A 142,335-nucleotide genomic window follows, 5' to 3' on the forward strand; every position below is an offset into this window, starting at 1 on the left:
ATCAATACGTTGATTTCATCCGAAAAAGCAATGTATTTGTCGTGTAAATTATTGAAAAACACACAGGTAACCTCCAAGGATTGAACTTTATTTTTCAACTGAATTCGGGGGGGGGGGGGTAGGGTGGGATGGGGGGGGGGGGGTTAAGAGGTGAAATCAAAAACCTTACTCATCCTATTTCCCAGACATATTCTCGGCCACTTTTTCTGTGGTCATAACTTCGGGCCCTATGCGTTATTGGCTTGTTTTACATTGTTGCTATCTAAGATATTCCAAGTAAAAGACATCTAAGTGTGAGTGGAATTTCAAGGTATGTGTCTTTCTATTTGCTAGTATCATGTTGGCATGTTCAGAATAAAATACATACCTGTGTTAAAAACTTCCGGATGAGTCCCACACTAGACGCATACACCTTTGACGCTGACTGGGGTTACTTGAAGCGCCCATAGTTTTGTACAGTGTTTCGGCAATGGGACAATATGTAGGGCAGAAGATCGGTGTTTTTGTCGTAGCAATATTCCTCCAGAAATTCACCATAGCTTCCGAATATATGATATGTGATAGTTTCTGCCATCTTGTTTTGGTTCAGAGGCAGATCATTGACTGGAGAAAAAACACCTTCAATTCAACCATATCACCTCAATGGTACAATGGTCTGCACCATTTGCAACGGCAAATAGTACAGATTTGAGGCCCATTGCAGGAAGCTGCGGGAGGCCACCGATTTTGGGTAGCTGTTGGACTTCTCCCGGCAGTGCCGCCTTTGGCGCTAAAGAAGATAATTCAAGTGGTGTGATGACAATGGTCCAGGAATTTAAAAGTATGATGACTTTGTCTTTCTGCTTTTAATCGAACAATGCCGTTCAGAGAGGGTGGATTCAGATTGGAGGAGGGGGAGTCCTTGGGGTCGTGCCTTCCCTTCCCGTTGGACCACTCACGAAGTGCCTCGAAGGGGCACAAATGTCTGGTGATAAAGGAGCACCAATTACTCCACTTTGGAACCACCTTGCCTGTGCTTTCAAGAAACACTATAAATGATCCCAAATGATAGTTTTCTCGAGGCACCAAATTTCAAGGGCGTCACGATGTCGGTGCCGTGTGCCTTTTACGAAATACTGAATCGGCTCATTCGGCGAAGGAGCATCAAAACCCTTGTTTCGGAGCACAATAATCTTTATTTCCAAGAGGTACCTGACGCCAAAGGGCACCACAAAAGGGCCCAGCCCTTCATTCTCAAGTGGCACCAGCCTCCAGAATCACAACGATGCTGTGCCTGTCACCCTGACGACATTCTGGATCGGCTCGTTCTTCGCCGTTCGACGAGTGGGCATACAAACTTTATTTCGAGGCATCATAGCCTTTATTTTCAAGAGGCACCGAAATCCAGAGGCATCAAGAAGGGACATCATTTTAAAGGGACAACAAAGTTCGGGGAAGCCACAATTCCAGAACCGCTCTACTAACGAAATTCTTTATCGGCCCATTTGACATGGGTGCTGCAAAGTCCTCATTTCGGCACCATACCATTTATTTTCCAGAGTCATGAAGTCCAAGGGGGTTATTCAAAGGGCCTCGAAACAATCACTTTCAAGGGCATCACAACAGTCTTGCCTTCTACCCCGACAAAATCCTGGGTCGGCTTCTTTGAGGAAAAGACGCCAAAGGCCTTCATTTCACGGTCTCCTTAAGACCTTTTTTTCAAAAAACACCCAATTCCAGGAGGATTCCAGCAGAATTCAAACGGTCTCAAAAACGCTCGTTTTTAAGAGACAACAAATTCCAGTGACACCGCAGCGGAGTCTTTTTTAAGAGGAAATCACTGGGTGAGGGTATGTGAACCGGTCGAATTGCGAGCAACAAGAAAGTAAAATATGTGTGTTTTGCCGACTTTGTTGTCATGTTGACAGTTCCACACATCTTTCATTCTCCACTTCGTTCTTTTCCTAGGTAGTTAAAACCAAGTGACCTTGGTTAGAACCAAGCTTAGACCACGGGCTGTAGAATGAGGTCGGCTATAATACGAAAGTGCGCATACTGACTCGATGTTGACTTCAGGTTTTTATTTATACAGGGATAAAACAGAGAAACAAAGAGACGGACGTGCGTTTTCGCTGATAGTATACTATAACATACCGTCTACGAGGACCTGCGTCCGCCTGGCGTCTGTATGCGTATCTGGTTGCCGTTTTTTGCTCGTTGAACGGAACGCAAGCCAATTAGGCGCCTTCACAGCACGTATGTGCGAGCGTGAGGACTGTATATGCGCGCTGGGACTGTATATGCGCGCTGGACGACTTGGCGAGGGGTTGATAAACGGCTTGCGCTGGTGGGAAGGCTCGTTTTTGATTCCACACCCCGTTAATCATAAACGTGGGTAAAGCAGCCTGAGTGGTCATGTAGCCGACTAAAAGATGTGGCTTTATTGAACGAGCAACGCCATGCTTGAGATCGCCACTGGCAGCAGGACGCCGATTTTTGTGAATAACATCGGTTAACGAAATTTAGGATGGGAGACTGAGGGCAGTCGTGGGAATTGAATATATAGATTACTAATTCAGTGATACTTTATGCTATCGGAGGCATCGCAGCATTAACTATTCGACAAACTGCGAATTGTGGATCGGACTGAAACTGCGCGGCATCGAAGCATTGCAGCAGTGGTAAAACAGTCAGAAGTGTGACGTCAGAGATAGAGACAACATGATGGGCTTGAAATCTCCGGCGCTTGTGCTTAAAAAATATTGAAATCTTGAAATCTTAGAAAAGGCGTGCTGATAACCAGCTTGAAACCGAGCACAGGCCGTCGCTTGGTCTCAACACGGATTTATTTGCACGCCTTATTACAATAAGTCAAGCTCGTTTTGTGAGCTATGCATTCCAGTGCTCCCACTCTGCACTGCATAATCCTGAAAGTGGTTCAAAGATTTGTTGTAGCCATTCAACAATCAAGCAAAGGCTAGAAGAGTGAATTGAGACGCGCCCTCAGCGAGTGGCGAATCAACGCGTTGTTTTTTACCGCGGCGTACTCGGTGGCGTAGGAATCACGTCGGTCTCATGAACTGCTTGCGGCAAGCGTCAGCTAGTGGGCTCGAAGACAGGGGTGTATGCGCATAAGAGCCCCGGGGCATGTTAATCCCCTACCAAACTTATGGCATGCATTGATGAGCGCGTGTCTGATGGGCGCGCAAAACTAAGATCAAACACATGCGATGCTATTTTAAGGCACGCAAAAAAAATTGCACGCCTTTGGCGCACTGCACTCAGTTTTAGATAAATACATTTTGCTGTGCCTTCCCGAACTTGAGACGCACGGATGCGCAGAAATAAACCGTACCTTTGAAGCCATTCGCAAAAATCGGTATGGCGGTACTTCGTTGTCCTATGTCAACGATACATAGGAAAGGAAAGTTCACAACAGCTGCAACAGCAAAGAAAGCTCACGGCAGCTGTTTAGGTGCGTGTGCGTGTTCAACAAGATCCAAACACCAGCAAGTTGTCCGTGTTTTATACTGGTAGATAATAGAGACTGGCACGAGCGATGCTTTGTACAACCATGATGTACTGTGCCGTAAACATGATTGTTCAGTGCGCATCACGTCACAGCCAAAGAGCGTAAGCACGGGCGTTGAAGCTAAAGCAGGGGAACAACATAGGAAGCTGTCTCCGTCGTCTTCCTCACCCTCCCCCCCGCACGCACTACTCGGAAAAAATCCCGCTAAAAGTGTTGGATGAGTGCCGTAAGAGTCGTCCGCTGCATCCCAGGTCCACAAAATCTATCAGAAGCATCATAACGCTAAAAGGAAAGGGCCGGGAAACAAATTGTGCGGCCTCCGCACCTCCGAGGGTTCGCCGTCACCGGCACCCAAGGCCGATAAAGGGGGGATGGAGCCGTGCCCCCCCCCCTCCGAGGGTCCGCCGTCACCGGCACCCAAGGCCGATAAATCCCGCGGTAAAAGGACACAGCTCAACATTGGGGGGTCATGCCCTCCCCGAAGACATGGGCGGATCCAAAGGGGGGATGGAGCCGTGCCCCCCCCCCCTCCCCCCCTGGGCCCCGAAGGGACTCATTGGTTCCGAGGGGCCCGATGGCCAGCCGAACAGGTGCAGTTTTTTCAAGACAAAACACAGCAAAATTTGGTATCTCTGTACTTCCAGGCGGCCAAGAACAGATATAAACAAAAGTGAACGGCTTATGAGAAGTAAAAAGAAACTATCCACTTATTGGAAAAGTTGTGAACTGGAAAATTTAAGCCTCATTTCACTGTCTAGGGGCCCCATGCCTTTTTCGGGGACCTATATGCCCACTTCCAGGATCATTTCGATCGTTAAGGGACATTCCGGGTTGCCCTTCATCCCTTCGTAGTTGCTCGGAGGGCCCTGCGCTGTTGTTGAGCCCTTCCTGTTAACATGCCGGGGCACTCCTGCCAACACGGGCCGTTCCACGGATTCTCTCCATTTGCCGGAGAGACTCTGTGAGCTAAAGCCGTGGGCCCATGGCTTAACCTGCCGGGATATTCTCGGTTGCTCAGGGTCCCTTTACGTGGGTCTCGGTTAACCTACCGACATACTTGCGATATGGTCATAGATCCTCTACATTGGTCCAGGGCGTTTCCAATTCTCTGTCACTTGCTTAGGGCCCTGCACTCTTGTCGGGGGCCTATCTGATGCCTGCTTGGTCACACTCAATCGTTCTGAAACCCTCCACACTGGGTCTTAGGTACTTGTTGTCTGAATGGGGCCCTATGTTCTTGTAGGGGCCTTTTTGTGAACCTGCTCGGGCACACTCGATCATTAGGGGGCCCTCTACATTGGGTCTTAGGTACTTTTTATTTTAATAGAGGTGTCTGCGCTCCTGACGGGGGCCCAATATGGTAACCTGTTCTGACGCACTGGATCATTCGGGGTTCCTCTGCGTTGGGTCTTGAATACTTCCTATTTGAATGGAGGGCCCTACGATCTTTTTGAGAACCTCATCTGTTAACCTGCTCGGGCACGCTTAATCATTCGGGGGCCCTTCACATCGGGTCTTGGGTACTTCGTATTTGAATGGAGGGCCCTACGCTCTTTTTGCGAGCCTTGTCTGTTAACCTGCTCGGGCACACTCGATCACTCGGGGGCCCTCTACACTGGGTCTTGGATACTTTCTTTTTTAATGGAAAGCCCCGCGCTTTTAACGGGGGCCTTATACGTTAACCTGCTCGGGCGCACTTGGTAGTTCAGAGCGCTACGCATTGCGTCGTGAGTATTTCTTATTTGAGTGGATGGCCTTATGTTCTTGGCGAGCCCCATCTATTCGGCTGCTCGGGCCGGTGGCGGATGCAGAGGGTGGGGGGGGGGGGGGGGGGAGGCACGGGACCATCCCCCTGGGCTACGCTGAGGGTACCTAAAGGTTTCGAAGGGCCCGTAACCGGCCAGACGGACGCAGATTTCTTACCACAAAAAAACATAACAAAATTGGACGATTTGGGGCCTGCAGACGGCCAAAAACCATTGTTAGCCAAAGTAAAAAGTTCATAACTAAACGTAGTTCATTCTTCGTTGATTGAGAAAGTGTTGCTTGAGGGAAATTTTCGGGCTCATTATGCTGTCTAGAGGCATTACGCTGCTGAGTGCCTGGCGCTATGCGTCCACTTGCCGGGTCAATTTGATCGCTAAGGAGGTTTCCACGTCGTCCTTGATCTCTTGGCATTTTCTGATAGGGCTCAATGTGCTGATTGGACGCTATCTGCCTCCATGCCTGAGCACTGTTGATTGATAAGGATTTCCCCCACGGATTCTTCCCATTCGTCCAAAAGGCTGTATACACTTATTCCGGGGTGCCATATGCCAGGGTAAACTCAGTTGCTCAGGGGCCCTTCATATAAGTGTCGGGCTCTTTCCACTTGCCTGGAGGGCTTTGTGCTGTTGCCAGGACTCTTATAAGGCAGGGTACGGAGACACTTGATGCTCAGGGGCCCTCTAATTTGATCGAGGGCTCTCTCCCTTTAATCCCATTTGTGGAGGACTCTTTACTTCCATCGAGGCTCTTGTTGCTAACCTGCCCGTGCACTCTTGATGGCACGGGGGTATTAATTCATGGTCTTGGATAATTCCCCGTTGCCCGGAGGGTCCTGTGCTATGGCCGGAGCCTTATATGTCAGCGTGCCGGGGCACTACCGATCGTTTAAGGGCTCACCACGTCGGTCTTGCGTTCTGTTTGCTTGCTCTGAGGGCGCTATGCTTGTTGACGAGAGCCGCTTATGTGTACTCTATGTGTCTGCGTGCGTATCACGCCTATGCTTTAAAAGGCTGTGCACAGTAAGACGTGTTTCCGTATTTGTGAAATAAATGAAGAAGTAAAGAGATAAATATATATATATATATATATATATATATATATATGCCACGTATATATATACATATACATAAATACATATATATATATATATATATATATACATATATATATATATATACGTGGCATACGACTTGTCTTAAAATGTGATGACCGAAATGCAAATACATTTTTGGGGAGGGGGCCCCAAACTCCAGGAGCCCCACAATGTCCCGTGCCCCCTTTACGAACTCCTAGATCCGCCCCTGCCCAAAGAGGTACAAAATTTCACCTCTCTGACCATCTAAATCAACCTTACCGAACACTGAAAGTCTAATGCAATTGATCTGTATTCGACCATGAATAACACGGTTGAAAATTAAATAAAGACTGCGAAATGATGTAGTTCTGTTGGCGACATGCGCAATTTAGTTCATGCGTAATAACCTTGGAGGTGCAAACGCCACTATCCGTAGCCTTTTTTTGAAAGTGCATGTCCATTTTTGGAATAATGCTGCTCATTCATGGACACTTGCAGGTGCGTCTGTCTATCTGTCTGTCTGTCTGTCTGTCTGTTCCGTTTTGCGTTGCACCGTCCTCGGTTTGAATAGCGGGTCGCTGAACGGCGAAATTCGGACGTGACATGCGGGTGTACGAAGTGGTTTTCCACGGGAAGATTGCGAGTCGCTGCGGTCTGGGTCTTGAGCGTGGCACGTGGTGGGAGGACCTTTTTAGGCTCGTTGGTTTTGCACAGGCGCCCCGAGAATGTTCACGACGACAAAGCCGACGAGCAGCTGTTGGAGACCGTGGCCACACCTTGGCAACCAGAGGTCGGAGCGACCATGAACTGACAAGAAGAGGAAAATAATTGAACGGGGCATCGCATGGTGCCGGACGTACCGTCATGCGTGCTACGTGTCACGTGCACTGAAGCGGCCAAGGTGAATGGCTTTTTTCGTCGGCTTTTAAGTTTTCCACTTATTGTGTCATGCCTCAGCAGCCAGAGTGTGTGGAGGCGTGAATCTAGTTTCAAAGTGTTGACAAATGTGCTGTTGTTAATTCATGTGAACAGCGCGAGTTTGTGCAACGCACGGCTGCGCAATCACTCGTTGGGCCAACCGGGAATATCGGCATTTTGAAAAACCATGCCGAATGCAACACGCTGTCGTCGAAAAATAACCGGAGTGGTGGCTTCTTAATCTGTATTACCGCACGCACCGGTTCATTTTCCGTATTTGCCACTCATTGATGTGTTGTGAGCTCTGTCCCCTCCACACATCCCTTTATCTAAAAGGTTGCAAGGTCACATTTTCGCGTCGCCAAATAGCCACCGGTCGATCGGCCAGCCACTGGCAGCCAGTATTTAAGTGGAACGACGAAACGCGCACTCATCGTATGTTTCCGGTGTCCGGCAGCCGTCATACATTAATGCATTCATTCATTCTGCGTGGCGAGAAAGGTGAGCCATGGTGGCGATCAAATGCCTTACCCGAACTCCTTGCTTTGAGGAATGCCAGAGAAACCCCACACATCGAGTTAACAATAATCTGCAACGAGTTCGATAAGAGGACCCACGAAACGCAGTAAGTTTTCAGAAAGGCTCACTCCTACGGCAAAGCAGCACTTCCATGGACCTTGCAAGATTTCTTTTGGAGCCACTAAGAAGTCTGACAGCACAGAATGATTGCAGCATTACTGATTACTGGCAGTGGCAAGATTAGGGAGATATGACAGTAGTAGCCAGAGCGGTTTTCTTGAAATTTTGGAACGCAAAACAATGCTCCAAACGCAGTGGAAATCTGGAGAGCAAAATTTGAACGTCCCTGGTAGTCAGCATATCATGCCCTGCTCCCATTACTCATCCCGGCAGCTAGATTTCCTGTCGGCCAGGAAATCCCATGAATGTTGTTAGATGCATTCCGAAATAATGCAAGCATAAATCGTCCATAGGCGCTTCATCGCTTAGCGAACCAAGCGCGCAAGCACTTGTGGCAAATCCATTTAGGAAAAGCATGATACAAGTACCACAGTTGGCCGAATTACGCCGTTTTAGTTTGATTCCCGGTAGACTGAAGGCTCAATATTACGCACAACAACGTTTTTGTGTCGTTAAGATGCAACTGCAGTGCAAATGTTACCATAACAAAGCCGAAGCCGACAGTTCAAGATAGCATGACGCCGAATCTGGAGCTATTATTCAAGAATTGCTCTAGGCTGAAGTTGAACCCGAGGCTAAAGCCAAATTCAACGGGCGAATCCGGCCGAAGAAAATGGCTCAAAGCGGAAGCCAAGCTCTGAGCCAATGCGGGAAACTGTGACTTCACGAGGGTGAAGCCGTCGCTGAAGCCAGCTTCGTCCCCACACCTGGTGGTCATCGGGCAACGGCCACATTCACCCTGTTTACGTACGCGGCTGGGATACGGATCCAGGGCGTGGTCGGCTGAGGGTCAGTATGCGCCCAGGTTCTATGGTTGTGGTATGTGGGGGCTCTGACATGAATGGGGGGGGGGGGGCGCTTCAACCACTTACATCCACAAGAGCTCAGATGTCTCTCTTTCTTTGATGATTTCGTGACCTGTCAATGGTTTCCCCTTCTCCCTTATTTCGCCAATTATGCCTGCAACGGCATCTGTCTTTTAAAACCATCATCATCCAGGCCAGCACATGTTTGAGCGTACATTTCGAACGTAGCTGCAAGATGGAAGTATTTCAGATGTAGTCATAACGGTCCTTCGCTTCAAAATCAATCATGTTAACGGATGTCTGGATAGATGTCTTATGTCAGTCTACTGAATTGCCACGGCAAGTTGGGTTAGCCTGATCCAGTTCAGATAGGGAATTAATGCTCCAGTGCTTTCATGACATGCTTCATGAAGTGACATGACAAGTTTGACTGTTTGATTGGAGTGTTACGCAGTATCTGCCTGCTGATATGTGTGGCGTTGCCTGCCTCTCACCCTGGCAAGGGGGGGGGGGGAGTACTCTGCGGAATTAAAGTTGCAAACCCCGTACCCTTGGTTTTCCGGGCGCACAGCTGAATCGCTACACCATTGGTACCCCTGCTACATATGTGTAATCTCTCAGCGAGTGCGGTTACTGAACTGAGGTGGCTAGTCCTATCCAGGTACAGGCTGTACAGATCTTGACCACTAATCAGACTGCCGAGGCTGGCTGAGATACAAACGTTCTCAAGAATACAGCTTGTGGTCTAGGGAAACAACATATTGCCAATGAAACAAGGGCACGGCACTGGAAAACCAATGGCTGCACTTTAAGCGTTCAGTTAATGGGTGTAGAAAGAGGGAGGGGGCCAGGGGGAGCATTGTCCGCCACTTTTCAAGGTGGGGGGCAGTAGTGTTAACTGCCCCCCCCCCCCACACCTTTCAGATTAAGGTTGCGTTTAGTTTACATTTGCACCACATTTAAATATGCATGCCGATTTGCGTAGTTCACCAGCCATCTTCCTCAAGATGCGTCATCTTTTTCATTTGCCGATTGGCCATCGCTTAGTATCACAGCCACAGGCCAACGCCACGCGGCCTATGGAGACTGCAACGCCGGGCGTCCAGGCTGTGGTTGCTTTGCGAGCATGCATGTTCAAAACCATATTACATAGTTTTTATCAGCAATCAATTCTGACTGAATCTTGAGCATTTTAAGACGTACATGGATTAGCCATGTTAATACAAGGTTAGGACTTAATTTCATCTGCAATCTGCGTTCAGGGATTCCTCAATATCTCTGAAGACAACAGAAAAACACGGAACTGGAGCCTGTGGACCAATTATTGGACCATCTTTGGCGATCAGTGATGTTGTTGCATCAATGAGGGCTTCTGTGCTGATTCGAGGCCGACTGCGCGGGTCAGAAGCCCTCCCGTGTCAGGAAGGGAAACAATGTGATCTGATATATCCTTCCATTAACCTCCATCTCTACCCCCCGCTCCCAGTCATCAGGCTTGTTTTCCAGAAAAAAAGTTCCTGAAGTACGCCCTGAGCTTGCCCCCCCCCCCACTTTTTGGAATGTTCCTACGCCTATGGTTCAGTTCACTACAAAAAGTCTCAAGTCACGTGCCAAAATCACCCAAGCACGCCGAGCTCTTAATCCGCAGCTTAACTACATGAGACTTGGCTCAGCTGCAATGCTCCAGCGCCGTGGTGTGACGAAAGAAGAAGCTGATCTCAAGGTGCGGCTGGTATTACCACACAGTTTGGCAAGTCGGGAACGGTGTAGGGCGCTCTACAAAAGGCGGACGGATTGAAGTCATTCACATCCCAGATATTTATTGCGTTGTAACGTAACTGATACTATGATGAAAAGAGTATTCAGTGTTCTTCATCTGATCACTTGGCTCTCTGTGACCCTCATAGCCCGGACAATGCTGCTCGTGCCCCATGTGGCATCCGCGTCTCTCCGGGCATGGTACCGTCCAAACTTTCGCCGCTTAATTGACGGCATGGCACATGTTTGAATTTTTGGTTTCCACATAAATTTTTAAAAGCTTTTTAGGTACACGGTAACTTCCAAGGTCTTTGAGCACATCTGCAACTGAGATATCCCCCCCCCCCCCCCCCCCGGCAGGGAGATATATGTGGGACACGAATGGAGGGAATGTGCGGGCCAGGTTCTCGGCCACCCCAGTGGAAAAAGTCCTAGCCCAAACCCCCCTCTAAGTCGCTGTCTCGTCTCCTTCACCATGTGCGACATCATCCATCCCGCTGAATTCACTGGCACAACATGCCTTCGACGCTGACGTTGTCCAAAGCCGCCCAGAACTTGCAAGGGACCACCAAGTACCGTTCAGTCATCGCGGTCACTGCAGCCGCTCGGCTGCCCAGAGACCAAGAGGGACTGTTGCCGCCTCGGCTGCTAGTGGTGCACCAGGTGAACAGACTGAGCTCATGTCTTGACAAGGGCTCCTCGGCAAAACCTTTCTCGCTCTTGCAATTTTAGTCGGGGTCTTTTGTCTGGTTTCCTTAGCTGACTTAATGACTGAGATTTTCGTGGCTGTTCTCAGCGATAAGCGTCTGTATATAACGATAAGTTATGTTTTTTGACGGCGCATTTCTCGTTCTAAGCTGTCTTCAGATTTATGTGAAAATGAGTTTAAAGTGTCGCTCTGCTTCATGGCGACAGCTTTTCCTTCCCCAAACATTCAGCTGTCTTCACTTCCTCGTCTATCGTGTATGGTAGCATTATCTTTCGAGAGTGGTTTACACAGGAAACTGCACTAAGCTGGGTTTCAGACAGGTCACATGGATCGTGCTGTACTTTTTTATGAAGATCGCTGTTGACGGAAAAACTCCCCCATGTTGCGGTAGCTCTCGGCAGTTACTTCATGTAGCGAAGGAGACGAACCATTCATCATTTCAATTTCTAAGAGTCTCAATCTCGAAATCCAGGCGAGCTTCAAGAACTTAAGCCATGCATACTGCGCATCAAAGAACCACAATGCTGATTCAAATCAAGTTGGAAGCTTCCGTCATCGTTAGCTACTGTAACAGTTTCCGTTAGCTCTTTTAGACTCATATGTACTCCTTTTTACATTCGTTCTCATAAATTCCCTAATCAAAAGCCTGGAAAATAAGGAAGGAAAAATAAAAATAAATATAATATATAAATATAAATAATAAATAAAAGGAAAATAAGGCGGCCAAAATTTGATGCGAAGTTGTGATACTGTACATGAGTTCATCGGGAAAACCATTCCGGATGCTAATTTTGGGATTGCCCCCCTCGATGAAAGTTTTCTTTCGGATGCACTGGAAGCAGTTCCTGCATCAGAAAACCGTTGAGTTGCGGCAAGAGCGCCTTCGCACAGTGTGCAATATTTTGATCAATGATTCATCCCGGTGTTTGACCAGTGTTACATTGGCTTGAACTAAACTTTACTCATTGATCAAAAGTTCAAAGGTCTTGTCCACCCGTCAATTTGTCCTCACATTCATGTCGACACACAATTACTTCGTTTTTAAAGTCCGTGCCGTGTTCGTGCATGCTATTCGGCGCACGTGCTCCCATTGCGCGATACGCTTTGAAGTCGTATCAGAAGACCCCGGCATGCAATAAACGCTCGACAACAAAACAGTGCGATTTATTTGCAATGTGGCGCGTGGTGGCCGCTGATGGCTTGTAGGGAAACCATGGGAGGGCTACCCGGAAGAAGTTTATAGGGTGCTGGTGGGGGTGATGGGGATGGTGTGGTTTACAATCATATTGTACACGCGCACCTTCTGAAAACTAAATCAGAAACATGCTCTACTCACATCTTCACTACAAATGCCTTAGAATTTGGGTGGATGTGTTTACAAGTCTCACACAGGTGTATTATTATTTATCTTCACAACGTCGCCATGTCAACATCCCGTGTTTCCATCCTCGTTTCCTGAACTTCATGGAGGGATGTGATATGTCGCTCGCTGTGATATAAATGTGATATATCGCTCGCTATCACATGAATGTGATATGTCGCTCGGGATGTGATATGTCGCAGCTGATGTGTCGCTCCGCACCATGTGGGTTGGTTTCGCATCAGCACATCACACAGCACAGCATCCCGTACGCACGTACAGTGGTATGGTCATACCAAATATTATGCTCACTCGAACAAAAGCGCACTGAGGGTCTTGCAATGTGGTCAGTCAGACATTCTTGAGTTATTCTAATCAAGGAGGCATTCTGGTTCGTCAGAGCTTTGCGTTATCCGCAATGCAGTGCAAAAGTGAAACAATTTATTTTCATTTTATTGAGAGCTTGTAAATCGGCACACATTAATGTTCGACACAACAGCGCTGCGAGTCAGCATAACTGGTCACGCCATCAAACGGAGGGCACATCTGAGGAGGGCACGGACGGTGGGGGGCACGAACGGCACACAATGTACAATACACATACTCTGTACAAGTCCAAAAACTCCGCCACATTAAGACAGACCCCACGCATCTGCAAGATAATGTACCGCAGGTCTCTGAGCTAAAACCCTGTATCGACTGCCCGGTTGCTGGTTCCATTCTCAGAGGCGCTATCACGGGGGAGGAAATCGAGGGGGACGAGGTCTCGGGCCAGTCAGGTTCATCCCGGCGAGTGCCATGTTCATATTATTCCTCGCTGGCCAAAGCAGGCCCGGCGGCTGCACCAGAACGGGAGCGGGAAGAAGACCCTGCCCCTGCGCTACGGGCCCGCCTTGAGGGGGCAGTGGAAGGGGGAGAATGCCCTGGCCCTGTCTAGCACCAGCCTGAGGTAGCTGGGCAAACGGCCGGGGCGGCGGGACTACGGCCGGCACCAGGGGGCTCTGTTGACGCGATTTCTGCGGTGAGCGTCCAGACTGCCCCAGCTGGACACCGTGTCTGGGGTCAGGTCTGTAGGCGGCCAGGTGACCTGTCTCGGCGCGGTCCTGATGCTCTGGAGAGGCCTGCACCAGAGGCATGCCCTGAAGCCAGGGGACAGGCTGCTGGGGGTCGGCCCTCAGTCCGCCAGACGCTCCCCGGCGGCCCAGCTCACCAGGCTGACCTCCAACCTGTCTAACGGCAGCCACCACGGCCACGTCCTCCATCACCTCCCTGTTGTCGGGGAGGCTGCGGCGGGGGACCGCGCCGGTGGGCCTCAGTGGGCGGCTCTCGGCGACCTCCGGCCTTCTCTCCGTGGCGGCTGCAGCGGCGGCGACTGCACGATCGTACATGGGTCTCCTCTCCGCCGGGGCGGCGACGGCGGCGGCTGCTGGACGATCGTACAGTAGCCTCCATTCGTGGTCGCCGATTGCTGATCCCCTCTCCACCGGGGCGGCGACAGCGGCTGCTGCTGGACGATCGTACAGGGGTCTCCATTCGTGGTCGCCGATTGCTGATCCTCTCTCCGCCGGGGCGGCGACAGCGGCTGCTGCTGGACGATCGTACAGGGGTCTCCACTCGTGGTCGCCGATTGCTGATCCCCTCTCCACCGGGGCGACGGCAGCGGCTGCTGCTGGACGATCGTACAGGGGTCTCCATTCGTGGTCGCCGATTTCCGGTCTTCTCTCTGCGGGGGCGTCGGCGGCGGCCGCGAGTGGACGATCGTACAGGGGTCTCCTCTCGCGGTACGTTGGTGCAGTTCCGGCACCAGCGGCGGCGACCGCCGCAAGAGGCGCTGCCTGATCGGGGCTAGCGCCATCGGTGGGGGCGGCGCGGCTCGCCTTAGGATAGAATGGCTCGGCGTTCACGTACTGCGCCAGATCGGAACCCGCCGGTGCCGGCCCAGGTCGAATCGGAGCACTGGCTCCTTGTGTTCTAAGCTGGGGGTCTAAACGCCCTTCTGGTGAGTCTCTTTGGGGGTCGAAGGGGGCCAGATTCCCTTGCCCTAGATCTCTCTGCAGTTGATCTACATTCCGTCGTGGTTGATCCCCTTGCTGTTGAGACATGCCCCACAGTGTTTGATCCACCTGCTGTTGACCCACATTCTGCCGTGGCTGATCCCCCTGCTGCTGACCCATGTCCCACAGTTGTCGATCAATACGTTGTTGGCCCACATTCCGTCGTGGTTGATCCCCTTGCTGTTGAGACATGCTCCAAAGTTTTTGATCCACCTGCTGTTGACCCACATTCTGCCGTGGTTGATCACCCTGCTGTTGACCCATGTCCCACAGTTTTTGGTCACTCTGCTGCCGACCCATGTCCCACAGTTGTCGATCAACTTGTTGTTGGCCCACATTCTGCCGTGGTTGATCACCCTGCTGTTGACCCATGCTCCACGGTTTTTGACCACCTTGTTGCTGACCCATGTCCCACAGTCGTCGATCCATTTGCTGTTGACCCACATTCCGCCGTGGTTGATCCCCCTGCTGTTGATTCCTTTGTTCCCGCGAAGCGCCTTCTGACAAGGACTAGTTCACCGGGCCGTCACCAGGTGCCTGAGAAAAGGCAGGCGAGGGGCCAAGTGTTGTTGGACAGAAAACATCTTTTGGGTTGCTGAAATGTGTGGTAGCTGGTTGCGTACGTACGAAATCAACAAACGAGAGACATATCCTCCCCGCCACGTGCCGGTGAGCACGATAGTAGCACAACCTGTATCATAGCACGAAGCACGTGACAATTCGAATGTCGTTTTAACAGATCGAGTACGTACAACCACGAAAAACTTTCACTAAATGTTTTCACATTGGTGACCGCCTACTACATGCTGCAACCGTAGTAGGGCTTTAAAATATACGACTCAGAACAAACGAGCTTTCCTTACTACTTTACCTAGTTCGACCAAACCTTGTTCGCAATGACCCAGCATAGCTAGATTTTTCTGTGTCGATTATTTTCTGGTGCCCAGGGCATGGCACTTCTACAATACGCGGACGCCTGGCATGGCCCCCGTGTGACGCACCTGTACTGCGTCTGCGTGGGCTCCAGCATCTCCGCTTGGGAGGGCTATCGGGCCGCCGGCAGGTACAGGTGGCGGGACGATCGGGGCGACATCTACACCGACCGTGGCATGAAGCTGACGCGCCCCGGCCGCACCCGCGCGTCGGTTATCTCCGTCTGGGTGGCAATAAGTAGGGCACGAGTGGTAGATGATAAGCCACTAGCGATATTCATTGCACCAAAAAAGCAAACGACTCTGGTAAAAGTTGGAAAATTAAGATGCTTGAGGCATTTACCTTCCTGTACATCGCTAGCGACTCTGACACCGATTCCTATTATATCGTTAAAATCCAAAATTGTACACAGCTGCACTAGGGGACAGGTGACATAACCTGGAAAATGATTCCGGCCACTACAATTTTATGTTGTTGAGCTTTTTATACGGCTTAAATTGAAAGATGACCCACATCCCATGCTTGTTTTTTGTGACCTATCTTCCTTTCTTTCTCTACATGCTTCAATTACCTGTGTGTCCCTGTGCACCAAAGGGGTATCGAGGCCACGGCTCACTGGCCATGGCTCCCAGCAACTGAAACATCAGCCACTGTTAGTGAAGGTGGGGTAAGACCATGGGCACGGCGGCATCCAGGAGACTATCTGGCTTGAAGGACTTGACGAATTCTTAAAATTGAGTGTGTATGGGTAGGGACCAGTTGAAACAAGGCGACTCAACTGATTTTACCAAGTTCGGGACCGCCCGGGCTGCGTCTCTCCAGCACATTAAGGAACGAAGGACCTGTAGGGAGTAACTCATACAGCATAAGAGTTTGGAATTTGTGTTTGTTATGGACAAACGATAGCGGCTACGTGCCACTGTGGCTATGTATGCAGCAAATCCCGAGGACAAAAGAGCAAATGAGTAAAGGAGCGAAAGGGTATAGATCAGAAAAGATTGAGGGATGGAAAGAGGCCAGAGGGCCCGAGAAAGATGGAGAGACCGAGACCGAGAACGAACGACACATTTGCACTCACGATGCAAATGATAAATGTGAGAGTTTTTAGCACACCACACGCTTGGCCAGACAGAAGCGCCGGATATCCGTTCCTATCTTACCTCTCTGTTGCCGCCAGGCACTTGCGGCCCCATGTCCCTGCTAGCTTCAAAGACGTCATCTAATGGGTCGCTGTAACAGTGCAACGAATCATAAATCAGGTTGTTTGCAAGCCCTATTCTCGATAGTACTTAAGTCATAGTAGTCACTTGTTGACACTGAATGCGAAGCCTTTTTCCTACCATTGTGTGGTTGATTTCCATTCTGAACCTGACCTGGTGTGTGAAACTTTCATCAGACTCCGGCTCAGTTCTGACTTATGGAGGCATCACTGGTTTGAAATTGATTCAGATGATAACCACTCAGCAGGCGATGTGTGCCATGCCATTCAGTTATGTCTAAATAAGACAATAATTTTGTGAACGGTTCACTTCCACTCGACGGTGCTCCACTTCGAGAACATGTCAGCTGTCGGACCACACACGTTTCGAGCTAAACCTGTTTAATTCGAATTGGCTAGCTGACCAGCTGGTTCTCCCAACTACGGCTGCGTCTTCCAATACCATTTCTAGGGAGCTGAATGCACCTCGTCTCAAAATGTGGTAAATTCTAGGTCAGAGTAGGAGCCACTCACATGTCTGCTTCCAACAACTCTGTTTTGACTGCATCTCTAACATTTGCTACAGAATACGGATGACTCTGGGTTCGGAACACTCGTCTAGCAAAGTTCGTCACGAGTACTCTAAACCCGCCGCCTAAGCTAGGCCGCTCCAGCTCAGAGGACAATTTTGGCTGCAGACTGCTGAACAAGGCTGGGCGGGGACGGGTTAGGGCAGGGGGAGGGGGGGGGGGGGGGTCACACAGCGCTGCGGCACTCACTGCGGGCTGGCTAATTTTCCTTGGACATCCGCCAGTCGACCTTTCCAGGCGAGTGAAGTCGAGAACAACGCGACGTCTCTACAAGTGGTAATCGGTGCCGGTAGGCTATGAGCAAAGCATGCTATCTTCAACTCTTTGTGGCAACTGACTGAGCCTGGACCGATCCTCAGTTGCAAGTGATCTTTGAACATCTTCAAATTTTAAATAATGCATGCACGGCACAGCAGCCTCAGAAATCTCCAAGCGGTGCAACAAGAACAGATAAGAGAGCAGCACGAATGTTGCAGTTGCAGATGCCATCACCTGTTTATCCTCGATGCGTATGCGCAAGCAGGAGCATCCCCGCTCTCAGAGCCCGGGTGAAAGCAACCAGTGAAAACGCTGTGGGCATCGAATGATCCCGACCTCTGGAGCATTTCGGTCGGAGCACTGGGCTGTCTTTTGGCACTCACGTGGCCGCCGCACGTCCTGGAGGTCTGGACGGACCAACGGTGTCGAGTAGCTTCGAGAGGTCCATGTTCAGCAGCGAAGGCGAAGGGCCCACGGCTCCTGGTGAGGAGGAAGCCGCGGTCATTAGCTCTGGTAAGTGATTGGGACACCCTCGCTTCAGGCGCGTGATGGGGGCTCGCTGTAACTTATGGGCAACGTGAACGTTCATTTATAACAGCCCCAACTTGCATTAGACGCGGTTCATTGCTTGGACGTCGTTCTCCTCGCTCCAAGTGGATCTGGGGGAAACGTTTGTAGATCGTGCGGCTCCGTTTTGTTTTGCAACTCCAAAATCCAAGTATTAGGCCTTTGCAACCCCGCGGCATCTACACTACGTTGGCGCCAACAGCAGCCTCGATGCCGCGAAGCACGCCACACTTCTGTTTTAAGGGAACGCGACGCACCCCGTCTGGCGGCCTCTAATGCAGCGCCAGCGACTGCGGCGGTCATGCTGACGCTCGGAGATCATGGCTCTGCCGGAACTCGTACTAGGACCCCCACGTGGGATCCGAAGGTGTGAACTACGCGGGTTATCACACCAAGCGCCCCCACACCGACCCCTATATCAGACAAGCGCAGCTGGGCACCAAGCCTGCTCGCGCTTCACGTGTGGCCGGCGTCTGCCAGCTGAGCCCACCTTCCAAGCCCGGCAGGTCCGCGTCAGTGTGCCGGTCCACCTCCTCCAGCAGACTGTGCTCGCCATCGTCCAGGGGCTCCGAATGCTCGCTCAGGTAACCACCCGGCGCTCGGGACCAGGTGCCCGGTCGGCTGGTTCGCGGCGCGGCCACGGGCGGCGCCACCGGCGCCACGACGGCCGGCGGGTCGGGCGGGCGGACAGCCGCGCTGGGCTGGCTGGCGCGGCTGTCCGGGGGCGGACTCGGAATGCCTGTCGGGCGCAGAGGTGTGATGAGATGCCGTTGCATGGGAAAGTGTGAGCAGATAGTCACAACAACAACGGAACATAAATGCCGGGGCATGTATTAGAGGAATCCACCGACGAATCGGGGCAAACATCTGCGAGAAGGTGCCGCCTTTATCATGCACACATCGACAGAAGCACACTTGGTGTGATTACTAATCAGAAAAACCTATATGATGGCTATAAAAGATGGGAAACACACCAAAACTCTCAAAAAGGTGAAGAATGAGTGAGCGCAGATGAACCACCAATCTAAGACACACGTTATCCTGTCATTGCGCCACATAACTGATAAGTAAGCTCACCTAAAGGCCTCGGTTTGGCTTCCGGGCAGGCCGGATCGGGCCCACGGTCGGACCCGGTCGACCCTCTGCCGGGAGCCCTCGTATCAGCAGAGCCTGCCCTCCCCTCCGGAGCCCGCCGCCACAGCCTGCGAATGGTGACTCACCTCAGCTGCGACACGTGGGCAGCTGACCGTGGCTGCTGCCGAGCCATTCGCATCGGGGGCACAATTGGGTATTACACAACTGTAATATAAAAAATAAAACACAATTACAATTGGGTAAGTAGGTCACGGGTAAGCTTCTAGGATACACTTTTTCGAGATCGTCTCAGATGGTGCAAGTACCAAGTTGCGGCATTTCCAGTCATCCCTTGACCTGCCGGGTGGCTGTCTCTCAGCAACTCATGTGCTTGCAAGGACCGTACCTCTCAGAAACCACGTACCCGTACCTCTCGAGACGCACGTACCCGCAAGATCGGGCTGTAGCTGAAGGGGGAGTAGGGCCTGAGCGGCTGGCCGTCAGCCACCTCTTCGGCCATTGCGCCGACAGCGGCACAGACAGCAGCTTCGGCAGCGGGAGCAGCACCGGCAGTAGCTTCAGCTGCGGGAGGGGGGCCGGCAGGAGCAGGGACGCCGACGACGGTGACCCCTTCGGCAGCGGCGGCGATACCGGACGTGCGAGTTCATTCAACTTGTGAATTATTTTGACTTTTGTCTGCTTTTCAATATTCCGTGACACATGTTTCGCCCAACCCTTTATGGAGCGTGGGCGACTGCATAAGCTATGGCGGCTCAGGGGATATGGCCTGACCGGGGTTCGAAGGTCAAACTCAGGCCCCACGTGGGAGCCGAAGCCGCTAACCACTCGGGCATCACGCCCCAGGACATCATCTGTTTCACCACTTTGCTGACCGACTTGGGACACAAATTAGTCTGAGAGCCGACACCTCGGGTACACAAACTGAACTCAGGTCGCGGAACAAGAAAGTGAATCGGGTTTCAAAATACGTCATCCAACGGCATCATTATGGATCATTACCTGAAGGATATTGTTAGCGGTAGCAGTGGCGGTAAAATACATTGAAATTTATGGCAATGCACTTTTGTGCATGTCCGACATTTTGAGCCAATGAGTAAGGGTCTTACCCGGCTGCGGCTCCGAGTGCACCTCCAGCATAGGCGGCGTACTGGAGCGGCCAGACGCGGCTGTCTCAGCAGCAACTGCAGTCTCAGCAGCCGCGGCCATCTGAACAACCAAACACAGCGTAAAACCGCAATTGGTCGCATCGCGCTGAGCTTGTTACTAAGCTATTGATCGCATAGCGCCGGGCTTGTTTCTAAGCTATTGATCGCATCGTGCGGAGCTTGTCACTAAGCTATTGATCGCATCGTGCCGAGCTTGTCACTAAGCTATTGATCGCATCGCACTGAGCTTGTCACTAAGCTATTGATCGTATTACTCGAAGCTTGTTAGTAAGTTCTTGATCACATCACGCCGAGCTTGTTACTAAGCTCGTTTGGTAACCAGTTAGTAACACCAAATGGAACACTGAAGAGCCGTTGCCAACACTGCCTCATGAACATTGCATGCATCGCGGAAAGAAGGTAGATGTAAGGGGGGGGGGAGTCGGCGTGAACTCCACATATGTCCACAATCGGATGAAAAACACAGAGCTTCATGACAGGAAACATTCATCCAGAGGCTGGAGACCTCTGCAGCAGTAGCTGTAGAAGCCACTGCTGCGCAGATGGTGGCTGGAGCTGCGGCAGAAGCAGCGGTAGCGGTGGTCACCTCAGACGGACTGGTGGCAGCAATGACAGGATCAGTAGCAGTGTCAGTGACGGCATCGGCGTCAGCACCAGAAGAGGTAGCGGCTGTTGCAACCTTGCGCAGCATGTCCTCGACGGAGACGTTGGAGAATTTCGCCATATCTGCTATCAGCTTCATAGCTACCTCTCCGAATTCTAACGAACCACTGAAATAGCATCGGTCAGACGTCATCACACGGCCATGTCAATATGAACATAAAATGCGTGTTGTTGACCCTGGCCCTTCAACGGGACTGCTCCCTTCCTTTGGAGTCTTTACTTAAATGACTTCGCAGCATGCATGTGTCATGCAGATTTTTTCGGTAGCTAAGTTTATAATCTTCTGCCCGACTTGCCAATTTTTCCAAGCCCTCGGCCGAAGAGCTCGTGGCCTACGTAAGACATGTTTGTAAAGGTCATGCCATTCACGTTCCTGATCGCATTGACGATGCGGAAATTATTAACAGGAGTTAATCGATTCACGAAAACTGTCTTGAGGACGCACACTTACAATCTAGAGAACGGATTTGGGTTGCAAGAAGCGCGACACCAACTGGCGCTGACTCCCGCAGCTGACGCCATGCTGCAGGCGCGCCAGAGCAACAGTGTCGATAATTAATGCCACCGACAGATTTTGCTGTTGGTATGAGTCCAATCGCCGTCAGAGGGAGCCCACGCCTCTTGAAGGACCCCTAACAAGTTGCTACCCACCCCCTCCCCATAAAAAATATGACTCACCGTCGTTGCTCATCGTGTCTAATTCATCGTGAGACAAAGCCAGTGTTCAAAGCGCTATCACGCCTGGGACGTAAACTAGAGCAATTCGCTCTGAATATCTGTGGAGCCGTTGGATGAAATAAAATGGAAAGAACATTACCTGCAGTCACTTTTTCCGGACCTTTTCAGGCTCGAGCCTTGTAGTTCAGCGGCTAGAAAAATGTTGAATGAGAAACTTCTGTACGAATGTGTCGTCTCAGAAAAAAATATCCGGGGAACAGAACAGCCTCGATGAAGGGCCAGGGTATGTTGGGGTGGCACAGTTATGTTGTACTGATCACATGGTTATGTTTTCACACCTTTCAGAAAGACTTTCGGGAATACCAAAATGCTACCGAGAACGTCATGAATACATTTGATACAAGCGTCTCCCCGCCCGAGGTTCTGACCTTGAGGCGATAGTACAGCTCGCGCTCTCGGTCCGACCTCCGCCGTCTGGGTCCGCCTCAGCGCGGGGCAAATCTTCGATCGCTTCGACGTTGGCATCACCAAGGCTGCTGACCCGTGCTCGAGCGGAATTCGAAGCCTCCCCCTGCCGCTCATCCAGCGGGGGGCGGCCGGCCGCTGCGGGCCGCGGCCGCTCGGCGCGTGGCAGCAGGCCCGGAATGGTTGCAGGGTCCCGGGGAGGGTCCATCTCTCCAAGTCGGTTGACTGGCGACCTGCGGGCAAGCAGGCTCCGTGGGAGGAGCCAACACGCCACCGCTGCGCTGTGGTGCGGTCACGGGCGCTTCAAAATGAAGAGGAGCGCGGATCGCCAGACAGGTAACCCATTCCAGGCCCACCCGCTGATGACGCGGGCAGGTGGGGCCCACGCCCTCCGGCCTGCATCCATGACGGGGCCGACTACTCTCCAGCCTGATATCAGACTTTGCACAGTTCCCCTCGTGACAGTGCTTTTACATTCGCTGCACATAACCTACTGAACGCTCTGTGAGCTGCCCATTGGTGAGGAGCCCACAGCCAAGCAACACACTGAGCACGGCTTCTGGTTTACATTGGTTTCTTTCGTTAAGATATGTCGTTTACATCACTCGTTCTGAAGTGTTTGTGAGAGACATACTTTGCGGAACCAATGAGTCAAAGCTGTCAAATGGCACTGCAATCATATCTGTTTCACATCATGAAAGCTATCGTACTAATCCAAAATGATTGCTAGCTAATCAGGGACTCGTCGCTTCGATTTCCTTGCTTACAGTTCGCATTACGCATTGATGATTTTCACGACCGATATTTCCCACATCCCTTAGAGTACTCACGATCTCGGGATGAGGTCTTCGCCCTTGATAGAGCCCACGCTGGCAGGTAGATCCGCCGGCGAGTGTTGCTGGCCTTTTCTACCACGGTGAGAAGTCCCAGAAGTATCGACTGAAGAGCCTTTGGACGAGCCTCTGGACGAGCGTCTGGAGGACCCTTTTGCGGATCCTATGGACGAGTCCTTCGATGACTCGCTGGACGCTCTTCTGTCACCTCCTCTAATCTTTTCTGAGGACTTCCTCCTGATTGCCCCCGTGTCCTTCTCACTGGCAGATCCACGCACAGGGTTCATGGCTTGTCGTCCCGCAGCTCCTCTCCCAGCTCCTCGAGCCGTACCTCGGACTCCGCCTCCCGCAGGCATTCTCTTGGCCACTCCTCTGGCTTGAGAGGCCTGCTCTGGGATGGGGCCGGCAGCACCGTGCTCACGTGTGGCCGGTGTCCGGTCTGGCCCGGCTACCTCCTCCCTGGAGACCAGGTCCGGCGTCAGTTATACAGGTCTGGAGCAGAGGAGCATGCGTGGATGGAGCTTTGCATTGATAAAGCATATTTTTTTGCCGCCGAGGATATGTCACCCGGTTACCGGGGAAAAGTTTAATGAGAAGAGGTACGTGGAAACGATTCGACAAAAAAGAGCCTGACGACAAGGGTGGCAAAGGATACAATTCGACAACGATAAAGGGTGAATCGAAAAAGGACAAATACAAAGAGTCAAAAAGGACAAAATTCGAATGAGAAAAAAGTCAAAAGACGAAAAGCAAACAGTGATAAAGGCAGAAGCGGAGTAAGTCGAAAAACGTAGCATCGACAGGGATAAAGCTCGGCCCAGATATGTAAGCCCGCCAGTAAACAAACTTCTTCAAAACGGATAAGTCATCAGGATCTGCCGCCTTGTATGCGGGGCGGATCAAGCTTTGGCAACCGGCAGAGACCGATGGGACTGGATGGGACTGGATGGGACTGGATGGGACTGGATGAAACTAGATGGAACTAGATGGGACTGGATGGGATGGAACGAGAGTGGGCGGGACCGCACGAAACCAGATCATACCAGAAGGGACCGGGCGAGAACAGACGATATGCGACCGGATCGAACGAAACCGGACGAGACCAGGTGGGACCAGATCGGGCAGACCGGACCAAAGTGGGCGGCACCAGACGGGACCGGACCGGACGCGATCAGACAGCATCGGACGTGGTCGAAAGGAACCGAACGGGACAGAACGGGACCGGACGGGATAAGCAAACCAGGCAAAGTCACACAAAACCGGACAGAACAGGATTAAATCAGATGAAACTGGACGGAGCATGATGCTATCGGACGGAACTGGACAGAACTAGATAAATTCAAGGTGGTCTTTAGGGTCTTTGGCCATAGGACTTAAATTCCACGCCAAAATATAAGTAACGACTGTTTCGCACCATTACCTGGCTTGCATCGGCTCCGTGGAAGCGCGCGGCTCAGGTGTCCCCGGTGCCTTACGTCGGGGAGGGGGAGGGGAGTGCAGTACCCAAGGTGGCCGCTGGGCGGTGGCTGCGGCGCGGCTGCGTCGGCATTGAACAAGCACGCGCATAATTAAATCCTAAAAACACTCAAACTTTGTGGGCCCTAGAGGCTTAATAATAACTATAACTATAACTATATATATATATATATATATATATATATATATATATATACATATATGAGAATAGCCATATAACAATCTTAATAGCTAGAAGTCGTAACATTTTGGTTTCGTGGTCAAGACCGTACATTCGCAAACTTTGTTGGGGTAATGGGGCATCCCAGGGAAATGACCCAATCTACCTTCAACGCAACAACAAATAGGCTGCTCTCCGGATTTTACCCACTTTCTTCCCTTCGGGGTGGGCTGCAGCCCATCCCCTTAATCCCAACTGCAAGGGGAACTACACTTCTTTGTTCCGCATTATCATTTCAGAATTTCAATGTCGAGTCATCGACTTTAAACATACCTGGATGCATTATTAAGCGACATAAGAGAGCAAACGTTGATTATGTTGCCAAGAATCGGCGATTCAAGCCGTGCCTTTGATAACGTGTGCATTGTCACAATGCTTAAATTGTCACAACCTGATAACGTGTGCATTTTCAGTGAAGTTGTTGCCGATTTTTGTCCCTTTGGAATTCCGGTCGTTGCCTTTTTCTATTTTGACACATCTCTGTCGACACAAATCCCCGTCGATTTTTGGTTTTTGTGCTGTACGATGCGAAATTTTCTGACTAGACTCTTATCCCGGTCAAACTATATGTGTATCAACTTTTTGTTGTTCAACTTTTTCCGATTCACTTTGATGTATCGACTTTTATCCCTGTCGACTATTTGTCCTTCGACTTTTTCACCGTTCTTCTTTCGCACCAGTCGACTTATAACCCTGCCATTTTTTTGTCGGGACTTTTTTTCTTTCGTATTTTTTTCCATTTGACCTTTTTTACATGACTTTTGTTCCGGCGCCATGCCACCCAGCCATTGCGTACGTCGTGGGCGTGGCTCTAGCGGCTCCTGACGCTGGCGGGAGTGCCGGTCGGCGCGGGGCGCGGGGCGCGCGGCAGAAAGTGAGCGGAGGCGGGTCGCATGACCCCACGGCGACTGGCCGTCCGCGGCATCCATGTGGCTGTGAAATAACCTCAGATCGGGGGCACGGTCAAGAGGTCAGATGGTGGTCACGCTCCTGACCGGACAGTAGACTGGTGAGTGCACCGGCATGAGGAAGTCGGCCAGTATTATGCCGCTAAACACGATAAGCTGGGCAAGTAGTAGTCGCATAGTGCTTAGCGTGCACTGTGCACTTTTCCTTTCAAGCTCGGATGTGCACGCGATGTGTAGGTGCGAATCCAATTTCAAACAGCGCGTGGTTTCGCCGGGTGAATCCAAGCGACTAAGTTGTCGGCACGGAACGAGCCGGGTATTAACAGTAACACGCGCTCGGGTGAGGGTCAAATCGACCTCCGTGAAGGTTTTTCCAGACTGATTTCCGAACGGCTTGATGTAGCAACGTCAAATTTTGCAAAGCTGTAGACAATTGAATAGCGGATCGTTTGGTAAAAGCAATTTGGATGTATCTTGTAAGGTCGCTGACCTATGGTAGGTCAAAGTCAGGCCATGGTTTCGGTGTAGGCAATTTCTAGGGAATCGTTCAATCTGATACAACGGAGGGTATGACGAAGCCATATATCTCTGAGATGCTGTCTTAGGCACCACACATACTGAATGAGCAAATTACTTTGACCTAAGGTCAGGTATGAAGGTCAGACCAAGGTCAAAACCAACCAATCTTATATTATTTTGGTGACCATGACCTTAAAAAGGTCAAACAAGGCTGCTGACCTCAAATGGGCTTGTGTCCTTTTGCTTAGAGACAGCTGCCTTGGTTCTGGGGCACTTTGGAGGCCAACCTGGAATTTGACCGTGTTTGACCTTACTTGACCTGAAGGTCACGACCTAGGAAGCTCAAAATTCGACTTAAGTGAGTTCACCTACAGGTCAAGATACCCTGTAAATTTGGTGTCTCTAGCTTGCTTAGTTCCCGAGATCTCAGGGAGGGGCCAAATTGACCCCCACGCGAGCGAACGATGTTCAGCCGGCCACCGGGCGCGTGTTAACGCTTAGCAGTCGTGCGGGTTCGCGAGAAAGCTTGTTACCGGTACCGGCCAGCTCTACCGATTTTATCTTCCTTTTTTCGGCTTGGCGGTTTTGTGAGCATTGGGCTCTGCGTCAAACCTTAACCGGAACAGATTTCTTTCCCGACCGCACGTTTGTCAGTGATGCGGGTGATCTGTTCAGCGATCTATTCAGCGACGAGTTCTGATCTCTCTGATAACACGTCTTATGATCAATTTTGGTATGAAATCATCGAAAATGACGTTTATTTTGCAATGTAATGTAACCCCAAGGTAAAAACGCGGCCAAATGGCGGGAAACTTCATATCACTAAAATCTACTATCCGATTTTAAATTTGCAAGCATACAAATATTTACAAGCACAAGAAATAGCGTCCGCAAAAAATTCCTGACCTCTCAAGGACACCTTTCAACATTAAACTCAGGCTCAAAGGACAGTTAGCTCCACACCACCAAAAACATACCAGCCGATATCAATTTTTTTGTGGAGTGCCCGTCCTGTGAGCCCGAGCTTAACCTTGAATGGTGACCTTGAGAGGGGGGAGGACTTTTGACGGGTGCTAGTACTTGCCCTGGCGAATAAATTTATGCCTGAAAATTTAAAATTTGAAGGTGACTTTTTGGTGATATGAAGCTCTTCGTCCAGTTATCTTCCTTTTGACCTTAGAGCCAGATGATATTGCAACATAAACGCCATTTTCGATATTTTTGTGTCATTTTCGACCATTAAGACGTGTTTTCAGAGAAATCAGATCTCGTCGCTGAATAAATCGCTGAATACATCGTCAAAGTTCTCCGTCATTTGAGCCTCGATTTGACCTTCAAGGGAAATTTGAGAGCTCAAGACTTTTTACTGACGCTAGCTCCTTCTGTGGTGAATATTCTCATGCTTGCAAGTTAAGAATCGGGGATAAGTTTTTGGCAGTGTGGATCAACCCATCAACTGAGCCTGAGTATGGCCTTAAAGAGTCACCCTGAGAGGTTGGGGCTTTTGATGGGCACTAGAACTTGTGCTGGGAAATGTTTTGACGCCTGCAAATTTAAGTCGGTCGGTATTTTTATGACATTGAGCTCCACGTCCTAAGTTGAGTGTCAACTTGACGTCAAAAGGTGACTCTGAGAGGTCAGGACTTTCTGACGGATGCTACTTCTCGTGCTTGTGAATATTTTAATGCTTGAAAATTCCAAATTGGCTGGAAAATTTGTGAAGGCATGAAGTCAGGACCCCGACTATCAATCCGCTCGAGTATACTCCATCATTTGGGACGCTCCACATTGGGTCTTGGGTGCTCTCTTTTCGAATGGAGGTCCCTACGCTCTTGTCGGGACCCCTCATCTGCTAACCTGCTCGAGCACACTCAGCTGTTCGGGGGCGCTGCACATTGGGTCTTGTGTAATTGCTATTTGAATGTAGTGTCCTCCCATAGTAGGGCCCTACTATCTGCTAGCATGCCTGGGCAGTGGATGCTCTCAATCGATCGAGGGCTCTCCACGGTTCCTCTCACTCGTCCGAAAGGCTCTAAACGCCATTGCCGGGGCCCCACACGCCGGGGTGCACTTGTTTGCCCTGGGTCCTTCATATTGGTACTGGGTCCTCTCCACTTGCTCGGAGGGCCTGCGCTGCTGTTGAGGCTCATATAAGGTAACGTACTGAGACAATCGATATTCAGGGGCCTCCTACATTGATCTAGGACTCTTGACCTCTGAGCTCATTTGCGAAGGACTCGTCACTCTCGTCAGAGCCCTTTCTGTTAACCTGACCGGGAACTCTCGATAACATAGGGTCATGAATTCATGGTTTTGGGTTATTTCGCTTTGTTAAGGGGATCAAGTGCTCTGGTCGAGCCCGATATGTTAGGACGCCAAAGTACATCTGATCGCTCCGGGGCTCCAGCATACTGGTCTTAGGTTCTTCTCTCTTTTTCAGAGGAGCCTACAGTGGTGGCGTGGCCGATGTCCGAACTCCAGGCCGACATCGCCCCGGATCTAAATCTTAATCGGCCGGGACGCTCCCGGTCGCTCCGCGGCCAGGAGCGTTCCGGTCACGGGGTCTTCCGATGAAGTCAGAAGGATCTTATTCTGTTGCCAACATCCCACGTGCAGTTGCGAGCGCCAGAGCGTTTCGCCTGCTCGTGCGTACGGGCCTGACTAAATGACTTCACGTACAAAGGTCCGAGATCACAGGATGCCGATTCCACTGGCGCCCTGGCCTTAGAGCAGCTGTCGCATATGCGCCGATGAATTTTGAAGCGTGATTGCCGGACATAATTTATGCGCCACCGACGTCGTGAACGCCATTTCCGTCGGTTAATGTCTTCGTGACACTTCCGTTACTTGTGCATCACGTTTTTAATATGCTTCGAATGCTAGGATATTTTGTGCTGGTTCATAGCAGTCAAAGCAAAAACCATAAGTTGATCGCATGAAATAGCCGGCAAGCAATAAATAAGCTAGGAATCAAGTTCGTGCTTAATGTTGATATTCTTTTGCCGCCAATTTAATGCATTTTGCCATGCTTTCTCCGAAATAGTTGGGCTCAAAATGACAGAAGCCACATGATCTGGAGAAAATGAACACGCTCCGTGTATCTGCGTGCGTAGCATGCCTAGTTTTCTAGGCCTGCGCACAGTACGGTGGGTTCCTTTCACAAAAAAAACTACAAAAATTCCTAGGGAATTTTTGACCTAAAAATCTATGACCAAAATGAAAATCTATGACCGGAATGCAATTTTTTTTTTGGGGGGGGGGGCAAAACTCCAGGGGTCCCACAATGCTGCGTGCCCCCCTCCTTAACGAAATCCTGGATCCGCCCCTGTTCACAGAAGAAGGTACCGCAGCAGTTGCATGAAAAAAGACATAGAAGCCATGGCAACCATTTTTCAGATGTGTATTGTACTTGACGTTCACAATCAAATTCATCTAGGTGGCTCGTACTCACCACTTGCCACCCTCCGAGTCGGAGCCATCATCGTCCGCTGGCGCTTCACCGACGTCGGTGCAGGAAGCTGTACTATCATCACACTGCTTCGCGTCAGATGACTGGGGGTCTTCGTCGGGCGGACGGGTGACGGGACTGTCTGTAGCGGCGCTCTGGGTGGCTGCCTTGTCTGTAAACAGACGTTAATGGTAGACTAACCAACAGGTAGCATCATTGACCAAAATGGTCCTCATGTAAAAAACAGTGTTTAGGCGATTATCTAAGGTGATATGGCATGCATCAGTCACTGGATTTTTGGAACGAAAGTCAATGCTATTTAAACGCACGTTATCGATAAAGATGCTTTTCATATTTGTTTTTATTTTATAAATTTAAGAGCTCAATTTCGTAATATACGATCTGGCACGAAATGTAGGGTAGGATTTACATTCAAGAGTTAGCCAGCTGTTGGGGTTTCGGATGCTTCCACTCCTCGGTCAGATAGCGTCCATAGCGTTTGAACGAAAACTTCCAGTAAAAGATGTTAAGTAGATCTATTGTCTGGACCCCAGCGTGACAGGGATTTTATTTCTTAATGTTACTGATCTGCTTCCCTGACACCAAGACACACTCAACTGGAACGATGGTTTGTCAATAATGTCGTCATCAGGCCACCGTACATTTCACTTGCTTTCTTGTATTTCTTGCCGATTGGTGGAAGTAATGAATTTTCCCCATTTACGTACAGTTCTCGGGAAATTGACGCGATTTCTCGCTGTCCGTTACATTTCAGATTACACCCTGCATCCACCACTGGTGTTCCTCATGCTTCTGCCTAACTTATAGTTAGACACAATGAAAATCCATCATAACCGAAGTGTCTATTCACTTCATTCATTACGTCGCTTGAGCCGTTAGGTATATTATGTTTCACTGGGCATTCCACAGCAACGTGGCACCCGCCCACCAGATCTGAGCCTCATCCGTTAACACGACGGACTATACCCATCGAGTACACTGCGGATGGCGCTTCTCTGGCTCCCCTATCAGACTGATGATGTGTATGCATGTCCTGGACTGTCCAGATGAGCAGCATGGGTGCAGGGACTCGCCGAACCCTGTGACCCCCGCCAGACAGAGCAACGGACCCCCCCCCCCCCCCCCCACACACTCCGCTGCCTCGGGTGCTTCGTGGGTGGGGAGGGCGGGGAGGAGCTGGGGCAGCAGTGGGCATGCGCAGCCTATGAGATCCGACAACTCGTGACGAATGCGCGTGCGTCCAGTCGCGGCCCCGCTGTAGAAGGAAGGGCCTGGGACTCGGGGTGCCGAGAGATAGAGTACCAGGGTCTCAAGGCAACGACTGCTGGACATGTCGCGGACTTAGCCGTCGATCGAGCGTTGCACTTCGTGAACGGAAATAGTAAGACATTACAGTTACCTGAAGACTTCTCTGACGCTGGAAGACCGATGTGAGTACACAGCTCGCTATCTGCACATGAATATAACAACATAATGTGGAAACGCATATTCATAGGTAGGCCACTCTTGCTCAGTATCGTGCTTTCGCTGTCAACCTTAGGATCAAGCACATGTTACAAGAACTCACCTTTGTCATCACCACTCTCGTCCGCTGTCCTTTCGAACTTCTTCTGCTGGTTTGTCTTATTCTTCCCCTTCTTCTTGGGGGGTTGTTTCTTCTTCTTCTTTTCTTTAGCACCTTTAAGAGCCTCCTCTTCAAGGAGCGACTCGCCGAGCTTGTTTGCTTCTAAGTACTTCTTCTCCCTCTCACTTCGGATGAGTTTCAGACATTCCCGGCGCTCTTTTCCAACGGCGGCTTCCGAGCGCTGCGCCTAAGAGGGGTGTCACAAGTGGTGTCAAAAGTGGTGTCACAAGTGGTGTTACATCCCCGGTAACGAGCGTGTGACAGGGCGTTTGAGATATGAACACAAGGTGAGGCGGTCGTGAGCCTGAGCCGAACTGGGCATGAGTTTCGACGATATACCACTTTGGCGATGACTCAGTGACTGCAACCAGTTAAGTGCAGAGCATCAGTCGCGGTACTTTTAACCAAACGGGAAGACAGAAATGACTGTGTCACTTTGGCATGTTGTAGGAGATTTTGGAGCACATTATTGGAGCGATATTTTCCAGAGGTCAGGGTAAATGTTTTCCATGTGCAGCTCAAGGCCTCGAGATGCTGCCGCAAACGCTGGCCCGTGTTTTCCCCACTCAATCGAACTCAGCAATAGTCCTCCCGCCACTCGCTCAGTGCCGATGTACCCTATTGCGATGTACCCGGCCGCTACACTCACGCCCCGTGTACAACATCCCGAGGGCGGGTACTCCGCCGACTCTCACCTTCTTCGCGTCGCACTGGATGGACCGGTCCAGCTCGGCGTCAGACGGCAGCTGTGACGCACACTCCAACAGCCAGCGCACCAGCTCCACGTTGCCGCTGCGGTACTGCCGCCATGATGCACGACACCTGACCCCGCACAGAGCGCACGTTAGCCCGGACGGTCGCAATGGAGGCGCAGCAGGCTGAAATGCGGTTACAAGTGGCATAGACAAGCGACTGGGTGTGGTCACAGATGATGGGACATGGCCCGCATGCTCACTTAGAAAGCAGAGTAATTCACGTGTGCCAATAAAATTCCTGCAGGCACTGCCGACCGTCCGGCCAAGCATACCAACCGCTCCGCACGGAAACCACTCCATTTTGCCCATGAGGCCTGCCACCTACCTGTTTGGCGTCTTGGTCATCCACCGACGCTCCGTGCGACTTCAGCAGCTGTGCCGTCTCTTTGTGACCTGCATCTACGGCCAGCCAAAGGGCAGTGCATCCTCTCTTGTTCTGTGCGTCGATCTTTGCCCCTCTGTGAAACGTATGTTCAATGCTTCCATAAAAACATCAGCAACACTTAAGACTGTCCGGGTTCTCCGCGTGTTGGCTGCACGCTGGCCGACACCGCGCATGTTGCCGGCTGCATTGCTAGACGAGAGGTTAACATGACCACCCTGCCGACACCGCACTCGACGGGCTAGGGCAAAAACTTAAACAGACAGACAGGTTACATCGTACGTAATCAAGACGTCGACATTTGTTCTGGTGATTTTCAAATGCTTGGCATCGGGTGAGCTGTCAGGTTGGGTCATACGAGGTCAAGATATGTTTTTGCGCGTCTATGTAGCTGTCTCAGCGTCCGCAGAGAAAAAGTAGTCTAGGTTGACGAAAGCGACCAGGTACCTACGAAGAATACCACGACGTTTCCTGGGGCTGTTATGTAACCTACCATTATGTACGCCTTGATAACCCTGAACCTCCTACCCGCACATTTGCTCAAGCTTTTAACGGCTGAGTTCTCCCAAATTTGGCCTTTTAACCGTTTAAAGTCCATGGTCCTGCACAGAGACTCATCATGTCATTTCAACAAAGGAAGAGCAGGCATCCAGGTTAAATGGCACGGTTCGCAGCAACAACGTGTCGTTTCACACGCTGATCTCCATTCTTCCTGCCGTCCAAAGGTGGTCTTCAGCACGGCACGGCACCACACGCCACACAACGAACCACACCCCACACCCCCTCACATCACACCACCTCACGAGTGTCATCCCGAGCCCCACCGCACACTTCACCTACACCAGCGCCCAGACGATCTACGACGAACATGGCGGCCTCGCTCACGTGGTGCGCGATCCCTACCTGGAGATGAGCAGCTTTACGAACTCGGTGTGACCTCGCAGAGCGGCAGCCATGAGCACCGTCTTCCGGCCGACGGGCGTCGCGGCGTTGACTTCTGCCTTCCGGTCCAGCAGCAGCTTCCCCACTTCTAGGAAACCGCCTTGGGCCGCCTCCATTAGCGGCGTCAAACCCGTCTGCGTACGTAACAAACGTGACAAGTCAGACTGTGGGCAGGACAGGCCAGCTGTCGACGAGCAGGCCAGCTGTGGACGACGCAGACCAGCTGTGGATGAGGCAGGCCAGTTGTGGACGAGGCAGGTCAGCTGTGGACGAGGCAGGCCAGCTGTGGACGACGCAGACCAGCTGTGGACGAGGCAGGTCAGCTGTGGACGAGGCAGGTCAGCTGTGACGAGGCAGGCCAGCTGTGGACGAAGCAGGCCAGTTGTGGACGAGGCAGGTCAGCTGTGGACGACGCAGACCAGCTGTGGACGAGGCAGGTCAGCTGTGGACGAGGCAAGCCAGTTGTGGACGAGGCAGGTCAGCTGTGGACGAGGCAGGTCAGCTGTCGGCGAGACAGGCCAACTTTGGGTGAGAAAGGCCATCTGTGGGCGAGGCATACTAGGCGGCTTTCATGCCAGTTCAGTCTGTGGATATAGAACCTTGGACTGTATAACTGGAACAAAAATAACGTTCCTCTGCACTCCTGTGCGCCTTATTTCTCAAAAGTTCACCCTGGAACCTTAGACTGTAGCGCAACAAAAAGCTGCTGTGTGGAATAGTTCTGACCCAGACGCATTCCTCCGGCAGCAGACAGGTCAAAGGGGTGGTGTGGTTGATCAGGCCCATGGGATCGGAATGGAGGTGAACTGAAGAGGCTACTGTACGGTCGGATTTGTTCGTATATCAGGCGTGTTAGCGGTGGGCATCCATCCCCATTTGGCATGAATCCGGAAGAAGTTGCGAGATGAAACCAATGAATCGGTTGCAGCATTTTGTGGGTTTTATTTTTTAAGGTTGTGCCCTAAACTTTTGATTGATCTTTTTTGGGGGGGATCAGTGCGCGCGTTAAGTTGTGCTTGTCGTGTGAGCCCTGACACCACAGTTCGATCATGGAGCTCCGGGCCAACGGCTGAATCTTACCGCCAATGCTTAACGCGCCGCAAGCTCTACACTGCCCGTCCTACCTCGAGGGTGGGATTCCTGACGTCACGTGACCTTTACCGCACCGCCTGCTCCGGCCGCAGTCCATGCCAGCCAGGGCCAAATGCTGATCGCATAATTTGTTGTTGTTTATTGGTGGTTTTGGGCGCGCGGACTGCAGTTGTCATTTGGCGCCCAGATCGCATCGACGCATAACCCACCGGTCGGAGTGTATTGTGGAACAGTGCGTTCGTTTATGCGATCAGTGGAAAGCCACTGATCGCATGAACGACTCGAACTCTCCTTGTCACTTGTCGCTTGTTTGTTAATTAAAATGCAGGCGCTTTAACAAATGAACGCTCGGGATGAAGTAGGGGAGAGGGATAACAGTGTTTTGTTGCGAGCAACCTTGGGGAAAACCACTGACGCCTCCGGAATAAGGAAAAAATATTTGGAATGAAACAAGGAAGCAAACAACATCAGATTGTCCATCTTTATGTTTAGGATTGTGTCCGAGTTCCATGTGGCAGGGATGATAAGACCACGTCACTGAGGCATTTCAGTGTTTGTTTTCTTAATAAAAAACGTTGTAGCTTTGATATCCTAAGCTGTCACGACTAGTCGTATGCTTTAGTTGGTTGCTACCAAATATTCGGACGTATCTCACATCACTGACTCCCGAGTATGTCTGACGTTTTTCTATGTTTCAATTCAGACCACATGGTTTTGTCCCAGGCGTCATACCTCACCTAACTTGGACAAGCATATCAAAAGAATCTCGTTGTGGTGGTCTAATCATCCTTCCCAAATAGAAGTCAGCCACAGCTATGAACAGTGAAATGTGTAATATGCTTTTGTTTCGCTTTATTGCTCTTCAATCTTAAGCTGTTGTCGTGTTATTCTAAATGCACCAATGCTTCTTTCTTCAAGTGCTGAAGCTTACCCGCAAAAATGTTAATTGATATTTCCCTTCCTTTCCGATATGTAGAACGTACCAATAGCTCAGTTAGTAAGCGTACCTGTATTCCGATTCAGCTTCTGGTGATGAGAGGGCATGGGCTGCGGCCGGAAGCAGCAGGTGCGATAAAGGTCAGGTGACGTCAGAGAACCCCACCCCCAGGGCAGTTCGTGCGGTGCAGAGCGTTGCGGCACGTTAGGCTTTCGCCGTAGAATTCTGCCGTTGGCCGGGAACTTGACGATCAGATGCTGTCAGGGCTCACGCTCAGAACGCCAGATGCTGTCGGGGCTCACGCTCAGAACGCCAGATGCTGTCGGGGCTCACGCTCAGAACGCCACTTAGCGTGGGCGCCGATCCCAGATATCTATCCAATCAAAATGCAAGGACGTAACTTAGTTTAAAGGGTCAAATGCTGCAAGTGAGGTTACTTATCTCCACGTGATATGCAAACAGCACCGACCGTAGAGCAACCTCTTCCGCTCACTCTGATTCCAGTCAAGCTTCACTACTACTGCGTGAAGCGAATGGTCCGGCCGTCAACCACTCCACTCCTTTGACCTCTGTTGCCGAGGGCATGCCCCTGGATCAGGAATGTTCAACACAGCAGCTTTGTGCTGCGTTACAGCGTAAGATTCCAGGATTCAATTCCTATAAATAAGGCGCACTGGAGCGCCGAAGGACTTTATTTTTGCTGTAATGGTACGTGCGAACGTAGACCAGCTTAGTCCGGTCGGACTGTATACATAAACGACAGGTCAGGCCGAAGACTAGCTATTTGATAATGTGGTCAAGACAGGTCATCCATGGTCCGCATGCATCCAGTCAGTCCAGTCTGTGGACGTCACATATAGCATGCGAACTTTATCTGCGGCAACACGGAACGTCGGAATTTACCACCATGAGCACAGTATTTATTTCGCCCGCCAATACAGGCCAAGCTTGATCAGCCCGCCGCAGCGTTGCTGCACCTCACCCGAACTGGACCAACCTTGGCACGGTGCTCAATGTGTGATCCGAACTGCAGCAGCAGATCAACCGCCTCGAGACGGCCCTTGAAGCAGGCCAGCGTCAAAGCCGTGTTATGGTTGCTCGCAATCTCGGCCCTGGTGTCGCAGCCTTTCTCCAGAAGAAACCTGTCGGCGGCAAAAGACGGTTACATCCCCCAGAGGTTCTCCTCCGTCACTCGGTTGTCACGATGACGGCATAGGAACATCTTAAGCGACATCCAAGAAGCCCATGCGCGGCATCCGTGGTACCCCTCCCCCCTTCGTGTCTGCTGTCCTGGTCAGACGAGCATTTGCACATACGTCAGTACCTCACCCTGCCGCGTCCACACACTGCGCAGACGGTGAGGACATGGTTCAGATGGCATCGAAGACGGGGCCCTGCCGTCGGCTCACTTGACAATCTCCGTTTGTCCGCTGGTGGCCGCCACCATCAGTGGCGTGATGTTCAGCCGGGTGGCCCGCCTGCTGTTGATGTCGGCCCCTTGCTGCAGCAGGAAGCGGACGATCTCCAGGCTGCCGGCGGCCGCCGCCATGGACAGTGGCGTGTAGTCGGAGGCGTTGCGGTGTTCCAGGTTGGATCCGCTGAAGCGAACGTGCGCCGATGAAGGGAGCTCACAGCGGACGCTGGCTAGCAGCCGGCCCATCAGATCGAGACTAAAACTGATGTTACGTCTTGTAACGTGCTTCTCGCAGGCTGCGGTGTTCCGCGAACACTTCTAAGCGTTCACTGATCACGCATACAGGCACGCAGTATAGGCCAGGCCTCACGTTTTGATGAGGACGCGGACGGTATCGTAGTGAGCGCCGGAGCAGGCCAGCATGAGGGGCGTGTCATGCGAGCCCTCGCAGGTGAGTGCCGCGTCGGCGCCCTTGTCCATCAGCAGCAGCACGATGCCGGTGTGGCCGGCGCCAGCCGCCAGCATGAGCGGCGTGAAGCCCGCCTTGTCGCGTTGCTCTGAGCAGACAGGTCTGTCAGCGCCGGGAAGGAGGGCCGGCGGTGGGATGACGCTCGTTTCGCGTGGAAAATCTCGACGGACGTGCGAAATATCAGACTCGGATTTTTGGTGTGGCACTCATAAGTTAACGTGCCCAATAACAAGATCCGTAATTTATCAGCAATATGGGACAAGGAAAAGTCTTAAAACGCTGCATAGTCACCTTCGATCAAGTATGGCTATTTCCGCTATGTTACGTGGAGGCTGGTTGATCGTGTATTAGTGTCGTTGTCTATCACTACAGGCAACGTTCCGTTTTTTCAAGAAAACCTAAATCTGTGCGCATATCTTTGCAAACAGTATAAGTGCGCCGGAAAATGTAGAAGCAGCCAAAAATACAATGACAGTGTTTCTAGATGCAATGTCATAAACTGCAAGCATTTGTATCGGAGCACTTCAACCAAACTTTTCAATCATAAGCAAGTTGAACTTAATGACACCAAAATGAAATCACCTTCACACCGAACCAGTTACTAACCGATGTGAGCATGGCTGTCCAGCAGAATATTAACCACTTCGGGATTTCCGATGGAGCACGCCACCCCCAGAGGCGAGTGCTGTCCGGCAAAGGCCTTCCGGTTTACTAGAAAGTCGACCACCTGCTGCCTGCCTCGGGCTGCGAACATGACCAGCCGTTACTTCGCCACCCAGCCGCTGGGACGACACCGCCCGCCTGCCACTATCTTTGAGCAGGTAACAGCAGCTATGAGCAGGTTACAGCAGCCATGAGCAGGTAACAGCAGCTTTAAGCAGGTAACAGCAGCCGTGAGCAGGTTACAGCAGCCATGAGCAGGTAACAGCAGCCATGAGCAGGTAACAGCAGCTTTAAGCAGGTAACAGCGGCCATGAGCAGGTAACAGCAGCCATGAGCAGGTAACAGCAGCTTTAAGCAGGTTACAGCAGCCGTGAGCAGGTTACAGCAGCCATGAGCAGGTTACAGCAGCCATGAGCAGGTTACAGCAGCTTTAAGCAGGTTACAGCAGCCGTGAGCAGGTAACAGCAGCCGTGAGCAGGTTACAGCAGCCATGAGCAGGTTACAGCAGCCATGAGCAGGTTACAGCAGCTTTAAGCAGGTTACAGCAGCCATGAGCAGGTTACAGCAGCCGTGAGCAGGTTACAGCAGCCATGAGCAGGTAACAGCAGCCGTGAGCAGGTAACAGCAGCCATGAGCAGGTAACAGCAGCCATGAGCAGGTTACAGCAGCTTTAAGCAGGTAACAGCAGCCGTGAGCAGGTTACAGCAGCCATGAGCAGGTAACAGCAGCCGTGAGCAGGTTACAGCAGCCATGAGCAGGTTACAGCAGCCATGAGCAGGTTACAGCAGCCATGAGCAGGTAACAGCAGCCGTGAGCAGGTTACAGCAGCTTTAAGCAGGTAACAGCAGCTTTAAGCAGGTTACAGCAGCCATGAGCAGGTTACAGCAGCCGTGAGCAGGTTACAGCAGCTTTAAGCAGGTAACAGCAGCCGTGAGCAGGTTACAGCAGCCATGAGCAGGTTACAGCAGCCATGAGCAGGTTACAGCAGCCATGAGCAGGTAACAGCAGCCATGAGCAGGTTACAGCAGCCATGAGCAGGTAACAGCAGCCATGAGCAGGTAACAGCAGCCATGAGCAGGTAACAGCAGCCATGAGCAGGTAACAGCAGCCATGAGCAGGTTACAGCAGCCATGAGCAGGTAACAGCAGCCGTGAGCAGGTAACAGCAGCCATGAGCAGGTTACAGCAGCCATGAGCAGGTAACAGCAGCCATGAGCAGGTAACAGCAGCTTTAAGCAGGTTACAGCAGCCGTGAGCAGGTTACAGCAGCCATGAGCAGGTTACAGCAGGTAACTTCCGTCACGCTAGGACTGAAAGACGAGAAACCATGGGAAACTGGTGCAAGACCATGTTCTTTAAGCAGTTCTCAGGTGAACCATGACTTGTACTCGCTTCACCGCACCATGCTGCTGTTCGGTGTCTGACCGGACAAAATTCCGGGTTTTATTTTGGAAATAAGTGACGTACGCATTAGTTATATGCATATTTCAACGGAGTGTGCGAAAGAGGCAATCACACCTGCATAAATCGTGTTTAAGCTTGCTTTACAGGCTCGCAATATCAGGGGCTCAAACGCTCGTGAGATCGGGTGCATGGGGTAAGTGCATGACATCATATCTCCCTAAAGCTCCCTTTTTATTTATATAGTTCTGTTTTGTGCTCCGGTGTCGACCTTATAGGGCTGCTGGCGCCCGGTCAATGTGAGGCATTCCTGTGCCTGACAACAGTGGAACAGATGACTTTCCTTCATTATGAATTCAGAGTTATCATGCTGATATATCCAATTTCAATTGGCCAGGAGATGCTAGGCAAACCAAGTTACCAAGTAAGTCATGGTATGTTGACAGTGCCCGATGTTTCAAGCAGGGCTTATGATCCTGATCATCATCCTGCTTGATCGTTCGTAATCATGAGCACGGCTGGAGGCGTGGGGTGCCGCCAATAAAACAACTTTTATGGTAGTCCATAGTTTTGCATAAGAACCCTGAGCTCCTAATGTTCAAAAGCTAGGAGCCGATGGTCTTTTTGGTTACAGTAAGGTGTTTTCCTTCTGCTGCCGAGCACCGAGCTTAGACCAACCTTCAATGCCCGGGGGTGACGGGGAAGCCTGCTTCCGTCGGCTGCTGAGTTCGATGTCTTCGTTTATCTGGCGGGCAGAGCATGTTCGAGATTGATTGCTCGCGAGCGTGAAGGCAACTTCGACACAGCTTACATGGATGGCCTAGCCGCCCGCGCTCTATGGTAACACGAGCAGCCATCAAACTGGGAAGGGCTTGAAACAGATAAATCGGCGTTGAAATAAGATTCCATTAAAAGTATCCCACCAGGTTGTGGAACAATACGCACCGTCCATTTTATCACGTTTATGATTTTTTTAGTGTCCGTTGCATTTCACCGGACGGCTTTTGTAATATTTGATGCGTGAAGGCCAACTCCCACCAGCTGTGCCGGACGCGGCTACACGAGTGGCTGTGCTCAGGGGCCGACTGCATGCTGACAGTGCGGTCGGTGACCAAACATAACAACATATTCTGAGTGTATGGCTTTGAGTCTGCGTGCCGTCGCGGGCAATCTTTGCCACCTGGCTGTCTGCGGACAACCAGAGCCAGTCGGACGGAATGCAGCACCGACGTTGCCAGGTACCTATACCTTCCGGCTGAACCAAACGTTCCTAAAAATATGCGGCTGATTATGTTGCTATAGCCGCGTGTGGCGCTGCGTTCGACTGATTCGTGGCGCGGGTTGCCCCATAGAATACAAAAAGAACAAAAGGCCGCACGGTAGGGCACACTACAGTGTCGCTGGACTAAATTGCACTCCATACGTCGCACGGCGTCGAAGCCTCACCTCTTTCTCCAAGTCCCGTAGCTGCTGGTCAAACTGTTGGCGCACCTGCTGCAGTCGGTCTCGCTCCTTCACGAAGGCCGTCTTCTCGGCGGGCGTCACCGTTTCCTGCTGCTTCAACTTGGTCTGTCCGATAAGGGGGTCAGCTTTTATTCCAGGGACGCGACGCCGGGCTTCTTGAAGACAGATTGGGCGGTGCCCCAGGGCTGATGAAAACTCGAAAATGGAAACACCAGCATGGAGCAGTTGCTCGCGCAGTGCTCTGCTGCGCTATGAATTTCGTTGGGTTCCATGAACCAAACTTGTATGCATAAAAGATTAATAGACCCAAGACCTTTGCATCACTAAAAGCTTTGATCAACCCGAGAGATTCATGTCGCTAGGCAAACAGTTGACCATTTTCCTGCATGAGTGATGGCACAGGCTTTTTTGAGCTTGGGACGACGGTCACTGTGTATTGCTTGTTCTTTCTTTCTCTGGAACGTCATGATGATAATCGCGAAGGCTCCTCTAAGGCGTTAAACGTTAACTAAACTTGAAACGTGCAATGGCAATAAATGACCATCTATGCAAGACGGCATCAAGCCGATCACTATCCATGCGCTGAGTTCACTTTCCTGTTGAGCCTGGCAGTGGTTCTACCTCCCCTTGCCCATCTACTCTTGCGTAAGCAGATATGCCCTCGGTATATTCCCTTGATCGCCATGTATCTGCGCAATTGCCATCAGCATCGGCCTCCAGACCGCAAACCAGTGACCCCTCACCGCTCCCGGCGTGACACCGGTCGACCCCGAGTCCACTGATGACCCCGCCGCTGATGACTGACCCTCAGGCGATCCAGGGCGGCCTCTTCCAGCTGGTGCTGGATGATGGCCACCTTGATCTCCATTCTCCGCTGCTTGATGGACTCGGCCTTCTTCACTATCTGAGCGTCGGTCACAGGGCTCATCGGAGCTGAAGCTGAAGCCGCAGCCGGAGTTGAAGTCGAAGCCGAAGCCGACGCCGCAGCCGGAGCTGAAGCCCCAGGTTTGGGGCGCGGAGTCAGAGCCACCGGGCCCGAAGCGGATACGGCGCCGGATTTCCGCGAACATTTGCTGGTGGCGCCTCCCTGCAGCGGGAATGGGAACGGTGTTGGAGGAAGTTTATGCTGTACACACATCTATGAAAATTTTCCGCGTGTTTTGCAGAGGTGCCCTTGAGACCATGGCCCAATGCGATAGAACTTGACGCGGAAACCAGGCCAGACCACCCAAGCAGCTCACCAGACTGTTCCGGAGTGACCCACCTTGCCGCCGTCGGCGGAGGCAGACTGAGCAGACTGTTGTGGAGGTTTGTTCGATCCGCTCGAGACAGCACACTCTGTAATGTGGGATAGCTGGTAGTGATGCACATTGCCCAGCATTGCACAGTATACCTAGACGTAAAAAACATGTTTGAAATCGACAAGGCAAAATTTTAACTGCCCTGCAACGGTTCAAACTCCACATTGGGTTTAATATATGTACGCCGGGTATGTACGCCATCGGATATACGGTTTGGCATAGTGAGGCGAGCCTCGCACAGACCGCGACTCAATGCAACTACGAACTAATCTACAACACGATGCCCTTGCCGTGGATTAAGGAGACTTCGCACAATTCCAAAAGACATGATAAAAGTCACGCCCTTGTCCAGGTAACCAACTAACAGCGATATCATACGTAAACAGGTCACACACGGATGATGGCGCAGAGACTGAGGGAACACGCTGCTAATGCTCCGCTTCTCCGTCCCTTCAGCTAGACGATGAGCGGCGAACAGAAAAACTGCCACCATAGCTTCAGAAAAACCGCCACCACAGCTCCAGAAAACTGCCACCAAAGCTTCAGAAACTGTACTGACCAGCCGATGATGCTGCCAGCTCGAAGCTGCCTCAACAGCGACGGCGATAAAGGAGGGCGCCTACCTGCGTCACTACGCTCGTCGTCATCGTCGTCCTCGTAATCAGACCACTCTGTCCAGCTATCGGTTGAGGACGTCGTCCCGTCCCGATCCCGCTTTTTTACGTCCTGGTCGGGGTCTTCCTTACTTGAGCCGGACTCAACCTTGGCGTCGTCCGAAAGCTGCCGGCGAAAGAAGAAGCGTGCGGGCTCGGTGACAATGACAGTTTCGGTCACTTGCAGACACGGGTGACCGAAACGGCCCGGGCACGAGGTCCTCCGTCAGTGCAGGCGAGCAGAGTGGCACAAACAAGCACAGCCTCGGCTGCGAGCGGCAGCGGCATGGATAACCAAACAATCAAATACTTTAACGTTACCAGTGTTTTCGCTCCATTACTAATAGCTGTTTTTTGATGGCATGCTTGCATCAGCCTGAGCTAAGTAAACGTATGTCAAATCCACTACAAAAAGATGTTTTATGTGCAGACATCGTTTCCGGATACAGTACTTTATATCGAGCACCTTTGTTAATGTCAAACGGCACTGCCAGCGCCAGGGGCGCATCAGGATCCTGGAGTTCAGTGAGAACGCATCAGGCCGACTTTCAGCTTTCGTTCAGGAGCCAGGACGTCCTGGCTGTGCCTGTGGCCAGAGCCCACCCAATAGACTGGGAGGAATCCAAGTCAAGGAGTGGTGATCACGCCTGAGACAGCTGACTGCGCCATGTGACGTCAAGGACAGCGCGTCCTCACCTCGTCATCAGAGAGGGAAGCGTTCAGCGGGTACTGTGTGAGTACGCGAAGCGTTTTCGTCTCCTGCTGCAGGGTGGCCTCCATCAGTGCTGATGAACCGTCCTGTGGATTGAACAGAAAGTTGCCGGTGTCAGATGTCGTCACACACACCTCCGTGAAGACTGGAGAAGCTCTGGCTGTAGAACAGAGAAGTTGCTGCTTCTTGAAATTGGAATCGCACGCTGGTTAACCTCTTATTTGGATTCAGATTCGATATTCGGAGTCCGGATTCGGAAATCTTTGAATTCATTCGAGCCGCATCATCAAAACCTGGAGACCTTAATATCGTGTAGTTCCCACTTTTCAGCTGGCCTCACCGTTTCCTCGCTGATGGCTCTCTGGTGTATATTTACAAAATGGCGTTTGGCATTCTCAGAAACAAAAACTGGCCGACGCTATCGAGTTGAAATTTTTGCTTTACGGGTGACAGAACGCTCTTGTAAGGGAAAAACTTAATGGCGAACTCTGGACTTCTGCTTTCCCCTCTACTTTCCCTCTCCTGCCATGTGGCGATGTTTCCGACTTGTCAAGTCGTTACAAAGGTTGTCTTTCTTTCGCTCCCGCAGCTAACCAGCGAAACATGGCGGCAGGGGAGCAATACCAGCAAGCACAAACGTTGAGCTCCGTCTTATACAACTCATTGCAACAAGCGTAGGACAGGCGACTCCATCCCATGCAACTCTGACATACACGCGTCACGCCTAGTTCTTTCGAGTCTAACATGTCCCCCACAGCAAACTGAAAAGCATTGGTTTGCATGTTCACCTGATGGGTTTCGGGATTCGACGGTGATTTTTTTAGGATGCTGTCCTGACGCTCTCAATTCAAAGTTCATCGTTCACGATCCAAGTAGTTAAAAGATGTTAACCCATTTGAGGATATTTAACTTATTCGAATCCGAACTGCCAGCTCCAGCTGGCCAAAATGTATCAATTTCCACAATGTCGTAGAGCGTATTCTTGCTTGTTCTCAAATGAGCTGTCTTGTAGACAAGGCCATCAACGATATTATTATAACTAACTGATTCAGAGTCAATTCCTTGTAGCTGCAAACAGCTCAAGATACTCCGCCACACTCAACGTCAGGCCAGTCTGACCCCGCCCTGGCTTGTTGGGAGTAGGACGGCACACACATACCCCGGACTCAGCGCTCCGAGGGTGCCGACCTTCCGAGGGTGACCCAGAATAATGGTGCTCCCTCTCACAGCCAGCCCGGGCCTCGGCACACGTCGAGTGGGGGTGATCAGCCCGGGCTTCGGCACACGTCAGGTGGCGGCGGCCAGCCGCGGCTCTCGAGCAGCGCAGCGTCCCGGTGTGACGCAGGGCCGGCCCGCGCCACACTCCCGCCCAACAGATCTGGGCTGACCATCATCGTCACCCTTTAACCCGTCCTCAGCGCTTTAATCACCCTCTCACCGGCCTGCGCAGCCCGAGTCGTCAGAGCCGTCCCAAATCCACCATCCAAATCCCACCTCTCGTACCCCACTTCCCCGCCATCCTCGTGGTCTGGTCCTCTGCCCCCCCCCCCTCGTGGCCTGGCCCTCGTCCTCCCCTCGCGGTCTGGCCTCTCTCCTCCCCTCGGGATCTGGCCTCTGTCCTCCCCTCGTGGTCTGGCCCTCTGTCCTCCCCTCGTGGTCTGGCCTTCTCTTCTCCCGTCGGGGTCTGGCCCTCTCTCCTCCCCTCGGGGTCTGGCCCTCTCCTCCCCTCGGGATCTGGCCTTCTATCCTCCCTCGGGATCTGGCCTCTCTCCTCCCCTCGGGGTCTGGCCCTCTCTCCCCCCCTTGGAGTCTGGCCCTCTTTTCTCCCGTCGGGGTCTGGCCCTCTCTCCTCCCCTCGGGATCTGGCCCTCTCTCCTCCCCTCGGGATCTGGCCCTCTCTCCTCCCCTCGGGATCTGGTCCTCTCTCTCCCCGTGGGTGGCAGCTCAACGCCAAACAGTCTGACCGCGCACACCGGCCCAGGCCACCTTGTCGCGTCGAGCACCTACCTTGAGCTTGTGCATGATGTTGGCGCCGCTTCGCAGCAGCAAGGAGACCGTGCGGTGCCAGCCGCCGTTGCAGGCCAGGCTCAGGGCGGTGACGGTGTTGTTGGGCGACGACCGGTTCACGTCGGCGCCCCACTCCAGCAGCGCCTCGACGGTGTCGAAGCAGCCGTTGGCCGCCGCCACCATCAGAGGCGAGCGGCCGGCGGAGTTCAGCACCTCCTGCAGACCGGCGCAGGCGAGACACGTGTGAGGGCGTCACGTGACGATCTGGAAACACTGGACAGGATGTGAGATGTAAGGAGGCTCGGCGTGGACGCGTGGGCTGCTGCGTGATGCCGAGCTTTACTTCTGTGCCGCTCCCCGGGATCTCTGTGTCATCCATCTTGAAATGAGTCCCGTCAGGAGGAGACGCTGGCCATGGCTGACCGCTCAGCAGTGTAGGACGCTCACCATGGCGATGATTTGGGCCTTTGGGCGCGCTGACTGCACTGATCATGTGACGCCAGGGTCGCTCACTATCATGATTTTAATTCGGGCTTTAGGGCACGCTGACTACGCTGATCACGTGGCGCCCATGATCGCTCACCATGATGATGATTTGGGCTGTTGGGTGCCCCGGCTGCCCTGATCACGTGGCCCCCATGATCGCTCACCATGATGGTAATGGTTTCGGCTGTTGGGTGCACCGACTCACTGATCACGTGACGCCCAGGATCGCTCACCATGTCTGCGTTATTTTCCACCAGCTTGTCCACCACCTCCATCCGGTCGTGCTGGGCTGCTATCGTCAGCGCCGTGTCCCCGAGGCTGTTCTGGTGCCGTATGTCGGCTCCGTGTCGCAGCAGCCACCTGAATAGAGCGCAACGATCTTATGAGCCGCTCAAAATCAGCGGTCTAATGTCACAGGCGTGGCGTTCGATCGGTCAGTGTTGGTAACCGCGGGATCGAGTCTCATCACGGGCGGTGTTTTTCCAGGCATGGAGGAAACACTGGCACGGCTAGCCCCGCTGCGCAGGCAGATTGGCACTATAGTAAGGGGAATACCTGGTATGCCAACAGGCGTGCTAAATAATAATGACGATCAAGATGTGTTGGCAGGCTGGTAGGAGTTTTAGCCGGGCACCGTAGCGACCTGCGAAGGCTCTACGACCTCACAGTTCTGATGTTGAGTTAACGTTCAGGAGTTAAACCAGCTGGTGCCCGCTAAACGACGCTGTAGTGCTGAAAAAACAGTAATTTTGACGTTGCTGGTTCTGAAGTGAGTGTCTTCAATACAACGGTATTTCACACCACCAAGTCGTTCAAACAGCATTTCACGGAATATGTCAAGGTCGTTAACTCAACATAAGAACTTCGAACTCATAATGCCGAAAAACTAGGAGCTGAAGTTCGTTTTCTCTTGTGTGATACCTCGAAGGTTCGTTCTAGTGTCTTTCCATGACCTTTTTAAAGTTTTTGACACCATTTTAGTGGAAAAATAAACTTTCGCTGAAACTGAAATGCTCTTCATGCAACCACCAGAGGTTGGATGGGGACATTTCGGCCTCCTTGACTATCTGCAGTTCCCAGCGTAAGCAGCTTACACTTAAGATGATGCAAGTAAGATAAACACGCCTAGCTCCAGTCTACGGCACTCGTGGCCTCCATCAATCAACCTGGCTTACTCGACGATCTCGCTCTCTCCGGCACACGCGGCCTCCATCAATCAACCTGGCTTACTCGACGATCTCGCTCTCTCCGGCACACGCGGCCTCCATCAATGAGCCTGACTTACTCGACGATCTCGCTCTCTCCGGCACACGCGGCCTCAATCAGCGGAGAGGAGCAGCCGCTGTTGACCTTGGCTCCGGCCTGTGAGAGCGACCCAGACACGGATGTCAGCTGTGGCGGACGCTGTGATGGGAAGAGTTGGATGGAGTGGTATGCAGAGTGGCAGTGGTGCTGGATGAAGGGGCATCCCCCTGTACTTCCCGGGGACGCAGACGGAGTGTTTTACTGGCCTCCCTGCAATGCTCTGTGTCGACGGTCGGCGTTATATGAGACCGACAGTTACAATATGGTCAGAACCGAGAAATACAGCAATGGTAGTGTATCGCCATTACATGGATTGGTGGAGATTGGTGCATGTCACTCATCTGCGCATAATTTTTTGTTAGAAATCTGGGCACAATAGTGAATGACCTATGCACAGCTTAGTCATAAAGGTCAGAACAAAGTGGGGCAACGAGGGAAGGCGTGCATATGTGTCGCGCCTGAGTGAAGGAAAATGCAAATGAGAGTTATCAGCAGCTGGTTGTTAATCGCTGGCTAACCCTGCTATACTTGGGCATGCATCGTTTGACGCAGATACGTCACGGTACATGACAGGCGAGGGCTGCCACAGAACGTAACATGGAAGGTGCGTACACACAATATACGCTCTCACGCGACTCGTCATGGCCTCTACGAAGCGAACGACGATATCAACGTACAGTGTTAAACATCACGAACACATGGCTTCCTCCTTCATACTGTTAAGCGCCGATTGTCAATAGAAGTACGTGACTGCGAATAAGAGAGAACCGCGTCGCTGTCACTAGTTCGACCGGGAGCAACGGCCCCTGGCAGTAAGCGCAGCGCGCTGGGGTCCAGCTAGAGGTCATGACCTTGACCAGGATGCGGGCCGTGTCCAGGTATCCACTGGCGCACGCCATCGACAGCGCTGAGCTCTGGCCGTCCCCCGTGATGAAGTTGACATTGGCGCCGTGCGAGATCAGAAGACGCGTCATCTCCCGGAGTCCCTCGCTGGGAAAGGGAACACAACACGTCATCGGTGCCTCTGGATTTTGAACGTGGTTCGACGCGATGGAGCAGCGTGCCTTCGCCAGTAACGCTTCGACGTCCTCATGGTTTGCGCTTACAAACTTCTCCCCAAACATTTTAGGTGATCGTGGTAAAATCAAGTTTACGTCAGTTCGCAACTTTCCTATATATGATCAATGCAGTTTTAAACTATGATTCCAGGCCACTCAGTTCTGGTTAGTTCTCAGTGGTTGCATGGAAAAATGCGCAGATACGGCGTTTGGGCCATATTGATTCTTATCGTGGTTCAGAAATTGTAAGAAGAAATTTTACCTTTTTCTGCAGCATGACTTTTTTATTCAGTTAATTTGAGTAGGGAGCTGACCTATCGGGTTCGGTTTCGGTTTCGCTGGGTTTTAGCTGACCTGGCCGCCTCCAGTATGGCTGTGTATCCGGACTCGTTGACATGCTCTGTGTCGGCGCCGTTTTCCAGCAGCAGTTGGGCAATGTTTACATAGTTGCCGTACACTGCCAGCAGGAGCGGCGAGTCGAAGCTGTCCGGCGGCCCTTGCACCTGGCATCAGAAGTCAAGCCTTTATTAGGGATCAGGTCAGGGCGAGGTCACGAGACATGTCCAGAGTTATGCTGCGCCCTATAGATCATACCATGATAACAGGCTCGGGGGTCAGGGGTGGGAGGTCAGGCCACACGTCGGAGGCTCCTGAGTTGGGGCTGAGCCGGGATGTAAAGATGAGGTGTCGAACGTCACGCGTCAAAAGACAGGGATGAAAAGACCAGGTACCAAACGGACAGAAGACCACGTCCGGGTCCGCTGCCCCGGAACGGACCATAGTTCACAGATCCGAGGTCGCTACTGAAAACTAAGCTCCCGCTGGCCATAAACGTTTCCTATGATTTGGCCTAATCCGCAACAAAAACCATGAAAAGTGTGATTGAGACGAAAGGCCATGGAGATGTTGTTTCTTGTTGTAACTTGTTTTCCTTATCGTTAACAAAAGGAAGCGCTTCAATGGCATAGGAAAATGTCGTCAATGGAGCTATCTTGCTTTATAATAATAATAAAAACTCTGGTTGAAGTACACTTAGGGAAAGACTGAATATTCCAAAGGTATCGGAAAACGGATATGGATAACAGAAAACAAATGCATATCATTAACTGTACTGCAGCCTCATTCGGTAACCACCACATCAACTGCACGCGTCGTTAAAACCACCACAACTCATCAGCTTGTCCGCGCCACCCGCGGACCCACAGTTTGCGGAGCGGAGCGCGGCCGCCGCCGGGGGCCTGCCCAGCGGTATGTGGTCCCCACCTGAGCACCGCCGTTGATGAGCAGCCGCACCACCTCCAGGTGGCGGTCGTAGCAGGCCGCCATCAGTGGCGTGTACTTGCGGTGGTTCTGGTGCTCCAGGTTAGCCCCGGCCTCCAGTAGGAGGCTCACTATGTCTTCGCTGCCCCGCTCACACGCCAGGGTGAGCGCCGAGTTCTGCGGGCGAGGAGTCCAGCGAGATCAGTCGGTGAAGTGTTCGGAACTGTTCTGAGGGCGAGGGGCGCGTCGAGATAAGAGTACAAGGTAAGGTTTTCTGCTCCGTTTTACTCTGGAACGGGCTGCTTGAACACAGGTTGTGAAGTGATCACAATAAAAATATATCCGTGCATCGGGAGGCAAAACGTCATTCCACGAAGCGGGCACCGCAGCGCACATTAGTGATTACAGTTAAAAGTAAACCCGGTTCGATACCATCTACCTTCGAAAAAGAGTAACCCTGAACAGCATGGCGTTTTGTCTCCATCACACATCAAGTCCTATGAACAAAGCGGAAATGTAGGATCGCAAGCTACCCGGCTGTTCATGTGTTATGCCCTCAGTTTTTGCGTCAGTTTCTCCAGGAGGGAACTTAACACCAGTTCGAAATTATTCGACACCGATCACAAAAAGCCTCATTCAAGAAAATCCACTCCATGTCTCAGGGGTCAAAACGTCATGACATAAATCAGACAGAACAGGACATGAAACAGTCTGAGCACAGAGCCCACGACCTTCCGTCTTCGAAAAATGAATAGCCGGATAGGCATTGTTTCTTGAGGTACGCAGCCCGCATGAAAATAGTTTTAACCAAAGACAGATATCCCTCAATAAATCGCGCTCGGCTATATCGGCGTATCCCATCCTGTACCACGACGAGCATACCTTTTTCGTGCGGGAGACGACATTCACATTGGCACCGTGCTTCAACAGCACCTGAAACAAGGGCATAGTTCCGGCCAGCCTGCAGAGCGTTCTCCCCGCCAGAGAGGAGCCGGCCGAGACCGCGTCTGTCAGGCCGCGCCGCCTCAACCGCGAACAACAGCGGTTGGCGCGCACGTGCAACTCTACGCTGGTCATCGAAAATTGCACCGAGTTTTGAGAGAGCGTCCTTGCATAATATCGGATCAAAATCATATTAAAGCTTATCTAAGGTCACCGGTCGTGTTGGCAGAAAAGCATCAGGCTTGTGCCCAAGCTATGCAAACCAGCAACGTCTCGACCGTATAGGGCAGCTTTAGCACCAGGAAAGCACCTTTCGCGGCGTGGCGACACAGACTTGGCAGTACAATGAACCATTCATTCGTCCGGCGAATGGCGTTCTGAGCTCTAAAGCTGCAAACTGACTTGCCGAGTTCGGAAACCGGTTACGACTGGAAGTCTTCAGCTATTTGTAACGCTTTACCCCACAAGGGTGAAGCGTTACATATTTCGCAATCCGCAAATTTTATGTTATCCTTATTAGTCGAATGGGAGATGCGACTTCGTCATATTTCTAATATGGGAAAGGCAGAATGAAGCAGCTTACACGCAAACACCTGAAACATATTACAGGACAACATCGCCTATCGACGTCTGCTCCCATTACCGGAAGTCGCACTGTGACGACATCAATGATCGTCAAGATACACAAAACCCCCATCAAACGCGTGGATGGAGGAGGTAGGCCTGGGCGGGCCGGCTAATGAAAACTACACAAGCTTCGGCCATTCGACGCGAGGTCTGGCTGGGCCAGCGGCCTTGGTTGTCACCAGGTTGGCACATAGATGGCACCACCCCCTCGTCCATAAAAGGAACTTGAATACTGCGTTGCACAAATGCCAGCGGCGGAGCAGAGACCAAAATGCTCTGCTGGCAGTGGAGGTAGCGTCTGGTGAGGAGGAGCTGCGCTCCGTGAGCCGGCTCCGGACAGACAGACCGGAGGTCCACCGACTGCCCGTACCTGGACGATGTCCGCGCTACCGAGGGACGCAGCCGACAGCAGCGCCGTCTCGCCGTCACCGCCACAGTCGTCCTCTAAACGGGCCCCGGCCTCAACCAGGGCTTCGACCACGGACAGATGGCCTCCCATGATGGCGTACGTCATGGCCGTGAACACTGCGAGCGAAGGACAGAATGACGCATCTGACAGCATGCCAACAGTCTGTCAACCTTGGCATCCAGCTCCAATGCAGAAACCGATGCATATCAAAATCTTCCATAAGCTGACAACGGTCCCATACGCCGTCAGCCCACAGCTATGTCAGCACATCGGTGGTGAGTATAACAACATTCGGTGGAGGTTTACTAACACAAGCGTCCCAGTACCCCTGGCGTTGACTAAATTAGCAATGTTCCACCGACGCGACGGACCTGCGTCGGTATGTGGCCGGGTGGAGAGGGCCTGGGCGTTGACGTCCACCTTCCGTCGCAGCATCTCCTGCACTTCCTCCAGTCGCCCGCTGAAGGCCGCGTTCATGAGCTCCGTTGGGGTCTTCGCCGCGGGTTTTGGCCCGGAGGGTTTCTTTCGTGGCATCGCGGCAAGTGTGCACACCGTTCTCAAGGGGCCGCAAGAAATCTGTGGAGAAAAAGAAGCCTCAGTTAACGCGCACTCGGTTGGCGTTCAATTTTACGTTCCAAAGGTGTTGTGGGATAACTTTCGATTGGGCAGTGCATATGGATCAGCATTTAAAGTGCTGTATGCAAGTAAATTGTCCGTCTTTTTATATAAAATTACCTGCACCATCTAATGTTACTGGCCTACGACCGATCAATGAAAGCCCATGGCTGCCAGTGGAGGCAACTCCGAATGAATAGCTGAATGTGATGCAACATCAGATTGTTAGACGAAATCGTCAACCTTGAGGATTTTTTAGATAATGAGAAGGATGAATTTAGGACTACAAATACTACTATACAGGTAATTATTATAGGTAATCATATATATATATATATATATATATATATATATATATAGGTAAATTATTATAGGTAATTATTAGAGGTAATATTACATTGACCTTGGGCCAGGCCTGAAGGTCAGATCAAGGACAAAGCCTAAGTCTGCTTTATCACTGTTTAGCTTGTCTTTGAGGTTGTTCTTTGCGTTCATTTCGAATTTCTGGGCAAAAATGTCCAACAGCCCTTTACCGTTTACTCGAAAGAAGTCAAGGAAGGTCACTGACCCAAAGTTATCACAATCAACCTTTTGCTTTGAAAATTATGCTGCCTGAGAAGCGCCTGGCGGCGATTGGAAATTAAAATGTGTTTAACATAATTCCAAAGTTTTTTCGGTTATTTCAAACTTGCAAAGGTGAAAAAAGGTCAATGACCAAACATGAACACCAGCTACAGTTTGGTTACTTGCGGAGATCTGGGAGTACTTCAAACCCCAATCTGGAATTTACACGTGTTTGATCTCATTTAAATCAAGGCCACAGCAAAGGACCCTCAAAAATGGACCCAAGTGACCTCTTAAAGATCTCCACCTACGCTATGAATTTGGTGTCGCCAGTTCTCTTTCTAAGCTTCTGAGATATCAGGGATCGAATTATTCCCCTTCCAAACTGTCTTCTCTCCCTGCCTCGAAGTGTTGTAACCTGCTGGAGGCGGACCATAAAGTGAACTAAGCGCACTGGTCCTAGACTTTTGATTTGAAATTTTTTTTAGACATACCAGCACGAGCCGGTGTCGAACCGTGCATATTGAAGGCTTGCCAAGGTATCATGATAGATGATGTGGTGATAGATGAAAGATGGTCACGCATTTCCCGTTGTTTATGAAGATAAAGGCGAAGAAACGGTGTACGTATGATTATATTCCAGATATTACTTGGAATGACCCAATGCGGCGGTAAAAATTGTGTGTCCTCCAAGCCTTATTCTCTAAGGAGTTCCTGTTTGCTAGCGACCTGACTCAGAAGCAATGGTCGCACACCCCGGCCGCACCATCGGGCGAAACTGACGCTGCAGAACCAAACACAAACTGTTGAATATTCTGCCACAGCCGTATAAATGCCACAGATCTGGTAGGAGAAACTTTCCTCGGAGAAACTGGTAGCACATGGCCGAACTGCGGTGCATTGACGATTACGTGAGCTCTAAAATAAAACGGTGGAAGTGGAACATGTGATCGGCTCGCTCTACATGTTGTGCCTAACATCACGGACAACCGGAAGACGATCCGTGGTTTTGTTGGTTTTCGGTGATGAAGTGTCCCGAAAGCTTTTAAATCGGTACCCGGCTCTATAGGAATCCGGCGCAGTGAGGGCGAGCTTGCCGCACTTTTTATCCGTGGTGCATGGACCGAGGTGCACCAAGAGAACGACCCAAGATTTCGCACCTAACTAAAATTCAGGAATCATGATCTGTCTATATAGCAGACATGTGAAGAACAACCGAGGGAATATTTGCAGCGAAGTCGCCGCCGCGCCGGAATGCATGCGTTTTCCCGCTGCCCCCTCTGCCTACGGCCCCCACCGCTCGCCGCCAGCCGTCCGCTGCCGGCCACCGGCCGCCGGCGGCCATGGCCGTCCCCCTATTCACCGCCGCCGCAAAAGGCGATGCTTTCGCCACCTACGACGGAAGACACCAAGTGAAGGTCGGGTCGCCTCGCCTCGGTTATCAAGCAAGACGTACCGGATGGGGAAGGTTTGGCGGCGATTGGTTAGCCTTCAGACCATTGGGTCCGTCTCCGGCATTTGTGTTGATCCAACCTGATCCTTCATCACCATGTTGCGGGTAGCATAAATCATGGACTATGCATGGCACATGTGATGGCTGTCTTTGGTGGCGAACTGCACCATGGACCCGTGGCATGGGGTTATCAACAGGCTTGCTCGATCGATCAGTCTCTGCCCTCCACCACACTCCCCCTCAACTCTCTTCACCTAAGAGACGCAAACTCTTCGAGCAGCATAACTATTGCACGACAAACCTCAAGGAAAAAGCGGCCAAAGACGCTGAAGCTCGCAATCACTGCATTAAGCATTCAAATCATGGCACAGTTGACACAGCTAAATCACATGCGAGCGTTGAGAACATCGGAGGATAAAATAGCGGGCACTCACCACGCGTTGCTGCCGTTATCCGGCGACAGTTCAGACCCCACTGCCTAGCCGCTCCAGCGGGTGCCGGGGGTCAGTCAGTGGGACCCCGGCTCTAAAGTCCAGCAATCTGTCCCGAGATGGCACCGGCACCACGCTCCAGCGGCGACTCCGCGGCGTCCCGCACGGCCCGGCCGGTCCCCTCCTGACCGGCGACCGCTGGCGCCGGCTCCCCCCGCCACCGGCCGCACCCCGAGGCGTAACCCTTAAGCAGGGGCGCGCGCAGGCAGGTCGCGCGTGGGGAAACCATTCACGCTGACTTTGATTTGGCCTAAGCGGAAGCTATCCGCAGAGGCTACATGGCAGCATCATCGGTGCATTGATCGATTCACAGCAACAGTTGACAAGATGCATGACAGAGAGGAAAAGAGGAAGAATCACCCTTAACCGCATGACAAATGACATTACAGTCGCGATATTAGCAGTACATGGGTATAGTGTGAGATTTCCTAGTGGCGCCTCTGGTGTTACTCTCGCCTGGGGTCGTGAGCGAGGGACAGTAGTCAGAGAAGCCATGCGGGAGGGGTGAGAGCGCAGTGGGTAACAAAATGCAGCATACACGCTCGCAATGCAATATCACGCACGCAGCATATTGTCTTTGACAATGAGCGGCATACCAATTTTGACATAATCTTACATTCCGTGGATAGCTCGCGGAAGCGCTCGAGATGGGCGAAGAGGTGGTGGAAATGGTCGGTCAACGCTGACGGGATAGTGAGGAGACTAAAGTGGTCATCAACGGCCTTACTTTCCATTTTTATTTGAGGTATTGTTTAACAAAAACGATGTTATCCCCCGGCGTCACATTTCGCCGTATTTGAGGCGAGAGACGTCGTCGCTTGCTTGATGCGGAGACAGCAACGGCGGCGAGCCGAGGACCGGTGCGTGTGTTTGACTGGATAGGAAATGATTTGTTTACTGGGCCAACATGGCCCCGTTAAACCTCAGATGCAGATTGTGTTCGCCGATAGTGTGTCCTTTCTGTTAAAACATAAAACGTAGATATGCTAGGACGCGTATGCCTGCTTCGACGATGAACAGTGTTTTCCCGGCCTATGCTTCTTTGCCATCCCTGATGCAACAGGCCTGGTACCGGCACACGAGCCCAAGGAAGCTATCGTCTTACAATGTTCAGCGGCGTATGTGCCCTGAATGTAAGAGAATACACGCGTTGGTTCGCAACGCACCACCTCGACAACCTGCATCTTAGAATATGCGTCCAGTGCGCACCGTCTTGCTCGATCGACTCCGCACAGGGCAGCCTGTAAGGCACAAGGCACCTGTGTCCTGTGAGAATACCACGGTAACTGTGTTCAGAGGAGGCCGATACATACGTGATGAAGGCGAGCTTCGTACATCCACCAAAAAATAATGTATGATATTCATCATATTTTGATACTAAACGATTTCCCGCAGTGGCCATATCAGAACCCCGTGGCAGCTAAGACATTAAAACGGGACGATGTCATCCGGCCAGCCGCATGGCTATAACGCATAAATGATCTTTCCATGTGCAAGCTAGTAAGGCTCTCAACTGACATCTAGAATTATGAATAAAACACCCCGCCCACTTACAACGACGCTACAGATATTGACATGCATCAGTTCAAAGTACAGGTGCCGAATAACTAAGCTTAAAGGGAATGTTTCACATTTGAAGATATCAAAGCAAGCTTCAGGTATGATATAAATATGTTCACTTGTAACTATTCGCATACTTGTTTGCATATATTCGCATGCAAGCAGAACAAACAACTCCAGACAACACAGTTTCTCTGTTTAGCAAATATGCTGTTCAATTCGTCATTGTTTCATTACGTCATCGCACCCTGCACAGCATTAATTAAGAGCCAATTAACGGCCGAGGTCCTGCAGTCACGGTCACGGACGCTAGATCAATATTTATCTTTTTCCAGACCTTGATCGCCGCATGGCTAATGGAACAGCAGGATCTTAATGACATTATTACGACGTCATCGATGCCTGGATGACCTTGAAATAGTCTCCTCGAAAAAGTCTGCTCATCTTCGCTGGTGCGTGGCTCCTTAACTAAAGGGGTTTAGCTTTTAAGAAGGGTAGGGACATGTATTGCAAAGAATGATCTCCAAGATGGCTATTTCAATACAAAATCCTATATAAATGTGGAGTTAACTTCACTTAAAATATTAGTCGCTGGCGAGACGCTCTCAGAATGTTGTTCCTAGCCAAAGCTTTCAGCACAAAAACTTGCCTTAGACTGGGCCAGGTGTGTCTTAGTGCCCAAGTAATGTCATGTATCTCACGGAGAAAACAAACGTAAAATACAATCAAAACAGAATTTTCAGGTATGCATTTCATCCTGAAAAAGTCAGACCGCGTTTTGACGGTTGCATATGGGATCTAGACAGCTTAAGGCGATAATTGATGTGGATGTTTTAACATGCGAAGCGCGATCTTAACACGATCTAGTGTTATGAAATATTTCTTAAAAGGGTGTTGAAGTGAGCTCTGATCTTGGTTAGGCAGTGTCTACCGTGTCACCTGAAAGCGCCGCCTCTGACTTGCCGACTGGCTGTCTCCCGGGTACTGAGCTTCGGCTTAAGGACCACGCACGCCATGGTAAGGATCTCAAGTAGTTGAAATAAAGAAACTTCTTTTTTGCCACTTCCAGTGATGTTCTCACTCACGTGTGTCGGCGAAGAACAAAAAGGAGACGTCCGACATGGCCGATAGTTGCATTCCAAGTCCCCTGCAAACAGCGTTCGTGCCAGGCGAAGGCAGCCGTCGACACGGCTGGCTCACAAAATTTCGGAACGTCGGCTGAGCGAGGGTGGGGCGCTTCGGGATGACTGGGGGCTTTAACCCGAGGCACGCCCCAATATGGGCCGGCCCTGGCGTGTGGTTCCCTTGTGTGATATGAAGAGGAGGGCTTCGGTCCCACACACGCACCTTTGTGCCATGTTGAATACCCTTCACTCGGGTGGGGGCCACTTTGACCCTCTGATTTGTAAAAAAGCTAAGACAGCTAGAGACACCAAATTCAGAGGATAGATCTTTTGTATGTGAATTCACTTGTGTGCAAATCTGAGTTCCATAGGTTATGATCTCTGGGTCAACTGGAGTCAAATAGGGCAAGCTTAAGGTTTGTATCCAAAGTACCCTCAGACCCTCTCATACAACTGCCTTGAACCTTAGTGACTGTTCTAAGCAAAAGGTCATTGTTGTTCATTTGAGGCCAGCAGCCATATTTTATCTGAGAAGGTCATTGTGGCTAAAAAACTCCGAAGTTATATCAATCTTTTAAATTTTAATAAACGTTGAGGATTGCGTTTGGCTTAAATTTCAACACCTTTCTAAAAACAAAGGGCTGATCTGGATGAGTTAACATCAGTAGCCTATTCTGACCTTAAGAAGTCTATGGAAGATGTCTGTTGCGGTTCCTGTTATCAATAAATTCGAAATTATTATTATGAGCATCAGAAACTGTCCCATAACGCAGGCTCTTCAGTAAAGCAGCACGCTAACTTGACCTCGGTCTAAAATTTATACCCGACCCTAGGCTAATGGAGTTTTTGTAACCGCAATTTCAATTACTGTTTTGCCTAAGTATCAGGTTGAACGATTCCCTAGAGATTGCCTTGGCCCACAGCCTCGGCCTGACTTTGACATGCCATAGGCCAATGATTTTCAAGTTACCTCTTATTCTTACGCCAAAAGCTCCGCTATTCATTCACAAACAGCTATGAAAAATTTAGCGCGGCGTACCGGTGTCATTCAAAAACTAAGTTGTAAAAGTTTTTGGGTGTCAAATTGACCTCCACCCTAGCGCGTCTGAAAAATAGCGTCTCTTTCATGACAACTCTGATGTATGCCGATGATGTATGCTGACATGCATGTGTCTGATGCATGCTTGCTTAAAGGCAATCCGAGCACAATGAAGATCTGACGTGATAAGACAAACTGGCTTCCGTGCAAGACGTCGAACTGCCGTGGACGTTTCATCACCAATGGAAAAATCACTTAAGCTAAGGACACTACCAAATGACACTCAATTGTCCCAAACAAGTTATCGCCCATTGTGATAACAGTGCAGCGCAAGACACTATATACCAGCCATCGAAATTAGCGTTCCTGGCAGTCGCGTTCAGCACGCAGGCCGCGTGAAGATCATATCATTGTTTCAGCAGCTCTTAACAATACTGCTGGGAGACGCCACAACACCACGACAGCAGCACTCTACCTTCAACGTCTGAATACATTCGTGTTATGCTTTTACCTGTTTTTTTACGAAGCCAAGAGAAGGTGATCTTCGTTGCCTCGGACCATCGTAAAAATATTTAACGGTATTTCGTGGATAAACACCAATATATTCATAAACGCTGATTGCACCAGATGTTGGTATAGTTTTCACAATGCTGTGTTCTTCGTTTAGGTCCTAAAGAGTCGGGTTTGATACTGGCTCATAACAGGATGGCAGCACAGTTTTCAGGTTGATTATTGGCGTTCCCATACGTCAAGCAGTATTGATATTGCCGGAGGGTTCGAAGAATGTGCATGCATTCGTCCGCACTTTGAACCTAGATGGCTTCAACTGGGGGAGATGGGGTTGGGCATTGACATTGGGATCTTGTGGGATTAAGTTGACCGGGCCCGGCGCTGTGTGCTCCAGCGAGCGACCGGAGCACGCCTCTGGAACGACCGGTTCGGAACGACCGGAGCACGCCTCTGGAACGACCGGTTCGGAACGACCGGAGCACGCCTCTGGAACGACCGGTTCGGAACGACCGGAGCACGCCTCTGGAACGACCGGTTCGGAACGACCGGAGCACGCCTCTGGGTGACACCCAACTACCACGTGAACACGTGGAGCGTGATGATTGGTGGGGCCGGGTAAGGTCATCTCGGCATGACCTATGGCAAGGTCAGCCAGCGCGAGAAGTGGGGTCGCGAGTTTGGTCAAGCCATGAGATTGGCATTCGGTTTTGTCGATAATAATGGCAAGTCAACTTCGAGTATTTGCGAACCCAGCTGATGATACGAACTGAGACACGCAAAAGGGCCCGTGCTTGGGAGACCAAAGTGCTAACCGCTGGGGCATTACACCACGCCCCCAACCGCTCGGACATTACATCAGGCCCCTAACCGCTTGAACGTTACATCACGCCCCCACCCCCTCGAAAATTGCATCACGCCCGCACCCTCTCGAACATTACATCACGCCCCTAACTGCTCGAACACTACACCACACCCCTAACCGTTCGAACATTACACCACGCCCCTAACCGCTCGGACATTACATCACGCCTCTAACCGCTCGGACATTACATCACGCCCCTAACCGTTCGAACATTACATTACGCCCCTAACTGCTCGAGCATTACATCACGCCTCTAACCGCTCGGACATTGCACCACGCCCCTAACCGCTCGGACATTACATCACGCTCCCAACCGCTCGGACATTACATTACGCACTTTCCATTGCTGCCTCGAAGTGGGTGCCAGACCATAGGAAATCCATTACGCCTCCTAATTGCTTGCATTACTCCGGAGCTGAAGTGTTGACAGGTGACTCAACAATAAGGCCATGTCAGGTGAAGTCATACTTTGACGAAAGTAAATGTAAACTTCTGTTCGTTCGTACACAAGTGGTTTGAGCCCCTGCTTCCGATTTACCCACCTGTGGTGGAGTGGACTCGAGTTGCTTTCAGCGCTCACTATTTACACAAGACTTGGATGGCCTGCGGCCGGTAGCAATGGCAGCGCTATATGTCAAGTGCCATCGAGAGGGCGGGACGGACCCTGCCGAGCACTGCGACACAACAGACTTTTCCACAAATGTCTTCTGCTGACCTGGACTTTGATGATGGAATGGTGGGGTGGGTATGGTTAGAGCCTGCGCAACAAGCACTGTTTACCGTGATCTCTGATCTGAGAAATCTATCACTTCAAAAGCGCAGTACCAAGTCCTTGGAACAGAAGAACAGTGTGTCGGAAATCACAGCCAATCCGCATCCAACTGTTTAACTGGTCTGCTTGTGCGATAATTTCTCTCTGTGATATTGAGTGCTACGTATGACAATATTCACCTTTCGCACCATAGTCATTTCCTTAAGAAAATGCAACATTCTATGCCCGCGTTGACCTAATCTCAAAGACCGTTGATGCTAATCATGTTGCTCCTTTTAACGTCTGAGAATGGAGGCCAGAATATACAGAATCCATAAGGATGCAACATGTAGAGAAAAGATCCCGGACAGCCCTCATTTGTAAACATGACGACCTCCAGACATTTATCACCAGCTGTTAAATGGATTTGTCAGAAGACAATTATTCTAGAGAGATAACGAAGTTGCGGTCTTGCGGATAAGAGCGGAAAAGTTAGCCATCTTGTGAAGACGTAACGTGTGAGAATGCTCAGGAGCGCCAATACAAAACCTGCTTTCGTCATAACCCAGTTCTGCCTGTTGGATCGTGCACTGTATACTTGTATATTTGTATATTTGTTTGAGCGTGCCCTGTATATTTATGTAGTGACTGTAAGTAGCGGCGCGCCAATGAGCCATGCATTGCTAGGTGTGAGTAAAAAGTCAAATGGAATAGCAAGTGCCCCTCAGATGACAGGTTCCTGGTGTGGAATTGCACACCCACTATCTCATGCAAAGCCTATATCACGTTGGTATTTATTAAGCAGTAAAACATTGTACATGAACGCCATAGTCAGACCTTCCCACGACGGGTGAGACGACAACACGAGAACTGTCCGACGCGGCTGCGGGAGAACACGGCTCTCTCGTCACACTTCCCCTGGCGCCGGTGCTAACCCAGTAAGCTCGGCTAGCGCGCTGTTATACCATCTCACCTGGCGCCAGCGCTAGCCCGGTAAGCTTGGCTAATGTACCGTCTCACCATCTCAACCAGCGCCATGTCGGTCACGTTGGCACAAAAGTATGAACAGTATGAGTAGGAAGCATACGCCCGTGCACTTCCTCTTCGGTGGTTGAGTTCTTTCAGTTCTTTTCCCTGGTGTCGTCAAGAGCAACTCTTCGAGAGGGATTTGCCCTTCTGGCTCGGTTAGCACCCTCGTCGCTCTCTCTCGGCTCGGATGAAGTACAGACAAGATGCGCGACTTTTCTGCAGGGTGGGCCCGTCAAGATCCATCGAACGCTACGGTAGAGAGAAGAGGGGTCAGTGACACACCCCTGAGGACAGGGTGACAAACGACACCATGGCCGTCCTAGTGGCGGCACGACAGACAGAGACGGCGGTGAGTCTGGGCCTGAAGTGAGTCCGGAGCTGCCTCTCGACGGGGCAGCAGTTTGTCAGTGACGCTGACCACAGCCAGCCCCAACACAGTCACAGCCAGCTGCGTGGCCTCAGTCGCGGCGCTCGTCACCAAAGGGAAAGAAATATCAGGTGGTGGCGTCATTCGGTGACAAACTCGGTGACACACATCGAATGTCACAAAGGTATGGGCCTCAGAGCTTACGGTAATCGCTTTCCATGAGCAGCTCGATGTCTTTAAAGGTTGCCGCAGACGTTAACTTGCTATATTTACCACTCGACTGAAACCCGCCTTGGGCACGCCGTCACGACCTCACTTCTTGCAGTGCCGGTGCATTATATGGCACCCCTTCGCTTCACTCACGCCACGTCACCGCCGTCCCGACATCGCGTTACGCTCTCACCTTTTTTGAGCGGCTACGGAGGCACCGTTCCAGCTCCTCGTCAGACGGCAGCTGTGACACACACTCCAACAGCCAGCGCACCAGCTCCACGTTGCCGCGGCGGTACGCCGCCATGATGCACGACACCTGACCCCGTACAGAGCGCAGGTTAGCCCGGACGGCCACAACGGAGACGCAGCAGGCTGATGTGCGGCCACAAGCGACAAGGACAAACGACTGGGTGTGGTCACAAGTGATACGGCTCGATCGAGACATCCGGTGACAGAAAAGAAGGGTAATGCCAACAGACCGGTGCTGCGCTGTTGTACGTAAATGCCAACAGACCGGTGCTGCGCTGTTGTACGTAAATGCCAACAGACCGGTGCTGCGCTGTTGTACGTAAGATCCCAGCACCCAGAGGGCATGACAACAGCAGGTCGGCGCAGAGCATTAAATATACGTATCTCAATGCTGAGAACAGCCTAATGGGAGAGCAGGAACTACCTGTATTTAATTGGACTAGCATGAGCCCTGTGTTACTCTTACTCTGTGAACTCTGGAGCCCATCATGCACACCCATCCCTGCTGCAGTCGTTATACCATGCCCGGGCTGCCTGCCACCGACCTGTCTGGTGTCCTGCACGTCGACCGAGGCGCCGCAAGCCTGCAGCAGGCGTGCTATGGTGCCGTGACCCGCGTCCAGCGCCCACCAGAGGGCAGTGCGGCCCGCCTTGTTGCGGGCTTCGATTGCCACCCCTCTGTAAACATCAATCGGGTTCTGACAAAACAGGCGGATATTGTGGCTGTTCTGTTGTGGCTGTTCTGTCGTGGCTGTTCGCTGGCTGTTCGGAGAGCAATTCTTTCAGTTTAGTTTTGGGCGAGAGGAGTAACTAATGCGTACAGCAATGACGAGATTGCTGGTGTGCTGGAACCGCGGACGCTGCTCTTGGTGTTTAAAATTCTGCGCTTTACAACAGAGTTATAAACACGCTTGGCACATTTACGGCTGTGTTATCATACACAGTGGTTTCATCATCTGTTAACACATATTCAGTGGCGATAGTACACATACAGTGGTGATAGTTGTCTACTCCAGAACCCTAGAGAGAGATTAGAGTTTCCAAGGAGCACATGCTCCCGCACAAAATCCCGTCAAGTCTAGTAGCCAGTAACCAGTTTTGTGAAGAGAGAATGGCGTACAGTTGTGGTGTAGAGTGACTTCCCAAGCTTTTACTTCAAATACAGTCGCATAAAATAAGAAGTAACTTAGCACTCCCAAGTCCGTAAAATTCTACTTTTTACGTAAACATCTGAAGCGAGGAGTTACTCCGTACTTCACCAGACATCCGCCGGGTTTCATAAACGCAGCTGATTTGACAATGGAGTAGACATTCACTCTGAAACTGATGTAAAAAAGATGCTCTGGCCCCTCGTACAATGAGCAGCAATGGTCAAAGCAAAGCTGGGGCACGGCCATGCAGGAAAGAAGGAACAGGCTCTTTAGGCCAAAAAACAGCATGCAGCGAGAGCTTGTGGGGCTATGGAGCGGTGTCAACACATCATGGGCGGATACGTGCGCATATGTGAAAAATAAATACGACTACAGTTCGTGTAATTACTTTGAAGGCATCGCAAACCTATGTCAAGAACTGTGGTGGAGGAAGCTGGCAGGCGGTTATAAAGAATGATCTCTTTTCCACGCGTCACGGATTTCATGAGATCATGTTTTTCTTTCTTGCTATGACACGCACAGGTACGGTATAAGCTCACAAAATGCATCACCTCCGGTAAAGACAAAGTCATCTATTTCAAGGAGCTCTTGTCGCTGAGGTGCAAATCGCCTCCACACACAGTACAAGGAAGCTCAGAGTATGAACACGCGAACCAAACAGCTCTGTTTACTTATGCGAGTAGCGAAATAATAACGATAATTATACGATGTCTGCATTTCAGCGAATTAAAAGTGATCGTAATTAGTCTATCAGTTGATCTTCACACAAATCACAAATGCATTACTGACTTAACCCCAAAAAATGACCACCGTTTATTACCTTAGCGATATTCCTGAATTCATGACAGGCATCTTAATCTCTCGGGTGCAAAGCAACAACGTCCTTGCCATGGGAACAACCGCGTGTATCGCTGCTGAAATTACTTCAGCCTCGGCTTCTAGCGATATACGTCGGGGGAGTGATGTCAGGTTCATGAAACCGGCGTAAGAAGTGGGGAGTTACGCCGAAATACTCTGGCCAGCCCGAAGTCAGAAGTAACTTCTCTTTAAGAATCTGGTTACAGGAGGCAATCACACAAATAAGACAATAGTATCAGCCCTTTTCCTCGGAGCAAAATCAAGAAAATGGGGATATAGCTAGGTTGACATTTCGGCAACATGCCTTTGTCGAAACAATAGCAGGAGTGAAGTAAGTTTTTGCTCTTGTTTCGATAAAGGCATGCTGCCGAAGCATCAGCCCAACTATATCCCTACTCTCCTGGTTTTTCTCCGTAAAATAAGGCTAGTACTGCCGTCTTATCTCTGTGAATAATGTTCCTCTCTAATGCACTGTGCAGCTTACGTAATTTAGAGGGCATCACACTTTTACTGCTTTTGTAGTGCTAACAATAATGACGCCACGGCCTGAACAGCCGTCGTCGCTGTTTTCCCATATGAGGCCCCAGGGCTCACTCTTCAGCACGCGCCATGCGCCCCAACCAAGACACTGCCACACCACTGGTGCCTGACCACAGCCGTCACGTCAGCACACAGCGACGCAGCCGAGCCACATCAGACCCGACCACAATCCCAGCCCGACGCCCCAGGTCGCGCCATGGCAGCCCCGCTCACATGCCGACCGATCCTCACCTGGAGATGAGCAGCTGGACGAAGGAGACGTGGCCGCGCCAGGCGGCGATCATGAGCGCCGTCTTGCCGCCGCCGCCCGGCACCGTGGCGTTGATATCTATCATCCGTTGCAACAGCACCTCCGCCACCTTCGGGAAGCCTCGGTAGGCGGCCGCCATCAGCGGCGTCATTTTCGTCTGCGGACGTGACAGATCAAACTGTGGACGTGGTTGGCCAGCGGTGGACACGGCTTGCCACTGTTAATATGCCAGTTCAGACTGTGGACGTGAAAGTTCCGACTGAGACCGCATCCTTTTAGGCTGTGGACTCGTGCGGTCAGACCTTATACATTGATGTCGGTGCAGACTGTATCCATGTCATTACAAAACGAGATCACGACGTACAGGACAAAGCGTATATCATTCCGGTTGGCCAGCATCACAAGCCAGACTGCAAAAATCCTTGCAAACAAAGTCGCGCTAGTGGACTGGACAGGCCAGACCGGATATGACCCGCGAGTTCCACCAGTCTTTGGAAACTAGGGTCCAACGGATGGTGTATCAATCCAGCATGCAAAAATTTCGGGTCAGACCGCAAACATGCATGTCATTGTCGGGTCAGACTGCAGCCAGGTCATGTCATTGACGGGTCAAACTGCGTACAGGCTATGCCATTGTCGGGTAAGACTACAGTCAGGTAATGTCATTGGCGGATTAGACTGCACACATGCCATGCTATTGACGGATCAGACTGCAGGTAGGCAATGTCATTGCCGAGTCACACTGCACACATGCCGTGCTATTGTCGTATCAGACTGCAGACATGCCATGTCATTGTTGGGTCAGACTGCAGCCAGGTCATGCCACCGTCGAGTCAGACCGCAGACTTGTCAGCGTAGAACGTCGTCTCGGAACATGGGTCAGTGGTTCTGAACGTCTGTTGGCATGCGCGCCTTGAAGACACCATCTTTTTCGCCCAATGACTACTGAGTGCCGACTTTCCCGCATAGGTCGGTTGGGGCGTCCATAATCACCTGACCACGTCCAAACTTGGCCAGGTGACATGGGTTGGCCCCATACAGAAGCAGAAGACCAACCACATCGGCATGACCCTTGAGACAGGCCACGGTCAGCGCCGTGCCCTTGCCGCCCCTCATCTGCGCCGTGATGTCACAGCCTCTCCGCAGAAGATACCTGTCGGCGGCGACAGACCAATTGCATTTCAAGAGCCTGGAGATTCTTCTCTGACACTCGGCTGTCCCAATGACAACATAAGGTCATTACAAGCGACATCCAAAGAATCTAAAATATTTCATCTCCAACTCTGGTTCATGCACATACCGGTTTCCAAATACCTGAAAAACGGCTTGATCGATTCAAGACTCCATCTGCTCCCCGACAAAAGCCCACCAGTGCAGGAAGTGCGCTCAGGGGATGTAGCGCAATGAAGTTACGTGTGATGTACATAGTACTGAACACCACGCACAGGTGTAAAGTTTCCTTTTAGTTGGTGGGGCTGCAGCAGCGCCCCCCCCCCCCCCTTCCCGCCCAACTTTGGGAAGGAAGTGGGCCAAAATCCGGGGAGAAACCCATTTACTGGCATATTTGGGGTAGGTTGAGTCCTTTTGCACTTGTTAAACCGCAGCTCATTTTGCGAAACCCCACTCCTGACGGCGTAGCTGTTAGCTGTCCCACGGCGAGGCCGGCAGGTGAGGCCGGAGCCCGGGCCCGACGGGCGGATCACCTGACGACATCCAGATGTCCGTGGCAGGCCGCCATCATCAGTGGCGTGATGTCAAGGCGGGAGGACAGTCTGCTGTTGATGTTGACCCCTGCCCTCAGCAGCAGTCGGATGGTCCCCACACTGCCCCTGGCCGCCGCCAGCATCAGCGGCGTGTTGTCATACAGGTTGCGCTGCTCCAGATGGACGCCCCTGACACAGGAGCGTCGGTGAGGAGAGCCCGGGAGAGGTGGCACCAGCGACAGGCGGAGAATCACGTCAAGGGGAAAACTGAGGATCCGTTTCGGTCAGTCATCGGCGCGGTGCCGACCAACGGAGTCAGTTCTGAGATTGCCGCATGATTGGTGTCGAGCAAGTATTGTACAGCTTCGACGGATGGATGCCAGCATGTCACGCCGCGGCCCATACATACGCACATGCATCCACCTACGCCAGCGGCGGATGCAACATCAGCCTGGCCACACATGCACGGACATACGAGCGGCGCGCGTGAACGCATTCATCTCCGCCACGGGGGCACCACCCTACATTTGGATGAGGATGCGGACGACTTCGTGGTGGCCGCCGAAGCAGGCCTGCAAGAGCGGCGTTTCTAGCGAGCTGCTGGACTGGTGCCTGGGGTTGGCACCTCTGTACAGCAGCAGCTGCACGATATCCGGGTGGCCGGCGCCGCAGGCCATCATGAGCGGCGTGAACCCCGCCGCGTCGGTGTGTTCTGGGCGCAGAGAGGTCTGTCAGAGCCGGGGCAGTAACGGCTGTCGGTGTGCTCTGGACGCAGAGAGGTCTGTCAGAGCCGGGATAGTAACGGCTGTCGGTGTGCTCTGGACGCAGAGAGGTCTGTCAGAGCCGGGATAGTAACGGCTGTCGGTGTGTTCTGGGCGCAGAGAGGTCTGTCAGAGCCGGGGCAGTAACGGCTGTTGGTGTGCTCTGGACGCAGAGAGGTCTGTCAGAGCCGGGATAGTAACGGCTGTCGGTGTGCTCTGGACGCAGAGAGGTCTGTCAGAGCCGGGATAGTAACGGCTGTCGGTGTGTTCTGGGCGCAGAGAGGTCTGTCAGAGCCGGGATAGTAACGGCTGTCGGTGTGCTCTGGACGCAGAGAGGTCTGTCAGAGCCGGGATAGTAACGGCTGTCGGTGTGCTCTGGGCGCAGAGAGGCCTATCAGAGCCGGACAAGTAACGGCTGTCGGTGTGCTCTGGACGCAGAGAGGCCTGTCAGAGCCGGGATAGTAACGGCTGTCGATGTGCTCTGGACGCAGAGAGGCCTGTCAGAGCCGGGATAGTAACGGCTGTCGGTGTGCTCTGGACGCAGAGAGGCCTGTCAGAGCCGGGATAGTAACGGCTGTCGGTGTGCTCTGGACGCAGAGAGGCCTGTCAGAGCCGGGATAGTAACGGCTGTCGGTGTGCTCTGGACGCAGAGAGGCCTGTTAGAGCCGGGATAGCAACTGCCGGCGGCGGATTACGCGTCACCTCTTGTGACAATTCTTGACGCACGGGGCTGACATGAGACGGTCACCGTGAGCCAATCACTGAGTGGTGGGTGCGGTTGGTGGTTCAACTACTTTGGCTCTCAGCTGCGCGCCTTCAGCGAATACTGTCCTCATCCCCCATACATAACTTATCACTTATTTCATCATGTATCCTAGCACGTGTTTATCTGAGAGGAGACGGTTTGTAAAATTGCACAGAACAGCAGGTAGCAAAATCTTTTGAAGCATTTTTTTCGAACCAGACGATTCGCTTAAGGATCTCCACAGGGTGTGGGCAGCTAATGGGTGACTGAATGCGCTACTGGGCCGGGTGCCCACCGCCGGCCGGAGACGGCTGAGGGTGTGACCTGGAGCGGCGACGGAAGCGTGGCCCGTCTCAGCTAGCAGGTCGGACCGGTGGGAGGTAGCGGGTCGCGGGTTCACTGGCAGTGATCATTATTTTTCGTTATTGTAAGGAGAAGCGCTCCATTTCAGCGTTCCACTTTTCGGCCAATCCACTCATCACATGATGTACTGCTTCATGTTCATAATCGAAAATAAACAACACACAGTACGCGCACATACAGACACAGAGGTCCTCAACGATGACAAATCAAGTATCCCATAACAAAATGCAATTTGCACCTCATCGGAAGCTGGAATCCATTTGTCATAAATCACGCATAGTTACATTTGCACCTTTATCAAGGAGCTGGTATACCAAGCATAAGATCCAATTTCCGTTTCTTTTCATAAGTGACGCCCACTCTTTATACATATCTTAAGCTGAACTTTTATCTTTAAACCCAAGGAAAAACTTACCGGTAAATATCAAACCAGAGATGAAATCACCATGTTTGTGGCAGTTAAGGCTCAAAAGCGCAACCAACTCTTTTCGAGCACCTATGCGAAACTCTTCAACTGAAAGTAAAGGGGCTAAAGTAAGATCTGACACTTTAGATACTGGCATCAAAGCGATTCTTCAGCAATTCGCGGCTGGTCGCTGGGAGCCGTTGTCGTTCTTATCGAAAAATCTCAAGCCGGCGGAGACTCGGTACAGCACCTTCGGCTGAGAACTCCTTGCCATATACCTGGCGATCCGGCACTCCCGACACAGCGTCGATGGTCGTCACTTTGCCATCTTCACGGATTGCAAGCCCCTGGCTTCGCGATCGAGCGCGGTTCTGGCCGATACTCGCGCAAGAAGATCCGACACCTTGACTTCATCGGGCAATTCTCAACTGACGTCAGGCACGTGTCGGGCAAGGTGAACACTGTGGCTGACACGCTTTCACGGACGATCGTCATGCTGCGCGCACCGCAGCCCCTGCTCGATGATCTGGATGCTCTCGCGGACGGTCAACGTCAGGATGATCACCTTCAAACCTTCACCACCTCATCGCGCTCACTGGTCGTGCGTACCGCTCCGTTGACAAGTGTTCGCAAGTTCGTGGTGGATTAATCTGCGGGCAGGCCCGCCCCCTGGTGCCAGGAAGCCTCCTGTGGCAGTACTTTCGGCTTGTGTGTGATTGAGGCTTTACGACGCACTCAGCTGCTGAGGCTATATGGCGTCGCCTGCCTCTCAGCCTGGCAGGAAGGGCGGGCACCGTGCGGAATCGAACTCCGTACTTCTGGTTTCCCAGACGCGCGGTGGTTAGCGCAGACGTGTTAACCACTACACTACCGACACCCCAGTACTTTCGGCTTCCGCACGGCCTGACACACCTGGGAGTTCGGGACACGCATGACCTCGTCTCCAAACGCTTTGTGCGGCCTTTGATGCGTCGAGACGTCAGGGAGTGGACACGGGTATGCACCTCGTGTCAACGTGCGAAAATTGATCGGCACACCCGGGCACCGACACAGTTTCGCGCTACCGGACGCTCGATTTGACGCCGTCCGCATCGACCATGTCGGCTCACTGCCCCGTCGGACGGCCACACGTACCTGCTTACGTGCGTCGACCGGTTCACCCGCTGGGTGGAAGCCATCCCTGTGGCGGACATCGCGGCGGTCACGATCGCCCGCGCCTTCGTCGCCGGCTGGGTGGCACGGTTTGGAGAGCCCGCACAGGTCACCACTGACCGCGGTGCCCAGTTCGAGTCCGGACTGTGGCAACACCTGCCGGCGTTTCTTAGCAGGCGGCGCTCCGATAGGCATCGCACCACCAGTTCCCACCCACAGAGGGACAGCATGGTGGAGGTGTTCCACCGACAGTTGAACACGGCTGTGCGGGCAGCGGACTCGACGACTCGCTGGACCGATCTCCTGCTGCCGGTTCTGCTTAGCGTGCGTTCAGCTCTTTGTTGTTATTGGGGCTTTACGACGCACTCAGCTGCTGAGGCTATATAGCTCAGTTTCACGACGGGGAAGGAGATCCCAGCGGACCTCACAGACGGCAATGTTCGTCACGTCCAACGGCTGACGATGTTCAGGGATGGCCAGCGTCGGGACACCAGTCTCCTTGTTGACCTTTGCTACCACCCGACTTCCAGAGACGCTCACCGGTGGTTACCTCCTCTGTGAAGTTAGGGTGTCTATCTCGAATCAAATCAGGTGTTTCAAATGCCAGCGGCTTGGACTCGGCAGCAAGTACTGCAAGCGGAATGCCGGATGCCTGAAGTGCGGCGAGGCGCCTCACAAGGAGTATGCCTGCACAACGCCCCAGAGCTGTCCCAGCTATGGGGGCGCTGACCACTACCCAACTCTTCCCAGGGCCCCACAGGAAAAAGAGCTTTGGTCGGAAAAGCCCTTGCAAGACAGGTGTGTCGTATCACAGGGCACGTTGAACTGCTGGGACAAAAATGTCCCCAAAGTCCAACAAAGCATATGCACAGGTAGCAAGTCACGATGGACACGTGCGGAACACAGAGTGACGTTATCTCCCAGCGGCCTCCCCTGAAGCTTCTCACCCGCCCGCGCACGTCTGCCTCCGCTGAGTAGACCCCGCAGGCCCAGGCGAACATTACCGTCGAGTCGCCCCTGGCTGGCCGCTCGGACGCCCAGACGGCCGCGTTCTTCCGTCTCCGAGCTGGCCGGCGTCCCAGCCCTCTGGCTACGTGTGGTCCGCGTGCGGGCCAAGCCGTTCAGTGTCATAGCCCTCCGGCTATGAACAGTCGGCAGCCCGGTCCCTCTGGCTGCCGCGCGAACGGTCCCTCTCCTCCCTCTGCACAACACCGGTCGCAGCACGCTCATGCGAAGACCATCGGTCCCGTCCGTCAGTGAGAGTGAGGACGGGACGACCTCGGCCTGTCTTGTTCGGTCGAATCCCATCAACCGGTGGAGATGGGTCCATTCGTCATTAAATGTCTTTCGTCTTACAGTGGAACTGTCGCACACTTCTTTCAAAATGGTCTGAAATGAAACACTTTACAGGATAAGCTCCAATCATTACCGCTGCACGGGAAACTTGGTTTTGTCCTACTGAACCATATACCTTTGAAATACCAAATTATCCTTCATATCTTTGTGACAACACAGACGGTGGAGAGCCGCAAGGTGGGCTGGCGCTATAAATAAAAAATTAAATTAAACGCATGCATGTTTCAATCACCACACCTCTTCAAGCTGTTGTGTGTTCTGTGCAACTTCATGGCCGCAACATCGATGTACGTTCTTTGCACATTCCTCCGCCTTACCATCGGCGGAGCTCCCACGGCAACTAGACCTCCTAATTACCTTGTTAAACAAAGGAAATCATGCTTACCACCATTTGCGGAAACCGCAATCGACCTGTCGCTACGCCCTCCCTTCATAGGGACTTCCTTTGACTGGACTGCTTAGGGAGTTATACACGGCAATTACCATTTTCCCATCAACCTTTGCATCATTTTTTATCCATCCACTGAAGCATTTTCGCCATTCATACCCCGCTGGAATTTATCAAAAGCAGACTGGGGCAAGTTTCAGGAATTTTGTTGTCAACCAAGATAGTTACGAAACACCAGAGAAGGCTGTTAACCTTATTGCACATATCATTCATGCTGCAGCGACCACGACAATTCCACTGACTAATCCCCCATCACGCCGCCTGCCAGTACCATGGTGGACGACCGAAATTAAAGATGCTATTGCACGTCGGAAACATGCCTTTCGCTGCTTTCGTCGCTATCGTGACGTACCTCACGAAATTACGAGAGAAATTAATCACGAATTATAAGGAGGACCGAACGGCATTCTTGGCAGACCTACATTCGGCGGCTCGCTTCTGTCACTCCCCTAAGCTAGCTATGGGGACTGGTTCGAGCACTTTCCTGAAAACGCGCTTCTTTTTCATTGCCCACGCCACTTGTTAATAACTAAACCATTTTGGCAACGCGTCTTATCACCAATGCTTTTGCTGAGCCCTGCTCAGTGTAACACTTCCGGAAATTACCAACCGGGCTTTGTGCATCTTACATGAACCCATTTTTGTTTAGATGCTAATTGCTTTACTTCAGTTAATGACTCCAACATGCTATTAACTCCACCGGCAATACCGCGATAGGCAATGATCGACTGCACCGCTATTTTTCAGCAATCTTGCTGAAAGCATACTTCATTGCAATTTAGCTGTTTTTAGTTACTTGTGGTTCTGCCATGTCCTTCCTGAGGCATGGAGAACCACCACCATTATTTATCTCCCAAAACCCGGGAGAGACACCAATGACCCGTCAAATTGTCCAACCCCCCATCCCTCCCCAATGCAATTACCTGCCGTCTGGGAAAACTTTCGAACACATGGTGGTGAAGCGAATCTTTTGGATCGTATAAAGACTGCCAGCCCTAAAAAACCAAAGCGCTTCTAGACACAAGCGCAGCATATCAGACCACGCCACCCGGCTTGAGACTGACACAAGACGTTCTTTCAAATAACGACAGCACACGACTGCTTCTTCCTTGACGTTAGCCGACCCTGCAACATGGTCTTTAAACCTGCACTCATGTTCAAGCTCCGTCACTTAAGAGCTACCTCATCGGATTTCTTTATGGCACGAGACAATTCGTGTGAGATGTGGCTGCGTTGTTTATGACATTCACCATCTAAAGAACGGCCTCCCACAGAGGAGCTGCGTCTCACCAATTCTCGTCAATGTCATGATAAACCATTTATTTGACTTAGTACGACGAGGCATTTCTTCTTCACTTTTTGCGGACGATAGCGCAGTCTGGTGCTCTGACGCCCAGTATGACCACTCGCTGCCACGGTTCCGTGCCACCCTGAACAAGGTGCAGTAGCGGTCAGAGCGGTACTGGCTCCGCTTCTTTGATTCGAAATTCTGTGTTTATAATTTTCAGCCAAAAAAAAATGTTGTCACTCCCAATTGTCGGCTCCGATTACATGGCCATTACATTCCTTTCGTTTCGTCTATCAAACTTCTCGGCGCCGTGTTTGGCCCAGGATTATCGAGGCAAAAGTGTGTGGAACACGTTTGCTCCAAATGTCTAAGGATATTATTTCTTATTTGTATATCCGGGTCACGGTAGGGTGCCGACTGCAAAACGTATTACTTTTGTACAAACCCCTAGCTCACCCCATCACTGAGTACGGCTGCGTGGTATATGCGGGAGGAAGTCAACACGCTATTCAACCTCTATCCACCATACAAAACATGCTCCTGTGAACTGCCCAAGAAGCTCTGCGCACTTCCCCAACGTCAGCGCTTGAAGTTAACGCCCACGTTATGCCTCTTGCTCTCCAACGAATGGAGAAAAATTCGATATATAACAAAAGTGCGACGAAATTTCTATCACCCAGCATTTGAATCTATACATATCTTAACTTGCATTCACCACAACTACATAAGGCCAGGTGGACGACGGTCAGGGCTGACAATAGCATCTCGAACCACTGTTACCTGTGTCACTCTTCATTTTGTTTTACCCCGTTCTTCCGTGCCACCTGTTTTAATCAGGGAGCTAGAATTGCCTTTGAACTAGGGTGGGAATGAAAAATTCCATCGCAAAAAGACCGTGCAGGAGTGAAAAAATAAGTTAACAAAAGATGGAACTTATGAGCTCGTGACTGATGCTTCAGCAAACACAGACATCTATTTCAAGTTGGCATGGACGTAATATCATAAACCAGACAAAACTTTTTGGTTTTTAACACCTTAAGCCGTTAAAGTGGAACAGAATACATTAAAGCATGGTAACTTCATGACAGTGTAGTAAGCATAAACAATAATTAACACCAATAATCTGATGCTGTACTTTGCACTTTCCTTCCACAGTACTTTAACACAAAACAAAGCGAAGGAGTTCAACAGCAAAAAAACAATAAAGATTCAACAAGCATAAAACACAAAATTCAAACACAATAGGCATACCTCTGACTTTGGTTAAGATGGGGTCGGGGAAAACAAACATTTTGTCATTGTTTCTTACAAAATATTTATGCTTATTCCATGAAAGTAGCCTAACTATGCCTAACGTAAAGAGGCCTTACTTCTTCTCATCCTGTCTAGCCTGTTTGCATCACAGCAGCAGTTGCGAGTTACTGATTCTTGCACAATTCCTATTGCCACTCGCCATGCACTTAACCAACTTGACATAACTTAGAGTAGCCCATATGTTGTACATCATCTCAACTCACCTATCTGTTGACAGCAGCATTTGTGATAAAAACATGATATAGCACATTTTTGGCTGGTTTCAACTTGCATTTTTATTCAGTTCACTTGTGTATGCTTGTTGGCATCAGACAAAGTTGACAACACACGGGCCAAAATACTTGAAATCCCTTTGAACAACTTATTTTGACTGTCATTGTTTACCTGTGTCAAGGGCAATAATGGGTATGCTCCACAAAACAATCCCTCTTCTCCGAAAGTAACATAACCTTCAGATGACCATGCCAGTATTGCTGCTTGTCTTTTCAGCTGCAGCAAAGGCATCTATTTAGGCTTGTTTATTCATATTTAATGACAAAGTTTGACATGTTGGCTTCACATTTTAAATGGGATGGTCTGACTATGCGTTACATACTAATATTTAACTCACATTTTAATTGCTATGCAGCTTAGAGTATCACTGTGTTAAAAATACGGTGCATATATACAGAACAGTCATTTGCCAGCCAGCAAACCACGGCCACTATGGAAAACATCCGGTTAAAACAACCATGAGGGACCACTTCAAGAAATTTGGGGCAAATAATCAAGAATGTGGAACAAAATAAGCCTATTGTATGCCTTGTGGCATCATAATTTGTCTTATGACAAAACTCGATTGATTGAAACATAAAATTGCTAACTCTGGTTACCAATCATGTGTTGAAAGCAGGTAAGGTTAGCAATTACTTGGTTCGCAGGAGGCTTACTGGCTTCTTCCTGCTCCCCCAAGACAAAAAGTCAATACATTTTGCATGGTCTGCTGGCAGACAGAGTCATCCCACTCACCCCCCCCCCCCCCCAAACATAAATATCAATAATGCTCACCAACCTACGAGATTAAAAGGCGGAACAAGTAAGAGGTGTGCATGATAAACATCTCCAGAGGGCAGAATTTCGCCATCAAACACTTCTGTATTAGTTGCGTCAGGTCTATCCCAAAGCTCTGTATGGCAGCATTAGGATGGCCTCGTCGGGTAGCCTGGTGAGTTAGACGATCAAAGGCTTAGATTTATCAGTATTGAGCACCGCCATGAACCAAGAAAACGGTTAAATAATGGTTTAACAGGGCAAAAATGGCGGTAAAAATAAGTTCCGTGCTTTAAATTGTCTCCTTCATTCCCTGTGAATTGTTCACTCTCGGGTGCATATCAAGCATATTTGGGCGGCTGAGGAACTGATCCAATTTATGTGTAAAATACGTACAAGTTTGCAGTTGGAGATTCTTGCAGAGAAAATGGTCAACAGTTTAAGCAACAGACGGTACATCTAAAGGCAATCCAAAAGAAAGGAAAAATAAAGTGGTGTCACACACGTATGATACCAAGAAAAATAAAAGCAGTCAAACAAATATAAAACTGATACCTTTCTGGCAAAATTTTGTTATCAGTTGATTTGACTTAGAATCTGTTAAAATAAGTGTTTATATGGTGATATTCATCTCATTAATCATCTTAAATTTCATTTGGAAGATAGTTCTCGAATCCTTCACTCCTGCATTTCGAGAGTGATGCAATTTAGTGGTCAAGTTTCTTCGGGGAAAAGAAATACGTGGAGTAAAATTATCTACCAGGTCTTGCTGGTGTTTGCACCAGGCTCTGCTTTCGTGGTGCGGTGGTGAGATGAAAAAACAGGGGATGTGTGAAAACCTTGCGTTTGGCACACAGCTGCAGATTTTGATGCATTTTGTAAACAAACCAAACTTAATGCGTGCAAGCTGCTGGGGTTGCTGGGATTCTTGGGCTCGGAGGTACCTGGCGTCCTTGTTGTGTGCATGCATAGACATGATTCAGATGTAGGTGAGGCGGGACATAGCCATAGGTGTCCAGGTTCTGTGGAGCCCCGTGTAGGCTTGGTGGTTTCAAATGAGCTCGGTTTCGGATGACATCTGAAAACCTCAGAAAGGGAAATAGGGGTTTGGCATGTGCGATTAAACAATGTCAGGCGGGAGGGAAAAAATCACATAAAATATGGGGAAAAGACGTGAAAAATTCCTCCTCATAGGGTGCTGCTTTACACCCAAAGTGGGCAATTCTGGGACACTGGTTTTAATAGTACCGCGATGGCAGGAATCTGTTCCGAAAGGGCCAAGACGGGTGTGTCGTGAACCGTGTCGTAAGCTGTATGTGTAAAGAGTGAACTACATCACGCTGTCTTCCATCACCTACCTCACAGCGTGCTGCGATCGATATCGAAAGTTTTTGGTGATCTGTGGTCCGCTCATATTTCCCCAAAGGTGTGGGAAAACACAGCAATAATCCCAATTCCAAAACCAGGCAAGGACGAACACGATTCAGTCAACTATTGTTCAGCTACGCCCACCAGCTGCCTGGGAAAGCTTTAAAACGTACGGTTGGCAAGCGCCTTGCCTGGATAACAGATCGTGAAAAACTCATGTGGTATCCGCAATGTAGATTTTGACACAACCGTACCACCTGTGATCATATTATCCGTCTCGAAACAGACATTCGTCGCCCTTTCCGCCCAAACGTCAGGTCACTGTAGTGTTCCAAATATCACTTGCACTTATGACATGGCATATAAGCCCGCTATAGTTTTCAGCATTTGGAAGTTATGATTTATGGGACATTTGGTACAATAGCTCGCGGGATTTGTTTCGTGAACGCGGCCGTTCCGCGCGAGACGTCGGTCGGCTGCCTCTAATATTCACATTCAAGAGAATGATCTTGCACAGGGTAGCTGTATATCTCCAATGCTCTTCAGCATAATGGAAGATGATTTGTTGTATGGTCTCGTTGGACATATCCTCGTCACTTTTCGCGGATGATGGCGCACTTTGGTGCTCAGATGTAGAATTTGTCATTACCACGCTTCCGAGGGGCACTTCACAAGTACAGCAATGGTTAAAACGTTATGGTTTCTATTTTTACTCAAAAATCGGCCGTTACAATTTTCAGCAAAAGGCGACGAGATACGCCTGCATATTCTCTGAGCTCGACGGTCACAATAAGCTTTTTGTTTCATCGTTCAAATTCCTAAGAATCTTTCTTTACCAGAGATTGTTGATATTCAAACACGTAGAGCATGTCCGCACCAAGCGTATGACACGTTCAACTTAAATTTCTGTGTGTGTCAGGCCATCGCAGTATCACGGGGAATGGGCGAGTCGACCGGTCGGCCAAGGAAGCATTGACGTCCCGTGACATCACACAAAGCCCTGTTGGCCATACTACAATAAAAATGGTCATTCGTAATTTTGAAAAACACGTTTGGCAATAACGGTCGGCGGAAAACGCTATGGCACAGCTTCATGACCAAACTAAAAATTACACCCTGGCCATCAGTAAACCGTACAGATCGCTTGAAGCAAAACGCATCAACAAGTCTTCGAGTTGAACGCATGGAGCTCACACATAATAAGTTATGTTTGGAATGCCCCCCCCCCCCCCCCTATGTTGTCCGTGTCATCACCCGCATACAGTTAAACATATTATACTTGAATGTGGCGAAGTTCAAGACCAGCGAGAGGCACTGGAGGCATGTTCTCTTCGTGGTCCGTCCCCCTCTGCACGCGTTTCTCTTTCCGTCAGTCCGGGTCGACATCGGCTTGATGCCGACATCGACGCTTTCGAGAGGACCAGCACAACCAACGCAGACATGCTAGTCCTGGCCACTCGGCCACAACCAGCCGGTTGATGGCACGGGCCCTGAAGTCAACTGAGGAAAATATCAGGGCAACTTCCGCCACTTTTCTGCTGCGTCACCGAATATAGTAACAAGCGCGACAGTGGGTTTACTGGTGGTGATTTCTGTTTCCTTTCACAAGCGACGTTCACTTTTTAAATATTCCTGAACCTGATTTGTTACCTTTGAATTCCAGGCAAAACTCATCGATAAGGCAGTTAAGGCTTAAAAGTGCAGCCGTGACTTTTCGAGCAGTTATTTAGCCTCAGACTAACCGAGCACAGCGTTGCAGTCTAGAAGGAGACAGACCAGCTCGAAGTTTCCCCGGGAGCAGGCTATGGCCAGCGGCGACTGCTGACCGCTGAACCACGCCCGGTTCACCAGAAATTCCGGCAAAAATCGTCTGCTGCGCTCTGTGAACACGATCAAGTGTTAGTTCGCCGTCCAGCCACCAAGGTCAACACTGTCAGCCTGCCGGAGTCTATGGACAGGTAACAGCAGATGTTTTCCATCACGCCAGGAAATGGGAACACCAGAAAACACGGGGAAGAGACTGCGGTTTTGTTTACCAAACAGTTTTCAGGGGCAGCATCATTTACACGCCACCCCACCGGAACAAGGAGCAACATTGCTGCCATGTGGAAGCACGTTGGGGTCATATGGAGGCACATCACGATCGCAGAGTGGTCAGATTATGCAGGAAGAATAACGGCAACAGCTCGCCCAAAAAGACGGCACCAATGATGACCAGCTCTGACTCACGAGATACTACCCCTGGCCACTATCCCGACAGCACCCGAATCATTTGAGTCAGAATCCATGTTAATCATGATCGTTGTGATTCACACGGATTCAATCCGGATCTAGTCCAGGTCACACCATATCCGTGCACACAAATAGGTGTGAAACCGAATATGGCATGCGACGTAATACATGCATGTGAGTGTACCGTCTCCTTTTAAAGCTACCACCGTGCAAATTTTTACAGCGGTTGGCCTCTGAGCTCGGCTGAACCCAGGCAAATCTCCAGCAGCAGCTTCTGTTCCTTCTCTCAACGGAGCCGAGACTCCACTCCTGTGCCTGGTCTGGCCTGCTTCTCCAGCCTCTGCGCCTCACCAGAGAGGAACCTAGGTTTCTCCGTCGGCTGCGGACCAGCAAAGCCGCACCTGCTATGCGCTGGGGCGACATGGGGACCTCCTCGTGCTGGTGGATGACTCTGAAGTCCTCCGCGATCTGGCGGAAAGAGAAGGTTCAGCCTCTGAAGGCCCGTGGACAGTACAGCTCGGGCACAGCTCTGTGGCTGGCCTAGTGGATGGCCGTGCATGAAAACACAAAGGGGCATCGGGCACGGGCAGTGTTGGAAGCGGGTCGCTGGGAGCTTATTGCGCGGAACATGTTCCAATCAGACATCAAACGGTATCCATTGTCTAATACATAGGCTCCTTCAGCCTGGCCTTTCATTTTCCCTGACGGCCATGGCGATATTTGACGCGTGAAGGCCAACTCCCGCCAGCTGTGTCGGACGCGGCCGCACGAGCGGCTGTGCTTGGGGGGCGACTGCATGCTTACCGCGCGGTCGACGGCTAAAGATAACAAAAATAAGAAAAGATTCATCCCGACGCATAATCTAGGTGACGTCACGCACAACATTTACCGTCCTTCTCTCCACGGATGACCAAAACGAGTCAATGGCGGTGCTACACCGTCACACATTTACCGCCATTCTCTCTACGGATGACCAAAACGAGCCAATGGCGGTGCTACACCATCGCGATGTAGGCCTTTTGCTGTCTGGCTTAACATGGCGCCCGCCAAAATATACAGCTGCTTCTTGTGATGCATCCGCGCGCTTCGCCACGCCCGGCTAGTCCACAGTTTAATCAGCTGTAAGAAATTCAGCAACAACCAAGTAGGCATGCTGTCGAGCACCAACCGTAGAGGACCCACCTCTTGGTTTTTTTCCCAGAGCCGCTGTTGAAGCTGCTGGTGGACGTGCCGCAGCCGCTCCTTTTCCAGTCTGAAGGCCCTCTGTTCGGCGGACGTCACCGTTTCCTGCTTATCCAGCGTGATCTGCTCGGCAGCGAGGTCAACATCAGCCCGGTGATGAGGCACCTCGGAGGCTGAACGGGCGGCGCTCTGGGTCATGTGAGGTCACGGTCGCCCGCCACAGACACAAGACCGGTGCTGCTGTATGCACGCGACAGTGGCACACACATACCATACCGGTATTAATATATATGTAGTATGTGTGCGTACCAGTATACCTACATATTAGTATCAAACTCACCTCATGCGGGACGTTTGGCTGTCATGTATGTTGCAAAGAGCTCTATGCAATTGATTCGTGAGAGTACAGCAGCTTCGCGCGATTTTTTTAGTAGAAAATTGAGGGACACATCACAGGACGTTATAAATCAATAACAGCCAAGACAGCCTGCTCCAGTCAGCGCTCTTCAGTCATTCTCTAACCTCCCTCCCTCCCCCTCCCCTTTCTGCCTCTCCTCAGGCCTCACCTACACACCGTCACAGCACCTATCACTCTGTTATTTGTTGTTGGACCACGGGTCATTCAGCGCAGGGTTGAAGCACTCTGGTGATTGATGGGATTCCCATCCGTACACAGGCGCCAACTACATCCCGCCTGACCGCTGTCGGTGGACCCTATTGAGGGTTGGCTGGCGAGTGGGGGGGGGGGGGGGGCAAACTCAGAAGCGATGTTTCTTTACAGATGAAACGGCACACGGTTAACCCGACACTGACCGGGTCCTCAGCGGCACGCCGATGACCGTTGGTGGGGGGGGGGGGGGGGGGCAGATTTTACCCCTGCTTATCTCAAGAACACCCGGGCCAAATTCAAAAATTTAAGTCGCGAGTGATGGCACCGTGGCGTGCTGCCTATGATAACACAGCAACTTAAGTTTGTGTGTTAAGGTCACAAGTCAAGGTCAAATTATAAATATGTTACTTTGGAATATCTGACTGCTCCCACGACGCATTTCAGTTAGACTCGTATCTCATGGTGTAAAATAATTGCGCCCTGAACAAACAGGCTATATGGGAACGTATTCAATGTCACGGGTGCCGAGCCAGGCCTGGAGTCAAGGTCACGTGCCGCCGTGCAATTGAGAGCTGAAATCTTGGTGTGGTCTATTGTGGTCCATTTATTTGCGTCATATTTACACTATCTAAACGCGAAATGGAAGAGCTTAGCTGCAATTATGGGTTTCAGACACGTGAGCAAGAGCGGTTTCTTATTTACCCACCGTCCAAGGTCAAGGTCAATTATATGACCTCGGTGGCGAGTAAGCCGTTGGATTGATTTTTGCGTTGTTTTCGACGGTTCAGTCTCGCCGAAAGCGCAACCTGATACCCTTCAACCTCGCAAACAACCCGTTCAAAGCCAGCTGATATCCTTCGACCCGCTAACCAGCCCGTTTCACCCTGGCTGATGCCCTTCAGCCCGTCACGTGGGCACTAGTTTCAGTGTTATACTGACAACCGGCTTCTGTCGCCCCGTAACGGCGCCGCTGCGGCAGACCTGAGCCCCTCCGCCCGCCGCCGCGGGCCGGTCCCACCTGGACCCCGCCGCCCGTCGCCGCGGGCCGGGCCCACCTGGGCCCCGCCGCCCGTGGCCGCGGGCCGGGCACCTGAGCCCCGCCGCCCGCCGCCGCGGGCCGGGCACCTGAGCCCGGCCGCCCGCGGCCGCGGGCCGGTCCCACCTGAGCCCCGCCGCCCGCCGCCGCGGGTCGGGCCCACCTGAGCCCGGCCGCCCGCTGCCGCGGGCCGGGCCCACCTGGACCCCGCCGCCCGTCGCCGCGGGCCGGGCCCACCTGAGCCCGGCCGCCCGCTGCCGCGGGCCGGGCACCTGAGCCCCGCCGCCCGTGGCCGCGGGCCGGGCCCACCTGAGCCCCGCCGCCCGTGGTCGCAGGCCGGTCCCACCTGAGCCCCGCCGCCCGCCGCCGCGGGCCGGTCCCACCTGGACCCCGCCGCCCGTCGCCGCGGGCCGGGCCCACCTGGGTCCCGCCGCCCGTGGCCGCGGGCCGGGCACCTGAGCCCCGCCGCCCGTGGCCGCGGGCCGGGCCCACCTGAGCCCCGCCGCCCGCCGCCGCGGGTCGGGCCCACCTGGGCACGGGCAACATGTGCTGCGATGCATTTCAAACCATAGCTCAGTCATTGTTACACATGATGGCCTGAAACTTGGTACAGGCATTCTTCATAGTCTTATTTAGGACATGTTTGTCTTCATGTTCTCAAAATTTTGAGTCTGGGATCAAAAACTGATGAGTGTATTTTTTACCAATATTTTTGCTGTTTAACATGGCAATATTGCAATGCACAAAATAACACAATGGCAAGGCTTTTGGATGAAAGACTAATTACCTCATATTTTCCGTTTAAAATTTAAGACATGCTCTTTCTTTCGGCTTGTGAGTCAATTTGTCGTTGGTCATGCGCCTTTATCAATGAAATCGGCAGACATAACGTTACTCTGGCGTCACTGACGCTTGGTCTTTTATGGTCTCTTTACTCAACTCAACTTCATAGTCGAAGCCATCTTCGGCTATACGCTTCTGTGAAAAAATCGGCAAACATGACGCCACTCTGCCGTTCCTTACACTTAATCCTTTATGGTCTCATAATTGCTATTTTGGTGAAAGGCGTAAAAGTCATCAATTAATAGCAGCCGAAAATTTCGCAACGATATTTTAAAGCGCTGCTGGGTTATCGCAAGCATCGACGTGGGGGGAGGGCAGATCCGACCCCGATCAATGCTGGGTTTACAAGATTGTCCAAAATGGAAAAGGAGGGAAGGCTCCCCTATCCGCTGTCTTTTCCAGCCGTGCGCAATGACCTCAAACCAATCACCACCCATTTTCTACCGGTGCGTGATGACCTGAAGCCAGTCACCACCCGTTTTCTACGGGTGCGGGATGGCCTCCAGCCAGTCACCACACGTTGAACCTAACAAAGGCCCCTCCTCCTCCCCTCCAACTGCAGCGGCAGCCATACCCCGCACATTCTCCCTACCTCGCTCACCCAAATGTCTCATCCTACTCCGTAAGACACGGGTCAGCCCTGAGCCCTCCCGCGTCCCCCCGTGGAGCGTATGGAATGAGGGGAAGGGTGACCCGATGACTGACCTTGAGACGAGACAAGGCGGCATTGTCCCGCAGGTACTGGACGATGCTCGGTTGAATGTCCAGCCTCTGCTGCCTGTGGAACTCAGCCCTGCGAACGAGCTGCCCGCCGGTTACCGGGCCGCTCAGAGGCTGAGCCGCTGCCTCTGAGTCAGAGGACCCAGAAGCCGCTGCCTCTAAGTCAGAGGACTCAGAAGCCACTTCCTCCAAGCCAGAGGCTTCAGAAGCCTCCGCCGGAGGCGCGGCGGCGGCGCCGTATGCTCGCGCACATGCAGTCTGCGGAGAAAATGGAAACTGTATCGAAAGCAGCTAGTTGTTATATATACATACATGTATGCATATATATACATGTATATACACACACACACACACACACACACATATATATATATATATATATATATATATATATATATATATATATATATGCATATGTGTGTGTGTGTGTGTGTGTGTGTGTGTGTGTGTGTGTGTGTGTGTGTGTGTGCGTGTGTGTGTGCGTGTGTGCGTATGTGTGTGCGTGTGTGCGTGTGCGTGTGCGTGTGCGTGTGCGTGTGCGTGTGCGTGTGCGTGTGCGTGTGCGTGTGCGTGTGCTTGTGCGTCTGCGTGTGGGGGGGTTGAACTGAAATAGCCATGTTCAAGGGCATTCGGTGCAGTTCATAACCCTGCACTTCTTAAGATCTAAGTCCTCCTAGCGCTTTAGGCACACACTCGCAAAAATGTGCAGGCTATTTCGAGGAGACTTTTCTGGGTCACCCATACATCCATGACGTCATAAGAACGTCATTTAAATCCTGCCACCTCATTACCCATGAGGCAATAAGGGCCAAGACAAACATAATGGTCGGGTCGTTCATTTATGGCGTTCGTGAGCACAATTTCCAGAGACAGCGATCGTCAATTGGCTCTTCATCAATGTCGTGCAAGGTACGATGACATGACCAAATAATGGCATATTGAGGGGCGTACGTGCTAAACAGAGAAATTGTGCTGTCTAAAGCAGTCTCAGCCACTTAAGAGTGTACCAACAAATATAAGTGAGCTCATTTCATCATATCAGGTGCTTGCTCCAATATCTCCAAATGTGGAACATTTCCCTTAAAGAACGCAGTATCTCCATACTCACCAAGTGATGCGGTACCATGTCATTCCAGCACTTAATACTGGCGACGAGACTGATTTTAGAAATAGCAGCTATCAATTATCGTTAGAGAAGATGAATGTTTTCCACGAGTTGCCAAAAGTCGGCAGTTCGCTGATTGTCATCAGTCTGGCTGCCAGAGTAACTATGTCACATAATAGGCGTAGGCTTTGCAGCGTGCACTTGGGTGCCATCAGATTTGACTGAAGTGCCTTACCCCCTCGCCGGTGGAGGACGCAGACGGCACACTTTCTGCGAGACAGAACAAGTTGCATTAGTTTATCGCGACAGGCTTTCAATTGTTACATACTCACATTAATATGGCTAGATTTGGTAAGCTAATAACTTAAGTGACTTCGCTCGACCAGGGTAAGTTTTTAAACACGAGTTTGCTTTTCCGCAGCACTAATAAGCGATGGTAGCGGATGTGCGTCAAATGTTGCCCTCACCTTGAGCCTCGACAGCCCAATACAGCCAAGCAATGTCCAAACAGGGCAATCGATCTCACGCGACGATCGGAACAACCAGATCATTGGCGAGACAGATTCCTGTCGTAAAACAATGGCAAGACGATGCGCTATTCAAGTGTGTAGAAAAAGGTCACAAAACAACATGCAACAAGCTGACTTTGTCATTAAGAAAGGCCTATGCCCAATTAGGGAATAAATTGTCACAAACCACATCCTTGTTCTAAGATTCAGCTAGCCTCCACGTCATGCACGAATACGTCATGCATCGATAACATTGGGGAGGCTAAGTGAACACGCTCCCAACGCCCTGCTCCGCGTCCGTTGGCTGGACCAAAAGAGTCGACGAAAAAAACGGCTCCCGGAGCTTCACCTAATGTACAGAGCTACCTTGCACGCGACCTGCTTGCTTTCTTCCCACGCCAAAGTGGGACACCCACCCGCGTCTTCATTTTCATAATCATCATCGTCGTCGCCGTCCGCATCATTGGGGCACTCTGCTGAGCTGTCATTCGAGCACGTCGTCTCATCCTGGCTGATCACGTCGTCCTCATTGGGGTGGTATGTTTCGTTCTGGCTGAATAAAGGTCTGCCCGGTGTCTGCTGAGCGCTGCCCTGCATGTGGTCTGCTCCACCCTGGCTGTCGTTCCCTCCAGCTGGGGGGTCGCCTTCTTCATCCGAGCCTTTCTCTTCACTGATCAGGAGCGCCATCTGCCGGTAGAAAAACGAACGTACGGGCTCAGTTCGCGGCCGGTGAAGGCGCCTTAAAGCAAAGGTAACCGGAACTGGATGGGCATGAGTCTTGCAGACAGCAAAAGCCAGCGGCATGACTTGAACATTATGGATAGCGCCTTACGCGGTGTCGACTGTTTGGTAAGGTAGAGCAACAAACGCTTTGTCAACAGACAATTTATCTGTGATGCTATTTTTTCCTTACGAGGAACACGCCAGGATAGGTTTTCTGTCGCTGACGAGCACGGCAGTGCATGAGTTTGTAAAGTTGAAATAGTGCGATTTTCCGGAAAATTTAACATTCCGCCTGGTATGACGTGGTCAATTTTAACCTCAGCGGCATCAGACCTATCGCCACTCGTGAAATCTTGATAAGCCCAGTCCACCGATGTCTCCGGTAATCTCCAGTAATCTCCGGTAATCTCCGGTAATCTCCGTGTTTCTTAATTTGGAAACGACAGGTGGTTGCTTCCAACCCGCCCCCCAAAAGCCAACCCCTATCAGTCAGCGTTATGAAAAACGGCGAATCAGGGCGAGAGGAAAGCGAAAGTTAATTTAAAAGGATTGTTCCACGTTTGGAAATATTGAAGCGAATAGCAGATGTGATGACATGAACTCACTTCTAACCATTGGTATACTTCTAAGACGAAAAGACTGCCCTAGACAACACAGCTTCCCTCTTTAATAAATATGTTCCTCAATACGTCATTGGCTGCTTGCGTCATGGAACGCTTGTATGACATTGAGATGCTGCCAAACTAGCTGTACAAAATTGCCACCCCCGCACCCACTTGAAGTACTTCAATCTTCCGAAAAGTGGCCGTGGCGGTGCCGAAGGTGCGGCCGCGGCAGAGTTGGAGGCGTGACAGTGGCGATACCGGAGGCGTGGCCGTGGCGGTGCTGGAGGTGTGGCCGTGGAAATGTCGGAGGTGTGGCCATGGCAGTGCCGGAGGTGTGGCCATGACAGTGCTTGAGGTGTGGCCGTGGCGGTGCTTGAGGTGTGGCCGTGGCGGTGCTGGAGGTGTGGCCGTGGCGGTGCTTACCGAAGTTCGTTATGCACTCGTGTTTTGATCCTTTCTCGTACTATTTTTGCATATCTATCCGTGAGTTTAAGGTGTTTCCTTGTATTCATAAGCAAAGATGTCCAGCTGTTCGCATTATGTAGCACAAACCGCGATCCATGGTTGAAACTGGCTCGGCCTGCTCAAGGTCGATGGGCAGCCAAAGGGCGTCCATTTTATCGGGAAATCGTGACCACGAACGCCAGATACGAACAGCCTAACGATTATATTCTTGTTGGCTCTGAACGCCACATGGCCAATGGGTTGGCAGGCTTTGAATTACGTTTCTATGGTGTCATGCTTGTCTGAATGACGCTGAAGGCCCGCTCAAAATAGCCTGCATATTCTCGTGGGCGTAAAGCTAAGAAAACAGAAAGTTTTAGTTGTAGATCTGAAGAGGGACCCTGCTGTGAACTGCACCGAATAATCTTCAATAGCTGCTTTAGTTCAAACCCTTATAGAAATGTTGCACACCCCATTTAACGAAAAGGAAAGGAAGAATAGAGATGAGAGACGGTCCCAGCAGATAGCATGTTCCACCTGTTGCAAATGTATTTCACCATAGGTAGCTTGCCCCGGCGCTAGAGCAACTGATTGATCTTGAGCACACAGATAATACCCTTTGTCTCAAGACCGTGCATGTTCAGCATCATGCTGTTACCCTCTGGGAAAACCTGTCGGAGCTTAGAAACATACGATAGGAAACCTCTACCTGGAAACAATACCAGACGCGCAAACCTAGCCCTTGTCAACCGCTACTCCTCGATGCGGAATGACCCAGCCAGCGCCCACACAACAGAATGGGAGCATTCGCGGTCAGGAGCAGTGGATACGCCGGAGACAGCTGACTACACTATGACGTCACGGATGACGCGGCCTCACCTCGTCTTCCGAGAGTGGACGAACGTGCGGGAATTGCAGGAGAAGACGAACCACTTCCACATACCCATTCAAAACCGCCTCCACCAGGGCTGATGAGCCGCCCTGGGGATTGGATAGAAAGGCACCGGTCAGAAATCGCCACGCTTTTAGGCGCTTTTAGGCGCCCGGCTTCGAAGCATTGGTCATTTCCACGCTGGCGTAGAGTGCATGCATTTCATAAATGCAACGTCACGCACTGGCAAGTTTGGCAACGGCATCGTTGCGTTCTTGCTAATTCAAAGACAGGCCATTTAATAAATGCCAAGAGGGAAGCAGTTCGCTGCGACAGGTACCCAGGGACACTCGACGCCAAGCCAGTCTGGCCTCGGCCTGGCGTGTTGGGAGCGGGGCGGCACGTGGGAGCAGGCGGCCCGATCACCCCGGGCTCAGCGCTCCGGGGGGCCGACCTGCCGACGGCGACCCAGAGTGGTGGTGCCCCCCCCCCCCTCACAGCCAACCAGGGTCTCGGCGTACGCCGGTTGCGGGTGGCCAGCCCGGGCCTCGGCACACGCCGGGTGCGGGTGGCCAGCCCCGGCCTCGCCACACGCCGGGTGGGGGTGGCCAGCCCGGACCTCGGCACACGCCGGGTGGGGGTGGCTAGCCCGGGCCTCGGCACACGCCGGGTGGGGGTGGCCAGCCCGGGACTCGGCACACGCCAGGTGGGGGTGGCCAGCCCGGGCCTCGGCACACGCCAGGTGGGGGTGGCCAGCCCGGGCCTCGGCACACGCCGGGTGGGGGTGGCCAGCCCGGGCCTCGGCACACGCCGGGTGGGGGTGGCTAGCCCGGGCCTCGTCACAAGCCGGGTGCGGGTGGCCAGCGACGGCTCTCGAGCAGGGCAGCGTCACGGCGTGATGGAGGGCCCGCCCGCGCACCGGAGACGCTGCAGACACCACTCTCCTCGTGCTGAAATGAACTGCTGACAGCGGGGGTGATAGCCAGCCCGGCCAGAGGGTTCGTCAGCAGGCCGATCGGATGATAGCCTCTCGCACACGCCTGCCCAACAGATATGGGCTAACGCTCGTTGCCACCATTTCATCCGTCCTCAGAGTTGCAATCACGCTCTCTCCAGCCTGCCCGGCCCGAGTCGTCTGAGCCGTCCAACGATTAGAGAATTACTCCCCCCCCCCCCCCCCCCCACTCCTCCCCTCTACTTTGTGGACTAGTCCACTATAACAGACTTAGAGAGCTATTATGTTGGGAAAGCCCGCGGACATTCGAATGGGATGTGTGACGGATTAGATCGGGTTAATGGATATGTGACGGATATGTGACGGGTTGGGATGTGTAGCGAACTTGGAATGTATAACGACTGGGTAGGCTGTTAAATGGATATGTCAAGAAACACTGCAAGATGCTACTTTTCGGCCGCCATTAGTAATAATCGCTCAAGTCACACTACTATCGCAGCACGCATCGCAAGCTAACAGGGCTAGGCGAACACTTTCTTGGAACGTTTCACAAATATAGAACTACAGTGCTGGAAACATGCACAAGTTTTGGTAACGCGCGTGTTCAGCACCCGTAACCAAAACTGGTCGCGCATAACGGGTGTGTGAAATGGGTGTGGGAATATACAGTGGATGGGTATGGACACGGCTCCATGGGTAGCGGGTGGAGCGGACAAAGGAAATCTTACCCCTGCAAATGTCTTCCACCCAATGTTCATTCCACCCCGCCTCCAGTACCGTGCCCCCTCCCCTGAGAGCAGCCTTCCCTCCTCTCCGGGCCGCGTCAGCTGAGCGCTGCACAATCCAGCGTCGCCAGCCAGGCCAGCTCGCGCCCTCGCCGGAACGTCAGGCCCGGCCACGGCGGCCACCTGCCTTGAGCCGGTGCGTGGGGTCGGCTCCGCGCAGCAGCAGCAGGCGGACAGTGTGGTGCCAGCCGCCGCGGCAGGCCAGGCTCAGAGGCGTGACCGTGTTGTCAGGAGAGGGCCGGTTCACGTCTGCGCCCCAGCCCAGCAACAGCAGCACGACGCCGCTGTGGCCTTCAACAGCCGCCTCCATCAGCGCCGAGCGGTTGCAATGGTTCAGCGCCTCCTGCAGGCCGGCGGAGGCACGTGTGAGGAGGTCACGTGACGATCTGAAAACACTGGGCTGGCTGAGAACGAGTGGTAGCGAGACTCGATGTAGACGCATGCATTGGAGAGTGATGTTTGGCTGTGTAGGTCCTTATACTTCCATATGGACCACGTCGAAACACGTCCATCGAGAGAGAGCGCTGGCCATGTCTGGACGCTTGACAGTGGGGATCGCTTACCACATCGGCGCCGTGCTCCAGCATGACCAGCCCCACCGCCGCCTGGCCGTGCCGGGCTGCCTTGATCAGTGCCGTGTCTCCGTCACTGTTGCGATGCTGCACCGGAACGCCCAGTTCCAGCAACCAGCTGCGAAGAGCGCAGCCGTCGGATAAACCTCTCACAATCAGCGGTCAGATGTCACAGGCATGGCGCTCGATCTGTCAGTGTTGGTAACTGCGGGATCGAGTCTCATTACGGGCGGTGTTTCTCCAGGCATGGAGAAGAGACTGGTATGGCCAGCTCCGCTGCCAGGGAGATTGGCATGATATCAAAGCGCATTACTGGCGTGCTAACAGGTGTGCAAAGGGTAGGCACAATCCAGAAGCGTCAGTATGTAGAGGTAAGTTTCATACAGGTCCTGCAAAGAGCCCAAGCGTTCGTACCAGTCCCATACTAAAAATTGTCTCAAGTTTCGTAGAGACTTAACTCACATTACTTCAGTAGTCTCAAAACGTAACACGGAAACTTCGAAGTTTTTGATGAGGCAATGAGAGGTTTTATGGCGAAATGTCGGCTTTCTTGATTATCTCCAGTGTATTATATTTCCGTTGTCAGCGGCCTGTATCAGAGATGACGTAAATAAAGTGAACACGTCTAGCTCCAGTCCACGGCACCGGCAGCCTGCATTAAATACTCAGATTTACCTGACGATCCTGTCCTTGCCTGTACGTGCGGCCTCAAACAGCGGCGAGGCAGTGCAGTTGTTGATCTCGGCTCCGTCCTGTGAAAGTGACCCAGACACGAGTGTCAGCTGTGACGAGCACTGTGACGGGAAGCGCTGGAGGCAGTGGGGGATGTCGAGTACTTCCCGCGTACGCAGGCCGAGTGTCAGCTGTGACGAGCACTGCGACGGGAAGCGCTGGAGGCAGTGGGGGATGTCGAGTACTTCCCGCGTACGCAGGCCGAGTGTCAGCTGTGACGAGCACTGTGACGGGAAGCGCTGGAGGCAGTGGGTGATGTCGAGTGCTTCCCGGGGATGCAGACCGAGTGTCAGCTGTGACGGGCACTGTGACGGGAAGCACTGGAGGCAGTGGGTGATGTCGAGTGCTTCCCGGGGATGCAGACCGAGTGTCAGCTGTGACGGGCACTGTGACGGGAAGCGCTGGAGGCAGTGGGTGATGTCGAGTACTTCCCGCGTATGCAGACCGAGTGCTTTGATGGATTCCTTGCAACGGTCTGTGTCGATGATCGACGATGATATCAGACACGAAGTTAAACCTAGGTCAGAACCGAGAATTACGGATGTCGACGATGGCAGCGTAAAGTCACTAGCTGCATTGATGGCGATTGGTGCGTGCCGCCACAGAAAGCGCGCCACAACACATCCGGAATCATCATTGGAGGCATTTGCGAGTGCTCTCAATCATTTTTGCTTACTCATGATTAATAACTGGCTGACCTCCCATTTTGGAGCATACACCGCATGACACAGATACGTGGCCGTCCCGTTCAGTTGGAAATTCCCAAAGACCATGACATAAAAACACGCGGTCTCGCGGCATGCCGTTTTATCCTATTCGTCATAATCTACAAGCTTCTTGCAAACACACAACGGTGGTTTAAAATGTTAAACGTTACTTCCACTCGAATACTTTTTAGGGAGCTGATTGCTGATGGCAGAGAGTGACTTTGCATAGAACAATGTTCTCTCCAGTCTGCCTGGGAACAGCGTGTTCTGACAGTGAGTGCCGTGTGCCGGGGTCTCCCAGAAGTCATGACCTTGACCAAGATGCGGGCCGTCTCCAGGTATCCATTGGCGCACGCCATTGACAGCGCCGATCTCTTGCCGTCCTCCGTGATGAAGTTGACGTTGGCACCATGCGAGAGCAGAAGGGTCACCAACTCACTGAGCCCTTTTCTGGAGTAGGGAAGGGACACGTCGTCAGCGTCTAGAGACTTGGACTTGGAGACTTTCGCGTTACCCTCACGTTAGGAGGATCATGCTGGTTTACCTTGCACGTATTGTTTCGACATTATCCTGGGCTGTATTGTTGAATATGTGGTAGTCAGCTTTTCATGTATCTCATGTCACGTCATGTCATGTCATGTCACCGGCCGCGATGTCACCGGTCTAAACTCACGTGACCGGAGGTTTACATGGTTACAAAGCGGAAAACGCGTCGCTTCGTGAAACACTCCTTCATCGTACGTCCCTTGTTCTCGTACGTTGTGGTTCAGAATGTGTGAGAGTTATTATTTATACATACATATATATATATATATATATATATATATATATATATATATATATATATATATATATATAATGCATATCATCAGTGTTATTACCTGCAAAAAGGCTATTCCGGGTTTGGGGTTGCAAAACTTTACGTTAGTGTCAATTGTGCCAATTCCGCCCTTGCAACCTTCATGTCGTGCATCCAAATTACTGACACGTTCGTAGTGATGCCAACGCCATGGCCATTTAAGCGTCATTTTTGAGAACAACCTAAAACAATGCCGCAAGGTATTTTCGGTACCTATGTTGCTGTGTTATTACTGCTTAAGTGATCAAGACTGCAAATACAAGTTACCAAGGGTCAAGTTCAAGATGATGGACCATATAATAGCCTCGGATATTTTATCCTGGAAATAACTAATGACACGGTGGGACAGGAAGCAGTAAGGCTATGGAAATATATCAAGAGCCTAGCTGGGAATCTTCGCGTCATTTAACCCCGTCTGATCCCACCAGACAGGCCCACTGCCAAAAGCATGAGTAGAGCTGTAGAGAAGGTGAAACATAGAACTACAACCAGCATGATTTTCATCTGCGCTATCACAGGGCGTGTGGAATCGGTACAAGGCCCTGGCCACCACCGATGCGCTGCAGAGAGCGGCGAGACCATCGAGACGGTAAGGGTCAAAATCGCCGCCACTGCAGGTCAGCCCCGGAAGGAAAGGAGCAGAATGTAATACTAACCAAAACATTCACACAGCAAAGCACAAACATTATTTATCCATGCTGCTGCTTGTTTTAATCAAAGTGTCCCACCTTTGGGGCATGCTACAAACACTTTATTGAAACCTCAGGACCAGTTGCATTTGGTAATATCATTGGGTAGTGCTTCTGCAGCACCTGCAGCACCGTCAAGACGTAAAAAGGGTATCAGCCTAAAATTATCTAATGGTCCAAATTACATGTCAACGCTTTTGAACAGCATTGCTACTACACTTCTTCCCTGCAGTCGCGACGACCGCCGTCAAGACAACCACCGTGCTCTGTGATGAACACTATAGGGGAGAGATCAAAGCCGTAGTATGATGCTTCGTCAAATTCGCAGGATAATAGCTAAATGTTCGCATGTATTTTTGCCTGCGCAAAGTGTTTCAACCTTTCGTAGAATTCATTATGCAAACATTTTAACCAATAAGTTGGTCGCAATCACTAGAGAACACACGCGTTGGAAAAACAATGCAAATGAAATGTACTATCGTCATAGTGGTGAACAGGCAGTCCAATGAGATTTCTTCCGCAGGAACGGCTGCGTAATCAAAATTTTCAGTTTTTTTCAGACGAGCAGAGCACAGAAAGCCGGGATGCTCTCTTTAAGAATCTACGGACCCATCTAGACGATTATTTGAACAACATTTTCTAAATTGGCCTTACATATGTATTGTATTTGTACATATGGTTGCCGAACAAATCACTCTCCATCGGCTCTAAAGCCAGCCGACTTAACCCCCAGCTACCTAGCTACACGACCGCCCTTCCCAATGCACACTTGAAACAGATCAGGAATTCTTTGAAATTTAGAGCTTCACGGCCTCTGGAACAGGTTTCTCCAATAATGTGCCAATCTTTTTGGCCTGCGGGCGGCCACTGACCTGGCCACCTCCATTAAGGCTGTGTGTCCTGCTTGGTTAACTTTTTCTGTGTCGACGCCTTTGCTGAGCAGCAGTCGGACTATCTCCAGATGGCCACGTTGCGCTGCCAGCAGCAGCGGCGTGTCTGGACTGTCCGGCGGCTCCGTCGGCTGCGATCAGAGGCCAGGGTCAGTTCAAAGATCAGGTCAGGACCACGGTCACGTGTGAAATCGAGGGCATCCTCTTCCCTATAGGAGTGATTAGGGTCACGATCACGGGGATTAGGGGTAAGAGGTCAGGTCACACGTCGGAAGCCACTGACCCGGGGTCGAGTCCAGTGCCAGGGTCATCCCCTACTCAACGGGTCAGACTAGGGTCAAGAGCTCAGGGTCAGATATAAGATATCAGGTCACACGCTGAAGGCCACTGATCCGAGGTCGAGCTCGGGCGTGAGGGTGGGGCACCGATGGTTACGTGTCAGAGGACGGCGACCGAAGACTACGTACCAAGACGGCAGAATCATGTTTCACGGATCGGGTCCGAATTTACATGATGAAGACCACTTCTCTGAAGTAAAGAACCATCACCAGCAATCACTTTTCCTGTGCTCATAATATTCGTGAAAAAGCACCGAAAACAATGTTAATGGCATTAAATATATTTCACTATAATTTGTGTTACACATTTCATTTCTAGCCGGAGGATGAAAATGTGATTATTATGATGGTGTGGGCCTGGGAGGGAGAGAGCCTGGGTCAAGTCGAATCAAGTCTAGTCGAAAAATTATAGAACCGACAGCGACTGAGACTCTAAGGGGCTGAATTCATTCCAACCGGTAGTCGCCACACCAGCTGTGAGCATTGGTAAGACCACTACGGTTATCGACCTGTCCCCACCACCCGAAGACCCACAGTCTGCGGGCGACGGGCGGTCGGCGCTGGGGGCCTGCCCATCGGTGTGTGGTCCGCACCTGAGCACCGCCGTTGATGAGCAGCCGCACCACCTCCAGGTGGCAGCCATCGCAGGCCACCATCAGCGGTGTGTAATTCAGGAGGTTCTGGTGCTCCACATGCGCGCCCGCCATCAGCAGAAGGCGCACTATCTCTGCGCTGCCCCGCTCACAGGCTGCGGTTAGCGCCGAGTACTGCGAGGAGGGGGACGGTGAAACCAGTCGGTCAAACCTCTCGGACTGTTCCGGAGCAACGTCTTGGAGAGTCACGTGTTTATTTACGCGTGTCAGCATTATGGTCTTGGGCAAGCATCACCAATTTTACAAATCGAAAAGTGCTTGAATGCGACACTAAGTGGCTGTGATGGACGCTGTAAAAATAAGCCTGTCGAGAAGAGAAGATGAATGATAGTATGATATGATATGTCACATTAGTGACATTCACATCACTAGTTATGATATGTCACATTACACATTTAACACTAGTTATGCCATAAACTTGATAAACTAGTCATGTCATAAACTAAAGGTGGATATTAACAATCTGCTTGACGAGCACAAAATATTCGAGCTTCAAAACACATAGCTCTGACAGGCGTACTGTTTTACTCAAATATCACAGTCAGTATCGAAGTCCTATCACCAAAGATACGAAGCCGTGCCCATCTGCTTCGTTGCACCTCATCCCGTGCCATAAAGAGCGTACCTGTTCCCAACTAGATATAGCGTTCACTTGAGCACCCTTCTCCACCAAATACTGAAACAGGACACAGTTATGGTCAGCCCGCAAACCCTACTCCCCGTCAAAGCTGGGCTAACTGAAGTGTTTGTGAGGGGATTTGCATGAGAAGAAGAAACATCAGAGACTCGCGCAGAAATTCCGAAACAGATCACCGAAGGTTTGAAGGAGCCTGCCGACGGCATTGCAGCTGGTCGTCTTGCCTCCCATGGGATAGAACTTGGAGAAAAGCAGATGAACCGTTGCTGTGTCTCACAGGTTATGACCGATCATTTCCGAGCTGACAAAAAGGACATATGCTGGTACTAACCAGTGCACATTTGTAGTTTGATGCTCTAAAAAGGCAGTCTGAAATCCAGAAAGACGTCTGTGGCGTGGAACAAGCGGATGGCAGGAGACATGCGTGTACACTGCCACGTAATAAGTGGAGCCTGTCGCGTTTGGGAACTAACACAAATCGATGCTGACAGTGCTCTGGAATGACGCTCAGGTGGCTATTATTCGTTCATAACACTTCCGCACCTATTTGCGAGTAACGATGATGGAAAAGTGGCAGGATTTGATCCTGTCATCATCAGTGACATCTGGTTACGATCCGCCTTTTCCGTCTTTTTCGGGACGGGCAAAACGTATGTTTCTATAGTAATCGAATGACCTGATGATACCAATACATTGCGACATGGGAGGAAGATCGAGCAGGCTGTGTGAAAATTTGCCAAAAAAGTAACATAAAGTTTCAAACGATTATGGCGGAATGACTGGCACGGGCAAATACACAAGCCTGAGGGCTGACTGGGCGGACCGTGCGGAACGTTGAAGCTACAATATCCTCGGCTATGCGACGCAAAGAGAGCGCGGTCGACTGCCTCGCTGAGAACCAGGGTGGTAAATAAATGACGCCGCCCCCACACCCCATCCATAAAACTTAAGTGCCTCACAACACAACCTGGCCACTCTGCTGCCAGCGGAGACGGGAGCCTGACGTGACAGCGGGCTGCTGCCAGCGGGGCCGGAGGTCTGACGTGACAGAGGGCTGCTGCCAGCGGGGCCGGAGGTCTGACGTGACAGAGGGCTGCTGCCAGCGGGGCCGGAGGTCTGACGTGACAGAGGGCTGCTGCCAGCGGGGACGGGGGTCTGACGTGACAGAGGGGCTGCTGCCCGCGGGGCCGGGGGTCTGACGTGACAGAGGGCTGCTGCCAGCGGGGCCGGGGTCTGACGTGACAGAGGGCTGCTGCCAGCGGGGCGGGGTCTGACGTGACAGAGGGCTGCTGCCAGCGGGGACGGGGTTGACGTGACAGGGGCTGCCAGCGGGGACGGGGGTCTGACGTGACAGGGGGCTGCTGCCAGCGGGGACGGGGGTCTGACGTGACAGGGGGCTGCTGCCAGCGGGGCCGGAGGTCTGACGTGACAGGGGGCTGCTGCCAGCGGGGCCGGAGGTCTGACGTGACAGAGGGCTGCTGCCAGCGGGGCCGGAGGTATGACGTGACAGGGGGCTGCTGCCAGCGGGGCCGGAGGTCTGACGTGACAGGGCTGCTGCCAGCGGGGCGGAGGCTCGTGACGAGGGGTGCTGCCAGCGGGGACGGGGGTCTGACGTGACAGAGGGCTGCTGCCAGCGGGGACGGGGGTCTGACGTGACAGGGGGCTGCTGCCAGCGGGGCCGGAGGTCTGACGTGACAGGGGGCTGCTGCCAGCGGGGACGGGGGTCTGACGTGACAGAGGGCTGGCCCGGGTGTCAGCTGTTCACGGACAGGCCGGAGACCGAGGCTGTCCGTACCTGGACGATCTCCGTGTGTCCGAGAGCTGCAGCTGTAACCAGTGCTGTCTCGCAGCCGGGGCCGCACTCGTCTTCCAGGCGTGCGCCAGCCTCGACCAGGGTCCGGACCACTTGCACGTGGCCTCCCATGATGGCGTACGTCAGGGCCTGGTACACTGCGGCCAGAGCACATGAGTCGGCCAAGCTGGATAGCCCCAACACGTTAGTCCGCCAAGATGGAGGAACCCGTTCACAAGACAGCATAAAGGGGACGTATGCAAGTCCCTCGGAAACTGCCAACAAGCGTTAAGATCTTCAGAAGTGTAACATGCGCATTACATGCATATAAAAAGACGTATATTTGGGCCGTCCACGAGTACAATACAATGCAATACAATACAAAAAAAGGAATGAGGCACAAATCTAAACAAAAATGAAAAGCGCTGCTATAAAACAAGGGAATGTAGGATGCTGACAAAAATTAATGGGTACCAAAGCCGACAGGCGTGCCGTAGATCAACACGGAATAACCGGACAAAGCTGTTAACAAACACAAAAGTGCTGCCCGAGGTACCCAGCAGGTGGCGGCCCGTGGCGATGGCTCTTACTGGGAGCCAATTTTGGCGGCAGCGCGTTATCCAGGGGGACTGTGTGCCAGCAGACGTGCCGTTTGCCCACCTCGGTTCGAGGCCCGTGTGGCCCGGTATGCCACTCGCGCCTAAAGGCTAATACAGAGAGCTTGCAAGCGAGCAAGTCCCCGCATCCCACGAACACAGAATGCCATATGAGCCAAAGTACTAGTGTGATACGAAAGCAGTGAGGCTCCTCAATAATCTAAGCGTTGATCAATGTCACTCAATCTTTTGCGCCCGTAGATTACTTAAATAAAGATGGTTTGGGCGTGATGTTTCACCGACCGCGAAAGCCACTTCGAGACGTTTATAAGGCTCCATGTGGGATGCGCTAATCGTGCTGCAGAAACTACAGCCCAGGACCGACAGGACCAAGGCCAACCATCTCAGGCATTACACCACATCCCCATTCTCTTCAGATCATTTTGCCGAAAAGTAAGTAATTTCCCGACTTCTACAAACTTTACAACGGGTGTCCATCGCGTAAATAGCTATGCAGTGAAGAATCTGCGAAAGCAGCAAAACGTTGACTAACATAAAGCCAAAGGCAGGAAAAAGGCAGAGTTTCGGGACGTATCCAAGGAGAGGTGAGATGAGGCACGGGGCATATCCCTCTTATCAGGTTTTCACTATATTCTGTCATGGACGTGCGTTCGGATGAACAGCAGCGGTAGCAAATCGTAGAAGGCGCGTCGAAAAAGACTGTAAGCCTGAGCTATCGCGGTACGCCTTGTGACCACGGCTGCAGCTTCATGACCTGCCAAACAAAGTTTTAGCAGTCTTATCTTTTACAAAATCATGCTTAAGCCGTGATAGTTTCTGAGACGTGGCAGATCCTGACCAAAGCACACAATGGGATCTACTGCATATGATAATTTTAGTAGACAGAACATTCTAAAACTAGTCAGAGATCGCAAGCTTTCCTTAGTAGACAGAACATTCTAAAACTATTCAGAAGTCACAAGCTTTCCTTAGTAGACAGAGCTTTCTAAAACTGGTCAGAAATCATAAGCTTTCCAACACCCACAATGTTTGCTTGCGGTGCTACGCCCGTGTGACTGACCTGTATACGTATCTTCGTAGAAGAGATGGTCGACATTGACGTCGACACCCTCCCGCAGCAGGTCGACAACTGCCGGGTGCGAGCCTTGGAAGCTGGCGTTTAGCAGCTCCTTGTTCATCATCTCCGCCGGTCTCCTCGCCATCCTCAGCGCGTCGCTATCTGATATTGTGCGCACACTTGGCCGCCCCTCGGGACCGGAAGAGGTCTGCTGAGGAGGAAGGAAACTCAGTTAAACGGCTGACTAGCAAAGCGTCACATTGCTAGCAGCTGGAGAAGGTTACGCCATTGGCAGTCTTGAGCCTGCCGTCGGCCGGGTCGGACGCTCAGCGTCCCGCTCCGCATCGCTCCGAGCGATCTGGGTTCAATGCGGTACGGCTAGCCTGAGTCCGTGGCGCGCGGCTCGTGACGCTTAGCGTGAGATTGACGTGACAACGCGCGGGATCCACGAGAATGTCGGCCTCGGAGTCCAACCTCAGCGACGCACGGGAAGAACCTGTACACCTGCCACCAGCTTTGGAACGGAAGAGGCAGCGCTCCATCGGCGAAGTGATTGAAGCGCTCGAGTCCACGAGAAACCGAACAACGCCGCAACAGCCACATGTAAAGACTGGAACATTTTGGACGAATTCCAGGCAATGAATAAATCCATCCATCGATGATGCAGCGTCAAGTTTTTTGGGGAGCAAAATGGAGGTCAAATCGTCATCGTACGGGACCAAGTTTGAAAAACTGGAAAGCACAGTCTTTGAATGGAACCAGGGCATAGAAAGTTTAGAAAACGAGCTGAACGAGTGCAAAAATTTTTTGATGCGTATCATAATCAAGTCGAAGGGCTTAAGCGTCATAGTCGCTCTGCTACCCTAATCATGACGAGCGAATGTTTCGGAAAGTATTGGCGTGGAGGAGAAGTTGAGAGTATGACAATTTCAACGCTACGCGCATGTTTCCCGACCAAGACCATCAGAGAAGGCGATTTATCAGTCATCTACCGCTTGCTGAGAAATATTACCGTGATTTGCGCGTTCAAGTACAGAAAACTGCGCATTGAACTATTTAGCGAGCGGACCAACATGAAAAAGGAAACAGACCTTAAGAAAATGACAAGAAAAGGTAATACCTTAACGATTCCCCTACGAAATCACAAGCAGGCAATTTACGATCGACTTCTCCAGCTCAAGCAAGGCAACAAAATCTGGACAACATTCACGAAAAGCGGCATACCTGTGTTCAAAAGCTTCCAGAAGTCCCGCCCTTTAGCGTCCACTCCATAAAACAGCTGAACACCACTGTGCGCGGGACGCCTCAGGCGCGGTCCGCGGGCGGGTGCACTGACTGCAGAGGCGCGCTCAGGATGATCGGGGTCAGACGCCAGCAGCCCTGGCACCCAGCGGCCCACCGCTGCTGCGCCGGCTAGCCGTGCCCCGCCAGGTGGCTCGGGGCCTGCAGCAACGTTGCGGTCTGGAGCCTCGCCACCCGGGCCGGTGGTGCTGCTGTGGCGGCTGCTGGCGCGGCGACGGCTACTGTTGTGCTGGTGGCTGGCTCTGTTCGGCGGGTCTACACCTGCCGAGCTGGTGGCTGGCTCTGTCCGGTGGGTCTACACCTACGGAGCTGGTGGCTGGTTCTGTCCGGCGGGTCTACACCTACGGAGCTGGTGGCTGGCTCTGTCCGGCGGGTCTTCATATGCGAAGCTGCAGGCAGGGGGATCGTCGGCAGCTGGCCCGTCGCCTGCCCTGACGCTGGCGGCTACCGCGTCTGCCAGGGATGCGCCCACCACTGGGGCGGCCGGTCGTCGTGGGAGTGACGCGTCTGTCATGCAGTGATGGGTTTTCGATCTTTGCGGGCTAGACTGGAGTCTAGTGGTTGGTAGGTGTGTTAGATATTTTTAATGTGCAAATGCTGTCTTTTCGTTCTGTGCGTATGTCAAGGTTTGCTCACATTGCCTGTTCACTCTTCTGCTTCATATCACCCGTTATAATACTTTTGTTTGTTACGTAGTTCGTTTGGCCTTAGACACTGTTTTTCATTACCTTCAGTAAGCAATATTGAACTGCATAACCCATTTTAACTACGGTGCTACCATGCTGAAGGTGGCCGGTGTTTCGACGCATGGTGGTTAAAAATCCCCCACCGGACGTGACACACTGATGGCGCCGGCTGCCGGACGCTGGCGCCAGCTTGCGGAAGCCCCAGTCACCTGGCTACCGTGCCATATGTAGGCGCTGGCAGCTGGTGCAGCTGTTCGATCCATGAACCTTGCGGGGAACGACTCTCCGAAACAGCTACACCAGCTGCCGGCGCCTTCGGCGTTTGATTCGTTATCATGGGAGTTTGTTACGACTCGGAAAAATGTTACTTTGGAGCACACTGCATAACTTAGATTAATTTATTGTATTTGAGTCCTGAAAGCTTTTCAAGGATCATCCCCAATGGTTGCCTTGGTGAGAAAATTTAACCTGAAATGCAGTATAGGCAGGAGGACCCAGCCTCGGGCCACCTTTTCAGCCTCGCAGTTAATGTGTCTGGCAAAAAAATATTGCAATCAAATCTTTGAACCGGCATTCAGAGAGCAGAGAGCACTGGGGTCAGAATATCGCAGCATGCAGACTACACGGTGCTCTTTCATGTTATATCATCTGCTCGACTTAAGGGCGCATTTAATGATTAAAGACGTTCTTCTGGCCTCTGGCTTAATGCTAAACTTACAAAAAAACCTCATGCATTCCAATTGGCGCTCCATTACAAGACGACACTGAGAACATCCTCGGCATTAAGTGCGCCAAATGAATGTCTTGAGGATAACGTTTTCACACAATAATGATGGCATAACGCAAAATAGCATGGAGCAAAAGCTGTTGCGTATAGAAAGGGAGTTTACCCAGCGGCGTAAAGAGAAAGCTCACTTTTAGGACGGATTACAATGATTAAGTCTCTACTTATTTCGAAGTTGGTTTATTTGTTCGCCGCGTTACGACACCCATCCCCTTAACTTTGGCATACATTGAATACCTTTTCATTTCCTTCTTGTTGAGGTACTGGTAAGGCCCCATAAAACGTGTCACGAGTGATTAATTGTTTCGGGCATGGTGGATAGCGCATGGTTGACGTACAGGCGTTTGCAAGCAGCTTGAAACTTATATGGCTAAAGGGACTACTTACCTCGGATGCAGTATGGGCACAACTAGCCGCGAATGAATTGTCGTCCTTTCAAAACATATTGTGCATCGGAAGCAAAAAGCTGCGAAATGTTTACTTCGCACTAAAAATCATTTCCGTCCCGACCCGTCATTGTCCGTCCCGGTAGCTCAGTTGGTTAGAGCGCCTGCCTTCCTATCCACCCACCCGTGGCGGGGTGGGTTCGAGTCGCCTTAGGGCGCTCGCTATTTGCCCTTGACAGGTATGGCCTGCGGCCGGTGGCAGCGGTCGCGCTAAAGGTCAGTTGACGTCAGAGGGCAGGACGGACCGTGCCGAGCATTGCGGCACGTTAAGCTTTCGCCACAAAATTCTGCCGTTGACATGGAGTTGCGCGATCGGATGGTACGGGGTCAGGGCTCACACAACAAACACTGCTTAGCGTGCGCTCTGATCCCTGAAATCCATCCATTCAAAGGGTTCGGATCAAATCTTTAAAAAAAAATACAAAAAATCTGGATAGACGTTGTTGAAGCCTTTGAATGGCCCAGACGTGACTACCCTCTTTCCATGCCGCGAATTATCTTCGAAAGTGTTTGGTTCTCCGACACACCATATTTAAGAATACGATCATAAGCGACTGGGACAGAAAGGGCCTACGATTTCTTGCTGGCCTGGTAGACGCGAGTATGGGAAAGCTACATTCAAAGCGAATCTCGGAAGATATATTTGGGATAAGAATGACATTGTTACTGTATTAAAAGCTTGATATGAAGTTTTCATCAGTGCGTCCGTCATCATCCGCCGTAGTTGCCAGGCTCGCCATGCCATGAAGACGTTATCTTGCATTGAATTTTCCAACATTTTCACGATTAGCGTATGATTAGCCAGGAGGAGAAATTGGTGAGGGACATACGATGCTTTGAAGAGAAGAGCATGACGGAAGTAATAAATGCCGTACATTCAACACGAATAAGATTTTTCAGTACAAACTTTTCGATGGCATCCTTACAACCGAAGCATATGTGAAATTAATTAAGCGGGAAGGGGATGGCAATTGCACTTTATGTAAAGAAGGGTCTGAAATACTCATCCATATTTACTGGAAGTGCCTTAGAATTTAAGCCTGCGTACAAAACATCAGGACTGAGACCCTGATACGTTATCAAAACGACTTTGTAATAGGCGCCAAAAGCTGGCTGCTTCTGACTGACCTAAGAGCAATAGCATTATTGGTGATATCATAAGTAAAGCAAGTAATGTAAGAGTCACGTTGCGGAGAGACGCCCCCCACGGTGCCTCACATGAAAAACAAACTGAAAAAAGAGGCCAAAATTGAATATCTTCCTGCAAAACTAGTTCATCAGCAAGGCTCATATGAAAAGAAATGGGGACAGCTGAAAGCGGTCGCGCGATGACAGAATGACCATCAATCCATTCTCACCGACAGATATTAACCCAGCGAGAACCGTCTACCACTTCATATGCCGGCACACCCACAGCGACACCCACACCCACACATTCACGCATGCACCAACGAATGTCCTTGCTCACATGCTTTTTCCACTTCTCACCTTCACCAGCACGCTCACGCTTATTCCTATGAAAACACACTCTAGCCGCGGCGGGTCGGGTGCGGCCTGTTGTCCCAGTGCGTAACGCGTCGAGCCCAGCACAGGGGCAGGTGCTGATCCTTGTAGATGGCTCTCTGGCCCACATCATGTGTGATTGCTGCGTGTGTGTATTGTCGAGTGATTGTTGATGTGGTCGTAAATATATGTATAGAAATAAGGCTAGGCAATGACGAAGTCGGTTCAAATTCCACAAGTCATTCAATACACAGAGGCTGTTCATAAACTGCGTTTAGCATTTTTGGCCGTTTTTCAACACTTCAACCACTGGCTTAGATACTGGCTGCGATGGGCAAATCCCCCTCCCCCGGTTAAACTTTGCTGCACGTCACGCTCCGCCAGTAAACGTTCGTTTGGCCCCTAATTAAGCTAGAGTTTCCAAACAAAGATGTGAGTGTTGTTTGTCGTTCAAAAAGCCGGCGGCATCTGCTCTGGTATTTAAAAAAAACATTTTCTAGCACGATGAGACAGATTTTAGCATGATTTGCAGCTACACCTAACATGCTGTTACGCTATTAAAAAACCATCCACCTCGTCACACTTTGGTCACGCTCTGTCAAAACTACCTCTATGCATAGCATAACCTATGGACGGCCGCATACGCTGCTCACATTCAACCGTGAAAAGCACGTACATGCAAGGGAGACGTATTTCTTTCATGCTCGGCGGTCGCTGACTGAGCGACACGGTCAATCTGAGCGCGCGGTCTTACGCGGAACGACCCTCTCCCCTAGCCCTGGCCGCTGTCATCCCAGTACAGTGCTGGGCGCCGAGCGACCGCCAGCTGCTTCACTGACCTTGCACACGGCTCGGTCGTCCGGCGCCCGTCATCTGCTGCCGAGGACCCGGGCACACGTATACCGGCTGACTGTAGACTGGCGCAGCCGCTGCGGCTCGGCGCGTTACTTGTTTGCTATCGGTTCATTTCAGAAACGTTGGTTTCACGACGCTGCCGGACCGATTAACCAGACTGGAGTGATTATTGAGAGATTGGAGACTGGAAATTAAGGTCTGGAGTGAAGTGAAAGTTACGAAAGCAGGTCAGGAAAGGAGGTTCTGTAACAATTATAACATAGGATGCTTAGATTAATTCACCAAATACCATCTGAGATTTTCGCAAGCCAGGAAAATGCAAGATGACAGGTTAGGTGCACCCCCCGAGTCCACAGGCCTGCCGGTGGCGCCCTCAGTGGCTTAACCACCCCGCCGGAAGCTCCCTCGCCGAATCCATAATCCCTTCGGTGGCACCATCACTCCTCTCCCGGCTTCACGATCTCACTGGTGACGCCCTCGCCACCCCCCCCCCCCCCCCCCCCCCATCCCCGCCGGTGGCGCTCTCGCCGGCTCTCCAACGGACGCCGCGGACTGGCCGCGTCTGCACCAGCCGCGCCCGGTGGTGCTCTCGCCGGCTCTCCGACGGACGCCGCGGACTGGCCGCGTCTCCACCAGCCGCGCCCGGTGGTGCTCTCGCCGCCTCTCCAACGGACGCCGCGGACTGGCCGCGTCTGCACCAGCCGCGCCTGGTGGTGCTCTCGCCGGCTCTCCAACGGACGCCGCGGACTGGCTGCGTCTCCACCAGCCGCGCCCGGTGGTGCTCTCGCCGGCTCTCCAACGGACGCCGCGGACTGGCCGCGTCTCCACCAGCCGCGCCCGGTGGTGCTCTCGCCGGCTCTCCAACGGACGCCGCGGACTGGCCGCATCTCCCCCAGCCGCGCCCGGTGGTGCTCTCGCCGGCTCTCCAACGGACGCCGCGGACTGGCCGCGTCTCCTCCAGCCGCGCCCGGTGGTGCTCTCGCCGGCTCTCCAACGGACGCCGCGGACTGGCCGCGTCTCCACCAGCCGCGCCCGGTGGCGCTCTCGCCTTTGCTATCGCCTCTCGCCTTTGCCATTTGCTATCACACTAAAGCCATCGCCCCAGCTATTTGGCTGTACTGCGCCGCTGGTATGCAGCGCCTCGTGATCACTTGCGCTGACAGCTTTGCAGGGGATGTCGGAAAGGCCATCTTTTCCTTTCATGCACCAGTGATCTTTTGTCTCAAAAATAGCGACTTGTCATTCATTTTTTCTTCGGTGGTTCATCAGTGGCTTCATACTATATATATATATATATATATATATATATATATATATATATATATATATATATGCCTTCCATCTTACTCGATGTCTACTGTATCCACCTCTCTGCCTAAGCGGAGCAAATTTTCCGGGTGACATTAACGCAACACAACGAAGCTCAAGAAAAAGCAGTCAAAGGCAGTCGGAACACCAATCACGGTATCAACTGATGTCACAGCTGACACGGCTAAATCGGGTACTGGCGGCTAGAGAGGCGGAGAGTGATACAGCGAGTATTCACGCCACGCTCGGATCTTTTTCTTGCAAGAATACAGGCCGTGTCACGGGCCTTGCCAGCGACGCCTGAGAGTCGAGTAGTTCAACTTCGTCACCAAAAGAGAGCCAGTCCCCTCGCCAGTGTCGCCGGCACCACGCTTCTACAGCGACCATGCGTGGCCCCGGGACCGGGCAAGTCCCCCCCCCCCCTCCCCCGGCCCCGGCCCTCGGCCAGCCGACGTCGACCCTCCCCCCCCCCCCCCCCCCCCCCACCCGCGGTCTTGCCGGTCGGGGGTCGGGGCGCAACCTTGGCCCAGAGGCGGGCGCAGGGAAGCACGCAGTGGGGAACTATCACTAATTAATATGCAGCTGCGTCCAAATCAGCAAGTGCCTGGTCCGACCCACATTGATGACTCCACAGGTCGACATCGAGAAGGCGTGATGTGACGTAGACGTTGAGTCATGCCTGGCTTGACTTAAGCCGCACAATCGCACGATCCGATGTACCCTGGTGCCGCATCTGTTCTCACCCCGCAGTCCAGGGAATGTGTAGGGCGGGACATGGCAGCAACCGTATGGGGAGGGAAAAGAACGCGGCAGAACCCCCTTCGCTGGTCCCTTCGACAAGCCTCGCCCTGAGCGTCGCGCAGGGCTCTCAGGGCAGGGCATCAGCGGGTGGTCGGGGCGCACATGCGCACACGGCTGTTGTAGGTCTTAGGCCCCGGTCCAACTCTAATGGTTGGGAGCCGCGTTGGTATTGTTGCCTGCGTGGCTGCCTCCCGCCGAAGCAAACAATGGCGAGATGGGCACGGCAGGGGAGCTGGGATAACAGGATCGCACGCGACGGCAGGAGAGGAACGAATGGCTGGATGAGATCGCGCGCATTCGGCGCTCGGTCCGTTTTCTGACTGCGACGGCCGCGCGGTAGCCTTCCAGGACTTGTCACCACATCGTCCTGCCTTCTCCGCTGTCCACGCTCCCTTCCTGCCCCCACGTACACAGCTGTTCCGGAGCCCCCCGGCCTGTCCCATCTTCCCCCCCCCCCTGCTTTCTTCCCTCGGTCGAAAGTCCGCGCCCGACCCGACAGATCCGGTGTATTGCGTTGCCGTGATGCGTTTAGTGGCACTTAGTGGGAATTCCAGTTGCTTTTTTGTGTATGGGCGGGAGGAACTGTATGCCTTACCGACTGCAGACGATTCGTGCGTCGTGCCGACAATTTAAGTACCTCCAGGGGTGTTTTACTTGAACTGTCAATTTCAAAACTACAACCAAAGATGCCAACCATAGACAAGCACGCGCTATCTTGCCAGTGCTGTTAACAATTATCGAACACTTAGATTAGCGTCTTTCGCACCATCATTGTGGCCTGGGAGCTAGGGATGCCGGCCTGACCTCATGGCGCTTGGCGGCTGAACAACGCCACTGGCAAAACATCAGCAGGTACAGATCATTCTGGAATTAGGAGAAGTGCGTTTGTCTTGACGAGATCGTTGCAGAGCCTCTGCAACAAGCTCGATCTCGGAAACCTCTGCAGCAGAGGGGCGTTTTGCTAGGCAGCTGGGCGCTGACAACGCAAACAGAGATGTCCAATTGTTCCAGCATTCATCCCCTGAGGGAACGCTTTCAATAAACACCTTTGACAGCCTTTTAAAAATTAACGCCTCAGATTATGATATTGATGACATTTGAGTTTAGGGGCGCTTTTCAAACAACGCTTCAACTGAAACGTTGTAGAATTAAGGCAAACCGGTTTGGATTCCATTGTATTTCAGTCCGAATTCAGCTAACTGTCGGAACTGGTCGTGCGTATTTTCCACAGAATGTGTTATTTAGACTGACCATCGGCCTATTGTTCAGTTATCTTTCATTGTAAACAGATGTACACTATCATCAACAACGATGCCATATATCACTATGATAAATGTATGGTGACGCGTAGGGTATACCACACGGCTAGTATATTCAAATGTCATGACACGGATAGCTTGTCACACAATATCGCCACTGTGGTTCTCCAAAACTTTCAGTCAAGACTCATCATAACGGCATCATGTAGCTAAGGACGTCATAGACTTCAGTCCGCTGGCGTCAACTCTAAGCCCTTTAGCTAAGCCATGTCTCGGACTTGACTCTCCGCTGCCCCCTCCTCCCCGTCTCGCCGGCCGAAGGTCGGGGCGCAGCCCTTGCGCAGAGGCGGACGCAGGTAAGTCCCGCGGCGGAGGAATTATTCCTAGCTAATGCACGGTGACGAATATATGAGATATATGCTTGGTTCAGTGCTACTGCGGGGGTCGACATGGAGGAGCGTGGCGTGATGAAAAAGGTGTGTCACGCCCGGCTTGACACGAGCCGCACCATCGCGCGGTTGGATGCCCCCTGGCGCCGCCGCTGCTGCCCAGCGTCTTCCCGCCCAGCGTCGGCCGCGCGCACGCAGTTGGCACCAGTGCGCACCCTATAAGCATGAGGTCGGTGGGTCGCACAGCAACGGACTCATTTCCCCGCCGGGGTAAAGATGGTGTCGCATGCTGTTGGTCGGCGAGGCCGCGCTCGACTTGCAAGTGATCGCTGAATACGAGACGAGTACCGTGGAGTGAGGCGTCGGACGCGCGCGGAGCTACTTTGAAAGCGTCGCAGCGCTGCCCTTAGCCGGGGTGGAACTTCTTCTGTGTCTGACCGGTGGCGTGTTCGCTGTTTGGTTATAGCCATATGCACTAGAGACTCTTGATGCAACTGCTATTTATTTTAAGTGATCGCCGTCATGTTTTCACCGCAATTAGCCCACAGCATCCAACGGAGTAAATCTTGCAAGAGATGCGAAAGTATTGGTATCAATAATTTATGCTTCCTATCGGGTAAATAGCCTGTTTCTGATCTGGTTATCACTAGACTTTAGGTCAAGGGTGCAACATATTACGCATGCTACGTTACAAATCATAGGGTACGGTTCAATGAACAGCCGTTTGTGGCCAAGATACTGCACATGATACCATTTAGAACAATAAGCTGGTGCATCAAGAGATTGGTGGAAAATTTAATTGATCTGGATTCCCCGCGTCAATTTCTTGGGTCTGGCAGGGGCGGCGTCAGGAAATATAAGTTGAGGAAAAGCTTCTCCAGTGGGCTTCCTGAACAAAATGGGATCTCCTTTCAGAGGCATGAGGGGGAGGAGGTCTTCCAGGCCGGGTCCTCTTGAAGTGGGCGGGCACCACAGACATGTAGTGGCACAAGCAAGCATGCGGGCGAGCAGGCACAAGCATGCATGTGACATGGGACCGCTCATTGAACTGGAGCATTAAAATCCATGTCAATCAACGTCGACAAGAAAAAAAAAACAGAATAGGGGAGCGCGTAGATGTTGGTGTTAAAGTTTAGTTTCAGTGCGTAAATGTGACATTCAAGGTGTCAAAACATGGCTGTTGAACTCTACGGCTGCCCATTCACTCCCCCGAGCCGGTAACTCATAAAACAATGAGGCAGTTTCGCCGCTTGAAGAAGCAGCAACGGTGAGCTTGTCTTCCGAAATGGGAATTGCCTACGCTCAGGAGACTTCGGAAGAACCTACTACTCCCCCAGGTGAGACCCTAGAAGGAAATGAGGCAAATAGCGCATGTGGAGAATAATGGGCGAATAACGGGCACTGTGGGGACGCGAACCCACCGTCACTTCCTAGCCCACAAGTCACACCGTCACTTGTGGGCTGGGAAGCAGGCACTAAATGACTGAGCTATCGCGGCGTTTCTGCTACTGAAAGTCCCACCAGTCCAAGAGAAGGCACTGATTAACAAATCATGACATTCTGCCAGGCTGAGATGTGGCTGTGCTTAATTTGATATATGTAGGAAGTTTTTTTTTGTAAAGTGGGCGAAATCTGGGGACAACTTCGGTTTTTTAGATATGCTCGTCTTACAAAGGAAGTCGGTGACACTGCCTCTGTTCATCGCATGAGGGCAAACCCAGGAATCCATTACTCGTGAAAAGAAAAAAGGCAATGCTTACACACATGGCAGCCGTTGATGTTTACTGCTGTACTGTAACACAGACTCACACACACGCACGCACGCACGCACGCACGCACGATTTTTTCACAATTATGAAATATGTGTCAAAAACATAGGTACGTCGGTACATTGGGGGACACTTGGTTACGCGAGGTTTCTACGCCAATATTTCCAAAATATTACGATAATTCAACAGTTCAAGGTAGTACACGTGGTCGCCTGTGAAAAGTTAGCGCAAAACGCGCAACTCGAAAGGTCCGTAAATGATCGCAACTGTGGCAAATCTGTGCAAATCCTGACAAGAAGAAGTATTAAAATAATCAATCATGCAAGCTTCCATATCCTAATGTAAAGCACATGGCAGTATGATAAGGCTTGCACGAGACATCGAAGGCTAGGCCGGAAGGTTTCGATGAACTGTATCACAGATCAGAAAGCAATTCGCTACAGGACATCAGTGTTCAAATCAGTCGGCAGACAACTATTGCGGGATGATAGTACAGATACTATCACTAAACGCAAAAACACTTAAGGTAACAAAGAATGCGACAACTCTTTGTAGGAACACTCCGTTTACAGAATGAGTAGGGTCGGTACAGTGAACAAAATCGAGAAAAACTTGAAAGCCTATCATCCTTCGGTATTACACCAACTGAGTGCTCGCTGACTGTTTCCAAGAACCATCTCACAGATTTGGCAATAGCCTAGTGCTCTTTGCAAACTCAGTGCGCAGCCTGAACGCATAGATATAAGTAATTGCCATGCACCACCCCTAGCTCTAGAAGTTGTTTTCATTCATCGATCTTTTGAAATGGGGCTTAAATCAATGTTATACATCAAATATCTTTACGATTTTTTTGACGTCGGGGCCTAGCAGACTGACTGGTCAGATTTGTTTGCTAAAATTAGAAACGTTACCGCATCACGTCTGTCATGCCAGCGCAGAGCGCTCAATAAAGTCGATTGCTTCCTCGACACCTTAAACGCTTCAAGCCCGTGGTGCCCCGATCATACTGCACTTCGCGTCCGCACGCCCATGACCAAAAAAACAACAACAACAACAACAAAAGCAACCCCGAAATCACGAATGTCAAGAGCGTTGCGCGTTTCTTCTGGCTTTCAGCCGTATGAGCATGTGTTTGAAATGAAGTTAAATGGGAAGTGCTCCTCGCTTTCCATGACAATATATACCCGTAAACACGAGTGTCCGGTGCCGCTTGTATTGTGCCTCCTCGATGTAATTCCTCTTCAAGTACAAAAAGAAGCCGTGAGAAGGTGAAGCAAAGCGCATTCTGCATATGTGGAGCACGTCTTTATAGATGACGTCATGTGAGAATAGGGATATATCGCGGTACCGTGGCACAGCGGAATGATTGCCAGCAGGGGCGGATCCAGGATTTCGTCAATGGGGAGGGGGGAGCAGTCACGCAACATTGTGGGGCCGTCTACAGTTTGAGGCCAGCTCCAAAAAAAACCATATTTATGCCATTACATTTTAAGATAAAAAGTATATATATACATTACATCCCTAGCTTTTAAGCCTAAGTTGCCCTAGATTTTAGCCTTGGTTTTTAGCCTTTTTAGCCCTTGTTTTTTAGAGCTGCGCGGTGGAACATGGACTCCCATATTTATATTATTTATTATATGCAAATATGTATATATATATATATATATATATATATATATATATATATATATATATATATATATGTGTGTGTGTGTGTGTGTGTGTGTGTGTGTGTGTGTGTATATATACATATGTATATCTGCTTATATGCAATAGTAAGTATGGGAGCTCACGTTACCAAACGCGGCCCTAGAAAGTTGGGCGTGCTACGTTTGCGCATGCATGAAGCTAATTCATTTTCTACAGATCGTGGCAAATTCTGTTATTTTAGGCAAGTTTTTCGGAAAAACAGGCTAAGTAAACCAAAGTTGGCTGCTAAATACCAGGTTTCTGATTTACTTACGGACGGCCGGCTGGTCGATGTAACTAACTCATGGCTGAAGAGTAACGCAGGGTTTTTCCTCTGTTATATAGGAGTACAAAGTATTTAAGCATTCACAATGTTTTTAAACGTGACGCACAAGTATGCCGAGTGTCACGCACTCTATTGCCGAGAGCAATGACACTGAACGTCGGCGGCACGTAAAATTACCTTCGACAGTTGCACGTAAAAATTCATCGGTGCATATCCGACTGCTGCTCTATGGCTGACGCACCACAGCCAATAGGGACAGAGCCTGAGCGATCCGCGGGAGGCCAACAAAGAGGCTTCTGCTAACAAGTATAAGGTCGTCAGAGCAAGCGAGAAGAACTCAAGACCAACGTGGTAGGACACCTGAACTATCCTAAATCCTGAACGATAAAAAAACGATATGGTTCAAAAACGATATGGTTCAAAAACGATATGGTTCAAAAACGATGTGGTTCAAAAACGATATGGTTCAAAAACGATATGGTTCAAAAAGGAGAGGGCTGCTGAGCGTCGCGTGGCCCGGTACCTCACCTTGCATGAACCCCAGGAACAGCACAAGGCCCTCCGAGCAAGTGGAAATAATCCGACAACAATGTGAAGGGGCCCCTGAGCAACTGAGGTTACCTTGGCATATGGGATCCCAGAAAGGCGTATAAAGCCTTTCGAGTGGGAAGAATAAGTGGAGGCAAACCTGATCGGTCAAGTGTGCCCAGGCATGTAAGCGGATAGTGTCCCAACAGCAGCGTAGGGCCCTACGAGAAAATACAAAGGTATCAAGGGCAACGTGGAGGGCTCCTTAGCGATCCGATCGACCCGACAGGTGGGCATATAGGGCCCGGACAATAGCATAAGGCGTTTGTACAGCATAAGGAGACCCAAAACTCTCCAGGTAACACTTCGATCGGCAAAAATTAACTTTGTCTGCCCATGGGCCCTTTGCTTTTGCTTGGAAATGGCCTTAGTGGTCTGTAGCCCAGACGTCCAATTTTGTTCCGTTTTGTGTTGGAAAACTGCGGCCGTTCGGCCGACTATGAGCCCCGTCGGAGTTTATGGGTCCCCTCGGGGGAGGCATGGTGCCGTGCTTTCCCTCCCCCTTCTGTTTCCGTCACCGGCCTGAGCAGCTGTCGCCGACCAGGGGCCCTACCAAAAACATATGGTCATCCATTCAAGAGAGAAGTACCCAAGACACAATATGGGAGGCCCCAGAACGATCGAGTGTGCCCGATCAGTTTAGCAGATGGGAGTTCCACAAGAGCATAGTGCCCCCCATTCAAATAAGAAATACCCACGATGCAACGTAGAGAGCCTATGAGCGATCGAGTGCGCCATAGCAAGTTAACAGGTAAGGCCCCGACAAGGACGTAAGGTCTTTCATTCAAATGGGCCTCGAAAGATCGGGAGTACCAGAACAGGTTATCACATGGCCCCCGACATGAGCGTGGGGGGTCTACATTCAAATACCCAATGTGCAGGACCACCAAACATTCCAATGTGCTCAAACAGGTTAACAGATGATCCCCGACAAGAGCGTAGGGCCCTAAGCAAGCGACAGAGAATTGGAAGGGCCTCAGACCAATGTAAAGGGCCCATGAACATATGGAGAGTGTGTCGGTAAGTTAACCGTGACCAACGTGAAGGGGCCCTGAGCAACCGAGAATATCCCGGCGGGTTTATGGGGCCCCGACTATAGCGAACAGGGCCTTTCGGGCGAATGGAAAGAATCCGTGAAAGGCCCTGATTCACAAGAGTACTGCGGCACGGTAGCAGGAAGGGGTCCAGCAACAGCCCAGGGCCTTCCGGGCAAATGCAAATGAAGTAAGAGCAGGCTCCTTAACGATAGGACTGACCGTGCAAGTGGGCATATAGGTCTCTCGGAAGCAACATAGGGCCTCTGGACAGCGAAATGAGCCGTATATTAATACTCTAATCACGACCCTCTCAATCAAAGAAGAATATCTTTGGCCTGACTCATGGGCCCTCCACTTTCCCTTGCGACTGATCTTGGACGCCTGGAAGCCCAACAATGTCCAATTTTGCTACGCTTTGTGTTAAAAAACATTTTTTCTGGCCGGCTTTGAGCTTCTTCAGGGCCTATGGCTCCCTACGGGACCTAGGGGCTGCGGGGGGGGTGGCATGGCCCCCTCTGGATCCTCCACCCCTGATTGCAAATAAAATGCACGGCATTAGGGTAGCATGACCAGTAGTTCTCATCTTAATTTCATTCTAGTTTACCCCTCCAGGAAACCCTAGTGTTCCGTTGTGGGTAAAAGTTCGTCATGTATGCGCCAGTAGACTGAAAATGAAATCAGAAAAAATGGGGTAAAATAGCAAGTCTCCAGGAACTTTAGTACAAGGAGAGTTCAAGTGGGGTAATCGGAACGTAAGATTACAGACCGGTTCATTGAAAGCCTAACTGGCACACATACACGAAAGGTGTGCACGACGTTACAAGGAAAACATGACAGCTAGACACGTTAAGTATAACTAATGTCGAATTAAGTGATTGCATTGCGTGCGTAGCTTGATCGATGCAGCACTGCACAAAAAACACCAGCTATAAAGAAGACACTTTAACGGCAGGAGAGATGTTCATACATTTAAATCGCTGCGCGCAACCGTCAACTCTGTTCGAGGCAAGCAGCCACGCACCATCTTGTGACGTCACATGAGCGGTGTTTTTATGTGAGGTGCATATAGAAATGGCGCTGTAGTCATTGCCTTGAACACATTGACCTTATACTTGGTGCCGGTCATCTATGGCTTCAAATTTAACCGCCTGTGTTTTGATCAGCTCTCTGCACGTGCTGGACATGCGATGTTTCTATAATACCATATTGAAGAATACTCACTTCATTCAATTATATTCACTACTGAACACGAAACATTTTTTATGGTAACTTGCTATTGCTGGAAACCATCCCGCAGTAACCACAATGCTGGTGTATGATGTCGGAGACCATTATTAACCCGAACTTACCTAAGTTGCTCAGTACATTAGCGAAGAACATTATTCACATAGATAAGACAGTAGCATTAGCCTTATTCCTCGGAGAAAACCGGGGGAATGGAAATATAGTTGGGTTGATATTTCGGCAACATGCCTTTACCGAGACAATAGCAGGAGTGAATTCACTTCTGTGTGACGCATGCTGACGAAATATCAACCCGACTATATTCCCCCTCACTTGGTTTTCTCTGAGGAATAAGGTTAATACTAATTTCGTAGCCATTAACCCGAGCTTATTTGTTATTTGAACTTATTTTTACTACTGTCTCATCTATTAACCCGAACTTGTCTGTTATTTGAACTTATTAACCCGAACTTATTATGTCTGCAATTGACAATCCAGCAGTCAATATCAGCGTCCAGAATTGCCCCCTGCTGGTATCGATTTCGACAATTATATTTGCGGGCATAGCGCGACCATAATTCCATTTCATATTCCGCCTGCTCTCCATGTTTTTTAGCAGCCCAAAATGCAAGCAAACCTTACCGGGCCCAACTTTGACAATCAGCGACTAATGCTCGGCACGGCACTTCCAGCCGGCTCCGTTGCGTCGCGGACTGGACATGGATTTGTTACTAAGCTAGCAATCCAGCCGGCCAGCCTCACGCGCGTAGTCTTCGTGATGGTGTCGGCTGTATGCGCGCGGCCGGCGCTGGGCGTGGCAACGCTGCCTGCCAATAAGGGTGATTATTCACACCCTGGCGGCTGCTCTGGGAACTAGTTCGGAAGATTTGGTCTTTGGACATTCTGTACCTTGGACAGTATGGACATTGGGCATGTCATACTTTGAACATTCTGGACAGTGGACATTCTGGACATTGAACATTATGATACGGACCTGTTCCACTCTGCACCATGTAGAAAGTTATCTCTCAATTTGGACATTGTGTGCTTTGGACATTATTAACTATGGACATTCTGTACATTGGACATAATGTACTTTGGACATTGTATACTTTGGATACCCTGTACCTTGAAATTATCAGCACCTCTACACTGAGTCATTTTGGAAGTTATTTCGCATTTCGGACATTCTGTACCTTGGGCATTATGAACTTTGGACATTCTGTACGTTTGACATTCTGCACTTTGGACTTTTTGTACCTTTGGACATTCTGTACCTTGGACAATGTTATACGGACCCTCATCATCACCGAGTGGTCCGAGGCAAACATGCGTACACGGCTGTTTTAGGTCCCAGTCGTCGCCTACGTCCCCCGCTCAGTAAAGCCGCGCGTTTAGACATGGGTTAGGTAAGGGAGAGGGACCGGGGTCTGTTCCCCCCCCCCCCCCCCGTTCTCCTTGGATATGCATCTGTTTCACCATAGAGAGAGATGATTGAATGAAATGATGAAAATGAAAAAATGAAAGATGAAAGAAAGATGATAGATGCCTTCCGACCGAAAGTTCCGACAGAGACCGGTGCGATATGCTCTCGCCGAGCTCTGTCCCCAATAAGAACATCCTGGGTGCGCCTTTGCGTCTGGGAGACCAGAGGCACGGGTTTCGACTACCTGCGCTTCTTGACTTTCCTGCTAGAGCGAGCGGCAGGCGACACAGCAAAGCCACAGGAGCTGAGTGCGTCGTAAAGCCCTCAATTCTAACACGTCGCGCTCGGTTTGTTCCGTGTGAGGGTGTTCTGGGCTCTGCCGTTGTTCGCAAATACCGTAAACTCAATGTGTCAGCTTCGTTGCAGGCCTGGCTGCCCCGCCCGCCCCACGAAAAAAATAACCGACGCAACGTGTAAGACGAGGGAAGTAAAAACTTTCTAAGGGCCATTCGTGGGATTAAACCACGTCGAACTAGCAAAATCTCGAGAAAATTATATTGTAGTGTACCTTGGTGGCCTAACTTGACTATTCAATATTTTGAAAATAATTTGCTGGGTTCTCCATCGTCAGTTGATTGTCAATAGCGCGTACTGGCTTTGTGTTATTCCAAGCATTTATGTGCGTCACCCACCTCTCAAAAAGTAAGAGAAAACATACTAGGAGAAAGGTTAAGGCTCCCTCGAACTTATTTTGGCGACCAACAAGCATCTTGATCTCCTCTGTTGGGCTTAAGATGAGGCTTAGTGAAACCAAAGCATGCTCTCTCTGGCGTAAAACGAATGAGGTGACTTTATACGCCATTGTTTTCACCATATGAGTGCTATTAAAGCATCAGTGAAAAGAAACCATAACATTTGGGATGGATGCAATATGATTTATAGCTTGCATCAGAATATCCCCTGGAGTATCCTCGTTGGATGAGATTATGAAGCAGACGGGCACTTATGTTAAGCTTTCGGGCGCAGCCTCACCAACAACATCGCCTGGAAATAAGCTGCCTTTCATTCCGATCTAGGTAGATAATATCAGGCCACCAAGCCCATTAATTTGCAGCCATCTATATTTCTAGCAATTGACTAAATGACCCCAAGATAAGGAAATGTCTTAATCGAATGTGTTTCATGAGGAAGAGAACTGAACGCCAGTGCGGTTTTCGTAGCCCAAGCCTTTTGGCTCAGTCCAGTGTCTTGTATCCGAGATCAATTTTGGAGAGAACAACATCTCCACCTTTGAATTCATTGCTGACAAACTTATGGGAAGGACAGTTTTGTGACATGCTAGTCAGTTGAAGCCACTGTATCCGTCTACACCGCACATTCGTCTGCGTTTTCATCTGGGCTGGACCCTAAATCCCGCACTTATCATTAAAAGGTGCTCCAGAACGATGGTGTGCACTCCTTGGCACAGGCTTTCGCCATCACGAGTGTCTGTGTTCTCGTCTGACGGCGTTAGTGCCATGTCGCTGCGTCGCCTGATCGCTGGGAGCGAGACCTGCTTCCGAACCGCGAGCTATTTGGCTTTTTGCGGTTGGACGATTTTACGTTGGCTATATTTATCAAATTGGGGATAAATTGTACTTTGTGACAACGTCAAAGCAACACAAAGCTTGCAGTGAAAGCCCAGCGGCTTGCAGTGAAGTACAATGGAAACACTACAGCACAACTGTAAAATAATGGTTTTACTTGTTACTAAGAATTGAACGGTGTTACGAACAGTGGCCGCGAAGATAAGTCGCCTTAAAAGTGTTGCTAGCCGGGATGGATTGGGCAGCCGACCATGTAGATGGCACCAACACATCAGCAAACAACACCCGCCACCTTTGGTAACCCATTCAAACACTTCTTATCACTAGCCTGGAGTATTCCTTTTCGGCATAGGCTTAGCAAACGAACAGTGTACTGGTGTTTACCAGTGTCCTAGAGTTGCCGACTTTGGGTGTAAAACAACACTCTATGAGGAGGGATTTTTCACTCCTTTTCCCCATATTTTACCTGAATTTTTCACTCCTGCCTGTAATTGTCTAATCGCACATGCCAAACCTCTATTTCCCTTTCTGAGGTTTCAGATGTCATCCAAAACCAAGCTCACTCGAAACCACCAAGCACAAACGAGGCTCCACAGAACCTGGACACCTATGGCTATGTCCTGCCTCACCTACATCTGAATCATGTCTATGCATGCACAGAGCAAGGGCGACAGGTACCTCCAAGCCCAAGAACCCCAGCGACTCCAGCCGCTTGCACGTATTAAGTTTGATTTGCTTACAAAATGCATCAGAATCGGCAGCTGTGTGCCAAAGGGAAGGTTTTCACGCATCCCCTTTTTTGTCTCACCACCACACCACGAAAGCAGAGCCTGGTGCAAACACCAGTAATGCTTGGTAGAGAATTTTAGTCCACTTATCTCTTTTTTCCCGAGGAAACTTGACCACTAAATTGCATCACTCCCGAAATGCAGGAGTGAAAAATTGAAGAAATTTGGAATTTACAAGATGAATATAATCATCTGAGCACTCGTGTTAACATATTTTAAGTTAAATCAGCTGATTACAAAATTTTCCAGAAAGCATCATATTGATTTAGCTACTTTCGTTTTTCTTGGTATCATGCGAGTGTGACATCACCTTATTCTTCCTTCCTTTTCGATTGCCTTTAGAGGTACCATCTGTTGCTTAAAATGTTGACCAAGTTCTCTGCAAGATCCTCCAACTGCAAACTTGTACGTATTTCACATATAAATTGGATTAATTCGCCAGTCGCCCAAACATGTTTAATATGCACCCAAGAGTGAACAATTCACAGGGAATGAAGGAGACAATTTGAAGCACGGAACGTATTTTTACAACCATTTTTGCCCTGTTAAACCCTCGGTTAAGTGTTTTCTTGGTTTATGGCGGTGCTCAATTATGATCCATCTAACCCTTTCGAGTGTTTAACTCATCAGGCTACCTGATAAGGCTATCCTAATGCTGCCATACAGAGCTTTGGGACAAACTTGAGGCAGCTAATACGGTAGTGTTTGATGCCGAAATCCTGTCCTCTGCAGATGTTTATGATGCACACCTCTTACTTGTCTCGCATTTTAATCTCGTAGGTTGGTGGGCATGATTGATATTCATATTTGGGGGGTGAGTGGGATGACTGTCTGCCAGCAGACCATGCAAAAGGAACTGACTTTTTGTTTTGGGGGAGCAGGAAGAAGCCAGTAAGTCTCCTGTGGACCAAGAAATTGCTTACCTTACCTGCTTTCAACACATGATTGGTAACCAGAGTTAGCCATTTTCTGTTATAATCCATAGAGTTTTATCATAAGACAAATTATGATGCCACAGGGCATGCAATGGGCTTATTTTGTTCCATATTCCTGATTATTTGCCCCAAATTTCTTGAAGCGGTCTCTCATGGCTGCTTTAAGCAGGTGCTTTCTACAGTTGTCATGGTTTGCTGACTGGCAAATTATTGTACTGTGTATATACACTATATTTTTAACACAAGGACACTCTAAGCTGCATGGCAATTATAATATGAGTTAAATATTAGTATGCATCAAATAGTCAGACCATTCCATTTAAAATGTGAAGCCAACACCTCAAACTTTGTCATTAAATATGAATAAACAAGCCCAAATAGGTACTTTTGCTGCAGCGGAAAAGGCATGCAGCAACACTGGCATGGTCATCTAAAAGTCATGTTACTTTTGGAGAAGAGCAATTGGTTTGTGGGGCACACCCATTATTGCTCTTGACATAGGTTAACCATGGCAATCAAAATAAGTTGTTCAAAGTGATTTTAAGTGTTTTGATTCGTGTGTTGTTAACTTTGTCTGATGTCAACAAGCATGCCCAAAAGAACTGAATAAAAATGAAAGTTGAAACCAGCCAAAACTGAGCTTTATCATATAACTGAGCTTTATAACTGAGCTTTATAAGTTCCATCTTTTGTGACTTGATTTTTTCACACCCGTACGGTCTTTTTGCGATGGAATTTTTCACTCCCACGCTAGTTCAAAAGCTATTCTAGCTCCCTGGTGTTTACCTTTCACAAACAAACATGCAAATATTTTGTCCTGAGGCTGTGATTGCTCAAGATACAACATGACCTGGTAATTGAAATCAATGAAATCGACGAGATGAGAACGTTTACGTCCAGGGTAAACTAGGTGTCATGAAAAACAAAATGCTTTGAGTAGATACAGATAACATTTAACTGACTTCACGCTTGTGTGTGTGTATGAACTTTTGACGCCACCTCACTATGTAAGCTGTAGAATGTTTCATTCAATGCGTCGGACAGTACTGCGAAGGCGCAGTGGTTCGTAAAGGGTACATTCTAGCGGTAGGTGAAGATGGCAGACATCCACTGGTCGTGTCATGGTGCGGGCTCAGGGGCGTGGCCCACCGACCACACACATCCGCTCACGCTCTCGTCATACCGATTGTTCTGTCCGTTTCCCCGTCCGAACGTGTCGGATTTGTGTCGCTGTTGCGGCAGGCTGTTGATATATTGGTTTCGTAGTGCCTCCTTCAGCTTGTTGGAAGCTTCAAAATTTTCTGCTTCCCACGTGAGGTAATACTGATATCGCATAAGAGGTAGTGCAATTATGTAATGTTGTGGCAATTTTGCAGTAAAACTCGCCTGATCAAACAGCTTGCATGCAAGTGCGTGAACAACATCACGGCATAATGGTTTACAAATGCAGTACCGTTCGTTGAACGCCACATGGCGGTACTGCCAGTGATAGCACACACGTAGCCCCGTCAATAGTGCGGTCAAAAGTACGGTCGCAGACCAGGCCGGACCGGACCAATGGAGTTACACAATTCCCGCTTAGATGGCATTGAGGCTCGCTTGGCCGGCGCTCGCGGCGCTTGCAATAGGTGCGCTACCAATGAATATTTGGTCTTTTGTCAACACACACAGACGGCATGAGTTCTTCAGCTCCCAGTTCGTAATTTATCGGTGCGAGTGGAAAGTGAAAGCAGCGAAAGGAAATATTTGCCACTCAACCAATGCCATCAAACGCTCTTCGCCAACCAGCCGCACCGCCGTCATCGAAACCATTGAGCTAACCTCGGAGATCGATAAACTGGCTGTCCGGGCTGCCGACATCGGCTGAAGAAGCCTTCTTGTGACCTGTTTGAGTCAAGCCGGGCGTCATCGGACCGGAAGTGACTCGCTACGGCAGCATCTGGCGCCCCGGCGGCCTTCGGGCTCGCCGGGCTTTACGCGCTGGTGTAACTTCCTGCGACAAACAGCCGAGTCCGCCTCAGATCGGCGCCCGACAATCGACACTGCTCGGCCCCCGTACGCCGCGATAAAGCGACTGGAAGTGGTTCCGGTTGGCGGCACGCATTCGGCGCCGGGCGGCCGTTGGTACCTGTTGCGTCGCCGCGTCTGACCGGCACCCCTGGGGTAAGTGGGAGAGCGCTGGTCATGGATGGTCGCGATACGTCGGGGGTTTTCTCGAGTGGTTAAGGTGTGGGTTTACCGGACCAAGCCGGCGGTGGACGCTAGACCACGCCAAACGCAATTTATATGCATTTGATATGGGACGTGGAATGGGATTGCGATTCACGTGTTCGGGGCGTATCGATATTCAAGGAGATTTCCTCGAAGTTGTAATTGTCACGTCGTGCCAATATTTAGCCTATCTTTTGACTATACTTTCGTGACCTGTCTAAATCCCCGAAAGTTGAAGCCATCGGGAATGTCAGATCAGCCGCGTACCTAGTGGCGCACGCGGTTGACAACCCCAGATGACCAGGCCAACACCGTGAACATAATCGCGGAAATGTCACATCAGACCAACACACACACGGGTTTCGACATGCTGAGTCGCATCGTGGTGAGCTGGGAGACAGCAGCTACTTAAACTGACGTTCTGCGGCAGGCTGTCCCCCGCGCCGCCATGGGCCTCGCTCTCCCCGCCTCGGTCGCCCTGCTCTGCCTGGCGGCCTGGCGCGCGCGCCTTCCTGCCCAGCCCCGTGCCGCCGGCACTGGCCGGTACCGGCCTGCTCCAGTGTCTCCTCGAGGCGCCCGTCCAGCAGACTTGGACGCACCGCAACATCACCCGCGAGGCGATGAAGCGCGCCGCCGTGCGCCGGTTTCGCGCGCTCGCAAACGACAGACGCATTAACTACGGTCCGGACGAGCTCGACACGGTGGCCAACGTGTTCATCAAGCTGTACGGTCGAAACGCGACGGGCGCCGGCGTGGCGTTCGCGGCGCGGGCCGAGCTGTTGGCCGACCAGGTGGCGCGCGCCGACAGCGGTGCTGCCGGCATTGACCCCAGGTCAGTGGCGAGGCACGCCCGGCGGCCAGCAGCAGCTACGGGATCAGGCGGGTGGCAGCCGGGTCTCGAGACGGGTGGGGGTGGTTGGGGGGGGGGGGGGACAACGGCTCGAGGTTTGTCCATGAGTAGAGCAAGGCTATAGAGAGGGGAAGGCTGAAATGAAATGGGTTAAGATTGGGTCCATTATAAATCAAAGAAGTCGGGAGTGTCATCAAACACGCTACATTTTACATGTTTGTTAAACCGGGCCTCAAACACGGTAAACTGATGTAAATAATGCCAGTAAATCTCCGTGTTGTAATAGACTGAGCCGTGCACGAGTCCATCACCCGAAAGAGACTAATTGGCTTATGAATCGAAATTAAATTTGATCCATTGCAATGAACCATATCTTAAAAATTAATTGTTTGAAAGGCTTCACATGCAGCCTTTTTATACCCCGATGAGATTGTTTCCGCTTAATTTTGACACCCACAGATACACTGCTTTAAATTTTCACAACTTTTTAAGGCAGCTGTGAGACCGTTGGCGGCACCTGCGACAACAACGAACGGTCCAGGATTCCTAGTAGTTTGATTGCGAACTGCGACTACGCACTACGGGTGTTTTAGGAACATCGTGCGACATTTGTTACGCAAATACCGGCGTTTACGATCACTTGCACTAATAACTACTAATCGCCACGGAAAACACGCGAATTGTGGGCAATTAAGTTTGCGATTTAACGCACTGAGCTAAGCGCATAAGCGTTAGCAAACATTTACTCGGCGAACAATCGCAAAACCAACAGGGCGCTAACTCGCCCGCGCTCGCCGTTTTTGCCTAGGCTGCCGGTCACGAGAGTCTGCCGACATCGCCGCTGTTAAGGAGCGCACACTGCCGTCAACAGGTATCATTTTGACGCGGAGCAGCTGAAGGAGGCTCAGAAGCTGCTGCAGGTGCGACACCAGCAGCTGGTGACGTCACTGGTGTCGGGCGGCCGCGCGGCGGGCGCGCTGAGGCTGCTCGGGCTGCAGCTGAACGCCATCCAGGACTTCTACAGTCACTCCAGCTGGGTCGACCTCGGGCGGAACGGCATCAACTTTGCGCTCGGTAGGAACGCACGGGGTCTGCAAGTATGGTTTGTTTGACCACACTCAGGAGGAGACGCATGGTGACGACAATGCGTCTCCGAACGGAGAGGGCGGCAAAAAAAGATTAAAATTTAACGAAAAAGAAAAACGTACACCTTTAGTGATGTGACTGGATATCTAGACTCGTTGACATCGAAAATTTAAGAATGTGTTCACCTGGTGTTTTGGGTTTTCTTGTTCGGTCAACTGATAATTGAAGGGCAAGGACCGGTGACGTGCACAGCCTGAGAGTCATCAAAGCTTTCTTTTTCAAGCTATCGGGAGACTCGTTCCCTGATATCGCGCCTCAGTCCGATGCCCTCGAATCACAGGTCAGCAAACATAGCCCCACGCCTCAGGTATTCCGGGCCAGGATGTGGGCGCCGCGGCCGAGGAGAACGACGTCGTCTGCGTGGACTGCGACCAGGCGGACGGCACCTGCTATAACAACGTGATCCGCGACGGCAGGCTGACGTCCGGCTACCTCAGCGGACAGCGCATCAATGGCGCCAGCGTCACCAAACCGCAGAACCGAGGTGGGAGACTGCGACGCCAGGGTGGGCTCCTGTTCAGCTGGCAGAAGCTAGGTGGCGCTGTTTTGGAGTTGGCCCCCTGGAGGTAGACCCATCCACTGGACGCGGGGCGCATTCCGTGGAAGTTGAGGTACACTCTGTGGGCGTGGAGTGCACTCTGTGGGCGCAGGATACATTCTCTGGGCGTGGAGGTGTGCTTTCTGTGCGTTGAGTGCACTCTGGGTGTGGAGTGTACTCTGTGGGCATGGAGTGCACTTGTGGGCGTGGGGTACACTATGTGGGCGTGGAGTGTACTCTGTGGGCGCAGGATACATTCTCTGGGCGTGGAGGTGTGCTTTCTGTGCGTTGAGTGCACTCTGGGTGTGGAGTGTACTCTGTGGGCGCGGAGTGTACTTGTGGGCGTGGGGTACACTATGTGGGCGCGGAGTGCACTCTGTGGGCATGGAGTGTACTCTGGGTGTGGAGTGTACTCTGTGGGCGTGGAGTGCACTTTGTGGGCGTGGAGTGTACTCTGGGTGTGGAGTGTACTCTGTGGGTGTGGACTGCACTCTGTGGACGTGGAGTGTACTCTGGGTGTGGAGTGTACTCTGGGTGTGGAGTGTGGTGTGAGTGTACTCTGTGGGCGTGGAGTGTACTCTGTGGGCGTGGAGTGCACTTGTGGGCGTGGGGTACACTCTGTGGGCGTGGAGTGTACTCTGTGGGCGCGGAGTGCACTCTGTGGGCGTGGAGTGTACTCTGGGTGTTGAGTGTACTCTGTAGGTGAGGAGTGCACTCTGTGGGCGTGGAGTGTACTCTGGGTGTGGAGTGCACTCTGTGGCCGTGGAGTGTACTCTCACTGACCGGTCGGCTGTTGCGACCAACAGAGCACAATAGCTTACATCGACCATCTTGACGATCGTGAGGGTGTGGGCTCTTCCGACATTCGTTGGGGCGCTGTCGTCTGTCGTTCCGGTGTCGAGATCAGTCACTTTACTAAACAGTTCGAGAGTCGTTGCAGCCGGGGTTGTACTTTTTAACGTTTTGCCACGCATTTGGAGCCAACCTAGCTGCCGGCGGTTAAGAATCTCTCGAAACTGGAAAAGCCAACCCATTTTGTGACTCAGGTCTGTTTATGCGTCACAGCGGGCTTCACGTTGGGGTTTCCCAGAAACGTGCAAGCACTATTGTATCTGTGCTCCTCCCCTCCCTTGCCTTCCAAGCGATTCCTGCACATACGCTGGCTGCGGCGCCTGCGTGATGTACCCTCGGCGCGTGGCTCCCCCTGTAGACCGCGCGGGGTTAGCGCGTGTGCCGACGGCAGCACCTCAGCCCGCTGCTCTGGCGGTCCGCCCACGCTCCGCCTCTCGCCCGCAGGCAAGTGTAGCCACGGCGGCGTGGGAGACTCGAGTCGCACCCAGCCGGCCATTGGCGGGGTCAGCAAGGACAGCCTGGCGCCCTGCTTCTCACCGCACCACTACGCGCACAGTCGCGCCGCGGAGTTCGCCGTCCAGGTGAGCCGGGCGCCGCTCCAGGAAGCCGTAGCGTGGAGCGAGCAGAGCATACCGAGCATACCGAGCACCGAGGAAAGCAATGTTCGTACCCTGCGTGCGTTACGTTCATAAGGTGCGATCTTTACTTTTCTAAGCACGGCTGAAAATTTGCTGATATTGCCTGTTGTACAAACAATGAATGTCTTTTGATCAGCAATCTTTTGATGCATGCCCAATGAAGGTAAAAGGGAATGTTTCACATTTACATGGGATTTTGAACTGAAATAGCCTTTTTGAAGACCTTGCGGTGCTGCTCACAATCCCGCCCTTCTAAAGACCTAAGCCACTCTAGTTACTGGGCTACACGCCCTTGAAAAGGGGAAGATACACCGGGGAGAGTATTTCAAAGTCACCTCTGCATTTGTGACATCATAGTCACATTACTCAAATCTAGCCATTTCCTAACCCATGCGGCGATCAAGCCCCTTCCCCCAAAAAAGAAAAGATCGCCGAGGCGTTGAGATCTGGCGTTCGTGAGCGCGATTTCCTGGTATGACGGCCGTCAATTGGCTCTTAATCAAGTTGTGAAAGGTACGATAACGTTATCAAACCACAACGCACTGAGGAGCATATTTACTAAACAGAGACGTGTGTTGTCTAGAGCAGTCTTTTTCACTTAAAAAGTATACTAAGAGCTATAAGTGAGTTTCTTTTATCATATCTGATACTTATTTCAATATTTTTAAATGTGCAACATTCCCTTCCATAGCTTTTCAAGATTATCATTACACCAATTTTCCAAATTATCCAAGTCATAGTTAATCCTCACCACCGTAAAATGCCATGACAGCAGCCATGCCACTCGCCCCTCTCCCCCCCCCCCTCCCCTCTCCCCCACCGAGCCCGCCGTGACCGGTCCGTGGCCGTGACCTGCCCACCGCAGGCGTCCGAGGCCTACATCTCGGCGGTGCTGGCGGCCGTGGGCGAGGAGCGGGCCGACTGGCTGCTGGGCCTGTCGCCGCGCCAGTGTCTGGTGCTGGCGCTGGACGTCAGCGACTCGATGCAGCCGGAGCTGGCGGTGCTGCGGCAGCTGGCGGCGCGCCTGGCGCAGGCCCCCGTCCGGCTCCAGCCCGTCTGTTTCGTGCTCGTCCCCTTCAGCGGTATCGGTGAGTGATCGTCCCCTTCAGCGGTGTCAGTGAGTATTCGTCCCCTTCAGCGGTGTCAGTGAGTATTCGTGCCTTCAGCGGCGTCGGTGAGTGGTCGTCCCCTTCAGCGCCGTCAGTGAGTGCTCGTGCTCCTCAGCGGTGTCGGTGAGTGCTCGCGCTCTTCAGCGGTGTCGGTGAGTGCTCGTGCCCTTCAGCGGGGTCAGTGAGTGCCCTTGCCCTTCAACAGCGTCAGTGAGTGCCCTTGTCCTTCAGCGGCGTCGGTGAGTGCCCTTGCCCTTCAGCGGCGTCAGTGAGTGCTCGTGCCCTTCAGCGGCGTCGGTGAGTGCTCGTGCCCTTCAGCAGCGTCAGTGAGTGCTCGTCCCCTTCAGCGGTATCGGTGAGTGATCGTCCCCTTCAGTGGTGTAGGTGAGTGGTCGCGCCCTTCAGCGGCATCAGCAAGCGGCGCCGCCGACCGATCATGAGGCCCTGCATGGGTGCTGTTCCTGCACCAATGGCGGGGTCCATAGTCGCTGCGGTGTGAGCGGGCGCGCTGGGTTCGCTGCAGGTATATCAGATTCAGGGCGGTCGGCCCCCTGTATGCGGTTCAGGGGTCAACGGCTGTCAACATTGCAGGCGCTTCCGTCGTCAGGTATGAATCACTGCTGCTTAGAAGCACTGTGGTTCTGTAAGGAGTACGCTCAGGTCTTTGCCTCATGACAGGGCATGGCCAGCGCGAACCGAATCACACCCACGCCGGCGCCCGTCCCATTACCCCGTGTGACCATGGCCATGAGTGGAGAGGCCGCTACGGCAATGGTGGCGGCAGCCATGTCAATGTCCGTTGGATGGGTAGTATTTCCTATATTTTGACATGGGAATAATCTCGTCTCGGCAGCTTTATCGCGATAACCTTTGTCGGCTTTTCTTATCTGTGATCGTGACGTATCTCGCATGTGGCCGTGTCCCCAGCCGCGTCATTCCTGGTGTATTGCGGGGTCGCGGCAGTGTCGCCGTCGTCCTGCTGCCCCCGTCTGGACAGGTCCCGGTGAGGGGGGTCTGTATCTGGTCTCGTTGACGGGGTCTGTATCTGTTCTCGGTGACGGTGGTCTGTATCTGGTCTGGGTGACGGGGGTTGTATCTGGTCTGGGTAACGGGGGTTTATATCTGGTTTTGGTGACGGGGTTCTGTATCTGGTCTCGGTGACGAGGTCTGTTCCGTCCGGGTGACAGGGTTTGCGTCCAGGCGCTGCGTGACGGTCTGCGTGGTCTGGTCCGGGTGAAGGAGTTCTGTATTTACTCCGGCTGACGGCGGTCTGCACCGGCAGGCGTTGGTCCGGTTCGGGTGACGGGCAGCGCGGCAGAGTTCCAGCGTCAGCTGGAGACGCTGGCGCCGGCGCTGAGCGGCGGCGGCCGGCTGGGCCTTTCCGCCCTGCTGGCGGCCGCCGAGACGGCGCCCACCGGCAGCAATATCTACCTGGTGACAGATCGGGCGCCGGGCGACACCGCCTACCACCTGCCGGCGCTGCAGATGCTGGCCGACACTGAGTCCCGGGTAAGGCAGCAGCCGGCTGCCCCTCCCAGCCGGCCCCTGCTGCCAGCCGGCTGCTGTTCCCAGCCGGCTCCTGTTCCCTGCCGGCCGCTGCTGCCTAACATCGGCACCCGCGCGGTGCTGCCTGTAGGAGGTTGAGTGCCTTTGTGTATGATTGTTAAAAAACTGTTGTTACCTCCAATCCCGCTGAGCTATGGCCCATACCAGCTGAAGGCGTGAGGAGCTGATCCTGAGAATTCGTAGGTCGACCCACAAAGTGACGACGCTTTAGAATAAGCTATCTTTGATGCCATTTCAAAAGGCAATGCTCGAAGCATGCAGCCCTTAATTAAGGCATCACAGCGTGGATAATTTATTTGAACTGCGCCATCCAACCGATCCCTTTTTTAGCCGTAGGTGTAAGCGAGTGCTGAACTGTGTGACATCATATCAAATCCATATCAAGGTCACAACGGAGGCATCTGTGTTAAATCATTATGCTGTAGGGAGTCATATGTTGACGTCAAACGTCTTTTTGAACTGCGTCCTGAGCCGTTAAAGTAAAAGCACATCCTGTGCCTTGGAAGGTTTTCACACGCAAAAAAACACTGAGGTACAGCAATTGGAGCTTCTTACGTCATTTAGGGGCGGTTTTGGGAGACATTTCCGTGCATATCACTAGATGCTTGAAGTGAATGTGCTATCCGCTCTTCTCTTGTTGTCAAGAATCATCTTGGAGCACGGTGCTTAACTTTTAAAATGAGATCCAGCTGGAAACTCAACTCTCATCTAGCTTTACCAGGGCGTATTGGAAGAAGGATTGAAAGCAGAAGGCCACCGGGTCACGCGCCCCGTTCGTCACCGAATTTTGTCAAGTACTTAACGTACGGCATGGTGCTTGCATGAACATGAACAAACACGTTAGTAAAAAAATGGGATGACACGTAAAAATAAGTGCAGTGAAAACATGCGGTGTAGTTTATGCCATGCAGGAAATTTGGTTTGCCTGCGTGACGCTGAAATCGTTCCTTTAAAAAAATTAAAATGGACAAAACACTCCCCACTCTGCGAAGATCAGGCTTTGCGTATGCTGTATCCATGTTTTGGTATGCTTGAGTACATTGATGCATGATGATTGATGCACTGAGTACATGATTTGAGCACCACCCAATGTAATCTCATTGAGGCAAAGCTGTTGTCAAGATATCCGCATCGAATTAGCCGTTTCTGTTGATCAGGCGCAGGGCTCTGACTCCGCTGACCCGACGCAAACGGCTCAACGGCCCGTTCACAGGTGAACCTGATTCTCACCAACGGCGCCGGACTTCCGAACGTGTTCGGTCCGGCACCGGTGCCCGGCACCGGCCCCCTCGGCCAAGCCGACCGGCGAGGCCTGTTCCTGGACCCGCTGGAGCTGTACAGGAACGTCACCAGGTCGTCCGGGGGAATCCTGGTCGATGCCGACAAGGCTGGAGCGGCGGATGTGCTGCAGATGCTGGATCTGGCGGCCAACAACTCAAAGGTGGGAGTCGTCCTCCTGCTGCTCCGTGGGCGGAGAAATGTGCAGGCAAATAAACAGCCAGGGGGGGGATGGAGTAAGTCTACTGTGCTGCCGGCTTATTTGCAGCATTGTAATAAACATTCTGCGATGAGTGCAATGCAGCTTGTCGGTACTGGAGTTGTAAATACCATGGCTACATTCGTGTTGCCGAACAGCAGTTTCAAACGACAAATGTAAACATCCAAATTGTCATTGCTGGCAGCTCAGGTTCGGCATCTAATGTGGCCGGCCAGCAACCTGTAACTGTAATGCATCAGCGACGAACGTGTGACAAGTAAAACAATACAAAAAAAACAACGCCAAAAGCGGTGCGAACAGAAAACAAATGTGCGTGGTGCCGTGCTAGGCCATCGGATATCCCGCCACGTCCCCAATGGGGCGTTCGTGCTCTTAAACATGCGACTCGCGCTTGTCTGTTGCCAGGCCACCATCCTGCTGGCGTACGACGTCGGCTTCCCCACCTTCTCCTACACGTTCGCCGTGGACCAGACGGTGTCGCAGCTGGAGGTGGTGCTGACCGGGGCGGTGACCTCGGCCCAGCTGGCCTCGCCGCGCGGCGCCCGGTTTGACCTGCTGCTGCCGCCGTCGGCTGCCGAGGACGCCCGGCCGTCGGCCGCCCTCGTACGAGCCGTCATCAGCTCTGCCAGTCTGCACGTGCTGCAGCTGGACGAGCCGGTGGGAGGCGACTGGAGGCTAGATCTGGCCAGTCCGGACCTCTACTACCCGGCCCACGTCGCCGTCAGGTCAGCTGTCCGGTCTGTGTGGCTGTCAGGTCAGTTGTCGGGCCCAGATCGCCGTCAGGTCAGCTGTCCTGTCTGTGTGGCTGTCAGGTCAGTTGTCGGGCCCAGGTCGCCGTCAGGTCAGCTGTCCGGTCTATGTGGCTGTCAGGTCAGTTGTCGGGCCCAGATCGCCGTCAGGTCAGCTGTCGGGTCCACGCTGCCGTCAGATACGTTATTCTTTGCGCATCTCGCTTCGATCTCAGATCAGCTATCAGACTCGAGAAGCCTGCTGCTTATTCGAAGTTGTCCCAAGTAACTCGAGAAACCCCGAGCAATTGGCTGACCTTATGCAATCCCAAATTATTCTGTCGATTTGCAAGCACCCAGGTGTATCGTGTCCTACATCGCACCACACAGTCACAGTTTTCCTCCCCTGTGCACTTGTTTCCAACCATGCATAAACGGCCGGCTGTCCTTTTTAGAGCTGTCACGGCCTCTGTCCTTTCCAGAGCTGTCACAAACCTGGACATCCGGGCCTCGGTGGTGGTCCTGGCAGACCAGGGAGTCACACATCCGGGAATGCAGGTGGCCCGCGGCAAACTCGTTACAGGCAACCGTAAGTCACAGCTGCAGGCGAGTTTTCTCACGACGCGTCCATTGCCGCTTGGGGCTACTTGTGGAAGCGTGACGACGAGCTTTCTGGCAAGCGATTACGCAGCATTATGTATTAACAATATACATGAGTCTCATTTGATGTTATTGAACTAATGTTGCAATCAACAACCGGTTTGCTAACTGATTGATCATTCCCGTTCTGTATTTGTTATCTAACTGTTTCGACCATTTTAATTTCACGTGCGCTTTCAAGCTTGTCTTCGATGCAGAGAGCCAGGCTCCGCAGCGCGCATGCGCTAACTGATCCCAAAAGCAGCGTGACTCCCACTACTTCTCTGGGTCACCCTCGCCTGGTGTCGGCGCAGAGGGTGGCCCGCCGCCTCACGTGCTGCTCCAGCTGGTCAGCACCGACGACCAGCCGTTCCGTGACGTGGACGAGGTGCGGCTGACGGACCTGGCCGGCGCGGCGATCGCCGACCTGCCGTACGACATGGCGCCCCGCTGGGACGCCTACCTGCCGCTGCCGGCCGCGCTGCTCGGCCTGCCGGCCAAACTGCGGGTGAGGCGGACACGCCGCTCCGGTGGAGCCAGCCCGGCCGCCGGGGTTTGAGCGCGGCAGTGGCGGTAGGGCTGGCTTCGATGCGTTGGCCAGCCCGTCGTACCGATCCAGCAGGTTCGACGAGTTTTAGGAAAGTCTGCGGCTGCTTCTGCTGCTCACGTGCTCTCTGCGCTGATGTGCTTCGGCGCAGACAGATGCGTCACAGATGCGGCGTGGGATGGCCGCTGCATGAGTGTTAGGGTTACGGTCACCACGGCCCTGAGCACGTGGCACATTTCTTAAGAGATTGAGGGGTCAGAGTTGTGGAGGTTGCCATAACGGAACACCTGTGAAAAACTTAACTGAATTCGTCCGCCTATGCTCCGGTTATCATTAAAATAGAACAAATGTACATAAATACACAAACACAGGCACCCGCGCACGCACGCATATATATATATATATATATATATATATATATATATATATATATATATATATTGTAGGCTGCACTTATAGTATGCATTTTGAAGCTGGTGTGCCGGCCACAGGAATCACTTAGGGTGGAGTTCCCGACAGTTGGCATCAGCTCCTGCTAAACGCACCTGATCTGTGAAGCTAAGAGAATGCAGCTGCACTCCTCTCCTGCATTCTGAAAAGAAAACTCTGCGCATAATTTATCATTGCGTGCTTGCGTAATTCAACGTGCCGTTGTTCATGTACTCATAAGAAAGTTCTTCACAATTTCCACGGTATATTTATCTAATGCAACCCGTTGTCGACAAAGGTTAGCGACACACAAAATTTCATCGACAACGCATACGCATTACAGTTTATGTAAAACAAATTATAAGCACCACACCATTCGTCGTTTCAGGAAATGGTCATCAACCTTTCATCAAATATGATCAGACAGATGCTCTACTGTTGAAAATTCCTTTTCCCTCCTCGTTTCAATAAATATGAGTGTAAGCCTGCTGTACTTCTGGGGAACGCTGTTCCCTCTTGTTTTGCCTCTGAATGGACCGTGAACATCATACGCCTCAGTTCTATCCTGTGGCAAATGAAATGTCCGTCATGTCAATGTCAGCGCAACGCAGATTGATTAAAACGGGATTTCTAGTTGGGATGGCTCCTTTGAGAACATGCGATTGTGCTCGTGTACGCGTACTCTGCGCCCAATGCGCTCACCGGCGCCTGGCCGCTGTCAGAGTCTTGGTGTCACAGTCTTGTCAGAGTTTTGGAGCCGTGGTCTTGGCACAGGGTTGACAAAAGGGCCCATCCTGGGGAAGTGCCCCTCCCCCAACCCCCAGAAAATCACCGTATGTGGCCCACTTGATTTTGAGGAGCACGAATTTTCTTCGCATATTTTTGATTGATATATGATTCCTTCTTTAAATGAAACAGAACCCAGAATGCACCGGAAAAATAATTCTGTTTGTATTTTTGAACTTTATAAAGTGAAGGAACCAGGCGTTAGATGACTGTATATAAGAAACTACCTGTGCTTTTCATATAACAGTGTTTCAATGAACTCTTTTTTAAGCCGTTAGGGCTTGGGAACTTTGCCGAAATTTGTGTGTTATACAGAGACATTGCAAACGTAGATGATATTGAACGTAGATTGTAGATTATCACGGAACAAAATTTTGCATTATAAAATTCGTCCAAAATCGATTGATGGAAGAATTTTATGATGTAGTTTTCACTATGCACGCTCACAAGCTTTAGGAACAAAAACTCGATGTCCCGCGTTACAGCGGGCGGCAGAAATGTTGACGTTTGTTAAGTAGCTACCTTTGAATGCCTTAAAATATCAACTCTTACGTTTTAAGATTATCCGGAAGCATTTTACAGCTGTGGAATTTTGTATGCGTAAAAGGAACGGATTACCGTCCAAAGCACCGAAGACCGGCGTTGGAGTTTGGTGGCGGAACTAGACAGATAATTACGAAATCTCTGTTTCCGTGCTACTGTCGTTGTTTATCTGATTCAAGACGATACTGGTGAATTACTTGCCCAAGTCTAACTTTTGCACCGTACGAATGGATTTTCAAAGATTTTCCAAGGCATTAATTCACGATGTTTGTTCTCCTGCGCCAGGCGCTGACCACCGCCCGGTGGCAGCTATAGCGGCCAGCGCCGCTCGGTTTGATGGAAACACCCACGACCATCGGTGTTCTTGCTTCTAAGATTGCGATCACGCAAACGCAATCCTTTTTTGTAATTCGGTTCTCAGGAACAAGAATGAACGTCGTCGTCTGCATCGGCCTTTTTATTTTGACCTCACTTTGATCCGTCCTATTGCACACTAAGAAAACATTTTACCCTTTCTGGGCAAGGGGCTTTTGGATAGCACACTCGGGGCACGTTATAATTACAGGTCAAGGGCTGAAGGCTCATTCTGTTCAAGCGTTGGGTGCATGCCGGCTGTCACACTGGCCACACGGGGCGGGGTCCCGTGGTCGGTACGCAAGCCCTTGGAGGTATCAATCATGCATTGGTTGCCTGCCTTACACCGGAGGCCCTTACGCAGGGACTTTGGCCCTGGATCGACGCTGGGACCCTTGTTGACGTAGAAAGTCCCTTGACCCACGCGGGTGTTCTATAATCGGTACCAAGTGTGCTGTTCGGCATAACGTACCCTTGGCTGAAATGGGATGGAAGGCTGGGGCCGGCCCTCCATCCTATTTCAGCATATGTTTTACCCTGCTCTGGTCAGCATACGTTTCCTTGGCCGACTGGGCCCTTTGCCGACACAGGACCACTGTCAGACACGGTAGTCCCTGAACGACGCAGGGGCCTTCACTGATTCAGGAGTCCTAACCCATGTAAATCACGGGTACCGATCTTATCCCTGCCTGGGAAGTGAGCCCCGGGGCTCGGACCGATACGGAGCCGATTATTCGGTGTAGCTCGTCTTTAACGGAAATAGATGCCCGCATCGTCTCAGGGTGTCTCAATCGGCGCAAGAGGCCTTCTGACTGACATTTGAGGACCCGGTCCTGTGTGTTGAGGCCTTTAATGTCACGTACAGCCATCCCTTTGGCCCTCACTCGGGCTTTTCACCGGCTGTCTCGAGGGGACCTTCGGGCACCTATGCGGGTCCCGTCGAACACAGCCCGAGGCCGACTCCGGGCCCTTTGTCAATACAGAGCTCTTGTTCGGCACTGTGGGCCCCTGGTGTGTGGGCCCCTGGTACGACTGGTGTTGTTTTGGTGGCCATTGTCGGAAAATTATGTCGCTATCGGTTTAGTCGTATGGTGTCGATCGTTCGGTTTCCATGACTGACCCATCGAGTATTCACGTTGAATTGCAGCTCAACACATTTCGGGAGTTCTTCCGAACGTGGACGGTTCATAAATTGGTCACATTTTCGGTTTCTAACATTCTACGGGTTTTCAGATAAGATGTGAAAAAATAGCGCAGCTTTCTGCAATCAGCCAACTTAATGTTGCAAAATAGACCGGAGGTTGCAACACATATGAATCTTGTAATTAAAAACATGCAGCATGCAGGAAACGATAAGATAGCTCGAAAAGAATGATTACCTCAGTCAGCTGCACTCAACTGAACATGGACGCATAATTTTCACTTTCTTTGTTCCTTTTCCGAGAAGCATTTACAATAAATATTTTGTGGAACTAGTACAATTTTGAGCTCCAATATTTCATGTTTTCCTCTTGTCATGCATTTAGGCTTCAAAAGGCTGGAGCGGCCAAACCCACCATTGGGCCGCATTGTATATGGGGGGGGGGCACAGTGGTCCATCTTAAAGGATACAAACTGACACCCGTGACTCTGGGCTGAGTACAGGCCCAAAGTACGCGTGTATGCGTTAGCCTGTTCCGCTGTGAAGAGATGAGCCTTCCACTGCGCGTTGACGTGCGTTCCATTGTCACTTGACACACCTTCGGATGTGAGCTAACGCGTGCTCTCGGTGACCAGGTGAAGGGTCGGGCCCGCGACGGGAGCCGGTGGGAGCGCGAGGCCCTGCTGCGCGTCACCACCTCGGCCGTGACCTTGACCGCGGTGCGACCCGAGGTGGGCGCGGCTCGTCCCGGAGAAACCGGAAATATCGAGTTTGTGCTGACCAACGAGCTGCAGCAGCCTCGCACGCTCCAGCTGCACGCCACCGACGACATGGGGTGAGACGCACATCAGCGCCAGACCACGGAATGCCAGGGACACGTCTCCGGTGATGCGTTTTGCGTGCGCTGACGGGCTGTTGTCGACAAAGCGGTGTTCGCTGGGGGTGGGGGAGGGGATGTGAACGAATCATATGTGATGAAGAGCGCATGGATCAAAATCGCACTGAACGCCAACCATTAATAACTCATGGACTAGGAGTACGCAAAATTGTCTTGAACGCAAACTTTTGACGATTTGTGAACGAAGAGTACGCCCGCCCATGAACGAAACGGGACGCGGCGAGCGAGCTCAGTAATCAAAGCACAGCATACCAGGCTGCACTTTGTGACTCGAATAACGATAGGATGACATAGAAACATCACCCACGGCCAGCAGTCCCAGCGTCAAGTGCACCCTCGTTTCTTGGGCCACCGTTCGGTATCGGCGCCGTTCACAGGGCGCGCCGGCCACCCCCAGCCCCGCACCACCCATACGCCAGGGCTAACACCGCGCCCCGCCAACGCCGCCAGGTATGTGCAATCGCTGAGCGACACGGAGTTGGTGCTGCCGCCGCGCCAGAGCCGGCTGGTGACGCTACGGTACTACGTGCCGCCCGAGGCGCGGCCCGGAGACGCGGCCACTGTCCAGCTCTCCGCAATGGTGTCCACGCTCGAGGACGGGGCGGCCGCTCATCAGACGCTCACCGTGCTCGGGCAGGTGAGACTGTGCTCCAGACACGCACCGTGTTCGGGCAGGTGAGACTGTGCTCCAGACACGCACCGTGCTCGGGCAGGTGAGACTGTGCTCCAGACGCCCACCGTGCTCGGGCAGGTGAGACTGTGCTCCAGACGCTCACCGTGCTCGGGCAGGTGAGACTGTGCTCCAGACACGCACCGTGCTCGGGCAGGTGGGACTGTGCTCCAGACACGCACCGTGCTCGGGCAGGTGAGACTGTGCTCCAGACACGCACCGTGCTCTGGCAGGTGAGACTGTGCTCCAGACACGCACCGTGCTCGGGCAGGTGAGACTGTGCTCCAGACGCTCACCGTGCTGGGGCAGGTGAGACTGTGCTCCAGACGCCCACCGTGCTCGGGCAGGTGCGACAGCGCTTCACACGCTCATCGTGTCAGCTACGTGAGGTCGGGTGGCGGCACCACTGACGTGCCGCCAGGCTGGGCAACACACTGACCGCTGGAACAAGCTTGGAGCCAGGTGAGTTGGAGCTAACAACTCGCTTCCGTCTTTTGAATTACACAGGCCGATTTGGTTGTGCCTCTATAGAAATAAACGCTCATAAATGTGTACAAAGTCGTGGCCTTATTATGCAATGAACTCCACGTAATGTAGGTGAACTTATGTTATAACCGCAACCCAAACGAACCCAAATATAACAATGTTCACACCGACTTCATGCCCAGGACGCGGAAAAACAAAGGAACTTGCCTTCTTCAAAACAAAATGGCGGTGTCAACCACATCGCAGAATCCTACCCATGTAGGCAGCATATGCTGTCCAGCTGGCCTAATGTGCCGTTCTTGTGACAGCCAGTTGACTTCTGCGCGCTTGATGTGACCGTCATATGACTGCTGAGCACAGACGTGAAAATCATCTGAATCCCGTGCCAGATGACAGTCACGTGACCGCTGACAGATGGGAAGGTCATATCTCCGGCGAGTATAGATGCGAGGACCATCTGACTTCCGCCTGCTGGATGTAACGACTGTCTGCTCCTGGGAAGCACCGGAAGTGACGATCCCCGGGTTAATGTGCAGCGGAAGTGACGATCCTCGGGTTGATTTGCACCGGAAGTGACGATCGTCGGGTTAATGTGCACCGGAAGCGATGATCATCGAGCTAATTTGCACCGGAAGTGATGATGGTCGGCTAATTTGCACCTGATGTGACGACCGTGCTGCTCTGGTTGCAGGAGGAGGACTCATCCGCTCCGACCTGCACCGTTCAGCCGGGGGCGGACGTGGACTGCGGCGATTATCTGACCGAGGACGACTGCGAGGAACGCCTCTGGTCCGTTGACATTGTGGCTTCCGACTCCGGAGCAGGTACTGATGGTGCAGAGGCAGGTCTTGGTGACAAATGAGTTAGTGCTCGTGACACTGGAGCTGGTTCTGGTGACACCGGAGCTGGTGATATGTGCGTCTAGACAGGTGCCGGGAATTCCGAAACCGGCGCCCGTAGCGTTAAAGGCAAGCTGTGATAGCAGCAGGACATATACTGATGACAACATTAGGATAGATACTGATGACACCATCGTAGGCATTGCTGCCACGGTGCAGATGCTAATAACACAACAGCTACGGAATGCGCACGACGGTGGAGCTGACACATTATGATCACGCTGAAAACAAGCTGACAATATCGGGATAGTTACGCATCAGTACAGAGACTACATCACGAGGGCGCATCTCCAGCGCGCACCCCGCCCAGGTCCGCTCTGTCCCGTCGCCAGTGCTGACGCCTCCCGCGCACCCCGCCCAGGTCCGCTCTGTCCCGTCGCCGGTGCTGACGCCTCCCGCGCACACCGCCCAGGTCCGCTCTGTCCCGTCGCCGGTGCTGACGCCTCCCGCGCACCCCGCCCAGGTCCGCTCTGTCCCGTCGCCAGTGCTGACGCCTCCCGCGCACCCGGGCCAGGACCGCTCTGTCCCGTCGCCGGTGCTGACGCCTCCCGCGCACCCCGCCCAGGTCCGCTCTGTCCCGTCGCCAGTGCTGACGCCTCCCGCGCACCCCGCCCAGGTCCGCTCTGTCTCGTCGCCGGTGCTGACGCCTCCCGCGCACCCCGCCCAGGTCCGCTCTGTCCCGTCGCCAGTGCTGACGCCTCCCGCGCACCCGGGCCAGGACCGCTCTGTCCCGTCGCCGGTGCTGACGCCTCCCGCGCACCCCGTCCAGGTCCGCTCTGTCCCGTCGCCGGTGCTGACGCCCCCCGCGCACCGGCAGGCATTCACGAGGTGCACGTGTTTCCGCGGAACGTCGGCCAGCTGACCACGGACAGCTTCGTGGTGGGCATCCAGCAGATGCAGGCTACGTACCGGGCCTCGTGCTGCCACCCCAAGGCCAACATCACGGTGGTGGACCGACTGGGCAACATTGGCACATGTGTCATGGACCTGGGCAACGTCTGTGAGTTTGATAGCTTTCTGGCGCTCTATACGGCGAAAGCAAGGTTCTGGCCACTGTTCTGCTCCACATCACACGGCTTGTCTATTGTAGTATGTATGTATTGGTAATGATATTCACATTGCATTACTCACCCATAGATAGCATGTGGTTTCATTAACACATCTGTTGGGTGCAAGATTGTGTTAATGAAGCATGACGTTAACAATTATCATGTGGCTAGATGGCCAGAAAACATGAATCGTAGCAAAACGACAAGCGTTTAAATACCAAATTACTGTAAGCTAGTTCCACTGTTCGCCAGATATGTGAGCGTCTTCTGTCCCCTGCCGCAGCCTTCGGACCGCTGCTGGGATCCGCCGGGCTGGTCCTGGCGATCCTGATCCCGATTCTGATTCTGATCCTGCTCATCGTGGCGCTCATCTTCTGCCTGGTGCGGCGCCGCAAGCACAGCAAGTCGACCGACCTGCCGACGGTGGATCAGCAGCGGCGTCAGGAGCGGCACCGCCAGCTGGCCGAGGGGGCCGACCAGCCCTCCGGCCAGACGTGAGCCGCGCCGGGCCCGGACTCCGGTGTGGGCGCCGTCAGGAGGCGCTGGACTCGGCCGGACGGGCGGGTGTCACCCGGACCAGGCGACTGCCGCCGGTCACACGCTAAGAAATTACGTGCTTCGAGTCCGGAAGGTGTCAGTTGTTTTTGTCAACAGCCCCAGGGTTGCTGTCGTTTCGGGATGACTTCGCTGTGTTTGCATACTTCGCGGGACGTGGCTGTAACAGCCATACGAATGTTCATGTTCTGGAGGGTTTAGGAAACGGTACATGCTCGAATTTCTATGTTCTTAATATGACCTGGCTCTTGTTCCACGGTACCGGCATCAACACGCCCTTACTTTCACAACATCGACACCAACTGCCTTTTGAGGTTGAGCATGTCCGGTCATAACTAGTCAAAGGATGTCACCGGAATATGTCAACCAATCCATCGTCTTACAACGCTGTCGCTTTTCATAATGAGCCATTGCGGTACGAGCTCAATTATTTACCTACATTATTAAATTATCACACTATGGCGCCTCCAAGGATATGACCGCCGCAATGATCGTCTTCTGAATCATTTAGGTGTCTTGATGCTTATTAGTTGATTACGAAACGTGTCGCTAGTCACTGAATGTTCCTGATATTTGTATCAATACATGGTGTTGCCAGCTCACAAAACTTTCACTCGCTCCGCCACCAATGGAACCGCGGAAGGCACTCGGCAGCGCTCACATACGGACAGGGAGCATAGTCAGCTGATACACTGGCATTGCTGGACTGACTGGCATGTCACACCGAGTGTGCTCGGTAGCACCGTCTTCACGAGCAAATAGGGATGGATTGTTACCTGATATTCGATTACCGAAACTGCATGCCAACTGCGTCACGAACCATTTGACCGGCAGTGTTGTAGCCCAAGCTGTTCGGCATTCGCCGCCAGTCCCTCACGTTTTTTTACATAATCCTGGCTACCACTGCTGGAATCACCAACCAGTTTTGCCTCGAGAATGGCCGCAAGCATGTTAAGTCACCGTTAACATAACCATGCTATGGTAACCATGATATCTTTTAAAAGTTCTGCATATTTTCTAGGTATCACTTGCAGCGGCTTGAGCAAGTGTAGGCATCCCTGGCCGTCGATGTGTAACCAGAGCCGGTTACTCCAGCGCCATTTTTACACATCGCAGTGTCATCAACGTTTATTCCATTATCTCTTTCATTGGGAATTACCTTTCACTTCAACATTATATTTTCATGATTCTCTAATCGGAAAATGAAAAAGTTTCCACATTACAAAAGAAAATATCCGCAACATGTATCATAACAAGGTCGAGACTTCGACAGCACGGATTTGCGGCACCTTCACAATTTCACAAAAATGCACACAAAATACGTAAACACGCCTACACGCTGTACCATCCACTGCCTGCGCTGTCAAAAACTCATCAAACCCAAACCGGCGTGGCCGTGGGTAGTGGCGGCGTTGAGCTGGGTGGCGACGGCACCGAACTGGGCGGCGGTAGTCGTGAGCTGGGTGGCGGCGGCACCGAGCTGGGCGGTGGCGGCACTGAACTGGGCGGTGGCGGCAGCGGGTTGGATGGCGGCGGCATCGAGCTGGGCGGCGGTAGTCGTGAGTTGGGCGGCGGCAGCCGTCAGCTGAGTGGCGGTAGCACCGAGCTGGGCGGCGGCAGCCATGAGCTGAGTGGCGGTAGCATCGAGCTGGGCGGCGGCAGCCGTGAGCTGAGTGGCGGTAGCACCGAGCTGGGCGGCGGCAGCCGTGAGCTGAGTGGCGGTAGCATCGAGCTGGGCGGCGGCAGCCGTGAGCTGGGCGGCGGTAGTCATGAGCTGGGCGGCGGCAGCCGTGAGCTGGGCGGCGGCAACCGTGAGCTGGGTGACGGTAGTCGTGAGCTGGGTGACGGTAGTCGTGAGCTGAGTGGCGGCAGTCGTGAGCTGGGTGGCGGCAGTCGTGAGCTGAGTGGCGGCAGTCGTGAGCTGAGTGGCGGCAGCCGTGAGCTGAGTGGCGGTAGCATCGAGCTGGGCGGCGGCAGCCGTGAGCTGGGTGACGGTAGTCGTGAGCTGGGCGGCGGCAGCCGTGAGCTGGGTGAAGGTAGTCGTGAGCTGGCGTGACCTCGAGCTGAGCGGCAATGACCGCCAGCTAGGCAGTCGCGAGTTCACCCACACCGCACGAAGTCTTGCGCCTGAAGTTTAATTTCTGCCTTAAAGGGAATGTTCCGCATTTGAAGATATTGACGTAGGTATCAAATATGATGGAAAAAGCCTACTTGTAGCTATTG

The 142,335-nt window shown here is 51.8% G+C and overlaps 6 protein-coding genes across 6 annotated transcripts; 2 read left to right on the forward strand and 4 right to left on the reverse strand.

Moving 5' to 3' along the window:
* Positions 1-13,000: 13,000 nt before the first annotated feature.
* On the reverse strand, positions 13,001-18,845 carry LOC119105923 (uncharacterized). Its single transcript, XM_037229486.1, has 6 exons — positions 18,694-18,845; positions 18,020-18,116; positions 16,751-16,820; positions 16,162-16,225; positions 15,659-15,813; positions 13,001-15,194 (listed from the first exon to the last, which is right to left on the reverse strand). The coding sequence occupies exon 6, from the start codon at positions 15,084-15,086 to the stop codon at positions 13,338-13,340; it is 1,749 nt and encodes a 582-aa protein (XP_037085381.1). The 5' UTR covers positions 15,087-15,194; positions 15,659-15,813; positions 16,162-16,225; positions 16,751-16,820; positions 18,020-18,116; positions 18,694-18,845; the 3' UTR covers positions 13,001-13,337.
* Positions 18,846-31,382: 12,537 nt separating this feature from the next.
* On the reverse strand, positions 31,383-54,793 carry LOC119105924 (ankyrin repeat and KH domain-containing protein 1). Its single transcript, XM_037229487.1, has 24 exons — positions 54,664-54,793; positions 51,969-52,173; positions 51,559-51,713; positions 50,502-50,552; positions 49,623-49,796; positions 48,714-48,862; positions 48,153-48,291; positions 47,282-47,358; positions 46,230-46,356; positions 45,511-45,726; positions 43,488-43,589; positions 42,762-42,918; positions 42,102-42,175; positions 41,643-41,924; positions 40,820-40,942; positions 40,052-40,118; positions 37,917-38,054; positions 37,212-37,398; positions 36,837-37,025; positions 36,425-36,569; positions 33,360-33,532; positions 32,400-32,532; positions 32,015-32,141; positions 31,383-31,506 (listed from the first exon to the last, which is right to left on the reverse strand). Exons 2-23 carry the CDS (start codon positions 52,129-52,131, stop codon positions 32,055-32,057), a joined length of 3,108 nt encoding a protein of 1,035 aa, XP_037085382.1. The 5' UTR covers positions 52,132-52,173; positions 54,664-54,793; the 3' UTR covers positions 31,383-31,506; positions 32,015-32,054.
* Positions 54,794-61,355: 6,562 nt separating this feature from the next.
* Positions 61,356-88,140, reverse strand: LOC119106321 (ankyrin repeat domain-containing protein 17). Its single transcript, XM_037229934.1, has 14 exons — positions 88,045-88,140; positions 85,810-86,080; positions 85,120-85,154; positions 83,765-84,037; positions 80,571-80,693; positions 79,790-79,856; positions 78,899-79,036; positions 67,452-67,638; positions 66,927-67,115; positions 66,217-66,376; positions 65,205-65,380; positions 62,970-63,102; positions 62,366-62,491; positions 61,356-61,844 (listed from the first exon to the last, which is right to left on the reverse strand). Exons 2-14 carry the CDS (start codon positions 86,078-86,080, stop codon positions 61,752-61,754), a joined length of 1,971 nt encoding a protein of 656 aa, XP_037085829.1. The 5' UTR covers positions 88,045-88,140; the 3' UTR covers positions 61,356-61,751.
* Positions 88,141-89,876: 1,736 nt separating this feature from the next.
* Positions 89,877-100,598, reverse strand: LOC119106028 (ankyrin repeat domain-containing protein 17). The gene is made up of 10 exons (XM_037229622.1): positions 100,544-100,598; positions 99,323-99,530; positions 97,649-97,803; positions 95,842-95,892; positions 95,157-95,330; positions 94,208-94,356; positions 92,099-92,237; positions 91,024-91,100; positions 90,340-90,466; positions 89,877-90,119 (listed from the first exon to the last, which is right to left on the reverse strand). Exons 2-10 carry the CDS (start codon positions 99,462-99,464, stop codon positions 89,877-89,879), a joined length of 1,257 nt encoding a protein of 418 aa, XP_037085517.1. The 5' UTR covers positions 99,465-99,530; positions 100,544-100,598.
* A 21,924-nt stretch (positions 100,599-122,522) lies between these two features.
* On the forward strand, positions 122,523-128,627 carry LOC119106029 (von Willebrand factor A domain-containing protein 7). Its single transcript, XM_037229623.1, has 8 exons — positions 122,523-122,576; positions 122,752-123,023; positions 123,913-124,115; positions 124,495-124,671; positions 126,022-126,158; positions 127,081-127,142; positions 128,252-128,327; positions 128,607-128,627. The coding sequence occupies exons 1-8, from the start codon at positions 122,523-122,525 to the stop codon at positions 128,625-128,627; spliced, it is 1,002 nt and encodes a 333-aa protein (XP_037085518.1).
* A 61-nt stretch (positions 128,628-128,688) lies between these two features.
* Positions 128,689-140,705, forward strand: LOC119106030 (uncharacterized). Its single transcript, XM_037229624.1, has 10 exons — positions 128,689-128,833; positions 130,104-130,331; positions 130,794-131,113; positions 131,599-131,705; positions 132,070-132,263; positions 136,191-136,390; positions 136,904-137,090; positions 138,301-138,433; positions 139,326-139,508; positions 139,841-140,705. Exons 1-10 carry the CDS (start codon positions 128,810-128,812, stop codon positions 140,053-140,055), a joined length of 1,791 nt encoding a protein of 596 aa, XP_037085519.1. The 5' UTR covers positions 128,689-128,809; the 3' UTR covers positions 140,056-140,705.
* Positions 140,706-142,335: the final 1,630 nt, after the last annotated feature.

The sequence above is a fragment of the Pollicipes pollicipes genome, unplaced genomic scaffold (genome assembly GCF_011947565.3).
Source record: "Pollicipes pollicipes isolate AB1234 unplaced genomic scaffold, Ppol_2.1 Scaffold_6138;HRSCAF=7277_pilon_pilon_pilon, whole genome shotgun sequence".
NCBI lineage: Eukaryota > Metazoa > Arthropoda > Thecostraca > Pollicipedomorpha > Pollicipedidae > Pollicipes > Pollicipes pollicipes.

Excerpts from the sequence above, each read along its gene's own strand:
- LOC119106030 (XM_037229624.1), top strand. The coding sequence starts at position 128,810 with ATGCTGGCCGACACTGAGTCCCGG. Across the intron at positions 132,264-136,190 it reads GCCTGCCGGCCAAACTGCGG|GTGAAGGGTCGGGCCCGCGA; the intron begins GTGAGGCGGACA and ends CTCGGTGACCAG. Across the intron at positions 136,391-136,903 it reads CACGCCACCGACGACATGGG|GTATGTGCAATCGCTGAGCG; the intron begins GTGAGACGCACA and ends CAACGCCGCCAG.
- LOC119106029 (XM_037229623.1), top strand. The coding sequence starts at position 122,523 with ATGTCACATCAGACCAACACACACACGGGTTTCGACATGCTGAGTCGC. Across the intron at positions 122,577-122,751 it reads ACATGCTGAGTCGCATCGTG|TGTCTCCTCGAGGCGCCCGT; the intron begins GTGAGCTGGGAG and ends GGCCTGCTCCAG. Across the intron at positions 126,159-127,080 it reads CCGCGGAGTTCGCCGTCCAG|GCGTCCGAGGCCTACATCTC; the intron begins GTGAGCCGGGCG and ends TGCCCACCGCAG.
- LOC119105924 (XM_037229487.1), bottom strand. The coding sequence starts at position 52,131 with ATGCCACGAAAGAAACCCTCCGGGCCAAAACCCGCGGCGAAGACCCCA. Across the intron at positions 43,590-45,510 it reads ACATCATGCACAAGCTCAAG|GACGGTTCATCAGCACTGAT; the intron begins GTAGGTGCTCGA and ends TTCAATCCACAG. Across the intron at positions 41,925-42,101 it reads CCTCCGCCGACGGCGGCAAG|GGAGGCGCCACCAGCAAATG; the intron begins GTGGGTCACTCC and ends TTCCCGCTGCAG.
- LOC119106028 (XM_037229622.1), bottom strand. The coding sequence starts at position 99,464 with ATGGCGAGGAGACCGGCGGAGATGATGAACAAGGAGCTGCTAAACGCC. Across the intron at positions 95,331-95,841 it reads CTATATCTAGTTGGGAACAG|TACTCGGCGCTAACCGCAGC; the intron begins GTACGCTCTTTA and ends CCCTCCTCGCAG. Across the intron at positions 90,467-91,023 it reads GGCAAGGACAGGATCGTCAG|CTGGTTGCTGGAACTGGGCG; the intron begins GTAAATCTGAGT and ends CGCTCTTCGCAG.
- LOC119105923 (XM_037229486.1), bottom strand. The coding sequence starts at position 15,086 with ATGGATCGACGACTGTGGGACATGGGTCAGCAACAAGGTGGTCAAAAA.
- LOC119106321 (XM_037229934.1), bottom strand. The coding sequence starts at position 86,080 with ATGGCGCTCCTGATCAGTGAAGAGAAAGGCTCGGATGAAGAAGGCGAC. Across the intron at positions 85,155-85,809 it reads TTATGAAAATGAAGACGCGG|AAAGTGTGCCGTCTGCGTCC; the intron begins GTGGGTGTCCCA and ends TCTGTCTCGCAG. Across the intron at positions 67,639-78,898 it reads AGACTGCAACGCTGTGCTCG|AACACACCGACGCGGCGGGG; the intron begins GTTAGTCTGAGG and ends CTCTGCGCCCAG.